Source organism: Panicum virgatum, chromosome 2N (genome assembly GCF_016808335.1).
Source record: "Panicum virgatum strain AP13 chromosome 2N, P.virgatum_v5, whole genome shotgun sequence".
Lineage (NCBI taxonomy): Eukaryota > Viridiplantae > Streptophyta > Magnoliopsida > Poales > Poaceae > Panicum > Panicum virgatum.
Window position 1 is genome coordinate 51,055,274 of NC_053146.1, and position 140,889 is coordinate 51,196,162.

At 48.2% G+C, this 140,889-nt stretch overlaps 13 protein-coding genes and 2 pseudogenes across 14 annotated transcripts; 13 read left to right on the top strand and 2 right to left on the bottom strand.

Annotated features, from left to right (window-relative positions):
• The first annotated feature begins 2,203 nt into the window (after nt 1-2,203).
• On the top strand, nt 2,204-3,168 carry LOC120661049. Its single transcript, XM_039939737.1, has one exon. The coding sequence runs from the start codon at nt 2,432-2,434 to the stop codon at nt 2,849-2,851; it is 420 nt and encodes a 139-aa protein (XP_039795671.1). The 5' UTR covers nt 2,204-2,431; the 3' UTR covers nt 2,852-3,168.
• Nucleotides 3,169-7,212: 4,044 nt separating this feature from the next.
• On the top strand, nt 7,213-12,400 carry LOC120661050 (ATP phosphoribosyltransferase, chloroplastic-like). Of its 2 annotated transcripts, XM_039939740.1 has the most exons (12): nt 7,213-7,605; nt 7,716-7,775; nt 8,959-9,072; nt 9,501-9,566; nt 9,655-9,762; nt 9,853-9,936; nt 10,446-10,547; nt 10,635-10,748; nt 10,830-10,910; nt 11,439-11,558; nt 11,956-12,062; nt 12,145-12,400. In XM_039939740.1, exons 1-11 carry the CDS (start codon nt 7,354-7,356, stop codon nt 12,049-12,051), a joined length of 1,197 nt encoding a protein of 398 aa, XP_039795674.1. In that variant the 5' UTR covers nt 7,213-7,353; the 3' UTR covers nt 12,052-12,062; nt 12,145-12,400. The 2 variants fall into 2 exon arrangements, with proteins under 2 accessions (XP_039795674.1, XP_039795673.1); XM_039939739.1 differs by having other exon boundaries at nt 11,956-12,400.
• Nucleotides 12,401-12,837: 437 nt separating this feature from the next.
• Nucleotides 12,838-14,622, bottom strand: LOC120661051 (bifunctional peptidase and (3S)-lysyl hydroxylase Jmjd7-like). The gene has a single exon (XM_039939741.1). It carries the CDS (start codon nt 14,509-14,511, stop codon nt 13,417-13,419), a length of 1,095 nt encoding a protein of 364 aa, XP_039795675.1. The 5' UTR covers nt 14,512-14,622; the 3' UTR covers nt 12,838-13,416.
• Nucleotides 14,623-25,007: 10,385 nt separating this feature from the next.
• On the top strand, nt 25,008-26,097 carry LOC120661052 (cytochrome c1-like). The gene is made up of 2 exons (XM_039939742.1): nt 25,008-25,177; nt 25,284-26,097. Exons 1-2 carry the CDS (start codon nt 25,163-25,165, stop codon nt 25,713-25,715), a joined length of 447 nt encoding a protein of 148 aa, XP_039795676.1. The 5' UTR covers nt 25,008-25,162; the 3' UTR covers nt 25,716-26,097.
• A 1,049-nt stretch (nt 26,098-27,146) lies between these two features.
• On the bottom strand, nt 27,147-32,660 carry LOC120661053 (E3 ubiquitin-protein ligase UPL5-like). The gene is made up of 3 exons (XM_039939743.1): nt 30,648-32,660; nt 29,189-29,772; nt 27,147-27,691 (listed from the first exon to the last, which is right to left on the bottom strand). The coding sequence occupies exons 1-3, from the start codon at nt 32,395-32,397 to the stop codon at nt 27,428-27,430; spliced, it is 2,598 nt and encodes an 865-aa protein (XP_039795677.1). The 5' UTR covers nt 32,398-32,660; the 3' UTR covers nt 27,147-27,427.
• A 12,330-nt stretch (nt 32,661-44,990) lies between these two features.
• LOC120661054 lies at nt 44,991-48,465 on the top strand (annotated as a pseudogene).
• A 10,379-nt stretch (nt 48,466-58,844) lies between these two features.
• On the top strand, nt 58,845-59,464 carry LOC120662730 (voltage-dependent calcium channel gamma-8 subunit-like). The gene is made up of 2 exons (XM_039941816.1): nt 58,845-58,885; nt 58,966-59,464. The coding sequence occupies exons 1-2, from the start codon at nt 58,845-58,847 to the stop codon at nt 59,462-59,464; spliced, it is 540 nt and encodes a 179-aa protein (XP_039797750.1).
• Nucleotides 59,465-60,266: 802 nt separating this feature from the next.
• Nucleotides 60,267-62,687, top strand: LOC120661055 (pirin-like protein At1g50590). The gene is made up of 5 exons (XM_039939744.1): nt 60,267-60,679; nt 60,830-60,879; nt 60,973-61,040; nt 61,677-61,843; nt 61,953-62,687. The coding sequence occupies exons 1-5, from the start codon at nt 60,591-60,593 to the stop codon at nt 62,458-62,460; spliced, it is 882 nt and encodes a 293-aa protein (XP_039795678.1). The 5' UTR covers nt 60,267-60,590; the 3' UTR covers nt 62,461-62,687.
• Nucleotides 62,688-68,170: 5,483 nt separating this feature from the next.
• On the top strand, nt 68,171-70,838 carry LOC120661057 (tonoplast dicarboxylate transporter-like). The gene is made up of 6 exons (XM_039939746.1): nt 68,171-68,667; nt 68,789-69,284; nt 69,537-69,580; nt 69,700-69,795; nt 69,899-70,409; nt 70,515-70,838. Exons 1-6 carry the CDS (start codon nt 68,230-68,232, stop codon nt 70,538-70,540), a joined length of 1,611 nt encoding a protein of 536 aa, XP_039795680.1. The 5' UTR covers nt 68,171-68,229; the 3' UTR covers nt 70,541-70,838.
• Nucleotides 70,839-83,764: 12,926 nt separating this feature from the next.
• LOC120661058 (zinc finger protein WIP2-like) lies at nt 83,765-89,443 on the top strand. The gene is made up of 2 exons (XM_039939747.1): nt 83,765-84,809; nt 88,514-89,443. The coding sequence occupies exons 1-2, from the start codon at nt 84,033-84,035 to the stop codon at nt 88,970-88,972; spliced, it is 1,236 nt and encodes a 411-aa protein (XP_039795681.1). The 5' UTR covers nt 83,765-84,032; the 3' UTR covers nt 88,973-89,443.
• A 7,587-nt stretch (nt 89,444-97,030) lies between these two features.
• Nucleotides 97,031-97,931, top strand: LOC120661060. Its single transcript, XM_039939749.1, has 2 exons — nt 97,031-97,381; nt 97,566-97,931. The coding sequence occupies exons 1-2, from the start codon at nt 97,099-97,101 to the stop codon at nt 97,793-97,795; spliced, it is 513 nt and encodes a 170-aa protein (XP_039795683.1). The 5' UTR covers nt 97,031-97,098; the 3' UTR covers nt 97,796-97,931.
• Nucleotides 97,932-98,146: 215 nt separating this feature from the next.
• On the top strand, nt 98,147-99,215 carry LOC120661059 (annotated as a pseudogene).
• Nucleotides 99,216-102,796: 3,581 nt separating this feature from the next.
• On the top strand, nt 102,797-103,893 carry LOC120661061 (zinc finger A20 and AN1 domain-containing stress-associated protein 1-like). Its single transcript, XM_039939750.1, has one exon. The coding sequence runs from the start codon at nt 103,073-103,075 to the stop codon at nt 103,544-103,546; it is 474 nt and encodes a 157-aa protein (XP_039795684.1). The 5' UTR covers nt 102,797-103,072; the 3' UTR covers nt 103,547-103,893.
• Nucleotides 103,894-104,231: 338 nt separating this feature from the next.
• On the top strand, nt 104,232-106,482 carry LOC120661062. The gene is made up of 3 exons (XM_039939751.1): nt 104,232-104,304; nt 105,851-106,164; nt 106,215-106,482. The coding sequence occupies exons 1-3, from the start codon at nt 104,232-104,234 to the stop codon at nt 106,224-106,226; spliced, it is 399 nt and encodes a 132-aa protein (XP_039795685.1). The 3' UTR covers nt 106,227-106,482.
• Nucleotides 106,483-119,331: 12,849 nt separating this feature from the next.
• Nucleotides 119,332-120,990, top strand: LOC120658898 (serine/threonine-protein kinase UCNL-like). The gene has a single exon (XM_039937029.1). The coding sequence runs from the start codon at nt 119,475-119,477 to the stop codon at nt 120,801-120,803; it is 1,329 nt and encodes a 442-aa protein (XP_039792963.1). The 5' UTR covers nt 119,332-119,474; the 3' UTR covers nt 120,804-120,990.
• Nucleotides 120,991-140,889: the final 19,899 nt, after the last annotated feature.

Sequence of the window (140,889 nt, forward strand, 5' to 3'; positions counted from 1 at the left end):
TAACGTGGCGTAATTGTTTTTTTGGGCAGTGAAGAACGACGTGCACATCTTTGCGTAGGCCGGACGCGACCTCTGTTCCGTGCTGCATGGAACCAACAGGACCATCCGATGGCCGAGGCGTGGTGACAGGCGACACATGACATGGGCCCCATGTGTTAACAGTAACACAGGCTTCCCGAGGCCTCCGTTTAGTTCGGCGATATAGATGTACATAATACTAGTGACCAGCGTCAGGTGTGATCAATGTCGGTAGATCGGACCCAGGTTGGCACAGGTTTGGACCCGCCCATTGGCATGGTGCGGTTGAATTTGTCACTTTTTTTTTGGAAAAATTACTAGAGTATAGTTTTTTTTTTGGAAAAGAATAGAGTATAGTAGTTGGCACGTTGTTTGGTCTTGTGTCTCGTCCAGCTTGCTGCTGCGTGCTGAACACGGGCTTGGCTGGAACGCGGCTGACAACGCCTTTTTTTTTTCTGAAAATGAAGGCGGCAATAAAAACATGCGACAAACCTGATTTGATCTCTCCCGAAAACCCAGTGTACCCGTAAGATTCCTCCATGGTCTAACCATGGTACACTTCTGTTCAGAATGCAACCGAAATTTTCCAGCTGCTTGCTGCGCGCGGTGAATCAATCCGTGGAGCTCGCTGCACACAGCTTACGCTCGACTCGGACGAGGCGTACGAGTACGACCTTGCCACTCCTCTGAGGCTCTGACGTCCTGGTCGGGAAAGTCGGTCTCGCTCGACACCCGGACGCACCAAGAAAAAAGAATGCCGACCACAGCCACGGTTTCCGCACTCTACAATAGCTTGAAACTTGAAAGACCATCCTGAAAAGTAGGCTTCAGAGAAATGCTATCGTGGGAGAGAGTTTCGCCAAATTACGATTATAAAACGATGTTCATTCATTAAAATGTCATTCGAGGTTTTTTTTCATACTTTCTTTCCTCTATTGCCCCTGCCCCTCTCGCTCTTTTTTCTCATGCAGACGGAACGGAGGCAGCCGAACAGATCGAGCAATGCACGCCCGTTCGCTCTTACCGCGCGCGCCCAGCCCGCCGATGACGAGCGCTTGCGGCTGATCGGCCTCCCACGCCGGGACTCCTCCAGCGTCGGGCCCTCCTCTCGCCGAGGGCCGCCTCCCCAGGGGCGGAGACAGGGGGGCGGGCAGGGGCCTGGCCTCCCTATGATCCCCAAATTTGCACTACAAAATTAAATTTTGATTAAATTTTTATATAAGTTTGTATGGTTGGCCTCCCCTAACAATGAAAAAAATCCAATACTGGCTCCGCCCCTGCGCCTCCCACGGCGAGGCCACCTCCGAGCGCCCCCTCCAGCGAGGGGACGGCCTCGCCGCGCCCGTCGATCAGCTCGCGGCGAGGCCACTGCACTTGTCGAGGCCATCTTCCCTGCACCGGGCCCGCCTCCTGCGGCGAGACCACCTCTGAGGGCCGGCTCCCGCGTTGGGGCTTCCTCGCTGCGAGCCAGGCCTCGGCGCGCGCGGCGACCTTGCCATGAGCGGGCCCGGCGCGGGAGTCGGCTGTCAAAGCAAGCACTGGACGAGCAGGAGCGAGCGTGGGGGCGCGGGCTCGGTGTGATGAGAGCGCTCGCCGAGCGCCGGCGCTGCACGGAGAAGACGAGCGAGGAGCGAGTGCTCAATCCATTGTGGCACTCTTCCGTTCTGTCCACGTGAAAGAAAACAGAGAGGGCAGGGGCAATACACGAAAGAAAGTAGCAAGAACCTTTTGGATGGCATTCTAGCGGATGAACATCGTTCATAATGGCAATCTGGCGAAATCCTTTCTCACAATGATATTTCTCCGAAACTCGCTTCTCAAGTTGGTCTAAATCCAAAAAGCACCCGGAGCTCTCGCTGCCCACACGACACGATGCATAGACCGGAAGCAAGCGCCTCTGATGACCGACCTTGCCACTCTCGGACGTCCTGGCAAACAGGTCTCGCTCGACGCCCCGGCCGGCCGAACGCACCGAGAGGAGAACCCTCCTTTTGGAAAGGGAAGGGAGCACGCTCACCAGCTGCACGGCGGAGCCGTCCACGACTCAACGCTGCACATTCCCCCCTCGCGTATTCTGCGAGGCTTTGCCGGAGAACGAATAATCCATGGGAGGGGGCGGGGCGCCGGAGCCTCTGCTTTAGCCTTTACTTCTTGGCTTACATCTCAAGCGAGCGCATATCGGATCAGACTCGGACCTCGCGCACAACTCGCGGCATATTACCACCACCGCCACCGGGCAAAACCGCCGCCGGCCGCAGGTGGCGCGCCGCTATAAAAAGCCGCCACGGGCCCTGCCGCATCTCCCCAAACAGGCCGGCCGACCGACCAAAGAGAGAGAGCTAGCACACGACGAGCACTAGTGGTAGCGAGCTCTAGGAACAAGAACAACTAATCCTTTGTGCTTGTTTCCAAGATGAGCGTGGAGATCCTGGACGGGCGGACGGTGCAGAGCTTCGTGGAGGACGAGCGCGCGTTCAACTCGTGCGTGGACGCCCGGTTCGCGGCGCTGGACGCGGACCGCGACGGCCGGCTCTCGTATGCCGAGATGGCGCGGGAGCTCGCGGCGCTGCGCGTGCGGGAGGCGCACTTCGGCGCCGACGCGCCGGCGCCCGCGGCCGAGCTCGCGCGCCTCTACGGGGCGCTCTTCGCGCGCTTCGACCGCGACGGCGACGGCGCCGTGGGCCCGGACGAGTTCCGCGCCGAGATGCGGGAGGTCATGCTCGCCGTCGCCAGCGGCCTCGGCGCGCTCCCCGTCCAGATGGTCGTCGAGGAGGGCGGCCTCCTCAGGAGGGCCGTCGACAGGGAGCTCGCCGCCACCACGGCAGCCTGCTGAACGCCTCGCCGTCGTCGTCATGCGCCGCCGTTTGATCCCTGTGCTGATCCTGGATTCCTGACCTCGCTCTGGCGTTGCAGCTCACGGGTCTTTGAGAATTTCTAATTATGCAGTATCTCGTAGTACACTCATCATAACATATAGTACTTTACACGCTACTTACTATCACGCACAAGAGTATTTGGATTGTGTACTTATGTACTAATAGGCGTGTGTACTAATTATCGCTGAGTGAGATTTCATTTCAGCAGGCTTTCAGCTGTGTAACCGTGACGCAAACAGTATTTCTATACATGATCGGAGAGTATTGATGAATTTCTTTCTGTCTTGTTTACTTCAATCTTCTCGACGTTTGCACCCCAGCCACGCATACACTCTGTAATGTACTTTGTCTAACCTGAACAGCTCGGATCAGCGCAATTATGGCTATACGTGTAACACCCAGGTGTTAATCTTTGGTAATTAAGTTAATTAAAGTCATTAGTTTTAAACTCACACGGCAAAGCACAAAACCAAAACATCTCCTATCAGCCTGAACCGGACCGGTCTGACCGGTCTGACCGATGTCAACCGTTTTGGGCCCCACAGCATTTAAATCTCTCTCTCACTCCCAACGACCCACTCACCCTTCCCAGCTCTCTCAGCTCGCCCTCCCGAGCTCTCCCCCTCCCATGTTCTCCCCCAAACCCTAGAGCCCAAAACCTCCCCCTCCATTTGATTCCAAGGCCTAGAACGGATCAAATCGGCATGGGGAAGCTTCATCTCCTCGATTCCTTCCCTTGGGTGCTGTGGATTCAAGCTCTCCACGGGAGAAAGCTTCTCTCAAGGTATTTTGTTTGATAGGAGTCGATCTCTTATTCTAGAAAATTTTTGGTGATATTCTCTGGTCAAAAGCATCCGCATGAACCCCTGGACTAGATCCTAGAAGGTGTTTAGAATTGATGGGCGATTTTCGTCGCGTCATGGATCCTAGCTTCTGTTCTGGTTGAGACCGGTCTGACCGGTCGGAGGGACCGGTCTGACCGGTGGTGCGGCTGAATTAGTGTGACCGGTCTGACCGGTCGGGCGGGACCGGTCTGACCGGTGGGGTGTTGGCTGAGAGGATGAAAGTCGGGGTAGTTCGTACAATTGGTTAGAAATTATTTTGGCTATTAGTTACTTTTAATTTTTATAAATCATGCATGCATTCTCATGCCATATGTATATGCACACGTGTAGCAGCCGCGACGGAGGAGGTCGTATACGAGGTGGTTGCAGAGCCACAGGAGCCCCAGGGGCAAGCCCCGCAGCAGAAGGATCATGGGGAGTCGGCTCAAGGCCCCACTCACCCCAGTGTTGAGCAGCAGGCGCAAGGCAAGCCCCGGTGCACATTCTTTTATTTCAAACTATGACACTTATATTTATGTTGCTATTACTTGTGCATTAGGTTTAGGAATTATCTGGAACCCTAGTTGCAGGATCCCTAGGTTTCCTCAAGTTGTACTAGTATGTAGAAGACGATAGAAATGCTATGCTTAATAGAACTCGGTAGAAGTCGAGTGATTTCGGGTCACTCGCGAGATATAGGGCATTTAGTTAAGTGAAATATATGGAATGTTGAATTAGGTAAGAAAGGAAAAGAATTTGGAGACCGGGCGGGGAGAGGTTAGCCCCGTCTGTGTCGGTTAAGGACCGTTCGTTGTCTGGCCCTGTGATTGAGTTTGAACAGTACTAACCGCATACCGGAAGTAGGAGGTAGTCGAAACCGATAAGCCGAGTACTGTTTTGCTTCGAAAGTACAGGAACCCGCACCCAACTCCTGGGGCGAGTCGAGTAGTCGCGGAGTATTGGGATGCATATGTTTATTTTTTGTGGTCTCACGTTGAGCTGGTTCCTGTAGTTCGAGGCGAGGAGGGGAAAGGTTGGTGCGTGGGGTCCGATGGGGTTTTTGCGTGCCGTGTTGGTTAGGTCCACCTTGCAAGGTTAAATCGGATCGATTCGCCGTCAGTCGCTCTCGAATATGAGCACCTTGATCGCAGCACCGCATCGTAGTAATGCTATATGGACTTTTAAGTGATGTTTGGAAATGACTACCATGAATTATTATCCCATGTTTGTCATAATTTGCTTAGCAGGTGCAAATACTAGTTAATGATTTATGTATATTAAATTTGGAGCTAAAAGTGAAAAAATAAGGACTTATTTTAGAAGCTTTTTATGCAAATTAACCACCAGCCAGAAAGCTTTGCATGTCTAGATATGTGGGCTAAGTTATACCCACTGGTCGGGTAAGCCTTGCTGAGTATTAGTATACTCAGAGTTTGTTGCCACAATTATTATTTCAGGACACCCGGACGTCGATTTCTACCCCTGCTGTGTCGAGTTCATCCGCAGATATGCAGAGGGGTGGGAAGTGATGGAGAGAGACCTTAGGTTATGACCCAGACACGTGGGGCTGAGTGTTCAGCTTTTCTGTTTTGCACAGACCGGTCTGACCGATCCGTGGGACCGGTCTGACCGGTGGAGGCTTCAGAGGAGAGGAGACCGGTCCGACCGATTGGATAAACCGGTCTGACTGGTCATGAAAATTCAGAACTGGTGAAGGCTAATGTAGTATTAGATTTCTTTTCTTTTCGGACTTCGGTTACCTATATTGTAAGTTTTGTAAATTATACTATCATGTGTAAATTTGAACTCAAATTGTAAAACTCTTGTTTATCGGTTCATTCATCTTTGTATATTTTCAAGTATTTTGTCGTGCTTGTACCATCTGCGCCCACCATCGCGTGAGACTACCGGTGTTGTTTCGATCGGGCCGTGGGTTGAGAAAGGATCGCCAAATTAAGCCGTTAAGCTAATGCGCCCGATGTGTTCAAATGACGGACATTACGCTTAATTAGAGTTTTAATTTGGCGGTTCTGTCACAATACGCAGAACGCAGCTTACTCATGCTGGAAATGACAGTTCAGCTTTTGGTCTAACCTGACATATGCTGGAACATAGTGCCGAATGCCGATGATGTTGCCGAATGTTCGTTCAAATGACAGTTCAGTTCAGCTTATATATATGTAACTGAATGCCGATGATGTTGCCTTTTGGTCTCGATTAAAATTTGAGAGCATGTCTCGTCGTGCATGCAATGGTCGTTTGAGATCTCTAGTGCTCCGCGCGAGCAAACGCAACTTTGCCTTTTGGCTCGACAAAAGTTTATGCGAATCTCTCCTTTTAACAGTAGTTATGCTGATCTCTTGTTGATGGTTCGATACCATTTTGGAGCCCTTTAGGCAGGGCTCAAAAAAGGGTTCAAAAGCCGGTTCCGGCTGAAATCCTGCTAAAGGTGTGGTTTTGGACTGGCTCCATGCAAGAAAACGTTGGTGAAGCTCAAAACTATTTCTATAGTGGTGGTGGAGGTACAAAATGTGGATTCAAATGGCTTCTGCTCTTCAATCCATTTATAGAAAAATATAGTAAAATTGTTTTACCAAACATTTTTCAAATCAGTTTCAGCTCCACCATAGAAGTTAGAGTCATTTCTGGAGGTGGAGAAGCCGTAACCTTGCCAAACAAATTTTTACTATACAATGCTAGTACTTACGGGCTGTTTGGCCGGGCTTCAGAGACTCCAGCTCCTCCCACTGATGCGGCACTGTAGCGCACAGTGGTGTCAGGGGAACCGGAGCCGGAGGAGCTAGAATTTGTAGCTTCGGCTGTTTCAGGGAGGAAGAGGTGAGAGAAAAGTGGCTAGGGGTGGTAAAGGGCCCAATATTTTGAACTAGAAAATCTAAGGATCGGGCCCTAAAAGGGCCGGGCTCTAAACATATGTATTTTTGAACTAAAAATTTTAAGGGCTTTATTGGGCTGTGAAGAGGCCATTAGGGCCATGGCCCATTACCACCCCTAAAAGTGGCTCTCCTACAAATAGTAATGCTACATTACCGTGTATTTCAGCACGAGTCCAAAACGGTGAGAGCCGCGCCAAACGGGGCACTACATTTTGTGGGCTTCACCGCTATGCATGTCGGCGTCGCTTTGTTGCAAAGCATTCTTACCCTTCTATTTTATTTTTGTATATCTATTTTATTGAACGAATGAATGGCTCGGTTCCCACACTGTTTTTTAATAAAGAAAATCCAACTCTCTTTTTTCACTATCTGCCTTAACGAAACTATCCAAAAGATTTCCAGGCATACTATTCTTTTGCAAGAAATAAAGGTTAACATGTGTTACATTTTTTTGAACTCGGTTAACATGTGTTAGGCTTTTTTAGTGGAAAACCTGGAAATTGGCATTTTTCTATAAAAACACTAAAAGTTGGTTTTGGGCCTCCAGCCTCACCATGTCGGGCTGAAAGCGGCCCTAAACGGGGCCCGGACCCGCCGCACTAGGCACCAGCACCAAAGCCTCGCGCGCCGCATATTCTCTGCTGTTCACTTCGCCCGCTCCGTGCGCCGCCGCACACCGCCGCCAGCCTCACTTTACCGAATAACGGCAGCGAGCCACCGCCCGCTCACCAACCCCCCCAAATGCCGGCGATGTTGGCGGCGCAGTTTACGGGCCTCTCTCTATCCCAGTCACCTGCGCCCCAGCCCAGCTTCCGCCTTCGGCCCTCGCCGGCGGTGAGGGCCCGCTCTCTCGCACCGCGTGTCGCAGCCTCTGCGGCCGCCGTATCGGCTAAACCGATAGCGGAGGCGCCCCCGGTTGCGGACCGCACCGTCGTCCGTATCGGGCTCCCCAGCAAGGGCCGCATGGCCGAGCAAACCCTAAGCCTCCTCAAGGTTCGGCACTCCTCCCCTGCGCGTGCTTCCGTTTCTGAGTTGGATACTGGAATTCTGTGATTGGTTTGCTGATATCGTTGTGGTTTTGCTGTTTTTGCTTGATGTTGCAGAGTTGTCAGTTGTCAGTGAGACAACTCAACCCGCGGCAGTACACTGCGGACATCCCGCTGGTGAGGTTTACGATATGTTCTCTCTTATTGAATTACGGTTACCATCTGTTGAATCTGGGAGGGAGATGATCAGTTGTTGTGGGTAGGTTTAGAATCAGAAAGCCTTTGGTTCCTTATTCACTGATAGGATAATGGCCTTAACGGGGTTTATGAACAGTACACTCTAGCTTTCTACTCCATAGATTTGTTTGTAACATAGATAGTTGAAGTAAAATTATTGCCCAGAGTAGGTTATTGTAAGGTAAGATTAACAGTTAGCAAGTGGGAAATGACTACTCTGATTCTGATGGTTATATGCAAAGCCTGTTTGATGTTTGGTGGGAGCAATGCCAAATACATGTTTCATGGTGTCTATTAGACACCCTGCACTAATGTGAGCCTAGATAAGAATCCTGCGATATTCATGTAGCAAAACCATGTAAGCTAGCAAAACGTGCTTTTGTCATATGTTACAAGTAGTCAAGAAATTTAGTCAAGTGGGTCACTAACATTTTGCAGTAATCATTTAAATTCAAGAATAAAGAAGGTTTTCGTTGGCTACTAACCTTTTAAAGCACTTTCACATCACTAGTCATTGAAGCCCTGCTGGAAGCAAAACTAGTACAACCTATTATCTGCGGACCTGGAGTTATATGCAATAGCGTTGAACCCAAATATCTGATTGATAGCTGTATGCAAGAAGACTGTATTTAAAATTGCAATAGTATACAATGTGGAATCATAGTATCTTCCTAAATAGTATAGTCTGGGTCCGATGTTGTGTATGTTCCCCTTCTGGTTATTGTGGTTTTCTCTTTTATAATGAATCCAAGCATCCATGTTTTAGGTATACACTCGCCCTCATTTGTAGTGTCTCAGCCTTATCAGGCAACATTATTTGGCAATATTTGTCCATTGACTAAAAGTTTAAAATGTTGATATAGTTCTTGTTCTTTTTGCCTCCCATTTTTGTAAGTACAAAGATAAAAAGTACAATGTTTGGTATAATCCATGTAACAATGGTATCTGGTAGCATGGGACCTTAATTCCTTTCCTTGTTTCAACTTTGTACCTCCTTAATGTGTTGCTATGAGGGGGCAGCTAGTCTGACACATTGGGGAGCGGAGAGCAAGTGATAGTTAGTTGCAGTAGAATTCTCGCTCAGTTTTAATCCAGTGGGCTGATATCTTTCATCCTTTTGCAGATCCCAAACTTGGAGGTTTGGTTTCAGAGGCCCAAGGATATTGTTCGTAAATTACAGTCAGGGGATCTTGACCTTGGTATTGTGGGTTTTGACATAGTCAGTGAGTACGGGAAGGTAACTTTTTGGGCAATTCTCTTAAATATTTTTGCTCTGTTTGTGTATGCTTTCAGTCTTAGATGTTTCAGCTGAATATCTAATATTCCTTTTGTCACACAATTGATGTCCTTTTATTCAATAGACACCATTTAACAATATCAGTCCAGGGATGAAAATAATAGTGTAACTATTGCACTTTGCACCTTCTACCCCTATATAATGATGTGAAAGAGGTATACGTGTTTTCTGCCTGCAATTAAACAGGGGATGTGCGGTCATTTCTCATTATCTTATCCGTAGACTTAGTTGCCTCGTTGGTTACTGCACACATGGAGGCTGTCGACTCATATATCATGGATGCTGAGTCATAATATTCTTTATATGAACTTTGATCTGTTTTGAAGAATCTTTATCTGGGTTGTGCTTACTTAAAATTTTGTCGCCAGGGCAATGAGGATTTAGTAGTTGTTCATGATGCTCTTGAGTTTGGACATTGTCGTTTGTCCCTTGCGGTATGGTGCTATCCAAGCACATTCATCAGTACTAGTCTAACTTCCTAATTGAATTTTTATATCTGAAGCAATCAACTCGTGTGACCAGGTACCTAAGGAAGGCATTTTTGAAAACATAAATACTCTAGAGGATTTGGTAAAGATGCCTGAGTGGACAGAAGAAAGGCCACTACGTGTTGTTACAGGATTTGGATATGTAGGCACCCAAGCAGTCTAATTCCAAACCCCCCAACACATGAACATTGCTTTGCTGATCATTGACCCATGTTATATTATTGTGCTGCAGCTAGGTGATAAGTTCTTAAGAGAGAAAGGTTTTAAGCATGTTCGCTTTTTATCTGCTGATGGAGCTCTTGAGTCATATCCTCCTGTGAGATTGCTTTCTCTTAATTTGATTTTCTTCTGTTTTCATGCAACTCCCCCTTTCTTTTTTCATTTGCTTCATCCATGTACTTATTTGGAATTTGAATGGCCCAATAGTTAGGATCCCATTTCTTGTCCACAATGGTACTTGCATTTAGATCTTGAGAGAATCTAAATGCCAACGTTTTGTATTAGCATATGTTAATCATTGCTCTGTCCACAAATTAGGATTCTAAATAGAATTTTGTGTACTACTGATATCGCTGTGCCTTTTTATGTTCTTGCTCTTGTAATTATGATTGTTGGGATGAATTCTGTATGGGTAATATATCACTGATGTATATTATGAGTGTGTGAACTTTAACTCGTCACATGGTTCAATTTTTTCATTTACTATTGTAAGCTATACTGGAATGTGTTCTAGTGGTTTTCTTTATTAGCTTAAGTTGTTGCAGTAATATAGTAAGAGGCTATGAAGGTTAGCGCATGGTGCTAATTTCCTGTTTTCCTGTGAAGATGGGTATGGCTGATGCTATTGTGGATCTCGTGAGTAGTGGGACGACCTTGCGCGAGAATAATTTGAAGGAAATTGAAGGTGGTGTGGTTGTGGAAAGCCAGGTAAATCTTATCTCTCCAACTCTCAGATGCTTCTTTTTTTTCAAATAGAAAAAATCATTCCTTTTCTAAGATATAAAATTTATACAGGCCACTCTTGTAGCGAGTAGGAAATCTCTGCACAAGCGTAAAGGTGTGTTGGAGATTACTCATGAGTTGCTTGAAAGATTGGAAGCTCACCTCAGAGCAACCACTGAGTTAATGGTAGGTCTTAATATATCTTAAGCATGCATGGTTATACTGGGTTGATTGCTCAAATTGCTGTACTTTTTTTTATTAAATTAGGTCACAGCAAACATGAGGGGCAACAGTGCAGAAGAAGTGGCAGAGAGAGTTCTTAGCCAGACATCACTATGTGGATTGCAGGTAATAATTAGGAATATTTTAACTAGCAACAATCATTATCTTCTGGAAAGTGGTATTGTATCCGTTTTGTGGTAAAATGATTATCTTCATGTTTGAAATAGAGCTGTATTCATCACGCGTAGACACTATATCTGTGCCCAAAATATTGATTTATTCATTATACAACTGTAGCAGCTCCAGTATCCACATGAACCAAATCTGATTAATCTGCATAGTTAAAATTTCCCACTAAAATCAGGAAATACAGATCTTTTGTTCTTTTCATTTGCTTCGATGATGAGGGTACTTCTTGGCCTTTGGAGTGAGAGTGGTGGCTCCTACTAGTACTAACATTATTCTGATTATATATATGCAGCATCTGTCATTTCTATTGGAAGTTATATTGACATTATTCTAGTTATATAACTGACAGCAAAATTAGTCATTATCTATAATTGGAACTGCAGGAGCTTGGAATGTTGAGGTTGGATTATTATATTTTTTAAACTCTTGCTTATGATTCCATTTACTCCATGTTGATGTGAACAGGGCCCGACTATAAGTCCTGTCTACTGCAGACGTGATGGCAAAGTTGATGTGGAATATTATGCTATTAATGTGGTTGTTCCACAAAAGTTGCTTTACAAGTCTATCCAACAATTGAGATCTGTAAGATTGTTTCCTACTCCTTTCATTTGTTTAAACACAGATCAAATTCCTAATCTAATGACATGTTCGAAGATGATCATTCTCCACTAACTAGCCTAAGCAAATTTAAAATGTAATTCTCCTGAAGCGATGTGTTTCTGGCATTGCATTTGAGTGTTTGGATTGAGATCAGTCGAAGGCACCAAACTTTTCCTCCACTCTAATGAGATTAAAATAAAAGCTTTCATTCCTTTCTTCTGCACATAGCAAAGTGATCCAATTTGTTGGGCTCTTACCAGAAATTATCAGAACCTATTTCATGCCAAGTAATATAATTATCTCATCTGAACCTGCATGGTTCTTGATGCTGATGACACAAGCGATACTAATATATGTATCCCTGTATTTGGAACTGCAGATTGGTGGCAGCGGAGTCTTAGTAACAAAGCTGACCTACATATTCGACGAGGAGACGCCGAGGTGGCGCAATCTCCTCTCAGAGCTGGGGTTATAGCTTGGCGCATGGTCAGCTTCCGGTCTCCAACTTTCTCCGTTCTGCACCGCATTATTTGGTCCTTACTGAAGTATATAAACAACCCATATGCAGAAGTGAGCTGCCGTGCGGAATATCTGTCAGTGTACCTCTTCGGGAAATTTTGGTCTGTACCCGTCGTGTTCGTGTATTGTGGTGCAGCTGTTTATACTCCAGTCATCTGTTGGACCGTCCGCGTTCCCACCGGTGTGTTCATAGCGGGTGTATGTGCGTGTGTATTTGTTGTGCGGGTGTGCCTGACTTTGCTAGTTGTGGCGCCGAATAATCGGCCATATCATCTTTCAATAAAGAGCCGGTAAGGTTCGTCACCCCTTGTGGCAAGTCTCGTCCCCTGTGTTTCAAAACAAAAATAAAACAGATTGTTCCCTGGCCGAGCTCCACGTCGGCCGCCGCGGCGTGCCGCCACGATGGCCTTCGAGGTGAGTACCAGCGCTGCCTTCGAGACGAGGATGAGCGGCTTGCGACGACGGCGAGGACCACTGCCGCTGAATTGGTCGCCGTCGCCGTTGATTCAGCCGCCGGCACTGCTGATTCGGCCGCCGCCATGGATGTAGAAGACTCGAAGCTCGGGGAGACGTCGGAGGGAGCTCGGAGCGGCTGAGGGGCGAGGCGTGAGGCGGATACCGAACGGGAGCGAGCATGTATCTTTGCCTTCCGGGAATGACCAGTGGGATAGCTGATGCGTTCCGGAAACCGGGAATGACCAGTGGGATAGCTGATGGGGAGTTTTGCATAAGCTGTTGGATCTAGTTTTTGTAGGTTTTTCTATTTTTTTTACCTAATCAAGTCCATTTACATAAGCTCTTAGAGTTGCTCTTACACGCCGAAAACTCACTTGTTTCTTATAACTTCACGTTCCTTGTCAACCTTCTGAAGTTAGCGCACATGACCTCAATTTCAAATTTCATCCTGCCTGTACAGCAACCATCTCACCCATGATGTTCTTTATCCACGCCATGCAATTCTTGAGCTGGTCTTGACCTCTGGTTTTCGATGCATATTGCACAAACTATCACTCATAGGCCTGCAGAATGCAAGCAACACCACTGGAAACCGAGAGGCATGGGCACAATGCACAATTCATCTTCTCTTTTGTGGATGCAGCCAAACTCTGCCAATGCGCCACCAAACCAAATGTTCTAGTTGCAACCATATCGAGCATGATAGTCCAATGGACAACTGCAAATGTTGTACAAACATACACAGCTGGTTAATCGGTTTCCACGCATCTGCCAACTTCTTCTAAAGCTTGCAGAGCTGTTGATCTGATAGACAACGGCCGCAGGAAACCACAAACCAAATGTAATCAGAATAGACTCGTCATCCTCAATCATTCTTCTCCTCGAGATCACCTTCCAAAGCACCAGCTTTGCCCGATGAACAATCATCAATCTCCAGCGACCTCAAGAAGTTGAAGTAGGCATACTTGATGTCAAACTGCATGTCGTACCAGTAGTTCACAGCAACGGTGAGCCCGTTCGGCCCTGGGCTCTGGCTGACATGGTGGAACCACATGCTTGGCAGGTAGAGCATCTCGCCGGCTCGGACTGTGCACCGGATCGGCGCCGGCCCGTCGAAGTAGAGAGGGAACGACGATGCCTGCGCGGCCATCTCCTCCGGCGACGCCGGGCACGGGTCTACGCTGCTCCACGGCACGATCCTCCCAGGCTCTTCCATCTCCAGCTTAAGCCTCAACTGGTGCTCCCCTCCCGCGTCCTCCTCGGCGACGTAGTGGGCGGCAGGGTAGTCGCGCACGTAGAGGCGGTGGTGCTCGGTGGGGGGCAGCAGCAGGAAGTGCTTCTCGCCGGAGACGACGACGTAGATGTTGTCGTAGTGGTCCTTGTGGAAGGAGGTGACGGAGTGGGCGTTGCCGATCCAGAGGTTGACGGCCTCCGGGAGGCAGCCGAGCGCCTCGCTGGCCCAGGGCACGTGCGCGTCCACGTCGCCGGCCACCGCCGCGTACTCCCCGCGGAGGCAGTCGTCCTGCTGCTGCGCGTACGCGACCACGCCGGCGACCGGGTCGGATCCCCTGATGAGCCGGACCGCGGTGGGGAAGTCGACGCGGCGGACGTGCGCGGAGGCGAAGCACCTGGAGGAGGACCCAGGGCGCCCCGGGTGCGGCGCGAGCGCGTCGGCGCGGCCGTCGGGGGTGAGGTGGAGGGAGACGGCGGTGGAGCGGAGCGCGTCGGTGAGGTAGGAGGCCGTGGGCCAGAGCGACGCGGCGGGCCAGTGGCGGGTGCCCGCGGCGGAGACGAGGAGCGGGCGGCCCGGGGAGACGTGGTCTCGGAGGAAGGCGAGCGGCGTCGGGGGCATGTCCGCGCGCGGCACGTCGGCGGCTGCGGCGGTGTCGTCAGGGGACGGGGAGCCGAGGCCCAGCAGGTCCCGGGACTCCGCCCACAGCTCCCTCACCGCGCGCTCCATCGGTGCGTTGCGGCGCCCGCCTGACACGGGCGCCGCCGCGGCTGCAGCTCTGGCTGCTCGATGGTTTTGCGAGCTCTGGCGGCGGCGGCGGCGGCGGCGGCGGCGTGGCAGTAAGCAGAGGAGCGGTTCAACAGAGGAAGGCGCAACTCGTTAGAGCAAGACCATGGGCTCAAATCTCTTGGGCATTTTTGGGCTGAGAAGAGGAGATTAGATTGCGCTCTCGCACATTGTTATTTGGGCCTTTCGCTAATTCAACTTTAAGAAACTACACGATGAAGCCCATGCGAATGCAATTCATCGTTTGTTTGGAACCGCAAAGCCGCAGAGGTTTCTCCAACTGAATTTGCGGATTCTTTTTGAGTTTTGAATGGCACATTCCATCTGAACACCCCTTTCATTGATTTTTTTTTCTTTCGAACAATTGGTCGAGAAATACAGTCGAACTCATCATGTGGGAAGAATATATAGAGGCAAGTAAATATGAAGTCACTGAAGGCAAGTAGTTATGAAGTCACTGAAACTATCTTTACATGCCAACTTGAGCAGTAGTTTACAAACTTATATTTTTCTCTGGACAAACACGTCAACGGCGCCATGCGAGTCCTATTACTAAACCTTTGACTTCCAACTGATACGGGCACGGAAGCAGATTAGGGGGGCATCTATTTATCGCGTTCTGCGATTGGAACCCGTCCAATCGCAGAAGCGAGCCGCGCGAGGAAGATGAACAGCGCCCCGTCGCCCCCGCGGCCCCCGGCTCCGGCGACGCCTCCGCCGCCGCCACGCTAACCAAGCTCGCCGCCGCGCGTCGCCGCCTTCTCCTCGCCTCCACCGCCGGCACCGCCCACCGGTTGTCCGGCCCGTCCAGCCGGCGGCGCTCCCGCGCCGCCTCGCCCTCTGCCGGCCGAACCGCCGCCACCGCCCCCGACCCCCTCCTCTATGGCTATGGTTCGGCTAGGCGGCGATTCCGCGGCGCCTAGGCGCGATTAGGCGCTAGTCGAAGCCCTGCCGCGTCGATTTGGCCGTAGTCGCTCTTCTAGGCGGCGGCAGCTCGTCGGCGGAGCCAGTGGGGGTGGAGGAGCGCCTGGCGGAGGTCGCCGGTGTGTGGGGGGGGGGAGCTGCGGGCGGCGGCAGGGGCTTGCACGGGCAGCTGCTGGCGCAGGCACAGGCACGGGCGCCCAGCAGAGGAGAGAGAGAGAGATGTCGGAGAGGGAGAGGGAGAGGAATCGGCGGCGGCAGCGGCTGAGGCTGGAGACGAGCCTCACGAAGGATGCGGGAGTTGGGAGATGGATAGGGTTTGGACAGGTTGCCTCTCTCTTGGGCCTTTCTATGGACTGGACAGGTTGTCTCTTGGGCCTTTGTATCTCCCTAAATCAGCCTTTTAACCTATCTGAGCCCACTATTCAGCTGTTTATTTTTTCTTTTAGAAGATAATATATGTATATTAGTATATATATATAACGCCTAGGAAAACGCCTAGGAGCGCCTAGGACCGAGTACTCCCGACTAGGCGCTAGGCAATGGGTCAGCGCCTAGATTCCGCCTAGCGCCTAGCTGAACTTTGTCTATGGCCGGCGGCCATGGAGCCGCCCCACTCCCAGCAAACCGGAATCATAAGGCCGCCGCCGCTCTCCACCACCCCGGCCGCCGGCGACCTCGCCGGTGGCCGCTCCGCCCACCAACCACCCCTCGAACCCCGGTCACCCTCCTCCCCTAGCCCCGGCGCCAACCACCATTGCTGGCTCGAGGTTGAAGAAGCACAGTGCGCGCGCGAGCCCACCTACCAGCGAGCTGCGCCTCCCTTCTGCGATAGCTCGACCTCCAGCAGCGTGCGATAAATAGCCTCCCCGCAGATTACTCCCTCACAGTGCATGCTTGGACGACATCATCTGCCTCGTTGACCTATTACAAATAACCCCAATGGCTAGCTAAACTTGTAGCTCCATCATTACCCCCAAGAACTTTGGTTTGGTTGACAATGCAAATTCGACACGTCCAGAATAAAATTCCTTATCCTGAAAATGCGTTGTCGATCGGCACTCCACAGAACGTCGCGCCCATGGCAGCTGATGGATCAAGATGCCCTCTTAATTATTGTTTTTTTGCGAGAATTACGTATAGTACAAGCCCTCAGAAACCATAGACCTCGTTTAGACGCACTCCGTAAAGTTTTTGAAAGAGAATCTTTTCATATTTAAAATATTAAAATAGACTAATCATAAAATTAACTGCAGATTCCGTCCGTAAATCACGAGACGAATCTAATGAGCCTAATTAATCTATCATTAGAGTGTGTACTGTAGCAATTACTATAGCAATTTAGTGTCTAATCATAGCATAATTAGACTCATTAGATTCGTCTCGCAATTTACAAGCAAACTATACAATTAGTTTTTTATTTCGTCGAGATTTAATACTCCATGTATGTAAGATTCTCAATTTCTCATTCGATGTGATAGTTTTGGAATTTTGAATTTTGCATCTAAACACAAGCGGATAGTATTCTTTGTTTCGTCCATTTGTTTGCAAGGCTACGGGAATCTCTGATTGGTTATGGCCTCATGGGCATGGGCGTGACCCCTGCTCTGCTTGCAGTGAGCTCAGGCACGTCCAATCGCGAGCAAAGTGGTTACTACATGGCGCCTGCGATGGTCGACGTGTCGGTGCAGCATTTGTTCCTGACCCTTGATGAAAAAGATCAGTACATTTCTTACTAGATACTACCACCATTTTTCTTCATGAAATGATGGTATCATAGATTCCTTGTCAAAAAGATGTCCTCGTTGTATTTCTTCTTAAACAGTAAAAAATTAATTAGATTTTAAGTTACGTATATGCACTGATAGTTACACCCCGGAACCCGACGGTGATAGAGAAAAATGGACAATTCAACCTGTAATTCGATAGGTATAGCTAGGAAAATACATGCAATTACTCAAAGGTTTGATACTATCTTGATGTCAAAGTAGTAACTTTGGACTCTGGAGCAATCAATTTGCGTTTCAAACAACAGGGTGATGTTTTTTTTATATCAAACAACAGGGTGATGTTTGCAAAAGAGTAAAATGGCACGAAACAACCTACATCCACACTCCCATTTGCCTCTGTTGAGGACATATTCTTTTTCTCGTCCATGTTTTATTTGAAAAGAGATAGTACATTTGGAGAATATTGCAGGGACCGCTATATGTACTTAGCTTGATTACCTATCCAAGGACACCACATGCATGTTCTTATATGTTAATGAGGCCACTGGCCGGGTAAGTTTTTAACATATCAGGTTAAAGGTTATGGAGAAGGAATGTTAGCATCATGCCAATCCAGGTAATAATTTAACACCGGAAGCATCATTACCCCCAAGATGTTCTCTAAGACTAGCCACAACGGTGGCTCCATCGATGCCTGAAGCAGGAGATAGGGTTCGAGTATTAAGGCAACCACTGCAGGACTGATACTGGAATCCAAAGTAAAGAGCACCGGAGCATGTAGGTGCGCCGAGTGTCACGGCCCACAGGCCGACTGTGCCGCGCAGGTAGCACACGGCTACTGTAGCGCCGCGGAACTGGAAACGGTGAGGGAGCCGAACCAGTTTAAACAGTCGGTCTCTGGGAAGCTAGTAACTCCGGTTCGAATTTTTTTATGCGAAACGAGGACGAAAGCGCAATAGAGTTATTTAGCAAGTGTGTTTTACTTAACGTGTATGGTAAATCTTAGCCGTTCTCCCGGACCGGGTCGTTACAGGGGTATCAGAGCCAAACTCTCGCGGTTTCACGACACATACGAGAGGAGATCCTTTCCTTTGTCCCGTATGGGTAAGCTGGTTCGACGGGGACGTCGAATCCTAACGGGGGGAGATTGTCACGGCCCACTGGCCGACTGGGGCGCACGACTACTGTAGTGCCGCGGCACAGTCTCCTTAGTCCCAAATTGAAAACGATGAGGGAGCCGAACTAGCTTAAATAGCCGGTATCTGGGAAGCTAGTAACTCCGGTTCGAACTTTTTGCGCGAAACGAGAACGAAAGCGTAAGAGAGTTATTTAGTATGTGTGTTTTACTCAATGTGTAGAGTAAATCTTAGCCGTTCTCCCGGGCCGAGTCTTTACACCGAGTCTAGCTAAATAAATTAATATATTTTCTCGCATGAAGGAACAACGACGTGGGTGATGGATTGGTCTGATGAGTCGGCCCCACTACTGCTCAACATTGATGCCGATGCTGTGTGCGTTTTGGGTTTCACGGTATCGGCACAGGTCGCATGGATCCAGATAATTTCAGCATGGGGCTACTGTGGCTGTGGGCAGTCTAACAATGAAATAGCAACAAACATTGCACGATTCGAATTTTGCAAACTTAAAAAATGCCTCTCAATCTGTCATACCCTGAAATTTTTGGATTTCAGGATGTAATTAAATTTAAAAATAAATCAATAATTTTCTCATAGTTTTAAAATTTTCTCAACATTTATTTTTCTTCACAGAGAATTTAGTGTAAAAGAAAATAAATATTGGTGGTTTTTCAAATTAAATGATGTTGTTCTTCTGGTGACGCATTCATGTCACATGCATAGTGTTGTTGAGTGTGAAAACCTTTCAAAACGTGTTCTATCATCAAAAGTTCTTCCCGGGAATTTTCCGAATTTTTCTGAATTCTTTTCCCATTTTTCCTAGAGCAAACCCTAATTTTTAGAGGCTCTTCCAAATCTTCTCATGAGCTCCAAATATTTGATTTGAGTTTGTTAGGTCCCAACATATTTCTAGGATTTTTCCTAGAATTTTCGGGCCATTTGAAATATTTTTCGGACTTTAAAAATGAATTCTAGATTTTTCTAGAATTATTTTAATTTCGAAAATAATTAATTCCGAATTTTAAATGGGCTAAGTCTATCAAAAGTACATAAATCTCTAATGGACCTCAATGGCTCATTCATGTGTTTCCTAATGGACTAAAGGCACGTAAAGCCCATTAGCATGGCAGGGAGGTTTAGTACCACATTGATAGTTGATGCGGGATGGTGAGACTTTTCTCCCTATATATTAAACCAACCTCTCATGGCAACTCCACACAAAAATATAGACTACCCATAGGGAGGCTTCTTGTTTGGGAATCTCTAAAATAATCTTTTCCCCAGAATCCCACCATCCTCCGCATCCGTGCATTTCCGGTGAAATCCGACACCACCCTAGTGCTCAGCTCGTCGTCCTCTTCGTCGTGGTGTCTTCCTTCTCGCGAGTCGTCGCCATTTCGCTGTCGACCCCGTGTCTTCTCCTCGACAAGTTCACCGCTCCAGAGTTTCGCAAGGTAGCAAGGGAGCTCTCCGACCCCTTTTTCCCCTCCCCTTCTCGCTCCTGCACGCGCGCCCGAGCCCGCTGGCTCTGCTTCGCCGCCGCTCGCCACAGAGCCGCCTCAACGCCGCCGATCTGCCATGTAGAGGCCGCAATCGCGTTCCTGGCGTCGCGCGCTACCTACCCGTGCAAAACCCGTGTTGAACCGAGACGGAATCGCGTTATCGCGAAACGCCGGCGAGCCCCCGCCGCGGTCTGCTCGCCGCCGGCGTCCACGCTGCCGCTCCGTGCGCCGCCGCGAGCTCCGCTCCGCCCGCTCTAGCTCTGCGCCGCCGCCCTAGATGAGTTGCTCGCGCCGCGCGCTTGCCCCTAGTGCAAACCGCGCTCGAATCGAGCACCGTACGGCCGTTTCGGCCAGGTCCGGCGATGCGCCGCCGCCCCTAGCTCGCCGCCGGTCGCTTGCGCCGCCGCCAGCCGCCCCAACCCGTCCTGACCGTTAGATCGCGATCGGACGGCCACGATTAGGTCCAATCCAAGTCAACTAAACCTTTACCGGTCAACCAGGGTGCGTTTTGCAAAAGAGCCCTTCCGTTTTGTTTAAATAAACCTGCCGTCCTCCTGAGTTCAAAAGTATTTCTGTTTTAATCCAAAAAAATTTAGAAAACCCCTCGAACTTTTCTAATATAGAATCCGCCGTCCTTAGCCTGTAGTTTTTCAAGTTAGCCCCTGAAGTTTAGGTTTAATTATGTTTAGACCCCTGGTTTCTTCAGATCTAGCCCATGGAAGCTCTGTTTCTTTACAAATAAGCCCCTAGAATCTTGTTTTGGCTATAACTTCTTCGTTTTAACTCCGTTTTCATCGATTTTTGCGCTCACGTGATCCTTATGACGTGTGCAATAGTTTTATCACCTTGTTATCCTCTGTGAGCACATTTTGTTGTGTCTTATAAATTTTTTCTGTTAGTCCTTAACCCTTTTGTTAATCGCGACTAGATCCCTGAAGCACCGTTTAGTCTATAGAATCACCGTTTTAGTTCTGTGCTCTCGTAACCATAGCAACGAGCCCTATCTTTTAGTGCGATCTTTTAAAGCTTTTTTTTGTTTGGTGTATTGTTCTTAGATGTATCTTGTTGTTTGCTTTGTATGTTTGCCCGATGATTGTTCCGAGTAGAAGGATCATTGTTCGAAGATTGAAGAATCAAGATTTCCAAGTGAGCCAAAGCTGAAGAGCAGTAAGAGTAGGTTTTCGTTGGAGAAAGGCAAGTGACCCTAACCATACTTCTATCTGTGCTTATTTACAAGAGTATTATGAATTAATTGGAACATGTTGAACCACCTAAGAAGACCGTACAACCACAATACTACATGGCTCTGGTCTTGGCTGATTAGTTAGAGACTCTAGCTTGTGACAGTTTTACCGAAAGGGCAAGAGGGGATGCATTGACGGGGTATAGCTCGGTCCTCTTGGGGCAATTGATATTGTTTAATGGTCCTTTGGCAAGGTACCACCTCATTAGGACAGTGTTATGACCGCTTTGGCTTGAAACCTTAGCGGATTGTCATGGGTTAGGGAATCTTTGTAAAGGCCTCGTAGCGTCCCTATGCAATCACACCTCGGAAGTGTGGTATTGTGCCTAGCTAGCACATGTGTGATTGGGTTCAAAGTTCTTCGGAACTTTTACGCGAATTGTGGTGAAATTGTACAACCTCTGCAGAGTTAAAACTAACCGGTTAGCCGTGCTCACGGTCACGAGCGGCTTGGACCCTCACATGATTAATAAACTTAAAGATGGATATAAATCACATTCTGGTTATTTTTTGTGGCCTTGCTGAGTACCAACCATAAATGTACTCACCCTTGCTTACTGCTGCTCAGAAGGAGAAGGTGTGAGAAGTATTTTGAAGATGATGCTGAGTTCTAGGCATGCGCAACCCCCAGTCGATTACCTGTGAAGTTTGGAGCATTCGTTTCTAGGATAAGCTGTATAACTCTGATAATCTTCTATTTGTTGTAATTCTCTTTTACGTGATACCGTTACTGATTATTCACTTATGATGTCTATATATATATAAAACTTGATCCTGTCATACATATAGCTATGCATTCGGTTTTGTCCTTAAAACCGGGTGTGACACAATCCTAGAAAAAATATAGTTTGCTATTCATGCGTGCAGATCTGGTCGCTGATCATATGAATTTGGACACACTCATGCCATTTAATTGCAAGTGGTCGCAGGATGACATGGAGACACGTATTTGGCGGCATCCGACGTCATCACGGAGTGGAAACACTGCTCCATGAGGACTGCGAGTGGGGTCCCGTCCACCGCCTCTAGCGCTGGTGCCACGTCACCGTCGGGTTCCGGGTCACGGCCTCCAATTATGCCAGTCTGTCTCTGCGGCCGGCAAACTCCATGGCAGCATATGTGGCGCTTGAGCGCTTCAACGCAATGGATTTTGCACAAAATAATGCGCCCTTCACAGAGACCAGTGAGCGTTCAACCTTCCAATACATTTTAAAATTTCACTTTAATTCATATTTATCAACCAAAAACACATCGCTAAAACTTTTAAAAGTACTTGAACTCGATACGGAAACTCAAAAGCGGGCAGCGCGCACACAAACTCGGTGACAGAGTTGGTGCCACTGGAGATCCGAGACGATAGGCGCGCGGGCCCACACTGACAGCCGGCCTCGCCGATTTTCCCCTGTGGTTTGTCGCCGGTCAGGCCATCCGACTGGGCATGTTGGATGTTCATGTTCTGTGTGGGCTCTCTCTCGCTCCGAAAGGCGAAACCCCCTCGTCATCTTCCCTATCATCTCCACATCTGAATGGCCGGGCTTAGAGCTGGGAAAACGACGTGCACAAAAAGCTCTCGGGACCCTTGTAATCTCGCTAGAATTTTGCATGAAAAGAAAGCTGCCCACCTCCATCATTCTCTGCTGCCATTGCCGCCGCTGCTATTGGTGATGATCCAGGCGTGCTGTTTGAAACACAAGGTTTTTTTTTTCGTGATTTGTACTAAACAAACTACTATAACGTTATTTTGTTAAACTTATAAAACTGTATATATTCCCAGTGTCTAAAACTTTGAAGAAAGATAGAAAAAAAGTAGAAGGATCATTTGTAGAGTTGAGAAGTTTGGGTTTGCTCGTTTCAGTCATGTGAAATCAAAGCTTTTCTTCTTTGCCTAAAACCTATAGCTTGTAGTGGACCGGCCGGCCTTGAGCCAGCTGCCATGTGATCACTGATCTTTCGGCAGCGATGAGCTATGCGATCGAGTTTGCGGAAGTGATAATGCGGTGTCAGGCAGCCCCATTGGCCATTGCGGTGTACCACAAAACGAGCGTGGCCTCGCTGTCGTGCTGATGAGGTTCTTGCTAGCTTTTTCCATTATTTTGCAAGGCAAAGGCGACCGATGGACAACTACTCCTGCGGCGCGGTACAATCGGCTCAAACATTTTCTATGATGGCTTTTTTGATAAAGGTGCTGCCTAATCTATGAGGCAACAAGACGAACACGCTCCAAAGTTGATAGAGAGGCTGATCCGTCCGCCTTGATTGCCCGGAACAAGACATGGGTTAGGAATAGGTTTGGTTTCTAACACACATGATGCACATGAAAGCCGGAATCGAAATTCGGCACTGCCAAACTCCAGATGGCCAAATGGCCTGTCTAAGTTTTGATTATCATTTGGCGCTTACGCGACTCGAACCAAAGATGTCATACATCTATTACTGAAGCTCATATTGCATCTCCAAGAGACTCCATTTTCGACTCTGTATTTGTCTCTTCATAAAGACTTCACTATATATTATAAAGCATCTCAACCCAACAGACTATTCATTTCCACACTCCAAGTCCCAACAACTTCATTCAACCCTTCCTCTGTGCGTGGGGCCCATTCTTAGCTACCAAGTGGGTCAATTTGGAGAGCCGGATAGCTTGACGAGTTGGAGAGCTATTTTGGTGTTGAGTAGTTAAAATTTGGCTAGTTGAGCTATTTGGCTAGTCTCTTGGAGATGCTCTAAAGAAGTATTGTACAATCCTTTAGACGAGAAAAAAGCATGTAGTAATGTACAATCGATGTGCACACCAAAAACGAAGAAAAGCTTTGCCCGCACGTCAGCCCGACAAACGCCTCTGCTCCCGCCACCTCTAATCTCGTACGAGCATAGCACTAATCGATCGATCTGCAGGTTTCCCGTGATACACTGTAATCATCAAACAAAAGCTTTGGAATCTCTCTCGCTGATTTGGCCGCGGGGGTGCTCGATCAGACGGTCCAGACGAGGCAATTAACTAGGGAGGCCAAGGACGGCGCGGAACGTGCGGCAACAATGAGATGGACACCACAAAGCCCGGCACGCGATGAGCACAACCAAGGCTACAACTCAAAAGGCACGGCACTTCTTGCCTCCACGTACAAACGCGAGGCCACTTGTTCGTAGACTATTCGCGATGATGAATTTGTCGCTGATCGAAGCAGCTTTTGAGATTCTAAATGTTATATAAGTATATGCAGCAAGGATCTGTAGAGTCCATTGGTTAATACTATCATAATTGATGTACGTCAAACTTTACTAACTTTGATCGAATTTATAGAAAAATATATTTACACCTGTGAATACCAATGAAATGCGTGGATTTAACGAAGTTAATTTGATGTTGGAGGTGTCGTTGCATTTTTTATATACCTAGAAATTTGATTTGTGACAAAACTGAAGCGTTGTAGTACATTTTGGAGCGGGGTAATGAGTATGTAGCACGAATCTTAAAGCTAAGTCGACGACATGGGCAGAGCAACAGTACAAGCGGGAAACAACACTCGCCACCAGCCCATGCACCACGACGAGATCGTTCGGCCAGATTTCACTTGGCACATCTACCGATCGATCTATCTGTAAGTCTGTGATGGCTTTGATCTCCTCCCCGGGGCCTGTTGAGCGAAGCAACCAAGACGCCGTGCACACCGCCCCTTTTGGACCCTTTCCATGTGTGGCTCATGGACACACCTCCTTTTGGTTCCAGTGCATGACATGTTCATGTGTGCCTGTACAGCTCTCAAGATTCCCGATCACGATACGAAGGACAGCTCCTCATCATATTTCTTTTCTTTCCTTTGAAAATGAAAAAGAAGTGCCCTGGGTTTGATGACCCATTGTGTTCTCCCCATTCTGGCCTTGCCACCGGGCCTCTATATATAGTGCTCCCGGCTCAGCGCATTGCTTCACAGAACACACAGCTCCAACCCAGTCTCCGATTGCTCGCTCTAGCTCAGTGTTAGGCTCCTAGCTCTTGCTGCAGCTAGCCAACTAGCCACTCTTCCTTGTAGCTAGCAGGCATCAACCTTCTGCTCATCAGCAATGGCCACTGCCGAGGTAGCTCGATCGATCCCCGTCATCCTTGCGATTCATTTGCACGGATCGCTTCGATCAACTGAGTTTCTGATGTGTTTTTTTTTTGTACGTGTCGTGACACGTGCAGGTCCAGACCCCGACCGTCGTTGCGACCGAGGAGGCGCCCGCGGTGGAGACCCCGCCGGCGGCCGAGGAGGCCCCCAAGGAGGAGGTCGCCGCGCCGGCTGAGGCCGTGCCCGAGGAGGCTGCCCCCGCCGAGGCCGTGGCCGAGACCAAGGAGGCGGACGAGCCGGAGCCGGAGGCGGAGGCGCCCAAGGAGCCCGAGCCAGCCGCGGCTGCCGTGGCGGAGCCAGCCGCCGCGGCTGAGGCCGAGGCGCCCAAAGAGGCGGAGGCGGAGCCGGCGGCCGCCGAGGAGGCGAAGGAGGAGGCGGCACCCGCCGCCGAGCCGGAGCCGGAGGCCGCCGCTCCCGCTGCCGAGGAGGCACCCGCCGCCGCTGAGGAGGCGCCCGCCGCGGCCGAGCCGGCCGCCGCGGAGGCCGACGAGAAGGCCAGCGAGTGAGTGATGAGGCCGCGCGCCACGGCGCCCACGGTGGCTGACGGCTCGGCGTGGCAGCCGCGTGCCGGCGTGCGCACGTACACGGGGCCCGTACGGGCTCGCTGTCCACTACGCTACGGTTTACCTGTTGGTGTGTGCGTGTCGTAGCTAGCCGCAGGAAGCTGCTGTTGTGTGGGGTCTGTGGGCTGCGAGGAGTGGAGTGACGTGGGCTAAATAAAGAGTGTCGCGGGTGGTGGGTGGGGCCCGGTGTCAGCGGCGCGGCGCCCCATGCCTGCCGCTGCAGCTTTTGTGTCTTTGTGTTTTTTTTTTGTTTACTCCCTGTCATGTATTATGTGGGCGTATCGAGTCATCAACCATGTTTGCGTTATCGTTTTGGTTCCGTTCACCTGCATTGTTTGTGTGATCAACCATGATCTTGATGGCGATGACCGTTCATCAGCAAATCCGCAAAGTTTTTTTAGTTTCAAAAAAATCCGCAAAGATTTTTGTCCAAGCTAAGATCAGCGATCTCCATAGCTCAGAGCTTGAGATGCCACCGTGGCTCAGTCTGAGTGTCTGACCAGTCGGGCGGGCTCGGTCGTCGGATCGTGAACGCCGGCCGAACCCACCTAGCTGTGCAGCACACGGCACGGGCCTACGAAACATCCAGCCACGGCGTCACGCCGACGTGCCGTGTCGTCCTCGAACTGGATCCGTACGTGCATGAGTGCATCCCCCAGCGCCACCGGAGGGAAAGGGACGCGCACGTGAGGCCCCGCCAGCGGTGGGCCTTGTCGATGGCCTTCATCGGCCGGTCAGGACTTTCGGACGGTGCGGTGCCGACGCCTGGTAGGGTGGGGCACGGCGGCGCCGCCGCCGGCGCGGGTCCCGGGATTCTGAAACCAGCCGAGCGCATCCCATGGCTGTCACCGAGGATGTGACGGCCCGTCACTCCCATCGGCGACGCATCTCTGCTGCTTCTGTACCAGATCCGAAAGGAGAAGAAACTGACTGCAGTTAGCTTAGCGGGCGTCTGCTGAAGGATTCGTCTCAGATTTCACTGGGGTATCCGGTTACAACGAGCATGCACGTAACTTTGATCAGATACATGTTGTGGCCACTGGCCAGTTGTTACGGAAATGGCTGTGATTCAGAATTCGTTTCGGATGCCAAGCGCCGGGTTGAGCTACCGATGGACGGACATCTCTCAGAAAGCCTCTGCCTGTGGTTACCATGAGCTTCCATCCGAGGCAAAACATGTCTGAGAGCTGACCATAATTTGCCTGCTTGATAAAATTAGGGGGAAAACCGGTTTCGGATGCTGCCCATATACGAGCTGAACAAAATGTGAAAGCATTACCTAAGCCAACTTCCTTCCGATCACAAGGCAATCCCATGTTTTTCTCCTCTACGGATCAAGAAGCCCGTCAGCAGTTCAATGGTAGTCGGAGCTAGTCAGCACAAGGCAGCTACAGGCGCTTGTAGTTACATTACCGCCACCTGCTGACCGCGCAGCATCACACACATCTGGAAATAAAAGGAATCTGCTTTCTACCAATTCCATCTACATTAGGTTAAGTGTCTCAGAACACTAACTCACGGTACATACAAAAGGGGAAAAAAACAACCTATTACCTTCATTCAAGCTTCTACGATCAGATGCAATGAGATAACAGGATGGCACTAGACTACGATATGTACAGAATATGCCGGTTCCGGCTCCAGAATGGCAGCAACTACCATGCACCGAAGCTGCAGCTCACATGCTCTTGTGTGATCTTCTGCAGCTGGTTTTCCATCATTTTCAAGGATGTATAAGGAGGGAGGCAGAGGCGGTAGAAGCAGGTCTGAGACGATGGGAGACGGTCAGGTGAATCGGATGTCTTGTATATGTACAGTTTGGAGCTCAGCCCACCAAAGCCATCTGATGGTAAGTACTTCACTGAAGTCCAGAAGAAGAGGAGCAGCCTCTGTTGCTCCATTGACATGCGCTCGACCGCCTACAGTATGAACAAATAAGTATCCAAGCATGCAAGAAACTGATCGGCAATACATAATGGGGCTGCTCTATAAGAAAGATGAATTTCTTGACAGGTATGCATGCAAGATAACAAGGGACAGTTAGCCATGTTTCAGACAGTGTCAAAGCAGGGCAATGTGTTATCACTTTGCCACCACACTTCCACAGTCCACTATATAAATATACTGGTCGATATCAGCAAAAGAACCAGGTCCTGGCTCCTGTTGATGAAGCTCCAACCAAATGTGCATCCGCAACAACATGAGAAAAGTTGTTTTGTTGTTCTCATCTCACTTACGGAAGCATCAACAAGAATTGTACGATGTAACTAAACTAAAGTTTACAAAATGAGTTAAGAACATTGATTTATTTATTTGCACAGAGCCGCCAAAAAGGTAAAATATGGTGCAGCCATGTCCTATTTATACTAAAACATACACAGCCATGTAGACCAATGGTAGAGTGTAAGGTTCTAGTGGTTGAGGTCTTGAGTGCCCACTATGGCACTCTCCTTAAAATTACAGACACATAGTTTCCTCCTGTGTATTCTCATTAAAAGAACAGAAGAAAAAAATACACTGCCCGTATATCAATGATTAACTTGCTTGTTGGTGAATCCAACATACAATAGCACCAAGGATCAAGCTAATAGCCTAGTTTCAATTAGTAGCTTGATTAAGAGATGAATGGGATAAACGACGATGTTGCTAAGCATATACCAGTCAGTCATCTAACTCCAAATTTCTGGACAAAGCAACAGTCAAAACTAAAATAGTAAAGGATTTCATCACAATGATGTGGGAACTACAAATTTCAATGCCTGGCTAACTAATGCTTCTCATCAACCTCCTGGTTTAAACGTACACAAACTAGATTCAGCTTTGTTTTGCTTCCTTTGCACACATACATGTTTTGGCTTGATTTACAGCCTACAAGTTTAGAATCTGTTGGGATTGTGACCAAGACAAAAAAAAAGGCATTTCAAGCACAAACCAAGACATAATGTCTATACGCCTGCAAATTAAATTCATGAACTGCTATGGCGAAACGATAGAGGCAAAAAAAAAAGGACAGCTAGCTAAAGCTTATCAAGGAAAAAAAATATACCATACTTTGGAAAATGTAACTTTCTGCAGTTATGGCGTATAATTAGCCATTTTTATTGGGACAGAAATGTATATAATAGCATGTCTTTAAAAAAATAGCTATGTATCAGAAGTGAATGATGCTGTTACCACACACATTTATATTAGGATTGTGTCTCACAACACTTGTAAATGTACCACATGCAATGACCTGATTGGTCTGCAAAAATGATTGATATTTTTGTTTTCCTACAAAATCTAACAGAGTTTACAGAGAAATGGTACGTTTGCATGAAAAATGAGCACACAACAGAAGATAGTCAAAACATAAAGCAGCACCATGAACTCATAATTCATGATAGAATGCATTTATGCAAAGCAATACAACATACCTTCCAGAACCAAGTAATCAGGCGATCCTTTTCTTTGTAGCCATTATATTGAGTATGTGATTTCCAATCTTGCAGATTTATTGTGTCGTTGCTTCCTCCTAGCAGTCGGTCTAAGTCTTCCAGATCTAAGCACTCAAAAAAATCTTTACGGCGATCAGGATTAACTAGTATGTCAGTAAATCCTTGGGTGAAATGGGTTAGCTGAGCTGAAATAGAATCCACAAAGGTGTTCTTAATAAGAAGATCAATGTATTGCTCTCTGTTTCTGATATTCACACTGATATCCTGCCCTCCTGGGCAAAGGTCAATAATCTCTTGAGTACCTAATTCATGAGCTCCTCGGGAAAATGTTAGGTATAGATCATCAATTTCAGCAGCATTCATCTCCAGAATCCTTTTAAAGCTTGCATATTTGACAGGATCTGCCACAGAAATATCTTCTAGTGTAATACTTCTCCCAGCAAGGTGCAAGAACAGGGTACGGTCTAGCACGATTCCGACTTGCACTTTATGCATCAAGGCTAATCCAATTATTCGTCCCGCAAAAGTGAAGTACTTCAGATGCAATGGATCCACAGCAGATGCTGCAATGTGCAGATAACTGTCAAAGGTTAGAGGATATTGGAGCAACATCACTGTGGACATCAGTTGTCCAAAATATAATGGATAAATAAGAAACAATTAAATAGAAAAAATAAAGCCAAAGGTGGAACAATAACTATAATAAGTAGGGGATGGCTACTGTCTTCGTAGGCGGACTGTCAACATACAAACTGCATCATAATCTTCTCATTTCATGAACATAATCATGCAGCTATGAGGGCCCATACTGTATAATGACAACTACAACATTACAGCTTACTACTGAGTGCATCAAATGATATAAAACTTCTTTGGTCAAGCATAGGCTTATCACATAGGGCTGCTTATGGGGCGAGCGTTGTGCGCTCTGGTTCGGAGGTCTACATGAACCAAGTCCCCGACTATATGTAACCAGTTTGGTGTCTGGGGATCTCCCAAGAGTCACTGGTTAGTGGAAAGTTTGTCTTCCTGATAAAAAAACATAGGGCAGCTTTCAGGGTTGATAAGCTCAACAAAACAGAGTACATGATAAGTTAAAAATTACATTTTATAGTAGGTGAATTTTTCTTAGTATGTGATTGTAGTAAGCAAAACGTGCACAATGTACGCAACCAAGCAGCCCAGCAAAGTTGGGAAGGACCGAAGGACAAGGCTCTATAAGACTGCTGTCCTTTGGGAAATAGATGCACTCAAATTCTCAAATTTTCGACTATAATTATGCATTCAAATATTTAGATTGGATGCATGAAAATCACACCAGATTCGATCCTCAACATAACAGAGTATATTAAGCCCCACAAGTTTGAAGTTGCTTAGTTGTAGTGCCACATCAATATAACTATATGTGAAGTGGTAAGATAGTACCCGGGAAACTTACTTTCATTCAAGTAGAACCTTCGTTTATCCTCAGGACAAGGCGAGAAGAGAACTTGCTTTGGACTGAAAAGAGCTTGGCACACCAAACAAAACCATTCTCTTAGAACCCCAGGCCCTGTAGCTTCCTCATTCTTAAACTCCATAAACAGCCCACCTCGAAGCTCACTGTGTCTCGCCTGTGCGATGTAATTAAAGGATTCATCAAGTAAATGTGACCGATCGATCAACATCTCATGCAGCTCCCCGAAATCATCCTTCCCTTCAGGGAGCATCATGAAGGCTAAATTCCTTCTTGCCTCGAAGCAGAGAAGATTTTTATGCTTCACGAGCCAATGGAGACGCTCATTTCTCTTGGAACAGCGGACAAGTGCATTGAGCGGTGCCCTGTGTGCCATCAACACAAGCTGTAGGTTGTGCCCCACATCCTCATAAATCGCTGAGATGAAATCAAGTTCAGTCAACACAACCAGGATGTGTGATCGAGCGGCCCATATGGTTTGACCTTCCGTGACCCCAATGCTATCTGATGACAATGACAGGTCCATTTCCAACCTCTTTAAGCACTCATCCAACCTTTTCAACATGTCCATCGACATGTTGTGAAACCTCCATATCCATGTGTTAGCATGCTCAGACTCCCTGCTGTACAGATTCCTGGGCATCGACCCCTCACCGGATATCCAATGGCGTGCCTGCTGGCACATCACTTTAAAGAAATTTGAGAACTCATCAAGATCAATAGGTGAGACCATCATGGACATGGATGCGAGTCCTTCAAGGACCACATCCAGTGTTTCACGGGCAAATGGCAGGATTTGCTCGATCAACCTGGTTGGCGAGTTCATGGATGGGGGCAGCCTGGGCCCAGTGGATAACACCGATGCAAGTGAACGCCGGCATGATCTATAGAGTAATTCCTTCTTGCCCGCAGCCAAGGAAAGCAAGCGGCAGAATTCAAGTAGAACTGGCGCAGTCAAGACAAGCACGTCCATGGGTAAGGACGAAGGGTCCGTGGCGATAAAGCATTTGATGGCACGCTCGGCATATGAGCGAAAGGCGGAATTTGAGAGGTAGAGGCGAACCAAAGCTAAGGCGGCGCCCGCCTGCAGGAAGATGTCGAGGTACTCCGCCGCGTGGTCTCCCGTGGCCCGGTCTTCGCCTGCAGCACGGCGATCGTGGCGTCCGGAAAGGCCGAGGTTGGGCCGGTGGGCGCCCAGGATGAACTCCTTGACGAGGTCGTCGAGGGAGAAAGCGGCGGCGGGGACGCTGGCGGCCCCGGACTCGGCGCCGGCGGCGGTGGCGGCGATGTGCGACGCGAGCTGCCACGCGTGCGGGTACTGAGTGGATCGGAGTCGGGCCGCGAGGTGCAGCGTGGAGTCCTGCGGGAGGCGGAGCTCGGCGAGGGTGGCCTCCGGGGCGAGCTGCCGCCCCGCGTAGAGGAGCCGCAAATCGCGGCCGTACCCGCAGGCGCCGAGGTGGTCGAGCACGGCGCCGATGGTGTCGTCCCACCCCGCGTGCATCGCGATGGTCTTGGAGTCGGTGGCGCGCACGAAGAAGTGCGCCTCCCGAGGCGACGCCGGGGGCGACGAGGCGGCCGCCGAAGCGGAGGCGGAGGCCGACGAGGACGGCTCGGCGGCGTCGGCGCCGGCGCGGGCCATCAGCGGCTGCTTGGATGAGGGGGGGAGCGCATGATCGGGCGCGTCGCGGCGGCGCTTGGGGTTGCGGCGGTGGCAGGCTAAAGCGGCGGACATGCTTAGATCGGATTCATCGGGGTCGGGGAGGGCGGAATTGGGGCCGCGGCGGAGAGGAGGTGGTGGGTCCGTGGGGGACGGGGGTTTAGGAGGAGCGGAATTTGGGGGAGGAAGCAGGCAGCAGGAATGGGGTGGGGGAGTCGGGAGTGTGAGAGGAACGACGACGGAGCAGTTTGTTTGGGTCTGCCTTTCTTTCTTTCTCCCTCCTCGGTTGATCACGCTTTGGCGTCTTGTTTAGGTTCCCCTTCGTTTCAGCTCTCCTCGAATGCCTTTTCAGGGTTCGCTTGATTTTTATCGTGGCGTTTTTGATTCAGTTGTTGCGGGGTTTCCTGCATTCTCACCACTCGCAGCTACTAGCTTCTATTCATTTTACGGGCTGGGCTGGGCTCAAATTGGGCCAAGAAAACCAAGTTTATTTCAGGCCCAAAATCGGGTGTCCAAACCTGTCCAATAACTGCAAAATGAAGATCAGCTCGGGCTGAGCTGCCCCTCGTTTTTAAGTGCAAAAAATAGTTTAATTGTTTCAAGTTAGGCTCATGCTAGCCCTAAACTACTCCTAAATAATAGTGCAAGGAGGAAGAAGCAGCGGCAGCCACGAGCTGGGCAGAAATTGTAATTGGGCCAAAATCATCTAAAAATTGCCTTCAGGCGTATCACGCGAGTGACATATAGCTCCTCGCGAGCGATATATAGCTCCTACGTAGATGGCCTCCCGCTTGGACCGAGCATGTTGGGCTTAAATCTACTCACAACACTTCCAAGTATTTATGCGTGTGAAATGCGTTCGCATTCCATCTTTTAGGTTGGGAGTTTTTGTTTTGATTTTTTAAAAAGTGGGTTCTTAGCTGTTCCATCCATCAGATAGATATATCTTTGGAGATTTTGTTTTTCTTCCTAACTCATAACACATTCATGCCACCTCGCTAAGTCTACCTAAAATCTTAACTGATAAAAAATTTCAATCTTCACACTTTTCTTTATTTTCTTGGTGACCACAAACTGGGTTGTTGTGTGTTGACATGTGTCCTATCATTCCCTCATGTGTTATGCCATGTGAAATCAAGCATTATTTGTTTAATTTGTATTATTATTTCCCTTGTGTACTAGCAATAGAAGTTCAGGGGTGACAAATTTCATTAGCTGAGTCATTCAATGTCCTTGTGAATGTAATTTGGTAGCTGATGCCTCGACGTAATGGTGCTAATCTAGTTGGAAATGAGTCATAGTTCGTCGCATCAATTTTCATCGTTTGTAACATCTCACGAGGCTAGTGAGTTCACTAAAGCCAACATTTTACATGGCCTAGTCGCTTCTAGTGGTGGTTGGGGCTAAAGCCACAAAAACCAGCAAGCACTAGCTGCAGCCGCAGCCAGCATAAGGAACAGACATAATAAAATATGTTTTCATTCTAAAAAAGAGGATGCATGCTTACAATATTCTAATAAAAAATTCCATTCGCTTCAACTTGTTTTGCACTCTAAGATAAACTATAACATTGGCATATAATTTTCTATCATAAAACGTTTTTGCTAATTGCTTACACAAAGTTAATAGAAGCTATATTGCATCGTTAATGATACCACGAAACTTGTTAGAATAAATGGGCCAAGAGCCTATTTAATAAAATGATCAATAAATCTCAAGGCCCGTATTTTTAAGGGGTAGTTACAATTGTGATAATACCATGTTGATGGCCATCAACAAATAACCAGAAATTGATCTTTCAATAGCTGGTTAATGGTTGTTAACAAATGACCAAAAACTGATCTTTTAATGGCTGGTTGATGGCATAAACCTGGGTACCTAAAGCTTGGCTGGTTGATGGCATAAACCTGGGTACTCAAAGGTTGGCTGGTTGATGGCATTAACCTGGATACTCAAAGGTTGGCTGGTTGATGGCATTAATCTGGGTACTCAAAGGTCTCCCCTAAAGCCTAATAAGAGAGGCATCACGTCCTTTGTCTTTCACGGGAAAAAGGAGAGAGCTCCACTACTGTGCTGCATTTTTGCTCAACCCCGTTCCGGCGATCTGAGTGCACGGACTTCGCCGGAAGAGCAGGCCTCCAAAGCTGCGCCCTCACCGAGACTCTGCACCCGAGGAGTAGAGGAGCGATCAAGTTTTTGGGGAACACACTTGCGTGACTACTCACTGCGAACGACTACTTCGTCTACTTCCCGGAGTCGCCTCTGCACAGCGAACACCTGCACGTCATCGAGTTTGATCGGCTACATCGAACAGGCTCGACTAGCGATGTCGGGTAACGGCGCATCTGGTTCCTTCGGAACTGGCCCTGCCTCTGGGTACTTTCTGAACTTAATGTTCATGTTTATTGTTTTTGTTACAAGCACGTTGAATCATGCTCTTATTTTTATCTATAGAAATGTCATGATTTATGCTTTATTTTTTGGAATTAAAATGAACCGTAATTGGCCTCTAATTCTAGCAATCCAAAAACTTGATAGGCAATTTTCGGTTGCTGGTTTTGCTGCACAACTTAAACCAAATGAGTTTGATGGAACAAATTACAAGAGATGGGTAGGCAAGCTTGAGCTGTGGCTCACGGCTATGAGTGTTTGGCATATCACTGAGGGTCCTTCTCTTGGACCATGTACTCTCAATGAGGAGAAGGCGTTTAAGACTGCTGATAGTCTGTTCAGAGGTGCCGTGATCAGTGTTCTTGGAGAGAACATTGTTGATACGTACCTACGGCTTACCTCTGGAAAAGAAATATGGGATACACTTCAGGCAAATTATGGAGTTTCAGATGCGGGCAGCGAGTTGTATCTCATGGAGCAGTACTATGACTACAAGATGGTTGATGACCGTTTTGTAGTTGAACAGGCTCATGAGATACATACGCTTGCTAAGGAACTTGATAATTTCAATTGCTCGTTGCCGGATAAGTTTGTGGCTGGAGGTATCATCACCAAGTTACCTCCTTCATGGAGAAACTTTGCTACTTCTCTGAAGCATAAGAGGCAAGAGTTCACGGTGGTGAATCTCATTGGTTCTCTTGATGTCGAAGAAAAGGCGAGAGCAAAGGATACACGTGGTCATGGCAATGAGGGAGGTTCTAGTGCCCACGTGGTGCAGAAGAAGAACTTCAAATCCCACAAGAACAAGGGAAAAAGGAAGGCTGAGTTTAAGCCAAAGTCTATCCAGACTACCAACTTCAAGAAGAAGAACAACGGGAAATGCTATGTGTGCGGTAGTTCTGAGCATTATGCTCGGGACTACAAGGACCGCAAGGATAAGCAGCAGCATGGGCAGAAGAAGTCTGCAAATGTTGTTATTAGTGATGCTGAGAAGGGAACATCAGGGTATGGTAATCATGCTACTGTTCTTTCAGTCTATCATTTACCAAATTGGTGGATTGACACCGGGGCTAATATATATGTATGTGCTGATATTTCTCTATTTTCTTCTTACCAGGTCACAAGGACTGGATCCGTATTGATGGGAAACGGCTCAAATACGGCTGTTCATGGTGTTGGCACAATCGATCTGAAGTTTACTTCGGGAAAGACCGTGCGACTGAAGAACGTGCAGCATGTCCCCTCAATAAATAAAAATCTTGTCAGTGGATCCCTTCTTTGTAAGGATGGTTATAAGTTGGTGTTTGAGTCGAACAAATGTGTGCTGTCTAAATATGGTTCCTTTGTTGGCAAAGGATATGAATGTGATGGTTTGTTTCGCCTATCGTTGTCAGACTCTTGTAATAAAGTTGTGAATCATGTGTGTAACGATGATGCATCTAATATTTTGCATTCACGGCTTTGTCATGTGAATTTTGGTTGTATGTTGCGACTTGCCAGTTTGAGCTTAATTCCGAAATTAACTTTGGTCAAGAATTCTAAATGTCAAGTATGTGTGCAATCTAAGCAACCACGCAAGCCTCACAAGACTGCAGAGTCAAGAAACTTGGCACCTTTAGAACTCATTCATTATGATTTATGCGAGATGAATGGTGTGTTGACTAAAGGAGGGAAGAAATATTTCATGACTTTGATAGATGATTCAACTAGATATTGCTATGTGTACTTGCTTAAATCCAAAGATGAGGCATTTCATTTTTTTCAAGATCTATAAAGCCGAAGTTGAAAATCAACTTGAGAGGAAAATAAAACATGTTAGATCGGATCGAGGCGGAGAGTATTTTTCAAATGAATTCAATTTGTTTGTGAGGAGCATGGCATTATTCATGAGAGAACACCACCATATTCTCCTGAGTCAAATGGAGTGGCCGAGAGGAAAAATCGCACTCTAACTGAGATGGTCAATGCCATGTTAGAAACAGCAGGACTTCCTTGGGAATGGTGGGGTGAAGCCATGCTGACTGCTTGTCATACTCTTAACAGAGTTCCTATGAAAAACAAAGAGAAGACACCATTCGAGGAATGGGAAAATAAAAGATTAACACTCTCATACTTGCGTACTTGGGGCTGCTTAGCAAAGGTTAATGTACCAATTGCTAAGAAATGCAAGCTCGGGCCGAAAACAGTTGATTGTGTTTTTCTAGACTATGCTTTTCACAGTGTTGGATATAGATTCTTGATAATTAAATCTGGAGTACCGGACATTCATGTTGGCACAATCATGGAGTCCAGAGATGTTACGTTCTTTGAGAATATTTTTCCAATGAAAGCAACACCTAGCAGTTCTAGTCATGAATTTGGTGAAACCCCTGAAAATAATGATGAAATAGTACACTTTGACCAACCACTTGAGGGAAATAATGAGAAGGATGACAATGAAGTAACTCGAAAGAGCAAGCGACAAAGGACTGCAAAGTCTTTTGGTGATGACTTCATTGTGTACCTTGTAGATGACACTCCAAGAACCATTGCTGAGGCTTATGGATCACCTGATGCTGACTATTGGAAGGAAGCAATCAAAAGTGAGATGGATTCCATAATGTCTAATGGGACTTGGGAGGTTGTTGATTGTCCATATGGGTGCAAACCTGTAGGATGCAAGTGAGTGTTTAAGAAAAAGCTTAGGCCTGATGGTACTATTGAAAAGTACAAAGCAAGGCTTGTGGCTAAGGGTTATACCCAGAAAGAAGACGAAGATTTCTTTGACACTTATTCACCTATCGCTAAACTAACTACCATTCGAGTACTACTATCTCTGGCTGCCTCACATGGTCTTCTCGTTCATCAGATGGATGTTAAGACAGCTTTCCTTAATGGAGAGTTGGATGAGGAAATTTATATGGATCAGCCTGATAGATATGTAGCAGAAGGTCAGGAAGGAAAAGTGTGTAAGCTGTTAAAATCTTTGTATGGCCTGAAACAAGCACCTAAGCAATGGAATGAGAAATTTGATAAAATTCTCACGTCAGCAGACTTTATTGTGAATGAGGCTGATAAGTGTGTGTACTATCATTTTGGTGAGGGACAAGGAGTGATCATGTGCTTGTATGTCGATGCCATATTGATCTTTGGGACTAACCTCTATGTGATTGAGGAGGTCAAGAACTTTTTATCTCAAATTTTTGAGATGAAAGACATGGGAGTAGCTGATGTGATTCTGAACATTAAGCTACTGAGAGATGGCAATGGTGGAGTCACACTTGTGCAATCCCACTATGTGGAAATTTTTTTGAGTCGCTTTGGATATAGTGACTGCAAATCTGCTCCCACGCCTTACGATCCTAGTGTGATGTTGCGAAAGAATCGAAGAATCACAAGAGATCAATTGAGATATTCTCAAATCATTGGCTCGCTAATGTATTTAGCTAGCGCCACGAGACCTGACATTTCTTTTGCTGTGAGCAAACTCAGCAGGTTTGTCTCAAATCCTGGAGATGAACATTGGAAGGCTCTTAAGAGAGTGATGCGCTATCTAAAAGGCACTACGAGCTATGAAATTCACTATTCTGGATATCCTAAGGTACTTGAGGGCTATAGTAATTCGAACTGGATATCTGATGCTGATGAGATAAAAGCCACAAGTGGATATGTGTTCACACTTGGAGGTGGCGCTGTTTTCTGGAAGACTTGCAAGTAGACCATCTTAACGAGGTCAACAATGGAAACAGAACTCACAGTATTGGATACCGCCACAGTTGAGGCTGAGTGGCTTCGTGAGTTGTTGATAGATCTGTCGGTGGTTGAAAAACCAATACCGGCTATCCTAATAAACTGTGATAATCAAACTGTGATTGTCAAAGTGAATAGTTCAAAAGACAATATGAAGTCATCAAGACATGTGAAAAGGTGGTTGAAATCTGTCAGAAAAATGAGAAACTCCGGAGTAATAGCATTGGACTACGTTCAGACTGCTAAAAATTTGGCAGATCCTTTTACTAAAGGTCTCTCACGAAATGTGATTGACGAGGCATCGAGGGAGATGGGACTGAGACCCACATGAGAGTTATGTCATAGTGGTAACCTGTTCTATTTGATCGGAGATCCCGTGAATTAGGACAGCGAAACAAACTATTGACTAACTGAGCAGGAGAATACTATCGTACAAACCCACTCCGTTGAAGATGCATTTTCTCCTTTTGCTGCATGGCAGGTTGGTGAATACCTTAATGTGATCCAAGTGGCTTCTTGGAAGCAAAGATGTTGTCCTACAGAAACATCTTTTGAGGAACACACCTATATGAGTTCGGCTGCTAGTCACAGTCTATGAGATCGGGTAATCTCTAGAGACTCATGAAAGTCCCAGGAGTACGACTTATATGCTCCAAACAGAGGAGAAGCAATTTGCAGCCCGGTATCGGTCAAGGATGTAAGTGAAACTTGTTCGCACAAGACTGACAATTCAAGGCATAGTCCATTGTTCAGTTGTGGCCAAGTGTAACTTATGCTCTAGGTGGATGTTCAACCTTAATCAGGTCTCCATCGAAACGCCGGTATATTAAACAGTAGTGGAAATGAACATGTGCCTTGGAATTTGGTGGGGATTGTTAGAATAAATGGGCCAAGAGCCTATTTAATAAAATGATCAATAAATCTCAAGGCCCATATTTTTAAGGGGTAGTTACAATTGTGATAATACCACGTTGATGGCCATCAACAAATAACCAAAAACTGATCTTTCAATAGCTGGTTAATGGTTGTTAACAAATGACCAAAACCTGATCTTTTAATGGCTGGTTGATGGCATTAACCTGGGTACCCAAAGCTTGGCTGGTTGATGGCATTAACCTGGGTACTCAAAGGTTGGCTGGTTGATGGCATTAACCTGGGTACTCAAAGGTTGGCTGGTTGATGGCATTAATCTGGGTACTCAAAGGTCTCCCCTAAAGCCTAATAAGAGAGGCATCACGTCCTTTGTTTTTCACGGGAAAAAGAAGAGAGCTCCACTACCGTGCTGCATTTTTTCTCAGCCCCGTTCCGGCGATCTAAGTGCACGGACTTCGCCGAAAGAGCAAGCCTTCGAAGCTGCGCCCTCACCGAGACTCTGCAGCCGAGGAGTAGAGGAGCGATCAAGTTTTTGGGGAACGCACTTGCGTGACTGCTCGCTGCGAACGACTACTTCGTCTACTTCCCGGAGTCGCCTCTGCACAGCGAACACCTGCACGGCATCGAGTTTGATTGGCTACATCAAACAGGTTCGACTAGTGATGTCGGGTAACGGCGCATCTGGTTCATTCGGAACCGGCCCCGCCTCTGGGTACTTTCTGAACTTAATGTTCATGTTTATTATTTTTGTTACAAGCACGTTGGATCATGTTCTTATTTTTATCTATAGAAATGTCATGATTTATGCTCTATTTTTTGGAATTAAAATGAATCCTAATTGGCCTCTAATTCTAGCAAAACTGAATAGAAATTATTATTGAACTTTTTCATGTATTTCTTGTATAAGCTTTGACCAAGCTGCAACATAAATCCATGATGTGGCGTGGCCTCATATCTCGTGGCCACTTTCTTTCCCGTAAAAAAATAGAAATTAGTTATTGTCCCCATTTGAATTTATGATGTATCTCTTATATTCCTCAAATTTAGAATTTTATTATAATATACGCATCAATCATTGTCTCTAGGAACTACTTTTTTATGGACTTTTGCTATTTATTTTTCATATATTTTATTCAAGTCTAGATCATGATGTGCATTACCCTATAATTAGAGATGAAAATATTTCAACTTTCAAGACATATACTTTGTTCTCACTAATAGACAAATATTTTTGAAAACTTAGAATATTTGGACATGACATGAAATAGAAAATGGTTATCTGGCAATGGGTACCATTGAGAACCATGACAATTGTTGTTAGTAGCAAATGCAACTTCATTCATACACAATAGTGGATCATACAGAAATTGCTATCCCAAAATGAAAAGGTATGTAAAAATTGATAACCCTCAATCCTGAAGCCCTCGATATCATTGGTGTGGTTCTACCAATCGAGAACCTTCATCATTTGCATAAGTTTTTATATATTGCTAAAATGAAGAAGGCCATCAAACTATGAAAAATGGACAAATTAAGCCCTGTACCTAGATGTGTGTGTGTGTGTTCTAAAAATAATAAAAATGGTTTTTTTAAATTGGAAAAATACAAGACCATTACCAAAACTATTATGAAAATTTGGGGTGGAGCATGGCATCCAAAAGATTGGTTTACCTAACATCCATTGGATCTTTTCGGTTTATTTCCTAGTCTAATATAACAAAAAAGGGTAATTTACATAAATAATGGGTACAACTATAAACAATTAATCTCTTGGAAGTTCTAAAGTAGCTGGGATTTGGAATTATTTGGCGTGATATTATCAGTGGACTCCTTGCAACCTCCTCCACTCAATTACTGCTAAATGGTTCTCCGGGGGAGAAAATACATCATCAGCGAGGTTTGCGACAAGGTGACCCACTGTCACCAATGCTTTTCATATTGGTCATGGATGTGCTATGTCATTTGGTGAAAAAAGCTGAAGTTGAGCATTTGTTGCAACCTTTGGCCAAAAGAGCTTTGCAGCATAGAATTTCCTTGTACGCAGATGATGTGGTCCTATTCTTGAGGCCCACGGCTCGTGACATTGAAATTACCTTGGATATCCTTAAGATTTTTAGTGCAGCATCTGGTCTAACAACAAATCTACAAAAAAGCAGTGTTCTCCCCATCAGATGTAACGAAGATGACAAGGCAGTCTTGCTGGACTCTTTACCATGTCAGATTTCAGATTTTCCCTATAAGTATCTAGGGGTTCCCCTTTCCCCTCTCAAGCTAACCAAAACACAAATCCAACCCATTATTGAGAAAATTGCTGATAAACTGCCTAGCTGGAAATCTGAGCTGCTCACCAAAGCGGGCAGATTAATTTTGGTGCAATTTGTTCTCACTTCAATGCTGATTTACATTGTCATGGCACTGGATTTACCCCCTTGGGCATTACGAGCTATTGACAAGATAAGAAGGGGATTTTTATGGAAAGGAAGAAAAGATGCAAAAGGGGGTCATTGTCTACTTGCTTGGCCAAAGGTTACAAGACCACTGTATTTGGGGGGTCTAGGTATTTCTAATCTTCATAATTTGGGCTGGGCTCTAAAACTTAGGTGGCTATGGCTCCAAAAAACAGAACCAGGAAAGGCTTGGGCCTTCTTTCCTATCCAAGCTCAACCTCAAGTCATTTCCTTCTTTGCAATGGCTGTGGAGACAGTAGTTGGAAATGGGAAAAATACTCGTTTTTGGACTGATAGATGGATTCTTAGTCAGAGCTTGGAACATGCCTTGCCACATCTGTTCAGCTCTATAGCGACCAGAGCAAGAAAGAAAACAGCTTTTGATGCTTTTACTGGTAGAAGTTGGATTTCAGATATAAAGGGTGCATTAACTGTGCCTGTGCTGGTCGAATATCTTCACCTATGGGAGCTGCTCTCAACTGTTGTGCTGCAACCTGAAGTGGAGGATACACATATTTGGAAATTCACAACTTCTGGTATGTATTCCACCAAATCAGCTTATGAGGCCTTATTTGTCGGATCAACTCATTTCAACCATTGGGAACTAATCTGGAAAAGTTGGGCCCCAAGGAAATGCAAGTTCTTTTTGGGCGAAATAGCCAAAATCGTCCCTCAACTATCGCTCAAGGCTCAATTTCATCCCTAGACTTTAAAAACGTCAATTTTAGTCCCTGAACTATGTTAAACGGGTCAATTTCGTCCTCCTGATGACGTGGCGTGCCACCGTGGACCGCCAAGTCAGCGCCCAGTCATCATATGATGGGAAATACTGTTTCTACCCTCGAGGTAGCTAAACTCAGATTCGCTCACAGCCCCAGGTCCGGAAATCCCCATTGCAATACTGCATCTGTTACCCATCAAGAATAAATTCCCCATTAAAATGAAATCTAACAGTCAATACCTCATCATCTCCCATGTTAATTCCGCCCTACAGATTCAATTTCGTGGTCAAATTCCATCATATGATGACTGGGCGCTGACTTGGCGGTCCACGATGGCACGCCACGTCGTCACGAGGACGACATTGACCTGTTTAGCATAGTTCAGGGACTAAAGTGGACGTTTTCAAAGTTCAGAGACGAAACTGAGCCTTGAGCGATAGTTGAGGGATGATTTTGGCTATTTTGCCTTCTTTTTGTGGACAGTGGCACATAACAGATGTTGGACAGCTGATAGATTAGCACGGCGTGGTCTCATTCATCCTCCAAAGTGTCCACTTTGTGATCAGGTCGGAGAAACAATCGATCACTTGATGGTTTCTTGTGTTTTCACAAGGCAGATCTGGTACACTATTTTGCAGTCCTTTGGGTTACAAATCCTTGCTCCACAGATGGAGGATAGTATCTTTGTGGACTGGTGGGTTGCTGTGAATAACAGGGTGGCTGGTCAACAAGAAAAAAAAAAGGGGCTTAATTCCATCATTATTTTGGGAGCTTGGTCAATCTGGAAGCATCGTAATCATTGTGTTTTTGACTGTGGTAATCCTAGCTTAGCCAGAGTTGTCGCTGTTTTTAGAGAAGAAGTACATCTTTGGTCTTTAGCAGGGGCTCGAGGAGTTACTCATCTCCTCGCCCTAGCTCCTTACTCCTAATTGGTCAAGTGTCTGGTCTGCTTTGTTTCCTTAGAAAGACAAACAGTTTTTTAGTGTTTTTTCATGGCGTGCTACTGGCCCTCTAACCTTGTAGCTGTTTTGTATTTGGGGCATTCTAGGATTCAAAATTTGTCCTCAAATATAAAACATTCTAGGTTGAAAGTAGACCCAACCATCTTAATTGTGCATCGTTTTCGAATCTTTCTCAATAGAAAGATGTGTATGCAAACATGTAGGGGAGATGCATGTGGTGGAGGTGCATGAGGAAATAGCATGCTACATTAATTAGTATATATTTAATGACTCAAATAGAGTTCTAATGCATAATAATTAGGGGTAGAAGAGTCTTTTCTACACTACCATAATATGTTTTAAAAACTCTAGAATGCCCTACATTTCAGGACGAAGAGAGTATTAAGCCTGGTCACCAAAAGATGTGGGAGAAAGAGAACCAACCAACCATACATCGTGTTATCTTCTTTCAAGAAAAAGAATCGTCCTGCGTTCACCTAACGCTCATACTCTAGACAAGAATGTCACCGAAAGCATCGTTTTATATGCCGCAAAGATCAGAAGGCAAAGATGCCCATTAGTCCCTCATTATATTATTGCAATTCAGGGGGGTTGAGGTCGTCGACCTTCCTCGTTCACCGTGTTAGGTCTAGGTGCCCTCCGGCTGGCAGAGAAACTTCCCCTTGAAATAATATAATGTGGTTGCTTATAAATATAAAGCGGGCCAGGGTCGGTGGCTTTCATTCATATATAGCTTTCATTCGTATACCCTCCATCTTGAAATACAGGGCATTCTAGTATTTAAAATTTATCTTCAAATATAAGACCAATCTCAATGGAAATTTCATGAGTACAATTATATAGACTGGAAACTAGGTAATTGTGCTAGATGGATTTTATAGTGATGAAACTCCCCTCATATCCTATGAAACTCTATCTTTCTCTCTCCTTGCCATGTCAGCAAAATTGATGATATTTAATGCCATGAAATTCTCCACATAAAACCTCCATTAAAACTGACCTAAGGCATTCTAAGTTGAAAGTGGATCCAACTATTTTAATTATGCATCGTTTTCGAGTGTTTCTCAATAGAAAGATGTACATGTAATTATGTAGGGTGAGGTGCATGTGCGGGAGGTGCATAGGAAAGAGTATGCTACTTTAATGAGTACATATTTAAGAACCCAAATAGAATCTCAATGCATAATAATTAGGGGTAGAAGAGTTTTTTCTACACAACTATAATTTATTCTAAAAATTCTAAAATACCCTATATTTTAGGACGGAGGTAGAAGTCATTTACTGCACGTGTGACTGAACTTAATTTATGGTGACTGATGATGAGGACTGGGAGAATTTTACCTCTCCAGAGATCCTTGCAGGCTGCATTGTCGCCGTCCAAGAGGCCGAGCCCCACGACACCAACCGCCCGGTGGTGGCAGCCCAGTTCAAGAGTAGGAGGGCTGCTGGGCTGGGCTGGCAGCCCACCCACATGATCGGACCCATCCCAAGAAATACCCCCTCAAAAAAAAGGAAAGAAATAGCCTCCTCTTGAAGCCGTCGACGCCGCCGCGGCGCCGCCGCACTGCCGCAGCCCTAGCGATTTGGTAAAAACTAAAAAGGAAGGAGAAGAGACATGGTGATCGCCGTTGATCTAAGGCCTGTGTCGGAGGACGACCTGCGGAAGTGCAATTTGTTCCGGTGCTTTTGTTGTTGGCGCAGACGCTGCTCGCTCGGGATCCCGCGCATTGGGCCCCGTAGCGAGTATCTCCGTTTGCCGGCCGGCGCCGACGAGGGGCCGATGTTAATGCGGGACTTGGGATGCTCCAGCGCCACCCACCGGATGGATCTCTGTTGGGGAGAAGAGGAGGAGAACAAGGAGGAAGGAGGAGGACGGGAAGAAGAACAGCAGCTTTTGGAGGTGGACAAGGAAGAAGAAGAGGACTCTGCCACTACTGACGGCCGCCCGCTCTGGTCGGTCCTCGTTGGTTGCACCTCCGCCGACCATCCGTCGCACGATCTACGCCTACACTACTTCCGGGTCACCGCCTCCGGCCGCGTCATCGGCCACAACAACGACCTGCTCGAGCTCTTCTGAAGTGTGTCCCCGATCGACGACAAGCACACCATGTTCCCCGTCGCCAGGGCCGCGATAGTCCCGGCCGACCGCCATCTTTACATCATCTGCGCACATTTGCCGGCGACCGTCTCGAGCAGCACCAGCGGCCAACAAGCCGGCGAGAGGGTCTTTCATCCCAAAGCCTTCTCTTTGAACACTGCAGACAAGAGCCTGTCTACTCTGCCGCCCCTCCCGTTCACTATCGGCTCATGGCAAGCTATCACAGCGTGTGGCAAGCTCTGGGTGCCGCTCGTCTCGGTAAAGAGAGGCTCCTATGGAGGGATATTGCGCCTCGTCGTTTACGAGCTGATTGGGGACTGCTGGGCTGAAGTCAGCAGTGTCGAATTCCCTTACAAGCGTTCGTTGGAACTTGGATACAGTGGCTCCTTACTCCAGGGCTATGTGGCTCTCGATAGTAGATTCATTCTACTATCGTTCAGTAACTCCAACTTCTTCTTATTCAAGTGCACCAGCGGCGAGTTGTCCCAAGTTGACACTGATGGAACAAGTCAATATGTTCCTATCACTGGTAAAGCAGTGCATGTCCAGCGCGATGGCATGATCTACTTCATACGGGGCACCAAATTGTTTGCATACAAGAACCCTCCAAGTTGGGACAAGCCGCTTGCGGCTCCCATAGCGATTGGTCATATTTGGCCCTACGATGAGGAAGGGTATGGCTTCAGGGAGCACCTAAGTGGCCGAATGGTTTGCGCTGTTTGGATCAATATGCGCCAGCCGTGCGGGTGTGCCACACGGCATGCCCTGGTCACAACGCTCAGCATCAGAGGCGCCATTGATGAATCTGGCTGCTTTGTCCCCAATGGTGTTGACATCCTGCACTCCACCTGCCGCCGGATAGACATGCTCAGGAGCATTGCACCTGGATACACATGCTCTGACATCTTCTGTTTCCTGCAGTAAGTAATCTTGGTTTGTTTTGCTCAAATCAGTTCCTTGATGCTTAATTCATTGCTTTGTCAGTTTGTACATCCATCTGTTTTAGCACGTCAGCTAACGTTAGTTTCATTACAACTTCAGTGGACACTGGTGCATTTCAGCTTTTTGCAATAATTTCAAGGTGTTCTCATAAATTACTGTCGGTAAACTCAAAATATCCTTACTGGTGTGACAGGAAGTATCAGATTCGTGGAGCCAAGTTTCATCCCTCAGACCTTTCAGAGATGGGAAGATTCTACTGCCCCCAAGTTGTAAAGTTCTCGGAAATGCTTACTTGCTGCAGGTTTGATTTCATTTTAGTAACCAAATTTCTCTTAACAATTTCTTATTTTAAATTGCACTAATTGGTTCTTATCAAGCACTAGCAGTTCGACTATAGGTTATTAATTAGTCATTTGAGTGTACTCCAAGTTTGTTTTGTTGATTTCAGCTCTCTACCACACTAGCTTGTGTAGCTAATCCTGCTCATTAATGGTTTAGAGACCTTTACATTTCATTATAAAACACTAAAAACTTCTTTAGAAAAATATGGATTGGAGCTGACATCGCAAGTTCACAGCTATAATGGATAGGGGGGGGCACTGGTGTTCGAAAAAAAATGATATATGAGTAGCAGGTATAATAAAGGTGGTTTACTGAAGGTGGGAGTAGCTATAAATGGTAGTTGAATGTATTATGTATATTGTAATAGCCAGATTATATGAGTTTGTTTCTTATCACTAAAATGCCTCAGAGCTTTTGCGATTAAGTTCGCCTTTCTCAAAAAAAAAAAACTCGACCTACGAGGAGCAAGCCGCCCCCCGGGCATTAATGTAAGAAGAAGACCTCTCACGCAGGCCGAGAAAACCCCCGAACCCCTGCCCCACCCTTACACAGGGGCGCCGTAACCCGTGTGAGAGCGGGCCGGGGTGAGCCGGGACCTATTTCCATGTGCTTTGGTGTGTAGGCAGGCGAGGGGATTTTTTTAACCTCAGCCTGAAATTCGCTCCCACCGGGAGTTGAACCCAAGACCTGAGGAGTGCTACTGAGGCCACCTAACCAATCCGGCTAGGCACCCTTTCGCTAGTTCGCCCTTCTCATCTCTGAAAAGTATGGAGTCTGCTTGGAATTGTCTAGTACATGTTTATGATTGACATGAAGTTCTTGTATGGAATGTACATACATGGTATTATCGAGGGATTGGGAACTAAATTTGACAATCAGGTACGAGATGGGCTGAAGTCAACAAAAGCAAACTTGAGGTTTTGGTTGTGTAAGATTGAACAATAGAACTGATCACTTGAAATCAACAAAGTTATAGCGGGTTGCTGCAATAAAACATAGCTGTGCAAGGGTCTTATTGTAACTTTCCCTTTGAATAATTTAGTTACTGTACTTCAACCAAGAGTTTTTTGTACTGAACAGTTACAACTTTTAACTGTAGGGAGTTTCTAAGTGGAAAACCTGAGCCAGGTCGAGGTGTAATAGCTCTTGACTTATGAAAAATTTCTACCAAATCATATTTCTATTTTATCTGTCAGGCAGATCAGTGCTCCCTTTTGTATCAAATATCTACTTCAGGAGGCAAGTTGACATGCACTGACAAGGTCCTGGAGGCATGGAGGCAGTACTGCGTCTAGACACAGATTTGGAGATGTTGGAATACATGACCCTCCAGCATGGTATTTTGTACATCGCGGATCGACACTTGATGTTATCCCATCGAGTCCAGACTGTGATCACTATGTGGTCGACGTCGAAAGGAAGTCCTACAGTCTCTACAAGAGCAAAAGATCCAAGCCCTTTTTTCAGCAGTTTTCCGAGCTGGTCAGTATGTCGTGGCTCTATGTGACACTTTGCAGTATGTCTATATCCTTCAAAACAATTCCCAGTGGAGACGTCAGAACACGGCATCAAGGTCCGTTGATGTGTCATGAAAGGTCAAGGTTTCTGGATTTGTAGACCTCATCGACGATGCGTTCATGATATCAGATTTTGACACAGCTGAGTTCTTCTTGTTTGATTTGAAGAGATGGGAATGGTTTTCCGTCAAGCCATCTTTTCATTTGCTGAGTGGAAGATGCATATTCGCAGAGGGTTTCATTTACACCTGCTCAGATGAAGGTCTTGCTGCTTTTGAGCTGATCCACGATGATACTTCATATTCGCTCGGTGTGCCAATCATGTTAGATTTTTCTTGGAAGTACATTTGGGGCAACAGAAGGTTTCTATCCTTTGATTCAATTTGCAAGGGCGAGATTGGTGATTGCATTGCTTTCTGCGTGGTCCACGGGCATGAACTAGCATCTCCTAGTACTTGGAGCCACACCCTGGCAGCAACCACAGTACAAGTGCAGCTTGTGGAAACAGCACCAGGAACAAAAGAGCCTGTCAGAGTTGATCATGTTGACATCTTTCTTTCGTCCATTGTGCAGAAAAGGTGGATCTTGACCAACTATGCTTTTGCTTTGTAAGCCAGTTGCAAGCTGTTCGGTACCAAGTTCTGGGAGGTTCTATAAGGCTGGCTGGAAGCTGTGTTGACATTTGATTGATTCGTCGAGGCTGGCTGGGAGGTTCTATACTTTGTTCTGTTACTGGGGTTTCATTCAGCAGGAGATCAGAAAATTCGTCGAGGACCCGGACCGTGAGGCCCAGCCAGCAGCCCAGCTGCGTACGTGCGCTGCCGCCCACCTCCTCTTGTACAGTTGTACCACGGCCCGCGACGCAGATCGTTCTCCTGGTGCATCAGAGAGCATGACCCCGGATCGCGTCACCACCGAGCCGGTTATCAAGTGTAACTAAGAAGAGGCCGATTAATTGCTCGTCGCGCGAATAGGACGCGTGCTGTGCCAAGGATTAGTCAAGCCTAACGCTACCTGGGGTCCCGTCACGTCGACACTCGAGCAGCCAACAGTTAGCCTTTTTAGGGCTCATTTGATCCATACTAAAAATTAGCCAAGTGATCCAAACAGGAAGGCTAGATATCAGTATGGGTTAAAAATTAGCTAAGCATCCAACTGAAGTTTAGTCCTTTAATCCTCTAAAACTAGTTAAAAGACTAAAATATTCTCCCCAAATGTTACCCTCTTAAAGTGCGTGCTTGACTTAAACTTTCCTTGTATAACTAAAGTTTAGCCCAAATAATCTTAGCTAGCTAAAATTTATACTTCTAAATTTAACCCTGGCTAAATTTAATTCTAGCCCATTCAGTTATAGGTCTTCGTCCAGGCTAACCGTTTGAACGGTTACCCGCTTAACCGGCCTTGAGGCTTCTGGAGGCTGCACGTGGTGCGTGGTTGCTCCAAAAGCCACAACTAATGGTGGCTCAGGCACAGGCAAGCAATCAGTAGCGATCTTCTCGATGAGCACGACCCATGAATTAGTTTACCACTTTACCCCCACTAACCGTGACCGCTATTGAATCCTTTCAAAACGAGCTAGGCCCATGCTACCGCTTCAGGTTGTGAACAGGTTAGGTTCACCTGAGTAGTGTAGGCTGGATCATAGTATTGTTAGGTTTTCTGTTAAGCTTAGCGTTGAACTAATAAAGTGATTAATACCCTTAATCACACCTTAGCTCCTTCACTCAGCAACATTGAAGTAGTTTTTTTTTCCTTTATTGGAGTAAGCTAGTCGGTCCCTATATATAGCTACAGGGATGGCCTGGGCACTCGAAAGCTGGGAAATGCGAGGGCGATCGAGAGTTCGAGACACGAACGTCTCACCCGGGGTGAGTCACCCCATGTCGTTCATCAAGTAGAACCTGTTTGTTTATCGCCTCCAGCAGCAGCATGATAACGGCGCCGAGTGACTCACGCGGACGTCATGCTGACGCCAGACGTCAAGCTGATAAGAACACGTACCAGCACTGACCCGGAATTCCGTCTCGTTTGCGCCTCGACGTCGACGGAAGAAAAGCTTATAGCTTCCCGCTGTTTGCTCGCCAATTTTCTTGTCGCGCTCGCCGTGACGGCGGCAGCATCGCTTTCAGCCCCAGGCATGTCTGTCATCCCCTTCATCAGCTCTTCCCTGCTGAATCCGTAGCGTCTGTCTGAAGCAGAAGCTCCGGACCAACCAAGGGGGAAAGAAACTCCGTCAGTCAAAACGGCCTGCAACGTACGCCGTACGGGAGTACTACTAAAGAGATTGTGCGCACTGACCGTGTGGTGGTATTTTCACGCATCTCGGCCACCAAAATATCTCATTTTCGGTGGCCTTTTTGCAGAGTAGCTTTCGTTGTGCCCATAGAATAAGTTCATCAGAAGTTTTTGGGAGGGCCCGGACAACATGACTAGTCGATCTGTGGGCGGGGCCGTCCGCCTCCGGTGGCCGGAAAAGAGGGGGATCAGGCGGAGGCCTATTCCGTTTCTGCTCCCCACTTGAGCATCACTCACTTTTTCAGAAAGAGAAACTGGCCAGAAATCAGAGAGGGAAAGGAGGAGAAAGAAAGAGAAGCCGGGCGTAAACAATTCAGGCGAGATGAGATGCTTCACCTGCAGATTATTTTAGCAGCTGTTCCATGTGACGAGGACCGACGACGGGACCGGCGCCATTGGGCACATGGCGGTTGGCGAATCCACCCGGGAAAGCCCCACGAAGCTGAGGACGTTGAGAGACGGGTCGCCGGGTCGGGATCGGGGCTCAGCTGAAGAGGTCGACGCAGCGGCTGCCGGCGGGTGAGCTCACCCGTACGTCATGGTAGTATCACCAAGCGGAGCCGGGCCGGTCCTGTCTGTCAAGGCCGAGCCATGTGAAAGCCCTCCCTGTCAGTCAGAGTCGGAGGAGCAATGACTTGAGGCAGCTGCTCGCTCGGTCGCTCCCCATAGAACCGTTGCTTGCAAGAACAAAATGCCCGGGCAGGGCAATGATCGCCCCCTCCCTGCCCGGGCGCCGGGTGCCCCGTTCAAGTTACGGTTGTCCTTACTCCATCTATTTTTATTTACGTATCATATTATATTTATCTTAAGTTAAACTTAGTAAATTTTGATAAAACGTATAAAAATAAATAATAACATTTACAGTACCAAATTTGTTTCATTGAATACATCATGAAGTATACTCCATACTAGAATATAGGTGTCGCTGCGGGAAATGGGCGACTACAAAACTACTCGATTGCTTGATTGTTGTGCGCTTGATCGGATATGGTCTAGCACGTAAAGACTCGAGGATTTAGACTGGTTCGGGCCTGAAAATACCCTACGTCCAGTATGGGGGTGGTATTCTTGCTCTATTGCTCTCGAGCCCGGGTGCTCAAAGTTTAGAGGGGAGCTTACAAGCTGGTCTAGTAGTGTCGAACCCGTGGGAGTCCAACCAACCCTTTCCTATGTAGCCTCCGGTAGCACAGCCGAGACAGCGACGGGTTCTCCACCCATACGGGGATGGAGCGACAGAAGTATGGAAATAGGATAAGGTAGCGGCAAGACGAGCCGTTTAAATAGGTGTCAAGTGGAAGTGCAGTGATGTATGCAGCTGAGGCATCCTAACGAACGAACGATTTGAACCTTGTTCCTACACGACCTGATCAAATTGATCAGGCGCTTGCCATCTATCTTCATTGTTCAACTCTTTGATGAAAAGATGAAAAAACAAAAAAAAAGCTCTGCCCTCCCTCTCTATTTATCCAAGAGATGGAAGGGCAGAGTCCTTTGGTGTTCCTTCCAGTTAAGAATTGGGGCCTTCCCTTTTATAGTCCAAAGTGGGGCCCCCATTTACACTTATCTATTGTTGTGCCTTTGCACTGTCGGGGCGCAAATCTTTTTTGTCAGTCGTCAGGGCCCACTCAGTCGGTCGGGAGTGGGCGAGCTTGATCCTGACAATCTTTTGGTGCAAGGAATGATCCTGGCGATCTCCTTGAGCGGCGTGTCCCCCTGGCGCTGTCCCATCCTGGCTCAGTCGGGGCGGCGTGACCACCCGGTCGGTCGCTCGGGGGTCTCCTTCGGTCTTGTCCGCCGGAGCCTGGGTTTCTTACTTGCGGGGCTATCTTACGTAGCACTGCCACCAGACGGCGCACCTGGTGAGGGGTGTCTTACCGAGGCCTGGCCGGGGGTGTCCGGTCACGATCGTTGGCGTAATAGAGTGGTGCGCAGGGGCGACCATCATTACGGCGAAGGAAGGCAGCGGCTGTGGACACCCCCCTCCCGTTGTGTCAAGGGGCCCGCACGAGCGGCGCTGTCCCCTTGTCAGGGAGGCCTGCTGTATTGGCCTTTGGCGCAAGATAAGGAGAACCGGCGCCTTGGGTCTTGCACGGAGGTTGTCTTGGCCGGCAGGCCTGTCAGGGGCGCGCGGCGTCCTTGGAGCGCACGTCTCAGGCCACCAGCCTGGCCTTGACCCGGGGCGCTAGGTTGGGGGGGGGGGCGCCACGTGTCCGGGAGGTCGGGCTCCCAGACCCGTTCGCTTAGCAGCGAAGGCAGTTTCCCGCGCGGCTTAACGGGCCGTACTGTCCTTGGCCCAATAAGTCTGCTGGGCCTCGTTTTATATAAGTGGGGCCCATTAGGGACCCCTAGTTTATTCCCCGTCAGAGGTCCCCGAGCGATTCTACGATTTTGAAATAATCGTGGAGCCGCTGGTCTCGGCTCTGATGGTTCCTGAGCGGGACGTCCCATCCCGCTGCTCGTGCCTTCAGCTTTCGGCGTGCGCCAGGCGAGGCGTGACGGGGTCAGGCCCGTCTTGATGACCGGCTGACGGGTCGTGGAATCTTGAGGCCGGTCGTCGCGTCTTATCATTGTACCACGGACGCCTCGTTTTCCCCCGCTCGGGGCCGCCTCCCATTGGTGGGTCGTGCAGCGATCGTGCCCCGAGTGGCGCGGTAGTTGCCTGGCGTGTTGGCGCCGTTCCATCGGCATCTTTAAGAGTGAGTTTGGATAGGTGAGGGCTCTTGGTGTGCCCCGTTCTGGCTGGCCCACTGACTGCTGGGACCGTCGGTGCCTTCGTTGGCCTATAAATAGGGGGATTGTGGATACATGGTTCCACACAAGTAGATGGATCATAGAGTTCCATTCGCTAGTTCTCTTCCTCACACCCCACACCCGTCATCTAGATGAGAGTGGGCATGGCTCGTTTTTCTGGTGCTAGAAGAATGCTTGCGAATGGCGGGGGGTCTTCCTCAGGCATGGACTCGTCGGCGAGTTCATGCCGCCGACCGTTGCACGGCGCCGAGAAGTCCGAGGGCCTACTGCTGGAGTAGGCAAGCCAGGCCATTGGTCTGCCCGCTCCCTTGCCAGCAGGCAAGGGGGGGCTCCTGGCCTCTCGTGGCCTCCTTGGACTCCTCTCAGCGCCGGCCTGGAGACTTGGTGGTGGTGCGACACTTCCCTGCCGTGGGGGTTACTCTTCTGCTCTGCATCCTACTTGCGGTTGCCGCTCCCCCGAGATCTCGGGTGGGCAGTTCATGCGTCGTCGACGCGGAGCCGCAGATCTGCTGCCTCATCTTCCAACTTATGGTTGGAAGGCTGCACAGCTCAATGCTGTGCACGTGGCAGCGGGGGACGGTGAAGAGTTCCTGTCTCGCCAGGCAGGGTGGTCTTGCCACCACGATGGGTCTCTGCGCCTCTGCCTGGAGGCGAGCGGTTTAGAGTGGTTCGCCTGGAAGCTGTCGTGCCCAGCAGAAAGGAGATCACAGTGCGTCTTCCAGCGTATGAGGAAGATACCCAGGAGCAGGTGCCGGCGGGGAGTCTTGGGCTAACATCCGCTCCGAAGACTTCCCCTCATCGGCATCATCTGCCTCCTTCTTCGGCAGGGGTTTCTTGGCGCGGTTGGTGCTAGAAGAAGGCTTGCGAGGTGCTACAAAAAGTCTTGCGACGTTCTTTGGCCATGTCCTCCAGCTTGCCAGGTAGCAGCCGTTGCCTTAGCCCCTTTTTGTTGCTCCCTTGGTGGGAGTAAATGGATTTGATCCATTGTATCCGTTGCATCCATGAGTCGAGGACATCTAGCTTTCATTTGTTGTAATGGCTTAGAGTCAATTATTGTAAAGGAAGATTAATGAAACAAAGTTGGCCCTGAGGCGCTCTTGTTTGTTCATTTTTCTGCATTGTTTTTTTTCATTTTCGTGCCTCAACGATGAATGACTCCACTGCGACCGATAGCGATCAGAGGAGGTGAACCCTACCGCTTGACCTAGATGGCCCAGAACGGCGAGTTCGGTGAGCTCGATAGCGGGTAGGCCCAATTAAGGACAACCCGAGTGAAGTCCGACCCTGCCGCGGACGGTCGGGTCGACGGAGCCCCAATGGAATGTAGCAGCACCGTCCAAATTAAACCGGCTTAAATACACTAACCATAATCTTAATACTTAATCAAGTTACTGTGCACTTAAAACGGTGTAACCTGACAGGCTGTCGGGTAAAATCCCGATTAAACTGCTGTACTCCAGGATCATAATTGCACTAGTAGACCCATACGAAGGCGAGCACAAGTGATACCAGCATACATAAATCTTCAAATTAATTTACAACACCGGTTTTACATAAAAGCTTTAAGTACAAACGACAGAGTTCAAAACACAGTGGAAGTTTAAACTGAGTTCGAATACAATATGATAACCAAGACGACAATACAAGGTGAGCTCCACATCCTGCCCACCGATGTGATGCCAACCTGCCCAATCTTCACGGGGAAGACGGTGCCCACTCGACGGTCCAACCCGGAGGAAGCGGCTGTCCAATCCAGGACGCACATACCTCCTCGAAGTCCGCGGGGACACAACCTGCTCAGAAGGGTTACAACAACAACCCTGAGTATACTAATACTCAGCAAGGCTTACCCGACTCTGGGTATACTTAGCCCATTACCTAGACATGCAAGGCTTTTTGGCTCTAGAGTTCTTTTGCTGAAAAGCTGCTAGAAGTGAATCCTTACTTTCAATATTTTAGCTCCATTTAGTACAGCGAGTATTAACTAAATTCGCCTAAACATCTAGAGCACACATGGTGGATCAGATTATTCTTCAGTAACTCACAAACTAGACTTTTCCATTCCGTTTTCATTCCACTTTCTTACTACGATGTGACGCAGTGACCAAGGATCTCATATCAGCGAGTCACAGCGAATCGATCCGTTTTAACCTTGCAAGGTGGACCTAACTCACACGACACATGTAAGCCCCGTCGGGCCACGCGCGTCAACTGTTTCCATCATTACCACGACATCTGAACCACGCCTGCTAAAACCCAGGTGATGGGCCCCTCTCGGTGAACTCCCAGAGAACCCGAAGGCGGCATCCTATCCAACACCCGCCAACTTCCACGCCCAGCGTAGCAGGTCGGAATTCAAACTATCGTTGTAAAGCGGTACACAGCTTACCGGTTTCGACTATCTACTTCCGGCATGTGGTTAATACTGTTCAATCCTCAGTCATCAGGGCCAACAACGGTACGGTCCTCAATCGACACAGGCGGAAGTTCATTTTCTCATCTATTCCATTTCTATACTCCAAACCATTTCCGCCCGATCTCCAATTCTATTTTCCTCTTTGGTTCAACCTTCAGCAACTTTGCCAAAAAAAAACAAGGACTTAAAACACGCGAGTGACAGGAAATCACTCGACTTCTACCGAAAACCTATTTAGCAGAGCATTTCTATCGACATCTGCATACTAGTATAGACTCACGGGTACCTAGGGAAAACATGCATACTATGGTTCCATACAACTCCTAGAACATAAATGCACAAATACTTAATTAAATATTAATATACTTAAATTATGGGTTATGCTCCGTGGCTTGCCTTGCAGGTCAGCGGGGTTAACGAGGTCTTCTGGAGCGTGCTCAACGGCGTCCTCCTGCTGCTCTCCCGCTTGCGGCTCCTGGATCGGTTCGGCGATCAGCTCGTAGGCGACTTCATTCGCGGCGTCTACACGAATAAAAATATGCCATGCAATAGTTAGGACACAGTGCGACGCACGAGTGCTCAAGATGCGATGCAATGCGATATAATGCAAAATGAGCCACAATTAAGACCGACCAACAATAATTAAGTAATCACAACAACAAGGATAAAGCCGAAAGGGTGTGGGTGCTCATGATTGGTTTCAAGACTTCAAAATATTTTAGCCTGAAGTGTTTCCTTCAAAACAACAACTACTAAACTTGCTTAGGGTAGCATGGATTAAAACAGAGGCTTGCTTTGCTAAGGTTACACATGCATAAAACAATAATCAAATAACCACAATTATAAAAGAAAAGTGCTGCTAGAAGCCAAATAAAAGTAAAGATTTGACTTGCAAATGTGATCTAGCAACAAGAATTTATCCAAAATAACATGATTTTGATAAAGCATGCCATCTAATTTTTCCAACAATTATTGCTGCTAACAAAGCATTTAAATAACCCTAGCAAGGAAATTAACCAAGAATAGATCCACAATCAAGCACATAGGCTACGCACCTGAAAATTTTTCCAGTGGACTACACATACAAAGAGTAATCTACTGGATAAAATTCATAAATTTTTGAGCAACGGAACAACCGGCAATAATTAAACTAGCTTAAACACAAACTGAATTTTTAGTAGGGGCAAAAGTGACATTTCCCAAGCCCAAGTATTTTTCTTCTGTAGATCTTGATTTTAGAAACCTAACAAAATTGGGTTTGCATTTTTAGGATTTTTCTGTGAATTTCTATGCAATTATGAAATTTTCAGCCGAAAAGAATAAATAAATAAATAAAAACAAACAATAGGGAGCTGACAGCCGGGCCCCACTTGTAAGTGGGCGCCGGCCCGGCTCCCAGGCTCCTCCCCCTCCCTGCTCTGCCCCGCGCGGCGGCCGGCGCGCGGCCAGGCCGATCGCGACGGCGCTGCCTCGCCGGTGGTGACCGGCCGGCGGCGCGGCCGGGCCGAGCTGCGGCCAGGGCGGCTGGGGGTATGGGGCGCGCGCGGAACAGGGGCGCAGGGCGTCGGCGGCGGCGCACGCGGGCTGGAGCGGCGGTGCGGCGTCGGCGGCGGCGTTCCGGCCGGCGCGGCGCTGGGCCACGAAGGGGCGGGGCGCGCGACAGCGGCTGGCGGGGCGCGCGACAGCGGCTGGCGGGGCGCGCGCAGGGCGGCCCGCTGCGGGAGCAGCGGCGGCGCATGGGCGGCCGCAGCGGCGCAGCACATTCCGGGCAGCGGTGGCGGCGGATTTTCTCGGGAAGAAGGTCGGGGAGGATGAGTAGGGGACAGAGAAGCTCGTAGCTACCTTCAATCGGCTCGAGGAGAGGCGGAGGTGGTTCGTCGGCGAGAGGGCGAAGCTCCGGCTAGGACGGCGGCATGACGGCGGAGGATGGCCGGCGCAGAGGGTGATAAGCTAGGGTTCGCTCGGTCCGCTCGCGACGCGAGGAAGGGGAACGGAGCAGCGAAATGGAACTTGGCCAGCGAAGCGGCCACGAGGAGCTTAAGCGGCGGGTGAGCTCGCCGTCACGGCGACACATGGCGGCGCCGGCACTGTTGCCGCCGCTCAATCGACAGTGCAAGCACAGTGACTGAGTTCCAAGTTTTTGAGCCGATTTTGACCTTCCAAAACTCGAAATTTCACATTGGCACTCAAATTTTGGCCAAAATAAAAGTTGTAGAGGAGAAGATAATCTACAACTTTCATTTTGGGCGAAAATTGATTTGAGGCTCAGAACAAGGAGAAAATCGTGATCGAACACTGCTAGACCGATGTTTACCGCGCAAACTCGATTAACGCTAATGACGGACTTGAGTCCACGATTAGCGAGCACAGTTAACCCAGGGGTGTTACATGGGAGCACTCCATTGCTTTGCAGCCCGCATCCCAAACAGATACCCGAGCCGTTAGCCAGCTCGGGGGGCCTAGTTGTCCTCCCCCTTGGAGGGGATTCTGTGGAACGCTAGAGGCTGGATCGGACAAGAAAGGTTGAGACGACCCGAGTGCTGCCGGGGCAAGTCGGGCGTGGGCCGCTTGGTGCTCGTCTCAGTTTTTCTTCCCTGGCTCTTGTAGTCAAGGCAGCGCGGAGCCCTTGACGGACTGGCTTTCGAACCTTGAGATCGAATCGTGCGGTTGCGATTCTTTTGAGGCATCGAAACGGTCCGACGTCTTCCCTACAATCGGAAACAAATAGACGACGAGGATTTAATTGAAACTGTAGAGTACGCACACGTAGAGTCGATGCGCCGTGCCGGTTGCAGCGGAGAGGTCCGTTCGTGGCAGCACATTTCTCGAAGCGTCGCGTCGCTCGGGAACCGCTGCGGAGTGATGACGGTGTTCGCCTATTTAATCCTCTATCTTCCGCCGCCTCATCTCCGTCGACATTGCTTCCTGCTATTTTCTTGGAGAGAATACACAGAGAAGAGGGGAAGGCGAAGGCGCAAGGAGAAGGAGAAGGAGGAGGAACTCTAACCGCACCAGTTGTCGTCGTCGATCCTCCTCAATGGCCGGCGACAAGCGTGCTCGCGAGTTCTTCCGGGGGATGTACTTTTCGGCATTGTCCTCGTTCTTCTGTCCCTGCATTTTGTTTTGTTGTGTTCATGATGGTACCTGCGTGGTGGTAGGGTGGCGTCATCGGGTCCCGGAGCGTGGATCGCTGGGCAAGGCGGCGTTGGACCGTCGGGCGGCCCAGGCGCCTCCGAGTCCTCTTCGTCCGGCGGGCCCCCGGCGCAGGATGGCGCTGGGGCGTCAGGTGTTGCTGCCGGCGGTTCGGCGTCATCCTCTATCGCGCCGCCGCCACCGATCGTTGCGGCTCCGCCAGTCGTGGCTGCTGGAGCACCGGGCTTGCCTGCGCCAGACTCGCCCGCGCAGGGTTCGCCTGTTGTGTCCGCCGCCTCCTCCGGGTTTGACTCCGGGGGAGTCAACCCAGACATAGTGGATCTGCAGCGGGAGTGCAACCTGGCACGCAGTCACTTCTCAGCCGCCACGGTCGAGATCGAGAACCTGTGGGACAGCCTTCAGGCGGTCGAGGTGGCTCGAGGTGCCACCGAGGGGGAGGTGCGTGCGGCGAGGGACGCCGCGGCGGACGCGCAGGCCCACGCCTTTGATGAGTTCCGTTCTTGATCGCGTCTTCTTTCCCCTGTTTTTCACTGCATCTTATACATTTTACCTGTAGTGCTGGAGGAGGAGTTGGAGGCCGTCCGCCTTGATGTGACGGACCTACAGCGCCCGTCTCGCAGAGGACCAGCGCGAGGCCCTGGAGGAGGGTGCACTCGCCGTCTTCCGTGTGGTGGAGCCACGGGCTCCCATGCAGGTGGACCAGCTCCATACCCTTCCCGAGATCATCCGGTCGTCGGTGAGGCTGGGGATCCGCCGTGGCGCCGCTGCCGCACTTGCTGCCGTCCATCTGCGCACCGGGACGCACCTCGGGGAAACGACCCCGGCTTCCCGAAAACTTCGAGCGTGTCGTCTCGTCGGCTGGCCATGCGGGACTTCGCCGGGTTGGGACGGTTGCCCCCGTTCCAAAAGTCTAGAGACCCGAATTCCTGGTTTATCTTTTTTAAAAAAATTCTAATAGTAAAAGTCCACAGCAGTAGAAAGTCATCCATGATCTTGACCTGCAGTATGTAATAGAGCAGAGGTTAGCATACGAGACCATCGACGTGGCGCTGTAACAGCAAGGAATTACCCCCTGACCGGTCGCCTCGCGCACGCCCACGCACGCTTTGCTGATGCGACGCTGCCACAAGGCGCACGTATGCAACCGCGGCGTCGCGCGCGGACGGGGAGAGAGGGGGTCAAACGGAACGGGCTTGCGTGCGCGTGGCGTCAGCGTGACCGGCGGCACGGCAGCGAAACCGTCCAGAGCAACGACTTGGAGGAGGGGGGAGATGAGATTGAGATGCGATGCCCGGCGCCCACGGCGTTTTTTGGTTAGTACTCTATATAATTCTCGCGCACAGACAGGAGGGCGTGGACGAGAAAACCAGCGAGGCGAGTCGAGCTTTCGCTTTTGACCTCGGGGCTTAACGGAATCGAGGCGGGTTCGCGCGCTGCTGCTCCCCTATATAAGAAGAGGCGGCAAAGGCAACGGCGAAGCCATCGTCGTCCGTCGAACTTGCCGGCAAGGAACTTTAACACGGGTCGCCGGGTCGGTGGCCGGCGGTTGGAGGTGCCGAGGAGGTTGGAGGCCGGCTTGGAGCAGCAGCAGCTGGGGGGATCGGTGCGCGCGCGCGGTGGCAAACTGGCAATGGAGAAGCCCCGGCAGGTGGTGCGCAAGTTCCTGGCGCGGCCGCAGCACGAGGGCGCCGGCGCCGTCGTCCGCCGCAGCATCGGCAGGTGAGCCGCCGTCCTTGCCTGCCTGCCTGCCTACTACATCCGTGGCCAGGGAGAGCTTGCCGGCCGCCCGGCCGGCGAGGGGTGCTCGTGTGTGTTTCCTGCCTTCGTTTTTGCTGATTTTGGGGTGGGGCTCGCTGCTTGTGCGTGCAGGTTTGAGCTGAGGTACTTCGACCCGTTCCTGGTCCTCGACGAGTTCTCCGGTGAGCTTTCGATTCCGCCCCTTTCTGAATGGGCATCGCTCGCATGCCCCATTCCGGTTGAACTAATCGATTGGCTGTCCGAATTCCGCGCAGTTTCTGCTCCGGCGGGGTTCCCCGACCACCCGCACAGAGGATTCGAGACCGTCACCTACATGCTCGAGGTACGCACACGATCCCATTTCCACCATTTCGTCGCTCATTTCGTTCGTCCGTTCCCGCCAGAGCAAACCTGACGAGCCGCCATGAGAGTTCCCGGCAACCTCCGCAGCTAGCTAGGATTCCTTTCTGCTCAATTCCCATTGCGCTGTAGTAGTAAAGAGGAAAGGGAGCAGCGTCTATAGCTTGACGACCAAACACAAACTGGGCTGCTGCAGGCCACGAACCGCGTGGCGCCAATTGTCAACGGCGCGTCGGCGCCAGCAGACAAGCAGCGCGCGGCTCTGAAAGTTTCTTCCCCTGCACTCGAAGAATCCGCCCCCGACGGACCCCGGTTCCGGTGGCCTGGCCACCCTGCGTCCGTCAACCACCCCCCGCGTCGCTCTACTTTTCTAGCTAGTTTTCCTCCGCGCTTAAGGGATCGACATCCCACCAGAAAACCATCATGAAAACGGCACGATATCATTGCCCTGTTAAACCAATATTAGGGTAAAAGAATCATAGGTCAGTTGGTAGCCGTAGCTCTGACCAGAAATTAAGAGTTGAATGAACTCGTGTAGAAAGGATCAAGAATTCAAGAGAGCTGTGAGTTTCTGAGTTCTGATCTGACTTCCTCCTTGGGCGTGGAACGCCGCCTCCAGGGCGCCGTGACGCACGAGGACTTCGAGGGCCACCGCGGCACGATCAAGGCCGGCGACGTGCAGTGGATGACGGCCGGCCGCGGCATCGTGCACTCCGAGATGCCCGCCGGCCCCGGCACCTCCAAGGGCCTGCAGCTCTGGGTCAACCTCTCCTCCGCCAACAAAATGTAAGCGCCCCTCCTCCCTCTCGATGCAAGTTGCCCGCATTTGCCAGGAGCTCGTTTAACACGTGGGTGGCGGCCGGCTGACGCTCGAAAACGACGTTCGTGCGTGCAGGGTCGAGCCCGGGTACCAGGAGATCCAGAGCAAGGACATCGCGTGCACGTCCGCCGACGGCGTCACGGTGCGCGTGATCGCCGGGCACGCCATGGGGGCGCGGTCGCCGGTGTGCACGCGGACGCCGACCATGTACCTCGACTTCACGGTGCGCCCGCGCGCCGCGGTGCGGCAGCCCGTGCCCGCGTCGTGGAACGCCTTCGCGTACGTGCTCGAGGGCGAGGGCGTGTTCGGGGCCGAGCGGTGCGCGCCGGCGGGCGCGCACCACCTGCTCCTCCTCGGGCAGGGCGACGGCGTCGAGGTGTGGAACCAGTCGGACAGGCCGCTCCGGTTCCTGCTCATCGGCGGCGAGCCCATCGGGGAGCCCGTGGCGCAGCTGGGCCCGTTCGTCATGAACACTGAGGAGGAGATCGACATGACCGTCGACGACTTCGAGCGCTACGCCAACGGGTTCGAGAAGGCCAGGCACTGGAAATCGCAGGCCATGGTAGCGCTTGGGGTGGAGTAGGGCGAAACAAAGAGCAGAGTACAAAGCCAAGTGGAAGAAAAAAAAATCAACAGATTATTTTCGTTTTTTCCCCACTATTTCGTACTACAGTTGCTCGGATTTATTATTTTTTTCCTTTTTCCCCAACAACGGGGTCTCTCTGTGTACATATGGCATAAATTAAGTTTCATCAATAATGGAATTGTTAAATGTTCAAAATTTTGAAGAAAAGAACCATTATCATGTTTAAAGGAACAGAATTTTATATTTCATCACCAGCAACAACAAAATGAAATGGATACTATTACCCTTCTGAAATTCGACCCTTGTTAGTTTGGGCCGAAACTTTTCGCTGTTGGGCTTACAAGGAAAGGAAGCAAGGCTCTTCAACTAAGGAAACAAAATCCCACTCAAAAAAAAACTAAGGAAACAAAAAGCTCAATTAGATAGCCCCCCTTTGGTCCCAAAGCAAGGCTCGGAGGAAATTTATGGTCCAAACAAAGTGCTCTATTTTCAACGCCAGATTGGGCCCCGTCGATATTCGACCCAAATCCAGGGTGGGATGTGGTGACACCGGATGGAACGTTCTCATCGACCTTCCCTCAGAAATCTATCCCGAACTCCCAAGGCAGACAGCTGATTAGACAGAATGCCAGGATGAACGTCCACCGTACAGCCATGGAAATTGGAAACCGACCGGCTGCCGCATGCCGCCGTCCCGCCGTCGGGAGTATAGAATTCCAATTGGGCCACACACGATAGGCGACCCGAAATACGACACTATGCACGGCACTAACCCGGCCCTAGCCACGATCCATCAAACCGCGAACCGGCCTGGCACGATGGAGTATTAGTGACTGGACCACCACTCCGGTCCACAGTGCCGGCCCGAAGCATGGCACAATAATGGACCGGCCCGATAGCGGCTCGTGTCATTCAATGGCCCAGCAGCCTACCTCCCCTTCCCTCTCCCCACCCCCACATATAAAATCATCAAACCCAAATTTCTCCACCCCACCCGAGCCGCCCCTCCCTCTCCTCCAACCCTCCACATGCATGCCACCCGCCTCCGCCCGGCGTGCGCCTCGGTCCAGCGCCTCCGCCCCGGCAACCACCGACCCGCCAGCCCCAGCTGCCTCCGCCCCGGGCGCCACCGACCCCACCGGCGCTCGCCCCGGCCGCCTGCCCGGCGACGCCTCTGGCCTCCGCACGCCAGATGGGCCATCGCAGACCAATGGGCCGTCAGATCCCAATGGGCCAGTCGGGCCGCCGTGCCGGCCCGGCCCTATAAAAAGGCTTTAGTGTCGGGTCTGGACCGCCAGTTCAACCCGATGGCCTGATGGGCACGACACTATCAGGCCCGATGGTCTCATAGTGCCGGGCCGCTTTGGGCCGGGCCACATTGGGCTATGGCCGGGCTTGGGCCGAGCGGCCCATTTGAAAACCTATAGTCGGGAGCACGAAGCATCGGCTCAGCCGGGCCGAAGGGAGAGACGTCGGACGCCGACTCGATTCGACGTCATGCAGTAGGCAAGCAATGCAAGTATGCAACGGTGTGTTGGCTGGCTCGAACCAACACTGCTGGAAAAAAAGCTCATACGTACCAGGCCGGAACACCCGGTTTGATCAATATGCAGAAACCATCTAGAAGAAAAAAAAACTTTATTTTGGAAAATGTATATGTCGGTAATCTCGACCCTGCGGTGATAACACTGTCTTTCGGGGGGGGACACGGTGCGGTACAAGTGCGTCGACAATAGGCCAGTCGCAACACCAACATTTTCGGTTGATAGGAACACAACACTTGGCACAAACAACATGCTCGTTGATATGCTCTCAGTAAAACAACGACCACGCTGACTACGCCAAATGTTGTGTTCGTATTAACCGAAAATGCTGGTGTTGCGACCAACCTATTGGTGACGTCCTTATAGCGCATCGTATATCCCCGAAATGTAGTGCTATCACTGTTGAATGGAGATTAACGACGTATATTTATTTCGAAATAAAGATTTTTTTAAGCTTCTAGATGGTTTCAATGTGAGACTGAATAAATACATCACTAGAGTGCCAAAATAATCCATTCATAATAAAAAAACTATTATACTTCTTTCAATAATTCATTATAAAAAATTCACTATCCACATTATGGTCATATCTACTACAATCACATGAAGTGTCTACACTCATTCTAAAAATTTCTAGTATCCACATGCTCATCTGAATTTAAAAATAAAAATATGCTACGGTCATTTCTAATATATAGAAAATGATTGAAAAATATGTCTATAAATTATCCACATTCAACCTAGCCAATAAACCTACTCCCACATTCAAGTTATCGGTTCTATATATCTCAAATCATTGCACAAATCAAAGAAATCATGCTCATCCTCACTATTTCCAAAAGTCACAAATTTCTCTAACTATGGAGCATAAAAGGAAGAATAAAGACTATCAATGAAGAGAGGATGAAGTTGCAAATCTTTTGTGCACTTGGATGAGTGCAAATCACACAAAAAATGGATCAAATGGCCACACCACTCTAATATGGGAGAAGAACCGAGCTCGAGCTAGCTCTCTGAGTGAAATAGCTGGCTTGAGCTCGGGGAGGAAGAAGACGTCAATTTATAGTGGGCGCCTTAGTACCGGCTGATGGCTCTAACCGGTACTAAAACGCACCAGTCTGTACAGGTTGGAGCCACCAGCCGGTATTAAATTTCCTGGGGGCCATTTAGTACTGGCTGGTGTCTCTAGACGGTACTAAATGGTAGCTAGTCGTTGGGGACAGGTGTCGGTGGCGCACTTTAGTGCCGGCTGGAGCCACTGGCCAGTATTAATAGGCTCACGTGGACACTGTAGATTAGGCCCGGTACTAAATTTGTACGTTAGTACCGGCCGAAGTCGTGACCGGTACTAACGGCCGCGGAGGAATATGTGTTTTTCCAGTAGTGCAACCACCGAGTCAGTGACACGACCAAGTCAGGACGGCAATGACGTGTACAAGCTGTCGATACGGATCGGTGTTTGATACTTGCAACAAGTCTCTGGCCCTGAGCCGTCACGCAATTACAAGGTTCTTGGGCTCTTGGCGGCGCCTGACATGTGCAACGACAATACCCTAACCACACAACTGCGACCAGGAAAACGCAGTACACGTCCGGGGCCACGGCACGATCGACGAGTTCGCCCCGTCAAGAGCATGCCCCACTGCACGCAGCTGCGCCTCGCCGCATCGGCCAGCGACGGACGCAGCTCGCTCGTCCACCTGCGGCGCCTACATCGACTCGTCTCGGGTCCGGCCCCGCATCTGGACGGACCACGCCCCCGCAGGCCGCGCGCCGGCGCTGCATCTCGGGGCGGCGCCGCCTGCTGCGTCCGGGCGGCGCCGTCGTCGCTGCGGCGCATTGATCTGATCACCGCGGCCGTCCCTGGCATGCTGGCCCAGCTGGTCGCCGCGCCCGTCGGAGATTTTGAAAAGCCGTGCCGGGGCCCGACCAGGGTAATGTCCAGTCCGGATAATAAGGCCGGACTCCTGTCGTCATGACGCAGGGGACTGCGCCGGCCGCGCGGGGGCAGGTCGCCCCGTGCATCGCCACCTCTTCGGCCCGCCAAGCGCTGCGCGAGGCGGAGCGGGGAGGCGAGAGGCCGCCGCCGGACACGTCGGCGTCGCGGGGGGGGGGGGGGGGGGGGGGGGGCCCTTGGCTTTGTACAGAACTAATATCTTAGCGCCAACCAAACGAGGCCTATCCGCTATCTGGATGCCGAGTCGGCGGCGGGTCCTCGCCTGCTCCTCCTAGTGGCAATTCGTAGCCAGGAACGTTTAACAAAAAAAAAAAAACCAACCCCTCACGGATCATGCAAAGGGAGCCTGCCCGGCATGGCTGCACTGCACGTCGACGTGACGCGCCACGGTTGAACGTTCCACTCAGACCCTTGGACCTTCCGGTCGATTTTTAGAAACTTCTTTTTCTAGGCACTTTGCGTAGGTGTGTAAATGGCGGGGTGAGCTCACACCCAACCCCGTAATACTTTTCGATTACCTTTTGCAACAGTCTTGTGTTCCCGCTCCTATAACAGCAGACAGGCCTTTTCGTGCTCCTACGCTTCAAGACTGTTACGGCTTTCAACGGGGAGGGGGTATGTACGTAAGAAATGCAGTCCACCCGTCGTGTCTAGCTCGCACGAAACTCCGGCAGAAAAATCTACGAGCACGCGAAGTGGCGACGCATCACATCATGGAACGTGTCGATATCTTGGTTCCTATCTGAGCCCGTGGCGAGACCGCGAGAGATACGAGATTCACTGCGTGCCGTCTTGTTCTCGGAAACACGAAGGATCCATGTATCCACCAGCTGGAGATCGAGTCCGGGAAGATCGGACCGGCACGCTTCGTGATATGACGTCATGCAGTAGGCAAGCAATGAGGCAGGGCCGCCCGCCTCTTGGCTCGACTCAGCAACTTGTTGCCGTGCGTGGATTGCCGAACAGAGTCCGGCACAGGCTTGTAACGTCTGGCGTTGGCACAACCATACGACGACCACGACGCTGCTGATACGGATCAGACTTGGCCTTTGATATTTCGGCTTCAGTGCGCGCGAGCCGCCGCTACGCAACACACACGCTTCGCGCCGCCCGGCGGTCGACACGTGCGCAATTCGAAAGTAGTATCACCACCTCAGGCGCACGAGCTAGCACAGAAACGTATTACGCGTCCCAAGAGATGATCGAGGAGACCCAGGATTCGAGAAGCCGCTTCCCGCCAACGACGGAGCATCGTAGCGTCCCGGGACACGGCAGGACGGATTCGTCCAAGCTCCAAACAAAGGTACAGTGACGAGTCGTTGCCACGCCGGACGGTCGCAGAAAATGCCTTTCGTCGAGGCCTTCAGAGGGTCAACTGCTCGGCTCGGATCAGGCCGGAGGGTCAAACGCCGGCTGCATCTCGAAAGGGGGGAGGGGAGGCACCGGGGGCCCGGCGCGCGCGCGACCGTGCCCCCACCAGCCGCCGTCGCTGCGCCACATCGACGAGCCTCAACTACCAAAGCGAACCGATCTGTCACCTCCTCCCGCCGGTCGCCCGCCCGCCGGCCGCCGGCCGCCGGAACCAAATTTGCATTGGCATGGCCGCGCGGCCGCCCGTCGCCGTCCCAGGCGAGCCCTTGAAAGCTCGCCGTCCAGAATAGTATCCGGCGTGCGTGGAGATACCCGCACGATGCGGGCAAAAGTCTAGGGAATGTCGACATGACCGCTTCCCGTTGAGGGCCCGGCGGGCCAGCCCTTCGGCCCGTCAAGGGCAGAGACGCAGAAGCGCGAGCGAGCGCGGCGGACACGTCGGCGTCGACGGCAGGAGTCTTATCCGGTTCCGATGTGGGGCCGCGCTTATCTGGACGACAAATCGGCGCCAAATTGTTGTAGTCACCAGGTTGGTGGCGGCGTGGGAGCCTGAAGAACAAGGAAAAATTGCTGCTACCAGCTATTGAATGAGCCTCCCCCAGGTAAGCATTATCTGACGTGGCATGTCGTGGAGCACGTTCTGTCCCAAACAACGACTCGAATCATTGTTCTTTTTATGGGAAAAAAATTGTTGCCGTTTCACCTACGTGTAAATGACAGGATGAACTCACAGCCGTAAGACCAGAAAAATTGTTCTGAATATTTCAAAAAAAAAGAAAAATTGTTCTGTGTTTGTTTGTGTTCCCCAGCCTATAAAACCAGACAAACTTTCTGGGCGCCACACCTCAAGGCTCAAGCACAGGTTGACAGGCTCGATTTTTGTCCGTTGCGACCATGGATCCGCGGCGCGCCTGCTGGGAGAGCTCGTCGGAGGACGTCACGCGGGCGCTGCTGCCGGTGCACGAGGACGGGCCGACGAGGGCCCGCTCCTGCTCGGGGCTCAGGGCGATGCTCGCCAGCAGGTACCTGGCCGTCGCGTCGGGTCCCGCGGCGTGCGCGCTCATCTGCGCGCTGGTCGACCTCGGCGGGCACCCCGCGGCGCGCAACATGCTCGGCGTCCTGGCGTGGGTGTTCCTCTGGTGGATCACGGACGCCGTGCCGCTCGCCGTCGCGTCCATGGCGCCGCTGTTCCTCTTCCCCGCGTTCGGCATCTCCTCCGCCGACGCCGTCGCCAAGGCCTACATGGACGACGTCATCTCCCTCGTCCTCGGCAGCTTCATCCTCGCGCTTGCCATCGAGCACTACAGCATCCACCGCCGCCTCGCCCTCAACGTACGCCGCCTCCGCCGATTGCCACGACCCATCGTTTGACACCATGCCTGCAACTCTGCATCCAGACCAACAAAAGAAAAAATTGAAACTAACGCTGTTTCGATCTCGATCCGACAAGCAGATCACGGCGCTGTTCTGCGGGGACCCGGTGAAGCCGCACCTGCTGTTGCTGGGCATCTGCGGCACCACCATGTTCATCAGCATGTGGATCCACAACACGCCGTGCACCGTGATGATGATGCCGGTGGCGACGGGGATCCTGCAGCGGCTCCCGCGCGACGAGTTGGAGGGCGGCTCCGGCTCGGATGCCCGCGAGGTCCGGCGGTTCTCCAAGGCGGTGGTGCTCGGCGTCGTGTACGCCTCGGCGATCGGCGGGATGGCCACGCTGACGGGCACGGGCGCCAACATCATCCTGGTGGGGATGTGGTCGACCTACTTCCCCGAGCAGCACCCCATCACCTTCAGCTCATGGATGTCCTTCGGGCTCCCCATGTCGCTGGTCCTGTTCGTGGCGCTCTGGGCCACGCTCTGCCTCATGTACTGCTCCAAGAACACCGGGAGGGTGCTCTCCGCTTACCTCGACAGGAGCCACCTCCGAAGGGAGCTCAGCTTGCTGGGTAGGTTTTAGCTTCCTCACTCGCTACCATGTTCTTATCGATCTGGTCATGGTAAATGCCCTATGGTCAGCGCTCCTTTTAGTACTCCGTATTTGCCAGCCAGTTTCCAAGTGAAGGCTGGAATATTCTGAAACTAGACACGTTCTACTTTTGATTATTTAATTGACAGTTACAGAAGCATTAGTGTAGTACTGATGATTGATTGTCTTCGGATTTTCTGACGGGGTCTGCATCTTGATTGATTTATGACAGGTCCGATGGCATTTGCAGAGAAGATGGTTTTGGCCGTGTTTGGGGTAAGCCGTGTTTAACGCTCTCTGTCCCAATTCTGTTCTGGCCAATTTATTTCTGAACCTGTAAAATCTAGTATTCGTTTCTGCAAGAAACTCAAAGGATCAATGGCTGATTCTTGCAGGGTCTCATTGTTCTATGGATGACCAGGAGTCTGACAAACGACATCCCTGGGTGGGCAGTCCTATTCGACGGCAAAGTTGGGGATGGAACGGTCACTGTAAGTAGCACAAAAGACCCACTCCTTTTGATTATTTTTTTCAGAGGCAGTTTGCAGGGTGAGCTCACCAGGCAGCAACTTGCAAAACAATGCATGTGAGCAGATCATGATGGCGACGCTGCTGTTCATCATCCCGAGCGGCAAGGACGACGGCGAGAAGCTCATGGACTGGGGCAAATGCCGGAAGCTGCAGTGGCACATCATCCTGCTCCTCGGCGCGGGCTTCGCCATCGCCGACGGGTTCAAGGCGAGCGGCCTCACGGACATCCTCTCGTCGGGGCTGGGCTTCCTGAAGGGCGCGCCGGCGCTGGCCATCGCGCCTGTGGCCTGCCTCTTCAGCGGCCTCATCACCGAGTTCACCTCCGACGACGCCACCACCACGCTGGTGCTGCCGCTGCTGGCCGAGCTGGGCAAGTCCATCGGCGTGCACCCGCTGCTGCTCATGGTCCCCGGCGCGATCGGCGCGCAGCTGTCGTTCCTGCTGCCCACCGGGTCGCCCGGGAACGTCGTCGGCTTCGGCACCGGGTACATCACCATCAAGGACATGGTGGTCACCGGAATGCCGCTGAAAGTCGTCGGCGTCGTGGCTCTGACGTTCCTTCTGCCAACACTGGGTAATCATCTGAACTCTCTCGCATTGCACGAAGCACGATGATGGTTTCAGACAGTATAACAACAGATTATGAACTGACTCCTTCGTGTCTCTTGGTGTGGTGCAGGTTCTCTGGTTTTTGGCATGGCTTAGAAGTTTTGGAACATTACAGTCGTATAGACAAGAAGTTTTCAGAACCAGGTCTTAGTAGCCTTCCCAAGCTGTACAGTGCATCAGTGCCGTTGCGGCATGCTTTGCCCCATGAAGACGGGCTCGTATACATTGTTCATTATCCATGAGTTAGGATAGATATTTAACTTTTCAATTGAAAAGAATTAGGATAGATATTTGTAGTGAATGAATAGATGTCCATTAATGCACATATGGGATTTGTATCATATAGCATCTTTTTGTGATTTTCAATTTAATGGAATTTTTCTGAACCATGGTCTTGGAAGATTGCATTTTGTTTTCTAAACCATCTGGAGAATAACTGGATCCCTATGTCAAAAAGGAATGATAGAGGTGGTGCCTGCCGAACTTTAATGATTGCGCTCTCTCTCTCTCTCTTTTAAGTATGTTTCATTTGGTGTAAATCAACCCTTTAACTAACCAATCGGTGCATTTATCATCGCCACCTTAGTTTAACAATGATTTAGTGTCATATAATAGGTCATGTAATTATCAGTAGCTATAATTGCTTAGCCACATCTAATTAATATTAAGTCAGTAGCTATAATCGCTTGGTGTGAATCAGTCCTGTTAATTTTTCTGATAAATTATTTATGGGTGGGTCCAATTTAGAGGATTTACTAAGTTTTTTAGGCTTTATATCTTTAATTAATAACTCGGCAAAATTACATTTCTGAGCTGGGATTAGTCAGACGATTGCGTGGTATAAACTACTATTAGATGGTACAAAACTATATATTGTTGAAATATGATGGGATGATAAATGCACCTGTTAAGTTAATTAAAATGTTGATTTGCACCAAATGAAATATGAGGGATGAATGTTACACTTTTGGAATCCTTGAGAGCTGAAAAATACTTTTTTCTATTTTTAAATAAAAAAAATAAAGATCAATAGGACATCGCAGGATGATCCGAGCATACCTTTTCAGTTGAATTGGAACCTTTCCGCGTCAGCCTACTGATGCCAGAAATGGCATGAAGCATCCATAGCAGTGAGCATCATCGATCAGACTAATCTTGTCCGGTCCGTGCGTCAAAACATACTAGCTGACTGAGGTTGGATATGAAACCCCGAATGCTTAATCTGTAATGAGTGTGATGTGGGGAAAGAGCAGCATATTGGGCCAGAAAGAAAAGGAATTCAGGATGAAGGAACCTGAAGAGAAAGGGCCCATGAACCGTTTGACAGTGGCCATTAGGCCCATCCAGTCCGCGAGAGATTTAATTTGTAGCACCATATTGGGCCTATGGGCCGTTGCGCGAAGCTGCGCACATTTGTGCCTTGTGTTAATTCCCACCGTTGGAGTTTCCCGTTCCGTTAGTGCTGGGATGGGAATGTGCGTCGTCGTGTGCTGGAGTAGTGTACGGCCGTCCACCCTACCGTCTCCTGGACCGGATGCCGCGCATGGGACAGGCTCACTTTTCCTGGACCGGCCAAGAGATGCTGTTCACCAGCTCGCCTCATCAATGCAGGTACATGCATGCATGCGCGCAGCGCATCCTCCGATATATATCCTCGCCGTCGGCGGCGGCGTGCTCGCTCGGGCGCTCCGGTCGACGATGGAGACTCGTATTGATGGTGTGGTGCGTCGTCTTCACCCAAGCACCTGCTCCTATTTTGAAAGGGGAGGGACGACACGAGGTGGTCGAGGAAGAAAAGGCCGGGCAAGACGGGATTCCATTGATGCGGCCCTGCCTGACCACGACGGTGGCCGGGCAAACTTAACAATACGTCGAGGGCACGGTATTGTAGCAGATGCTACCTGGGATCGATCGATCGAGGAGCTAGCTAGCACAAAAATAGAGCACGCATGCCGTGCCGCCGCGGGTGCCGTTACGGGCTCGACACGGCCTTATTAATAACCCGGATACGAACGCAGTAGTGCAGTACCTCGATCTTCTTCCTGGCTGCTCCCCCTTTCTCTATCCCTGTTGAAGAAGAACCTGATCGCATACTTCTGCTACTTAAGCCGTCAGGGACTGGGCGCTGAATCTGATGGGTGAGCGAGATGTTGTGGTCAACTCCTGTCGTCTGCACGGCGTATACGTATCTAGCTAGCTACTAGCTATATGCAGTGTACCGAGTAGTACCGTACCAGCGGCTAGACTGGCCGGCGCTACATACTGAAACGCTACTGCAAATGGAATGTTTGTGGAAGAAAAGGGCGGCTAGCGTGACTGTGATGGACCAGCTGCCTGCAAATATGCAACGAACACCATGCGGAGTATGTGCCAGAGAGCGAGTCCATGTCCCATGGCGTATTGACGTGGTGTTTAGCCCCTTATGGAACGCCTGCTGCCTCGCTAATAAGCTAACTAGGTTTGCAACTAGCTAGCTGCTCTAATAATGCTTTTTAGGAGAGCTAGCAAATGGTCACCTGCCATTCAATTCATAGGCAACAACCTTGATCCTTGATGAAACAGTATCGAATTTGGACTGCAGTACTACTGCAGTAGCAATAATTTGGCTCTTGTAATTTTATGCCTCGGCACGAGATTAGAGCATTTGCAACAGTTAGACAATAACTGTCTACGTAAGTCTACATAAGCAAAATGAACTGATGTGGTCATCATTAAATAAGGAAAGGGTGTGTTGTTGTCTACTATCTCGCCTACTGCTCTGACTCATACTTCCATGCAAAACAACGTCAACTAGAATGTGTATTAAATATCACATAGACAGTTTAGACAATTATTGTCTATTTAGCTGTCTATGTATGTCAAATAGATATAGTTGTCTAAACTGTTGTACCTACTCTTAATTAGCACCCTCGCCATGCTTTATGCCCTTTTGTATGTACCCGACATACCCACTCGAGAAACCACTCAATATAATAGCTCAATCAAACAAAGCAGCGATGCTGGTGCTGGGCCAGAGAGAGAGGGGGGGGGGGGGGGGGGGGGGGACGCCCTGTCCTGTCCTCTAGGTTGGAGGTGGGGGACGGGACCGATCAGGCAGCGCCTTCTTTTCCATGTGTCCGCAATTAAATGCATGCATCCGGTCTGCCCCCCGTCGCTCCTTGCGGCGTCGTCGTCGTCCAGCCAGGCAGGCCAAGGCCAACAACATCACTGTTGTACGCATCACAGCACCACGCCTTGTTCTCTGGCCACTATTTCCCATTCAATGCCCGCACTGCTGGGAAGTTATTGCTTATACCTTGAACCCACTCTGTCGGCCTCGGATCCTCTACCCCCAACCTTGCCACATGCATGCATACATGCATATGTATGCCTCAAATTTTCATGAAGGTAATACTACATGTTTAGTCCAAGAATACATGCATGGTCGCGGGCGGCGACATTGAAATCAGGAGCACTGCATTAGGATATAGGTGCAGTGCTCGCCGGCGGCGAGGCTGGACGGCTGCGCGGAACCAGCTCTGCCTGCCGGCCGGCTGCACGCCTCCGTCAAACACGTGGCTATCTAGAGGGTGGATGAGCTTTTGAACTAGTACAGCTATAGAGGCCCCCCATAGCTCAATGTTGCTCCAAGTTGCTGCGATAGACGCCGGAAGGATCGGACTATCGGAGAAGAAAGCGCACGCACATCGCCATCGCAGGGTGGAGGAAGCCGGCCGGCGAGCTGAGCTGAGCCATGAATGCTCGATTGATCACGCGGCCTCCTTTTGGTTGGGGGAGGCGGGCCGGGCCCGCCCGCGATCCATGTCGTCGATCTGATGCCGTCTCGCTCTGTGCCTCCATCGTCCCGGCTCTATTACCCTTAAATCCCCGCCGGATGGGTACAGTGATCATCGCGCCACCTGCTCTGATTAATTGGAGCCGCGGGCGATTGGATGCCTGCCCGCCTGGGCCACCCACTTGCCATGCTCCACGCCCAAAAGGTGGACCAACAAGCTTCCTCTCCTGCGTTCATCCATCAAAACCTACTATTCCATTACCCGCAAAGAACTCCTCTAACATTGAGTAGCTTTATTTACCCGAAACCTTTCTATAACTGGTTCTTTAATTGCCCCTCTAACATTGAGACGGAGTTTGTCATATATAGGATTGAGTTCGATTTGCAAGTTTGGCGTGGAAAGTTTGAGTTATGCTAGCATAGATACACTTGCGACACGCACATATTATAAAAAAAACTAAGTATTTTTCAACATTTCAATAACCAAACACATTACATAAAGTTGCGAACCTTTGAGGCCATGTCTAGCACTTATCCTTGCAACCTACGTGACTAAATACAATTATAGGGACATCGATGAAAAACTTTTGTCGGTACCCCAGGACTGGGGTACCCCCTCTTGCTGTGTCTGGGCAAGGGTCTTGTAGTTATCCTTAACTACATCTAAACAGCCGGACCCCTGAGGTCCGGAGTCCTGTTCTCCCAGCAACGCTCCGGACCGTTCCACAGTTGGGAAAGGTCCGGAGACACCACGTGTCCCGGAAGAGGCAGGAACTCGTGTGCAAGCAGCCGAGGCTCCGGACCTCCCACGGAGACCGGACCCCCACGGGGTCCCGGACCCTCATGGGGTCCCGGACCCCCTGTATAATAACCGGACCCCTCACTAAGGGAAGAGATCGACGCCCCGCGTCGGGGTGGTCCGGGGCCGCCACGTGTCTGCAAGACATGGCCGTTTGGGTTTCCATACCAACGTTCACCCACCATTGCATTTATTGCGGTAGGTGAACGTCTGCATTGATATAGCAGAAGCTGAGGCGTTTCATTGACCAGGGGATACTATTGATCGCGTATTACCAAGGCAGTGGAGCCGCTGGCGCCGCCCATACTGCGTCTGCCAGTCTGCCGTAACAGATAGATACGACGGCTCAGCTTCGCCCATTATGACGCTGCATAATAGCCTCAGCAGGCCACGCCGCAAGCTACGCTACTCCAACGGGCGCCTAGCTGACGGGACAAGAAAAGACCCCCTGAGTCAGAAGAGCAGCAGTGTGCATATCGGAGGAAAGATTCGCTACCACTGTAGCCACAGTCACGTTGGGCCCACCTGTCGGGGCACCAACGTCCTATGTATCCGCTCCCCCTTGATCTATAAAAGGGGGGCGCCGCTAGAAAACCTCAGGCTGGGCAAGAGCCAAGGCCAGCAGAGGATAGGTTCATACACACCACCAAGAACAATACATCTCCCAGTGGACGTAGGGTATTACGCTCCGGCGGCCCGAACCACTCTAAATCGTGTGTTCTTGAGTCCTTGTCTCAGCGTAGATCCAGCCACATCGCCTAGTACTTCCCCGAGTACTCCCTCACTGGGAATAGGCGGGTGCGTTCCGCCACCCGGCTGTGGGTACCCCTAGAACCCCCACAACAACTTTACATCCAAACTTTATATTCCATGAATAAATTATGGAGGTATGTGTTTACGAAGAACTTTGCCTTCCGACCACCAAGTATTATCACCTGCTCCCTCCCTAAAAACATGACGTTTTAGGTTTGTCCTAAGTCAAACTTTTTTAAGTTTGACCATATTTCTAGAGAAAATTATAAATATTTATGACACTAAATAAGTATATTATGAAAATATATTTCATTATGAATCTAATAGTACCTATTTAGTAATCTATATATATATATATATATATATATATATATATATATATATATATATCTTTCTTTACATAGTTGGTCAAACATAGAAAAATTTGACTTCGGACAAACCTAGAATGTCACGTTTTTAGGGACGGAGGAAGTACGTAATTCCATTAGGACATCATTTCTTCGCAATTAGGTCTAGCTATAGTGTGAGCATAAATCCTAGAAAGAATAGATCCATAACGATCAATTATTCTTATTATAGGCATACGAATATTTATTACTATTCATCATCCGGCACTATAATACAACTATGATTTTGGTAATCCTTTGATTGATTTAATTCCCTTCTATTTGAATTCATATACGATATTTTTCCTAAATGTACGTAAATTCAGGAGAAACATGAAAGCCTCAGCGGTCATATATCCACGTTCCTGTCTTGCCACCGCCGCCGCCGCGCGCCGCTTGCTTAGCGAGTCGCAACTCGCGAACCCACGACTTCCGCGGTGCCCGTATCAGTGTAGCAACCCGCCCGCAAGCTGCAGTCCCTCCGGCTCGCAAGTTCCAGATCGAGAGCCGCACTCCCACACTCCTCTTGCAGAGTTGCAGTCACGCTCACGCATGCAGCATGCGTTCCAGATGGAGAGCCGCACCCCCTCCCTCTTGCAATCATGCATTCATGCTTGCAACATCCGTGCATCCTTGAACACTCAGTCCATGATTGGATAAGGGAGGAGGAAAGAAGCACAGCACTCCCGTCCGGCATTTTTTTTTGATTTGGATTTGTTTTAGATAGGAACTATAATTGTTTCCTGGCAATCTGGACATCGGAAATTCTACTTTCTTGGCAATCTCGATTGAAAACTTACTGCCGTCGTCCTCGTCACCTTGCAGCCGTCCTCGCCCTCTCCGACCTGGCGAGGCAGCACGACAGGCCTCCTCTACGACAATGATGCGGCGCGCCGGGTCTCCTCGGCTATGACGTAGTGGTGTGACCGGCCTCCTCGGCAACGGCGGCAGCAACGCACGGCGCCCGGCCACAAAGCAGCGAGTCCGTCGACTGCGCGACCCAGAGCTCATCCTTCCGAGCTGCCCGAGCGATGCATGTTCAGCTGTCAGGCCGGACAGTCTTGCATCTTGGATTCGTTTTCGTCTCCCTTTCTTCTTTTTATTAGATCAGATGATGATGATCCGAAGTTGTAGAGTCTGATTCAATCGGACGGAAGGGGGAACGTGAGCCGAGGGGAGACCGAGTTTTGTGACGGGTGGACAGGCGAATAGGAGGGTAGGCGGACAGGGTGGACGACGGAAGCAGCGGTTGTGGAGAAGAGAAGTCCCGCGAGGAGAGATTTCGGGCGGGTACGGCAACAGGGGTAGGAATCACGGTGAAAAAAGTAATTCGTTTTTGGCCGAAACGTTTTCTAACTCGTAGTTTTTATGGGTCTCCACTCCCTCCTACCCTTCTCGGTCCTGACATGCAGGTCCAGCGTGAGGGGTATGGTGGACCCAATCTGAGTAACAAATATTTTCAATTATTTTCGATCTTTATAGTATAGATTAGGACAAATTTAAAACAACTTTTGAGTTCAATTCAGAACGGCGTATTTGAAACCCAGAAAAGCACTTTACTAAAAAGCAATTTCTAAATCACCACAGCAAAAAAGACTTTTTTTTTAAACACGACACTACTTCCTTAGAAACACAATTCAGGTGTAAAGCATACTATATATAAACCTGAAATGTTCGACACTTAATTGCATAATCAGCAAATGGCACGCATGCATGAATGAATAACCAACTCCATCATCCGTTGTCCCTGGAACTCTTAAGGTAACTAACTCAAGCCTATGTACTCCAAGATTAAGACACTTTCGATCTAATTGGGAATTAATGAATGTAGAATTATTTACAGAACAGAACTGTACTACCAAGTGCCGGCCTTTCCTACATGCAGACCGAATGGATGGCTTGTTCAAAGATTCCCCAGGCCTTATCACCATCAGCCTACAGGAATTGCATGGACCATCTAATTAAACCAAAACAGTGGCTTGCAGTTGGTAAAGGCCGCCTCTGCAGGTACTGTGCACGCTTTGAATGCCGAGTTTTAATTAATATATACAATTATTGGCTCCATTGTTCTCTCAGGTATCAATAATGTACTCCTATATGCTCGTTTTTTGCTCAAGGCAAATGGAGAGTATATGCATAGTATTTGTGTATATGGATGCAGGAAAAAGATAAGTATTCCATTCACATTAAAATATATCTACTTTTATTTAAGTTTATGTCAAACATTTTTTTCAATTTTATTTAATATTATTCTCTATTTGAAATAAATTATTTTTATAGATATTGTTAGTCAAATATTAGAAAAGGTTGACTTAGGGCAAACCTCCTAATAGATAGGAGAGGTATATATACATATATACATACATAGCTCTCAGAATTCAATAATAGCTAATTAGTTAGATACAATTGACAGGGAGTAGCATCCATGGCGACTAGAAGTAGAAGCACACAGCAGAGCGAGCCAGCACTGCGCACGTTTGTCTGGTTGAACTATTCCTCTACGTACGTGACCCGAAATGCCACTGTGATTAGCAGTAGCACACATATTTTTTTTTCTGAATACCTATATAAAACTACAAGAGGCTCATCCATCCATTTGACATAGGCTCAAGCTACCTAGCTCCGATCCACTACTACAAAAATATTTTATAACAATGCCCAATTTTTTAGAGGCAGATCAAAATGTAACCCGTTCTACAAAAGGAGCGAAGCAGGGGCATGTGAAGCCATCACCCGCTCCTAAAAATAGGGCTGATTTGTAGGGGCAGATGAGTGGATGACATCATCACCTGCCCAGCCGCATTTTTAGTGGAGGGAGTCACACGCCCCCATATCACCCGTCCATACAAATCATTTTCAAATTTATTCAGAAAAGTTATTTAATTCAAAAAAAAGCAAGAAACGTAAAGTGAAATTTGTAAGCATATTGTGACCTACAGAACTAGAAAAAAATATATGACAAACGTCATATATGTACTTACGTAAAAAGAGATGTTTTGAGTCAATACTTCACGCCAGCAAAGAAGGGTACAAAATGAAGAGTTTCCGTGCAGTATATAGGAACTCAATTCCTACTTCCTCCGATCCGTTCCAACTTCTGAAAGATATATCACTTTAGTTATTTTTGTTTTAAGTTAGACCTTTTTAACTTTAGCAAATATATAGTGAAATATACAAATTTCTGTAATACAAAAATACACTCTCAAAACATGATCCATGACAGATTTAATGGAACAAATTTGATGCTGCAAACAATGATACCTTTTTTTCAAAAAACTCAATCAAAGTTAACTAAAGTTTGATCCAGGAAAAAAAACTTAAGTGACCAATAATTTAGAACGGAGGAGCTCTACTTTCGTACCCGTCTATGTGTAGCCTAGAAAATTAACAGTTCTTAATTTATGGGGGTCCCTAATTTATGTACCGGTACATATGTTTCTTCCAGGCCGATCGTGCTTAATTATTTCAGCATGTAGCCAGCGAACCACCTTCTACATATACACTGTCATGTGAGGACGTGACCACATATATCCTCATTTACTACGACGACTACGATGCATGGCCCAAGTTTATTTGCTGTCATGAATTACTTCTCCGCTGCTTTTCCTAGCTCATAATCCGGCCGGTTGCCGTCGGTCTCTATACGTCGTTCATCGAAGCTCCTGATGGTCCGGTCGGGTGTCCTTCTAGGCCATGGGTGGTGTGGAACCTGAAGGTCCAACCAGAGTACCAGATCCTATACCTGACCATGAGTCCATGACACACACGAACGCGCATAGGAGGTGCCAGGTGCATGCCGTTCAAAACACCAAGCCACTACGACCTGTGCCTCCCATCCCAAGCGATCTGCCGGAGCAAAACAGGCACGTACGGGGACTATCACGTACTCCTAGGCTTCCTAGCTTTTGCATGGATCGGATGATGGATTATTGCTCTAGCTAGGAACAAATTAAGGGCCTGTTTGGCAACGGCTTCACCGGCTCCGGCTTCGTCTACTGTAACGCACTGTAGCGGCACTGTAGCACGGAGCCGGTGAAGCCACCCTCCCGCAGCTTCAGCGGCTTCACTCCTTCCGCAGGCAAAGCGGCTTCGTTTCAGCTCCGTGCTACAGTGCCGCACAGTGCCGCACGGTGCCAAGGCACTGTAGCACGGACCGGAGCCGCACGCTGCTCTCTTTGTCCTGTTTTTCTTTTTATTTACAGTTCGTTTCCAGTCACCGCACGTGTTGTTATTTAGCCGTAGCCTTATTAATTAATTCGTACTCATTGTCTCCATGTGGCCTGGATAGGTCCCTTGCCACACTCGCAAATAAAGATAGGTGTTGCTGTAGCATTGCTCCTTTTTGAACTCTTTTTTTTCAGAAAAACAAGTGCGAGTGTGTAATTTGTATATATTCTATAGGAGAGTGCAGTATCTTGTTGCTCACTACCAGAAAACAGCAAACTCCTGACAACCAAAAACCGTGAGGAAAGGTCTACCGTCAGTAATACAATTCGTGACGGCTCACCATCAGGAATTCAATGACAGGACTACGTTATATTATCAAGAAAGATGGACTTTTGTCAGTCGTCCTGAGGATGACTTGAAGCATATCAATTCCTGACCGTTAGGATCCTTCTTGTTTTCAGTAGTGGCACTAAGCCAGATATGCACTGGAAAAGTTGATGCAGGGACAAGAAAACGAGGCCTCATCCTCGCCTTATCTTACTATTACAAGATGGAAGATTTCTTTAGAACCACCTTGTGATCAATACTTACGAGTCATATATAGTAGAGAAAAAATACTAGAAATTCAAACTAAAATAAGAAACATCAGGTTATTAATTTGATAAACTCTAATAATCATATTACTCTTACTGATGGAGACTCCTTTTATATCTGCCACATAAGCCTCGCGAGACATGCTAGTGCTAGAAGAAAATATAAATCCTAAAAATTCCTTTAAATTTGAATGTCTCCAATCATCATTTATATAAAGCTCATTGCATCTATCTATTTTTTCTAAAAAATAAGATGTACATTTATAAAAGTAGTACAAAGTACATAATTCTATATCTAAACTATGTGCCTCTATAATCATGAAAATAATCTAAAGAAACTCCTAATGCTCATATAAATTGCCTATCTATTCCATTTTAAAAACAATATACCCTCTAAGTTGCATGCAAATCACTGACCTCCTTCATTGTTAAACATAATGCAAAGGACCCCCCCCCCCCCCCCCCGACTCTGCATTTAAATTTCCCCACTGATGTTGTTTATAAAAAGACTAACCCAAGGTATGCATTCATGATGTGTGTCACCATGTAGACCACGCAGAACAGGGGTGGATCTATGGGGAGTCGCCCTAGGCCCCCCTCCCCAGGCCTAATGCCCATGGATCAAGAAGAGGAAGAAGAAAAGAGAGAGGAGGAAGAGAAGAAAAGAGGAAGAAGAAGAAGAAAAAGAGGGAGTAGGAGGTGGACAAATCCCCCACCCTGCCCCTAATTTTCTAAGTTGCGTCCGCCACTGCAACAGTTGATATATATGTACATGCCACATGCAGCTCAAGCTAAAGTTTGAACTAGACACATGTCAACAGACATGGACGTGTGACAAGAAGGAAAAACTACGAATGGGGATAGATAAAGCATATAGGTTATGGTAACAATGTGTATCACAATATTATAAAAGATAAGAAAATATCCTTGTTAATATTATGTTAGAATATAAATGAAGGAGAGAGAGAAAACGTGCACAAAAATAAGCAATTTTATGTAGTTGTGGCCCCATAAATTTTAATAGTTATATATCTCAAACTTACTAGACCATGATGGAGCACCATTTGATGTGCTAAGGTTTCAACTAAAACACACATGAAGATGTGACAAAAAAGAAAAAAAATGTTAATGAGGATGGGAAACATATATGGTAGTTTATAACTAATCACATAAAGATAAGAAAGTATATGCATGTATGAGTGTTGTGTTACAATATTAGAAAATGAGAGAATATAAAAATAAGTAATTTTTTATTAGTTGTCATCCTCCCATATTTATCTATAAATTTTAATAATTATGTATACCTCCTAAAATTAAGAGCCCGTGTTAGGGCACGATTTGTTGGTCTAGTGAACCAAATAGAGAGATCGATCTACTAGTGACATCTACAATTTGGTTCACGCCAATTTCGCGAGGGTATTTACCCTTTCGGAAGCTGTAATAGTGTGACAATACCTAGTTAAGATGCACGACTATTCCTAGCAAGTAAACTCACTCTGCCAAAACAAAAAAACAGCCTATATGCACGGCAAATATCTCGAGAGGTGCTTACACATGCACACATAGCTAAAACAGGATAAACAGGAATCTCATACGAACATTTTGTCTATGAAAACAGAGAAACTAGTGCCGCAGGGACATGCCTAAGGTCCATATCGGCACCATCTAGCTGTAGTACAAGACTACAAGTTGTTATAATAGGCCACATATACGTGGACTTCGTAATGTGTATCTTGTGAATGACCTACTTCTCTTGGCTCTGTGATATTTTCGTCCTTATTGCTCATTGGTCACACAGTACTTTAGTTGTCGGTGTCCTGATTACAACTCGGCAAATAGCACCCTCTCTCATTAATCCGTGATTGGTGGACCCTCGCCTGAGAAAACGAGATGGCAAGTAGCACTACACGCTGATGTGTACATGGATCAGCTGCGCCGTGACCTGCCGCGCAGACAATGAAGAAATTGAATAAGCAGAACCCCAGCTTCACTATAAAATTTTCAACAACTGGACCAAATATTGACAGTACAGTCCACATATTGTACCTGGACATAGAGATGGTTTTTTTTTCATCTCAAATAGGTACTGAATTTAATTTCCTGAAAAGTCGCGTGTTTCTGGACTCCGGAGTACCACATATATCCTCCATCAATTACCTTTGTTTGTTTCACAAGTTTGAATGAGAGGAAATTCCTCGAAACTATAATAATGTTTGGAAAGGTCGCATCCACGGTCATGTTTCGGAAGCAACCTTGCGAGACTATAATGTTCAAATAATTGTTTTTTTATCTATGGACAAGGGCAACAAAGAAAAATTCATGGACCCTCTCTTTTAATCAATATAACAGACAGCTCTCCTGCTGGTTTGTTAAAAAAAAAGAAAGAGAAGTCATGGATGAATCATGATTGCCAGGCCACCCTGTGGGGTGTTTTCTTATCGAAATTGCAACTATTTTTCACCGTCCGAATGCTCCGTGTACCTTGTCAAGATTATAACAAGCGCAACATCAAAGAGTATCGGTTTTTTTTTTTATGAAACAAAAGTGCATATCTTTTACAAACCTATTTGGAGTACATGAATTTTGAATACAATTATCTGTAAGAATTTAACGCGGAACATCTGAATTCTTGAACGTGTTTCCTGTAAGAGCCGGGAAATTTCCTGCTGTAAATGAAGCTTCTGTTTCTGAAAAGGAATTTGATCTCTTTTGGGTTTCGACTAGATCGGCCAGAAACAGCCCCAGCAGCCCTCATCCATTCCACCTAAGATTCCCACAGGCATGATGACTGAATGTGCATACTGCACACAGATCGCGCCATGTCTGAATGGAATTATGGAACACACACACAGTCCTCCAAGAAGAAACAATGCAAGAACATTCAGAGTCACAGTTCCCCTCTTCCAGCCCAGGCATGCGCTCGACATGGAGGGAGAGGTGGCACGGTGAATACTCCTTGCGCGCGCACGCCCCCACCCACCCTATAATAACCCCTCGCCGCGCGCACCACCACACAAGCGTGTCTACTAGCAGCCGATCGAGGAGCTAGGCGCAAGCTACCCCCAACCTCGAGCTACTACCAGCCGGCAGCGGCAGCTGCTGTGCCGCTGCCGCCATGGAGAACCCCTACACGAGCTTCTTCAAGAACCACCCGCACCGCCACCGTTACTACTACCACCCCGCCACGCCGCCGGCGCCAGCAGTGACGCCCGCCGCCTACTCCTCCCTGCCCTTCTTCGCCGCGCATCTGCAGCCACCACCAACCCACACGCCGCCCGCCCCGCCCTCGCCCCCGCTCCGGGAAGCCCTGCCGCTCCTCTCGCTCGCCCCGGCGGCCGCGTCATCGTCGCGCGGTATCACGCGAGAGCCGGGGCAGCGCGGCCGGGTAGCGGCGGATTCTGACGAGGACGGGGACGACGAGGAAGAGGAGGAGGGCGGCCCCGCCGCGAGCAGTAACAGCGGCCACGGACAGCAGCGCGTGGGAGGCGGGCTCTTCGCCGACCTGAACGCCAAGGCCGCGGGCGACCCGATGGACGTGGAGTCCGGCGGCTCCGCGGCGGGCGACGTGATCGTGGCGCTGCGCATCGGCTTGCCGACGACCAGCGCCGGCTCGGCCGACCCCATCGGCGCCCGCAGGAGGCATGAGGACGGCGGCGCCGAGGAGGAGGAGGACGACGAAGGGAGGAATGGCAGGGAGAACGGCGGCGGCGGGGAGGAGGAAGAGGAAGAAGGGGAGGCCGTGGCAGCCCCGCTAGGGTTCCCGTCGACGCCGATCGGGCGGCTGAACAAGGGGCAGTACTGGATCCCGACGCCGTCGCAGATCCTGATCGGCCCGACGCAGTTCTCCTGCCCCGTCTGCTTCAAGACCTTCAACCGATACAACAACATGCAGGTGAGCCGATCGATTCTGTGCTCACTTTATCATCAGCTCGATATCCATCCAACACACCTGCACCATGCATTTCTCCTCTATTTTTTGTTGGATTTTTAAATTGAGCTACCAACAAATCCAAGCTTGATTATGATTCACAAGCTGAAATTTTCCTCTTGGCGCATTAAACCATCTCGTTGGTGATCACAAATCATGCTTGATTATTGCATTTTTTAGGACGACATAATTTTGGGGCTGCTAGTTTCTTCGGCACCTGAACATGCATATAGATGTCGTCGTCGATCCCAATAATTGGAAGGGAACATATCTAATGCAAATCAAGGACCTCGTGCAAATTCGTGCAAACCTACTAAATAAAGTTTCAAAAAATTCTGAAAAAAATCATGAATGTGCTTCTCAGATTACATCATCTATATATAAAATTTCATGGTCAAATTCGTCTTACTCTAGAAGTTACAAAAAAGACAAATTTGAGATGCATTTGAACCATTATTGTTGTCAGAAAATTTGTCTTTTTTGTAACTTCTAGAGTAAGACGAATTTGACCATGAAATTTTATATATATATGAGGTAAGCTGAGAAGCACATTCATGATTTTTTTCAGAATTTTTTGAAACTTTGTTTAGTAGGTTTGCACGGATTTGCACGAAGTCCTTGGTTTGCACTAGATATGTTGCCTAATTAGAATTACCTAACATTAAATGATGTGGTAGTAGGTTAAATAAAGTTTCTACAGTTGGGAAGAAACCGGCCGTCGCGAAATGAGCACGATCGAACAAACCCTGTCAAACAGCTTGGTGGTGTAAATAATAAATAGCCGCGGTTCCTTTGCCGGGACAAAGTGGAGCAAACGTCTGATCTACAGATCTAGTGATCTTCCCTTAAATTGTAGCTGCTGCGCCAACGAATCTCTGAAACCATCGCAAGGACCAGTGAGTACAATTAAGGATGCTGCTATCAGTGCGTAGATTATAACTATGATCTGATCTGGGAATAATCTGATCCAGATTATAGGTGGATACACAAATCTTCTGTTTCTTTCTTTGTTTGTTTGTTCGAAGTAGCATAGATGCACATCCTGTTTTTTTTTCCTTTGGACAAATCAAAGCAATAATACTGCTGAAGAAGCAAACAGTTGTTCCATGGAGTAGCTAGCTGCTAGCTGCTCATGTGAAAGAGCCAGATTTCATGCACGTGCTCATGTCTGGTCTGGAGTCTGGACGGCCGGCCGGCCCCTGACCGGCGATGAAACATGAAAGAAGGCGAGGCGAGGCCCCAGGGCCAGGCCGGCCGCAGCGGCCGCCTTTTCGTGTGATTGAACAAGACAGGCATGGCCAGGAGAAGCCATGAAGCATGCATGCATGCAACTTTTGTGCTTTTCTCCGGGAGTTCGTCTCCTTTGGTGCATGCGGGGCAGTCACTCAGCAAGTCAGCAGGCGAGCGGCGCTGCGTGGAGATCATCCATATCCCAGCGAAGATCTCTCTATAATCTTTCAAAAAAAATCTCTCTCTCTCTCTCTCTCTCTCTGTCTCTCTGTCTCTCTCTCTGTCTCTGGTTATGTGGCACGGATGGAGCTTGGTCATCTGCAGATAGCGCGTCTGATCTGCGAAAGTCGCTGCTGGAGCGTGCACACCATGGCCGCTGCCTGATCTCCCAGACCACTACCATTTCCACCACCGATCTATCTTCGATCATTGTAGCCCATATGAGCTTTCTTTCTTCAGAGACAGGATGATCGATCGATCAGGATAGTACTTGAGGACAGACAACACTGCACACACACACTTGACACTTGGGCCGTCTTTGGTTACATAAACCAAAATTCCAAAAAAAATTTCCGACACCTACATGGAGACTTAAATCTAGACGAAATAAAAAACACATTGCGACTGCTGTCTATAAATGGCGAGACGAATCTAATGAACCTAATTAGATGCTAAATTGCTACAGTAATACTACAGTAAATAACCTCTAATGACAGATTAATTAGTCTCATTAAATTCGTCTCACGATTTACAGACGAGTTCTGTAATTATTTTTATGATTAGTTTATATTTAGTACTTTAAATATAAAAAGATGTCTTTTCAAAAATTTTACGGAAGGCAACCAAACACGGCCTTGTATTTTTCTCGGTTGCATTCTTCCTTTTCACTGGAATCTAATTAGCATTGACTTGGGATAGATTCGCTGGCTGCCTCCTTCACGCCTCCCGAGAACTGCAAGAGATGTGCAGTGGTCGTTGCTGTAGCTTAGCTATGGCGTCCCTGCCACGCTCACTGTGTGCAGACGCAATCAGGCTCGTACACGGTACGCCCACTCCCTCTGTAGCTAGGCCCCGTTTGGTTGCGTGGTGTAAAATTTTTAAAAAGACATTTTTTTATATTTGAAGTACTAAACATAGACTAATTACAAAAATAATTACAGAACTCGTCTGTAAATCGCGAGACGAATCTAACGAGCATAATTAATCCATCATTAGAGGTTGTTTACTGTAGCATCACTGTAGTAATTTAGCGTATGATTACAGTCTAGTTAGGTTCATTAGATTCGTCTCGCCATTTATAGACAGCAGTCGCAATGCGTTTTTTATTTCGTCTAGATTTAAGTCTCTATGCGGGTGCCGAATTTTTTTTTTGGAATTTTAGTTTTTGGAACTTAACACGGGCCTAGTCTCAGATCGCTCTCCTCCGATAGAAACAACACAAACGCATCACAAGCAATGGTCTCTATAGCTTGTCTCTGGAAGCTAGCTGCTAGTACACTACAGGCCTCGCTTTCAAAAGCTTGGTGTGTGCCAGGCCTATGCGATCATGCGGCTCCTCCGGTTTCACCACTGACCGGCATGCTGGCCGCTGCAAGGAAAAACAAAATGTATTGGAGCCTGGCAGCCTGCAGTGTCTTCTCTCTCTGATCATATTAATCACTGCGTTCGGCTTGTTGCTCCAGCTCGAGCCTTTCCTCTCACATCGCTCCAGCTCCATCCTCCAGCTCTAACTAGCCCAATAATATTTTTCTCTCATAGCACTCCAGCTCCAGCCTGACGAACACAGTGATTCATAGGCAACCAATGTCAAAGACACGAGCATATGCCTCTCGAAATAAACAACACGCATTCAAACTTTGCACTGTAGTCCTGAATTATGGTCGATGTAGGGCAATATGCATGAACTGTACTGGCGTATAGTAACAGTTGATTTCAACTCATGAATGCATGATCACATGCATGAACACTATATATATGTGTATATACGTAATGCTATATATACTACCAGATGCATGATAATAGCTAATACTAGTTATTTAGTCTGCTGATGTGGAAGTGAGAGAGAAAAGAAAAGATTATTTAAAACTATTGGACCATATGCTCATCTCACATGTTCTTAGACTACGTGAAATAGATTAGCTATTTGCTCGTCGCTAGTGATTACCCTCTCTCTTATTTTTCTGTAGCCACATCAGATCTAGCTAGCTAAATAGCTAACCATTGCGGACACCCTAAGTGTTACAGCATGAGATGATGTAAGCTATGCCACACAGTATCTAGCTAGCTTGCACACCATAAACTTCATCATGTACGTCAGTCTTCAGTTATATAACTGAACTGATGATTAACAAATTAAGCGATGCTTAATTTGTGTGCCTTCTGATCGTGCGTCCGTCTCTTTGTTTCCTTGAGTACTGATCAACAAGCTAGCTACGCAGATGCACATGTGGGGCCACGGGTCGCAGTACCGCAAGGGCCCGGAGTCGCTGCGCGGCATCCAGCCGACGGCGATGCTGCGGCTGCCGTGCTACTGCTGCGCGCCGGGGTGCCGCAACAACATCGACCACCCGCGCGCCAAGCCGCTCAAGGACTTCCGCACGCTGCAGACCCACTACAAGCGCAAGCACGGGCTCAAGCCCTTCCTCTGCCGCCGCTGCGGCAAGGCCTTCGCCGTCAAGGGCGACTGGCGCACGCACGAGAAGAACTGCGGCAGGCTCTGGTACTGCCTCTGCGGCTCCGAGTTCAAGCACAAGCGCTCGCTCAAGGACCACGCCCGCGCCTTCGGACACGGCCACGGCTTCGTCGGCGGCGCCGGCGCCGGCGCATGCGGCGGCGACGACGACGGCGCGGTCTCCGACGTCGACCACGACGGCGCCGCCGCGGCCAAGTCGATGTGATGATTGTTATCACCGATGATGATCCGTCGATCGGTCGAGCTCCGAGCCTCCGATCCAAGCCGGCCGGCCGGAAGATCGATCGATCTTATACATACAAAGACACTGTATGATCGATGCTGTACTGTAAGAGATGATCGAGCTGTTCTTTTATTTTCGTTGCCGCTGCAGCTGCTGCTGTTATGTCTTCTTTATCATCTTATAATTAGGTACGTTGTGTTTGGTTGGAGGGTGAACTTGCATTGCATTGCTAGGGCATAAGTACGGCACGGCTCATGTGTGGTCATTGTAGTACTCTTGTTCTCTATCATCCTAGTGATTGTAGGAGGGCTCGACTAGGGAACTAGCTAGTACTACATCTCGATCGATCACAGGCATGCGTGGAGAACTAGCCCTGTTCATCCAGTTCAAGACCTGCAAATGTTGTACAAATTAAATAAATAATTCCTTGTTGAGCGCGGACACTTACAAGTACGGTCTATGTGTCTTTGATATGCTTGGGGCCCATTTTCCGGTGAAAAAAAGGGCGCCTAGGGAACTTATTTTTTTCAAGGCATATTATTCATATTTGTTTTTAGGTAAATTTATTTTGTGCGCTGCACTGAATGAATATGTTATTGCAACAATAACAAAAGTACTAGAAGAATAGATTCAAAGAAGTTTTCACACTAGCGAAGTACTGTAGTGCTCCCAGCCCAGTTCTATCCTAGTCTCGTCTGTGTATCCTTTTCTTTAGAAAAGAATTGAATTGGAACTCTTATTCTTTTTCCATTTAGTTTTGAGTGTACAAACAAAATAATCTTGGTGCTAACACATAAACTGATCCTAGACCTGATCACAGGCCACCCGACCCGATAAACCCGACCCAACCCGCCCGAAAAAAAAACCCAACCCAACCAAGTGACGGGTCGTGTACGTGCCGAAATATTTGACCCGAAACTCAAAAAAAAAAACGATCCAGCCCGAAAATTACACACACAATTGCGGACCAACCCGACCCAACCAGTACCCGACCCGACCCGACCATGTCATGGGCCGGGCATGGGCCAACATTTTTTGACATGAAACTCGAAGTGACCCGACCCGAAGCCGACAGATAATCAGGTCTAACGGATCCACAACACCCACTACTTACAGACAATTTTCCTTCGTATTTTATCAAATAGTTATTATTTTTGTATACATGTTCTAAATTTTAGAAATTCATTTTACTACCCAACTATTCTAGTTGTCCACTTAAACTCCTATACAAGATTTCAACAAATCTAGAAATCTCACAACTGCACCCCCCAAAGAAACCAGATTTTTCGTGATCATTTTTATCGTTAAATGCAGCTAATACAGGTTTTAAAATCACGATATGGAACTACATGGAAATAATTATTAAAAAAATCCTAAATTTTTTCTTACAAATTAATTACTACGATTCATTATTTATCACCCTCATAATGCAAAATTCAAATCGTGATTCCCAACAAAACAGAAGGAACGTTTTTAGTAGGGTTGCATCGACCCCATTTAAGTGTTTGATGGGAGTAGAAATTAATTTTCTAAGGGAGTCAAAGGGGACAAAGTACAATGCCAAGGGTAGTAAAATGGATTTTGACCTTTTATTATATCATTTCCTATTGATTCTTTTCCTAGGAATAATGCAGTAGAGGACTCATTGGTTGTATCCATTTTTAACTATGCATGTATCCTTAAAAAAAATCTGGCATGTCATACGTACTCTGGTCTAGTGATCGGTTTTCCATGGATATGGCTCAAACATGTTTCAAAACAAATTTGATATGGCTCGAATACACCTAATAACTGCAGTGATGGAGGACCATGATACCAGCCATACCACCTTGCCTAAATTCCAGTTTAGTTCTGCACTTGTGCCATATATGCCGCACAACATGCCGCTGCTGCCTCACTGTTATATTACGTACGTCTTCATCTACACGCGAAACAGTTCCTGCGTGCTCTTTCCTGTGCAAGCATCCCATGCGTGCCCGCAGAAAGGCTGCGAGACATGTTCCCGTTTCTTTGCATGCCCCAGAAAAAGGAAAAGGCACAAGGGGGCCTGCAGCCTGTAGGCTGTAGCCGGCGGAGATAGATAGATACTTCCAAGAACTGAAGAACGCGGAGGCTTCCACCACCTCCCATCCCACCGGGCCATGGCCAAGCTTATCACACACACACAACTTTGCTTTCGAGAGATACAAAAGCTAGCGACCCCAGCGCCGGATCGGATCGGATCGATCCTCTCTTTTTTTCACGAGATCGAGGTCGAGGCGGAGAAAGAAGAAGATGGATCGAGGGGCGGAGAGGAATAGAGGATCAACTTTTTGGGCGCACCTGAATGGCCGACAGAAATATGTATAGGCAAGCCTGATGAGACGGTGGCGTCAAATGATGAGCTTCGCTTGCGCCTCCTGGGCCGAAAGGAAAAGCTGCCCCCCTGCGCCGGAGGGAATCAAACGGGGGGCCCTCTGATCGTGCTGTTGCTGCTGTTGCTAGCGGCCGTGGATCACTGTTGGATCTTGGTTACCCAGCGAGAAGGAGAAGGACGGACGACGTCTTGCTTCTTGCGTGCACTCCAGGACCAGGAGGTGCAGAACTGAAGCGAGTTCGTCTGCGAACGCCGGGCGGACAGATAGGAAAGGGAGCCGGCAGCGTGCCGGAGGCTGCACTCTTTCCTCCACCCCGGTTCCTGCTGTAGCCCGTCTCTCGGCCAGGCAAGTCGTCCGTTCCGCTGCGCCGGCCGTAGCGACGCGCGCAGCCTTGAGTCATTTTTCAGCCTGTCAGTTATCTATTTACCTGAATGCAAGTTACTGCACTTTGGGTGTGTTTAGATCGCGAAATTTTTTTAGGTTCGGTTACTGTAGCATTTTCATTTTTATTTAGTAATTAGTGTCCAAACATAAATTAACTAGGCATAGTATTGAAAATTCAAAAAATTACATGTCGTGTATCCTTATTTAAAGATTATACTATTTTTTTTTACCATACATCACTCTATTCATTATCGTAAATTATGTTTTATTGTTGGTTAAAACAATTCAAATATGATCTACCTATAATAACAATTTGATTTGTTGAGCTTTAATAATATTATGCATATAATTATTTTTATTTTCGTTTTATTTTGATGGATTGTTGTTAGCTTTAGTTTTTATTAATAGTATAAATTTGTAACTGATACATAGCTAAATTGTATTTTATATTTAATTTTTCATGATGGCATTGGTGGGTGATTTTTAATTAGGCATAAGGATATTTTAGGCTAATTTTATTATAATGGCAGTGGTGGATAATTTTATTTTTCTATTTTTCTCCGATTAACGTGGGAATTTCTAGGCCTTGAGAGCGAATGTGGAGGCTCCGTTTGTTGGCCAAATAATAAGATAATAGATTAGGCTAAAAAAAATAATCTCAACATTTACAGCTAAACTATATAATTGATTATTTTTTAAACTATATTTAATGATATATATGTTCAAAAATTCGATGTGACGAGAAATCTTGAAAATTTTTGGTAACTAAACATGGCCTTTGCCCGGCGGCCCCGGCCTGCAGTTATGTAACGTCCCGTCGCTGGCCAAGCAACTTCAGGTCTTCCTTCAGCCTTTGCCGTGAAAAGGTGGGTATGCCAGTGCGCCCAAAGTACACTCTAGCTGCAGGCCAGCGAATCCCAAATCTCCCTTCTTTTTTATTTTTGTGTAGAAGAAAAATCTCAGCAACAGACTGCATATTGGGGCTTTGTTGAAAGAAATTTTCCTTCACAAAAGTAACCAAACAAAGTAGCAGGTCAACTGACAGGTGATTAGTCCAGTAGGTGTAGCAGTTAGTTCGGCGCAGAATTCAGTTATCTACGCCGCCCATACAAATGGAGGTCACCTGGAGGTGTGGCCGTAAATGTTGAGACCAGGTGACTGTAGAACAACAACAGTCGAAATGAAGACGACGACAAGAACAGAAAAGCTCACGCCAACACCCCTGGGAAAGGAAGGCTTTTGCCTGGCTATTGTTCTTCGTTAATGTGGTGCCGCCGAAGCAGGCCTTCAGAATGCTACAAACAGGCCCAGAAGCCCATCCAGCTTCATCATTTTGTGGACCGACCTTGCTGGGCTAGCATTCGGGCCTTAATTTGTTTTTTGCCTGCTAGAGGCTACTACAGGCCCAGAAGCCCATACTTCCAATAGGAAAAAATCTGTTTTGCCTCCCAACTTTCACGAAAGTCTGGTTTTCCTCATCCAACTCTAAAACCATACATATGGCCTCTCCCAACTTATCAAAACCGGACAACTTTCCTCCCTGAGTGGTTTGAGACTGAGGTGACAACAGTTTTGACGATTTTTTTTATTTTTTATATGTGCAACTTTAGAAGTAACAAAGTATCACTTAGAGAGCTCTCAAAATCATGATATTTCATAAAACGCTAAAACAAACCATAGATAACAGTACAATAAGATGTGCAAGATTTTGTTGAATAAAATTTAAATTATTGAAATTTTAAAAGGAGTCATAATAAAAACTTTTCAATTTTTTATGGTACCCAAATGATTGGTATCTTTGTTTGGCACAGGCTATATATAATATATATTATATATAGCATCTGCCAAATAAAGATACCACATCAACAAGGTTTAAAAGGATACACAAATATAATGTTATCAAATTTGTCGTGGTGTGGAAAACCACAGCCGGGTGGCGGAATGCACCCGCCTAATCCTAAGTGTAGGATGTGCTTGGGGCAGTCAAGAAATGCTCGATCTAGAGGCGTAAGAACACGGAAGCACAAAAGGATTTAGAGTGGTTCAGGCCGCCGGAGCGTAATACCGTACGTCCACTGTGTGATGTATTGTCTGAGCTTGTGTGCAAGCTGGGGGAGGAGCTATGTCTGTCTCTGCATGTGTGAAAACTTGTGGAACCTCGTGTCAGTGTGAACCTGTGTTCTAGCGGGCGTGCTCTCCCTTTTATATGTCCAAGGGGAGCACGTACACTGAGCGGGGCCCCGACAGGTGGGCCCGGCGATGTATTAGAAACTACACTTTGGCCTTCAATGTCTCAGATCCAGAGATCTTGTCGTCGGCTTTCGTGCGTAACTTCTGACCAGGGATGGTCTTGAGCTGTCCTGTCGGAGTAGAGTCTAGTCTCTGGAGCCGCGCGTTGAGGTCAAGATGAAGCGCCGAACTACTGACTCAGTCCGCTGTAGCTCCAGTTAGTAGCTGGTCATCATGACTCGTTGCCCATCCGCGCGGCGCTGAATCTTTAATGCTCGCCTTGGTAACTGACGAACCGCCTTGGAAACAGGCGGGCTTACCGTGTTCTCATGTCACGCATGTCCAACCTGTGAGTGGGTATCCGATGCCCTGCTCTGGCAGCGCACGCCTCAACCACCAGCATTTAATGCAGCAGGAGGGCTGGCGATCCACAGTGTGGACTGACAAAAGCTGCCACGTGCCCAGCGGCAGCAGAACATGCCTCAACCGCTCGCACTTAATGCGGGTGGGTGAGGGAGCTTCCAGCGGAAGGCTTACGCCCGCGCCCGCGTCTGCGTGACACGTGGCGGCTCTGAACCCCTCCCGAGCAGCTATCTGAGCCGAGAGCTCACGGGGGTCCGGATAGGCACGTGGAGGTCCCGGACCCACCTGCGGGGGTCCGGGTCCGCGGCCACAGGTGCTGAGCATTTCCACCTCTGGGACACGTGGTGACACCGGACCCGTCCCCGAGCGGGAAGCGGGTCCCGGACCGTTGGTCCGGTGAGATGGAGCCGGACCCCAGGGGGTCCGGCAGCTCAGCTCCTTAGAATGTAGTTACGGATAACTACGCGAGTCTTGTCACAGTAGGAGTGGGTGCCCCAGTTGCAGAGTACCGACAAAATTTTTAGCAATCATTTGGGTACCTAAAAAATTAGAAATATCAATATTTTTAAATTTCAACAATTTAAATTTCATCAATAAAATCTTGTACATCTTATTGTAATGTTATTCATGCTCTATGATTTAGTGTTTTGTGAAATATCAATATTTTTTTATACTTTGTTACTTCTAAATTTGCATATCTGAAAAATCCAAAAAAAATCAAAACCATTGTCACCTCATCCTCAAATCAGTCAGGGAGGAAAGTTGACCGGTTTTGAAGAATTGGAGGAGGTCATACGACCGGTTTTGTAGTTGGAGGAGGAAAATTAGACTTTCGCGAAAATTGGGGGAGGCGAAGTAGACTTTTTCCATTCCAATATCTCCGGAATAAAGATGGCAACCGATACAAAATACCTGCGTACCCGCGGATACCCGACCCGCTGGGCGCGGATTCGGGTTTGGGTTTGTGCCCGCGGGCGCGGGCGCGGGTACAACTCTAAACACAACGGGTATTTCATAACGGGTTTGAAAATTTAATATCCGAACCGGAAACCCGCTGACATGTGGGTCCTAACACAGTAACACTCTTTATATAAATCATCTCTACTCTCTAGGGTTTCTCTTGTTCCTTTCCTTCCCCACTCCCGAGTGCCCGCCACCGCCCCCACCCAGCCCAGCGTCCCGCGCCCCCAGCGCCGCTCCCTCCTCCCGCACTCCTCAGCCAGCGGTCCGCCCCTCCCTCCCCTCGGGCCGCCGGCCGCCACTCCGCCGGCGGCCGCCGCTCCGCCGCCGCTCTCCCTCCTCCTCGGGCCACCGGGCGTCGCTCCACCGCCGGCCCCCGCTCCCTCCCTCCTCCTCGGGCCCCTGGACCACCGCTCCACTGCTCGGCCGCCGTTCCACCGCCGGCCGCCGCTCCCTCCCTCCTCCTCGGGACCCTGGACCGCTGCTCCACCGCTCGGCCGCCGTCCGCGTCACCCAGATCCACCCCAGCCGCCGTCCGCATCGCCCACATCCGCCCCAGCTGTGGATCCCGTCGCCCCGCTGCCATTCGTGGACCCCGTCGCCTCACCGCCATTCGTGGACCCCGTCGCCCCCGGCTGCCATCCGCGTCACCCCATCGCCTCGGCCACCGACGGTCGACACCATGGCCCCGGCCGCCGTCCGCATCGCCCCGCCTACCCCGTCGACCGGCTGTTGTTTGCCCGTCTACGCCACCCTGACCCCGGCCGCCGATGCGCCTCCCTGGCAGCCATCCTCCTGTAGGTGTGGTTAGGCCTGGGCGTTCGGTCTATTCGGGTTGTTCGGTTCGGTCTATTCGGGTTACGAGAATTTCGGGTTCTGAATTTTGAGAACCGAAGTTTTTGGAAAAATTGCAGGAACCGAACCCGTATAACTCGAAAATTTCGGTTCGGTCTATTCGGTTCCCCGAAATAACCGAACAAAGCCACTACTCAGATCACACAATGAGATAAATAGTGACAGAAATTGACTAGAAAATAATTTAACCATAGTACCAGTACCACAATACGTCACCACAGGACAAGAGACTAGGAAATAACTTAACAAGTTCATGACAAACAAATTTAAAAGTCTTGACAAACACCAGGTGGCAGCCTGACAGGCTCCATCCTTAATCATCCAAAGAAAATGCAACTTGCCAACACCTTCCAGGCTTCCACGGTTCCACCCTTCTCCATGACTCCATACATGCATGTTGGCTGTAACAGCAGTACAGCACAACACCAGCAGACAGCACGAGCAACCTAAAGAATTGGAAAATTAAATTCTTCATTCACTAGAATTACAACAGCAAAGATATATGGTGGAATTTCAAACGCAACATTTTCTCAACATTTCGGTTCTTTGAGTCTATTCGGGTTTCAGGAGAACGGAACCGAAACCGACACCGAAAACCGAACAGTTTGATTTTAGGAACCGAAACCGAAAACCGAAAACCGAATAGACCGAAAATTCGGTCTATTCGGTTCGGTTCGGGTTCGGTTTTTCGGTTTTAAGTGCTCATGCCCGTGTTTTTTCATAGTGGGCATGGGCGTAACTTGCTACCCGTGGCGGGTAGCGGGCGCGAGTGCGGTTGTGGTTTTTTGCTCGCGGGTGCGGGTTTGTGACATTGGTGTCCACGGGTAAAATACCCGTTGCCATCTATAGTCCGGATCCGTAGGTAAAATAGCCGTTGCCATCTAAGATCCGGAAGATGCGGCGGGCGCCGGCCCGGCCATTCGTTCGTCGTCCTCGTCCACATCATCCTCGCCCGACGCCATGGCTTCCTCTCCGCTCGCACCGCCCCGGACCTACTGGCCCCTAGCGCCCAACCTGCCGCCGCCGCCGCCGCCGCCTTGTGGCTGTCGCCCTCCTCGCCGCACGGCTGCGGCCGCACGCCGGCCCCTGCGCGCGCGAGCCAGAGCGACGAGTCCTGGCGCCGGCTCGCCCCCCGCGGCGACGCCGACGGAGGAGCACACCAAGCGGTGCCTGAGGTGCGGCGGCCTGTACCGGGACGAGGAGAACCACCCGACCGCCTGCGCCTTCCACGGCCACGTCACAGGTACCCGACCCTCCTCCACGTTTTTGGCTTTTGGTGGGCTTGCAAAATGTCTTCCCTCGTGGGGGCCCAGTACTATTTTTTTTGGGCTAGTGTGATGGAGGCCCACGCATTTTCGGGGGGCTAATTCGTTTGTCTGAGCGTATGCCATGCGCGTGGCATTGCATCGCATCGCATCGCATCGCAGGTGAGAAGGGGCTGTTCTCGCTGTCACCGCCGCACCAGGGGATCGACGGCGAGTGGAGCGACAGGAGCGGGGTCATCGTCTACCGCTGGAACGATGAGGGGAGCCGCCCCAGCACCGGCCGCGCCAACTGGAAGAAGCGCTGGAGCTGCTGCCAGGAGCGCGACGAGGACGCGCCGCCGTGTCAGCGCGGGTGCCACGTCTCCTACGACGACGGCCACACCCTCTTCTAGCTCTCGCTCTTCTTGGGTGTCAATAGAATCTTGTCAAGTCACTGCTCTGTCGAGACGGCAATAAAATCTTGTACTATACGAATAAGATCACAAACTTCTCTGATGTAAGTTATTTCTTGTTTAGATCTTACTTCAATTTTTTTTTGTTTAGATCACTTTGGCGCCAATTAATTGTATTAGTCTGCTTTTGTCGCCATGGCCGCAAGCATGTTCCTGGGCCCAAGGCTGCCCAGGCTCGACAGCAAAGCAATTTTTTTTATAAAAAAATAGAACTACAAGCTCGGGGAGTCAGGTTTAATTCCCCGCGCGACGCGAATATTCCCGTCCTCTTCTCCGCTTCTCCGGACACAACCCCACGCTGACGCTAGCCGACTCCAAGGTCGCTTCCATTCCATTTATCGCAGTTGCTGTCACGAACCCCTCCCCTCCCTCCTCCACGGCTCCCTGGGCGCCACCTCTCTCGCTGGCTCACCGAGAACCGCACGTCCGCGCCTTCCCTCCCCCCGCCGGTCTCGCCGCGGGCACGCGCGTGCGGGCGCCATGGTGGTCTCCTACACGCAGGAGCACGTGTACCGCCACCCCTGGCACCGCGTCACCGCGGCGGCGTGGCGCAAGTTCACGGACCCGGCCGCGCGCGCCGCCTCCGGGGCGCTCGCGCACATCCTCGACGTCCACACGCTGTCCTGCGACGTGGACCGCCGCTCCGGCCGCCTGCGCGCCATCGCGGGCCGGACCCAGCCGCCGCCGCTCCTCCTCCGCGGCCTCCTCGCGCCGGCGGCGGCGTGGTCGTGCTCTGCGTCGAGCGCACGGACGTGGACGCGCCCGCGCGGGACATGCGGGTGGCCTCCCGCAACGCCACGCTCCGGGGCCTCGTGGACGTCGAGGAGCGCTGCAGCTACGCGCCCCACCCGGAGCGGCCCGACGAGTGGACGCTGTTCCGGCAGGAGACCACCATCCGCTGCGCGCCGCTGGCCGCCGTGGCGCCGGCCCGGGTGGCCGAGCTCGTGGAACGCCGCTGCGCGGAGAGGTTCACCAAGAATGCGGACAAGGGGAGGGAGGTCGTGGAGAGGATATGCGCGGACCTCGCGGCGGAGCAGGACGGGATTGACGAGACAAGGTGAACGGCAAACAATGGCAGTGGTCTAGGGCGGTTCCGTTTTACCATCATCGTGCGCAGCCTTCGTGATTTGTACAGTACGGTAAATAAATGAAAATGGTCAGATTCACTGTTCAAAATATTTGTGTCACGAGCCAGCAAGGTTGGGGACGGGAATTTGGGGGAAATCTGCAAGGAATTTGGGGATTGGGGCCTGGGGTTATAACACGGAGGGAACCCGCGAGGAAGGCCGAGTTGTATTACGACTGGATTAGACTAGAGTTTTCTGAGGTTTGTAATCCATACGCTACAACCATTCCGGGATGATTTATACTCCATCGACCCGACAACAGTAATTTCAGCCGATTAGATCATTTTCAGTAGGAAATTTTTACGGGCTGATTTGCACAAGTGCCACATCATCGAAATTAATCTTAGTTGATGAATGAAACTTCACCTCCAATGCTGACACAAGAAATGGGAACTATTCTCTTCCAGCTAATACAGATGCGTCTTGCTTCAACAGTGAAACGAACATGGCACCATTTATGCCATTTTAAGTGATTTTGGTGATCGAATGACAACGCAATCAATGGGACTAATATGATTGTTAAGATGACCATTCTCAGATTTTAAGTTCAAGTGATGACAAAGAGAAGATAGGCAAAGTTAGTCCCGAAGGGCCGCCCCTACGGGGTTCTGCTACCCGATTAGCGGACGGGGGTCGAGGGGGAGCCGCCTCTCGCGGGTCTCAGGGCAGTGCCCTGAAAGCTCTTTGGTTGGTAGCACCGGAAGAACCGACGCATGTGCATCGGTGCATCCGATTGTTGTCGGAAGAACCGATGCCATGGTATTTTGGTGCAGAAGGGAATCGAAGTCAAGTCAGCTTATAGGCACCGGATGAACCGATGGTTCAAAAAGGAGGCCGAGTAGCAATACTCTTAGTGAGTGCTACAACAACGTGGATGTAGGTGTGCCTTTGTGGCTAATCGAACCACGGGATAAACACCCGCGTCAAGAGTTTGCTATCTTCTATCCCGCTCATTAAGCTTCCGCATTTCATACTAGCAATTTGTGTGCCTTTACTTTCATAGAATAGTTTCTTGATAGGAAAGGCTATAGGTTGCTAAACTCTTTTGGGATAGGAGTTTCACACTAGAACAACTTAGTTGCACATCTAGATAGCATGTTTTAGTTTAAGTTTTGTGCAAACTAGTTGGAGTCATAGGTCATAGTTTTTATTAGTGTCTAACTCACCCCCTCCCCCCTCTTAGACTAGAACACCCGATCCTTTCAAACAGCCAAACATCTTTCATAACCAGCTTGACCCTAAGCTGGTGCTGGCTGGTACCGGCGATGAAGATCATGTTCATCTTCCTCATGAGTCATGAAGTTGTAGCCGCACTAGAGCTTGATAAATCGATCAAAACTTTGGTTGCCGTATAACCGTTTTATACACACAAGTGGTTATAGGCCGATTAAACCTACCCAATCAAAACCCAACACAAGGATATAGAAATACTGTAACGTACATGAAGGATGGCAAATGCACAAGTATTCAGCACTAGAGAAACTGAACTGCGGCCCTGGTCGGAAAGCAAAATTACGTGGCCAGTGGCGATGATCAAGCCATGTCCTGTGCCGGCTCTGGGGCTGGCTGTCGAGCATCTGTTGAAAAGAAATCGGCACTGGCTGTCGCCGTCACCACTGCAGTTCGTGATTCCAGGTATCCAAGATGGCTCTCCTCTATCCGTCCGCCGGCCCAAAACCATCTGCCTGATGCGTTTCTTTTTAGTGGATCCGCCTCATCTGCTGTTGTAGGCATGCGCAACTTGCCGATCCAGATAATATCTCGCCGGATATGGCCTTCTTGGCTCTCGTCATCCTCCCTCCCGAGCTGAGGATTGTTCGCCGATAGAGACGGCCCTCGGAAAAGGCACCCTATCCAGCTAGCTCTCTAGCTACCGCTCTCGGCCTGGCAGTGGCAGGCCACCGGAGCTGCCGTGCCCGCCCTTTCGAGCCGTGGACCGCCGTGCCCGCCGCCGCCGGCCATGCGTTTTCGCAGCTGCTGCCTGGTGGCCCCTGCCGCCGGTCTACTGATCCGGAGTCGGCCGTGAGATCGTGCCCGGGCGCCCTCCAATCTCCGCTGGTTAGCAGCTGGGCTGCCTCACGGGTGCTCCGATTACGGCCCTGCTTTCCTCGCGTAGTAAACAAGTTGGGGGGCACCGCGTGTTCAGTTCAGGCCTTCAGCTTCAGGGGATGATGGTGCTGGTGGGGAGTGGAGCGGCCACTTGTGCGACTCAGCCACCGGAGCAGCGACGCAAGCTGGGGAAAGCTGCGCGCTCTTCTTCGCGTCGTGGTCTCCGGCGAGACGGCGCATCCGCCTATCCCGATCGGCGGTCGCTCTCGTGCGCCCGTCCTTGTTCAGACGTTCACTCCGATGGAACCCCGCGCCTTGGGCCCTGTTTAGTTCCCTTAGGCGGTAAACGCAAAAAAAATTTGTGTGGGAATCTTGCCAATTTGAAATACTAAATGAAATCTATTTACAAAACTTTTTACATGGTTGGGTTGTAAATTGCGAGACGAATCTAATGATGCTAATTAATCCATGATTAAGTAATAATTAGCAAATGGTTACTGTAGCATCACTGTTGCAATCATGGATTAAGTAGGCTCATTAGATTCGTCTCGCGATTTACAGCCCAACCATGCAAAAAGTTTTGTAAATAGACTTCATTTAGTACTTCAAATTAACAAAAAAATTTTGCATTTTTTTGCGTTTACGGTTTTTTTATGTTTACGGGTGGGAACTAAACATAAACATGGCCTTGGTCACGCTGATGCAACGGTGATTTCTTTTCCGTTCGAATCAGCGGCGCTGCCGCTGGGAACGGCACATCAAGGCGTCATGCACAGCGCAGGAAAGAAGATGATGGCGCGGGGCGGGCGGGCCACGAGTTCCCCATGTCGACATGGAAATCTGTTCATCAGAGGAAGAGGCCCCTCGCTGGGGTATTCTCCCTCACCCATCCCTCAGCAACTTGACCTTGGCGCTAGTGTCAGTACGTCATAGGGGCGGCAGGCATGTAGACGCGCGATGTGGACGGGCGAGATATCAGGGGAGGGGGGGGGGGGGGGCAAGAGAAATGGCCATGCTAATCCAGCAGCTCAGCGCCCGAAAGCGACGCCACGCGCGGCGAGCTTGGGCTGGATTAGTTTTATCGATTCGTCGGGGCAGGATTGCGCCGAACGTGCGGTCCGGTGGTGTACGCGAGACGCCGACGCCGACGCCGACGACGGCGACGGCTTCCAAGCTCCTGCGGCCGTACGCCGTACGCCAATCCTGCGAGAGCCGGCGGCGCGGGCGCCGATGGTTGACCCTGGCCGGTTTCGCTCCGTTTCCCCTCGGTTGCGCGTCCGCGTCTCCCTCGATTGGTGTGGTCGGTCAGCCCGGGCGGCTACTTGCCCCGCGGCCCGGTCCCATCTCCCAGCCCACCCGCGCGCACACGGCCGACTCACTCGGGACGGACCAAACCAACCAGCACACGCCCCGTCCGTCCGTGCGACCGCGTCCTAAAAATACCCGCGCGCCAACGGGACGATCCTACCCCTCCCCGGCTCCCAGCCGTGCGCCGGCCGCCCGGCTCCAGCTAAGCCTACCGGCTACCGCCCCCGAACCCAGCTGTGGCCCGCGGCGCGCCACGCCAGCGCGCGGCCATGTTGTTCACGTTCCCATGCCGTTCCCGGGCGGGCGTTCCGCCAGGTGGCCGAGACCGGAACGGGGGCGAGGCCGGGTGGCATGGCAGGGGTAGCGCCGGTAATTCGCCGTCGCGCCAGCGCGGCCGCGGCCGGAAATAACACGGGCGGGCGGGGCGACGGGTCGCTGTTGCCTTTGCCCGCTGCGCTTGCGCGTCCGCGGAAGGAAGGGGACGACGACGCGTCCCCGTCTCCCCGATAAAAAGGGCCCGGGCGCCTCTTGTCCATTCCTCGCTCCTCGCCGATCACAGCCGCGACCTCCTCCCCAATCCCGATTTCGCGAGCTCGTCCCCCCGCTTCCCGGCCTCTCCCGTCTCCCCGCCCCCCGCCCGCCCTCCGAGAGGCGAAGCTCCGGGCCGCGCCACCGCGCAGGCACACCCAAGGCAGCAGGCGCGGTTCCTTCCACCAGGTGCGCGGGCGGCGGCATGGCGCAGCGCGACAAGAAGGAGGAGCCCACGGAGCTCCGGGCGCCGGAGATCACGCTCTGCGCCAACAACTGCGGCTTCCCGGGGAACCCGGCTACGCAGAACCTCTGCCAGAGCTGCTTCTCGGCGGCCACGGCGTCGATGTCGTCGCCGACCTCCTCCTCGTCCTCCCCGGCTCCCGCGCCGGCCGCGACGCCCCAGCCGAGGCCGGCGCCGGTGGAGCTGGCCTCCCCGGCCGACGCGGCCGTGGCGGCCCCGGCTCCGGAGGCGGCGAGGACGCCGGCGAACCGGTGCTCGAGCTGCCGGAAGCGGGTGGGGCTCACGGCGTTCCGGTGCCGGTGCGGCGAGCTGTTCTGCGGCGCGCACCGGTACTCGGACCGGCACGGCTGCAGCTACGACTACAAGGGCGCCGCCAGGGACGCCATCGCCCGGGAGAACCCGGTGGTGCGCGCCGCCAAGATCGTTAGGTTCTGATCGTCGACGGAGTCAAAATCCCTCCATCCAGAGGATACAAAGCAAGCAAGCAAGGAAAACAAAGAGGAGACACACATCCACGGAAATGGAAGGCCTTTCCCTTGGTGTTACTATGCTGTTCTTCGAAGCGTTTGATTTTCAATCTCCTTTCTTTTTTACGATTTTCAAATGGAAGAAAAACGGGAAGAAAAGAGGTGGACAAAGAATAGTGTAATAATAATGGGGGTGATGATGCCGCCGCGGTGGTTGAGGGCAAAAGGATGAACAAAATGGATTGGATGTATGTACCTGTCAGTCGCAAAGCTTTGTGCAAAAAATATTATACATTTCTATCTTTCGTACAGAAACCCAAAACACCAGCGCCATGATTGCCTCAATCATTCAAGCTCATAATTTTCTCTGCCCCGATCCCGTATTTCTTTCTCGTTAATAATGTTGGGATGATGATACGTGAGCTTAAACAAAGTTCATTAAATGATCTACAGTAAAACAATAAGATAACTTAATATAAGAGAGTTAAGTAACGGAACGAATGTTCCCATCCCGTCCTGATCGGGGACGGGAACCGACCATGGATATCGGTCCTCCTGTTGAGCGGCATATAAATATAAAGGGGAAACCCGTTCAAAACCCGATCTGTGCGTGCTGTCATCACCAGAGTTTTGTGACCTGCAAAAACACACACATGCACTCACACAGAGGCAAAAATAAAAGACAAGATCTAAGAAAGAAGAAGATGGGAGGCCCTAATGACCAAGGTATGTCATCTACGTGGTTCCATTTTGAGCTTAAGATCCTAGAACATCTAACAATGGCATCAAGAGTCTGGTTAGCATCGAATTGGAACCCTATATAGTACTTAGAGCACACAAATCATGCTTAACCTAAATGATTTTGTTCATCTTTTATAAGCTTATGGCTCTGTCATGAAGAATTAAACCCAAATCTTGCAAGCCCGAAGCCCTAACTCTAGCCAAACCCCAAATCTAAGAAATCCTAACCCTAAGATCTAAAGAAGAGGGTCGGGGGCTTACCTAAAGGGCCTTCTAGGCCACCACTGTCGCCATGGCCGTCACTGATGGCGAGCGCGCGCTCGGGACTTGGTCCCGAGCGGCCTCGCGCCCTCCCGCACCGGCAGCGCCGACCCATCGAGCGCGCCATGAGGCCGAGGTGGCCGGCCGCCGGCCGGATCTGAAGTTCTCCGTCGCCGCCGCTGCGGATCTACGCGCGGCCGGCGAGGTGCCCTTAGGGAACCGTGGAGCAACTCTCGACGAAGCTGCGTGCCCGTGTTCGCGGCACGTAGCTCCGGCGAGTGGAGCTCGGCGGTACCACCTCCTTCCTCCGCGCTGGCGAGGCGCTCGGCGCCGCTCGGCGTCGTCGCTCGCTCCGCCCTCCGCTCGCTCGGCGCCGGGTGGAGAAGAGAGAGGGGGAGGGAGAAAATGATTAGGGTTTGGGGGGGCTCGCGGCCGACCGGCCTTTTAAGGCGGCGCGCGCGGCGTCGACCGCCGGATGAGATCCGACGGTGCGCGCGTCCCGCGGCCGGAACGGGCCGGCGGGGGGAGGCGGTTTCCCGGCCCAGGCCCAGGGTTTTGGGCCTGGAGCCCGGGAAGTTTAAGGGGGCGCCAAAACAGGATGGGCCGAAAACGGCCTGAGCCGAAATTTGATGTTTGGGCCGATTTTTATTATGTAAAATTACGAAATGTATAATGGGTTGCATATTGTTGGATTTAAATGCTTTGGGCTGCATAGTAACGGGCTGAAAAAGTTTATGGGCCAAAATAATATTGAAATTAAGATTACAAATATTGCTTTATGGTTTATTATTTCATGTTTAATTCTTTAAATATGTTTTATCGTGTTTTAGCAAATAATGATACAAATAATAATTAGATTTATTATATAATGAAATTTTCTTATGTTTATTTAATTTTTATGATGATTACATTATGCTTATTATTCAAATTTATTATTTTATGTGTTATAAATTATTTTCGCTGTAAATAATTACTCTGACTAAGTGTGACAAATAATTGTCATTCTGGCCAAAGCTGATTGACACTTATTTGGCCACAAAATTTTATTAATTCAAATCAATTCTGGCAAAAGCTGATTTGATTGAATTAATAAAAGAAGTTCATGAAATTCAATAAAGTGTGGTTTATATTTATTATTCTGGCCAAAGCTGATTAATAAATACTTATTCACAAAATTTTATTGTTCTCATTCATTTCTGGCCAAAGCTGATTTGAATTTGATCAATAAAAGAAGATGCTTATTTAATGATGTTGATTCTCTCTTATGCAGCGTCTCAAATTGCCAGTGTCTTAGGCAATATTGAGCAGCTTAATGGAAGCAACTATGCTTCATGGAAGGAGAAGCTGGAAGTCACTCTTGCTTTGCTGGATATTGATTATGCCCTCCATAAGGATCCTCCGGTTGAGCCTAAACCAGAGGATGAAAATTATGAAGTCCTGAAAAAGGAATATGATGAAGAAAAAACAAAATGGAGTGTTTCAAATCGTAAATGCATTATGATCATTAGAAGCTCCATTATTGATACAATAAGAGGAGCAATTCCTGATACTCAGTCTGTCAGGGATTATCTTACTAAGATTGAGGAGCAATTCAAAGACTCCTCTAAAGCTTATGCCACTACCCTCATCAAAAGGTTGGTGGGTGAAAAATATGATGCTACTGGCAGTCTAAGGGAGCACATTATGAAGAAATGCCACATGGCTTCCAAGCTTAAGTCAATGGAGATGGAAATCTCTGATGGTTTTCTTGTTCATTTCATTATGTCATCACTGCCCCAGGAGTTCTCTCCATTTGTGATCAACTACAACTCTATGAAAATAAAGTGGGGGTATTGATGAGTTGATTTCCATGTGTGTGCAAGAAGAAGAAAGGTTTAAGGCAGAAAGAATTGATCATACTAATCAATTCAAGCATTCTAAAAAGAAAAGGTATAAGAAATTTAAGAAGGAATACTTGAAGCCTAAGCCTGGTCAATTCAAAGAAAAGGGGCAATCGTCTAAGCAAGACCAGCAGAACAAGCCAGCAGGTGGCTCCAGTGCAGAGGAAAAAGGAAAAGATCCCGAAGGATGCCACTTTTGTGGAAAAAGTGGACACCGTCAGAGGGACTGCATTGGCTTTATGAGATGGCTCAATAAGAAAGGTACTGATGTTTTAATTTTTGTTGATGAATACCTTTATATTGATTATGCCACCGACTCTTGGTGGATTGACTCAGGTGCAACAATTCACGTTGCAAACTCTTTACAGGGATTCGCTACGAGGAGGACCCTAAGAAGAGGGGAAAGAAGAATTAGAGTTGCTAATGGAGTTGAAGCAGAAGTCAAGGCCATTGGAGACTTCACTCTTACTCTTCATACTGTCTTTAGACTTTAGCTAAATGGTGTTCTTTATGTACCCTCTATGAAAAGAAACTTAGTTTCTGTTTCATCCTTAGATGATAGTGGTTATCATTGTGCTTTCGGAGACCATAGATGTATAATTATGTATGACAATAAAGAGGTTGGTCTCGCCGTTAGACGGGAACAACTTTATAAAATATCTTTATGTGATGCCACTTATCATGTTGATTCCACCTCAAATTCAAACGTCAGTACCAAACGAAAATATAATGATAATGAGACTTCTTCGAAATTATGGCACTACCGTCTAGGCCATATTTCGAGGGGGAGAATTGAGCGTCTCATTAAAGAAGATATCCTCCATCCTTTGGATTTCTCGGATGCAGATGTTGAACATTGCATTGATTGCATCAAAGGGAAGTATACAAAGAAAATCAAGAAAGGTGCAAACCGAAGCACAAGAGTTTTGGAAATAATCCACATAGATATTTATGGTCCTTTTAATGTAAAATCAGTGGAAGGTTTTGATTAATTCATTACATTCACCGATGACTACTCCCATTACGGATATATTTATCCAATCAAACAAAGATCCGAGGCATTAGACAAGTTCAAAATTTTCAAAGCAGAAGTTGAGAATCAACATGATCGGAAGATAAAAATTGTAAGGTCTGATCATGGTGGAGAATACTACGGAAGGCATACACCTTATGGCCAAACTCCTGGACCTTTTGCAAGGTTTTTGGAAGAAAATGGCATAAAAGCCCAGTACTCTGCACCGGGTGAACCACCACAAAATGGAGTAGCTGAAAGGCGTAATCGCACTCTAATAGATATGGTATGAAGTATGATGAGTCACTCCATTGTGCCTGTGAATTTATGGATAGAAGCTCTAAAGACAGCTGCACACATTCTTAATAGAGTTCCCTGCAAATCAGTTTCTAAGACACCTTTTGAATTATGGACTGGGAAGAAACCAACTCTAAATTATTTACATGTGTGGGGCTGCCCTGCTGAAGCTCGAGTTTTCAATCCAAATATGGGAAAGTTAGACCCCAAGACAATCAGTTGTTATTTTATTGGTTATCCTGATAATTCAAAGGCATATCGATTTTATTGCCCGAATCAGTTTACTAAGTTTGTTGAAACAAGACACGCTGTGTTCTTGGAAGATGAAGTGATCAGGGGGAGCATGACTCCCAGGGAAATTGATTTAGAAGAAAAACGGGAATATGTTCCAATGCCCATAACTCAAGATCCTATTTTCCCTGTGCATGCTGATGTTGCACCTCAAGTCCAAGGGACTGTTGATACAACACCTGTTGAAACTCCTGCAACCACTTCAAGTGTTGCACCTAATGATGAGTCTAATGAGCATATTCAACAGCCTCCAGTTGTGATGAATGAGCAAAATAATAAGCAACCACTAAGAAGGTCACAACGAGAAAGAAGATCAGTTATTCCTAGTGATTATGTCACTTATATGAGTGAAAATACGAATGAGTTGAGTTTGGACGATGATCCCACATCATTTAAAGAGGCCATGAATAATGAGCATTCATCTGAATGGCTTGATGCTATGAAAGATGAAATGAAATCCATGAATGCTAATGAAGTATGAGACTTAGTAGAAATTCCTAAAGGAGCCAAAACAGTAGGCTGCAAATGGGTCTACAAGACTAAACATGACTCCAAGGGTAATATCGAAAGGTTCAAAGCAAGACTCATGGCAAAAGGTTTTACACAGAGGGAAGGCATTGATTACAATGAAACCTTCTCTCCTGTTTCTTCTAAAGACTCATTCAGAATCATCATGGCACTTGTGGCTCATTATGATTTGGAGTTGCATCAAATGGATATTAAAACCGTATTCCTGAATGGTGACTTATATGAAAATGTATACATGGCACAACCTGAGGGTTTTGTTGTGGAAGGAAAGGAACATTTGGGATGTAAATTGAAGAAATCCATTTATGAGCTGAAACAAGCGTCAAGACAATGGTACCTTAAGTTTGATCAAATTATCAGAGAATTTGGTTTTGAAGAGAATAAAAGGGATAACTGCATTTATGCTAAGTTCAGGGGGAGTATATTTATCTTTTTGATATTATATGTGGATGATATACTCCTGGCCAGCAGTGATAAGAATTTACTGCTAGAAACAAAGAGGTTCCTTACCTCCAAATTTGAGATGAAAGATCTTGATGAAGCCACTTATGTTCTGGGCATAGAAATTCACCGAAATAGATCCAAAGGGATCTTGGGGCTATCTCAGAAGACATATATAGAAAAAGTGCTGAAAAAGTATAATATGCATAAGTGTTAAGCCTCGCCTGCTCCTATTGTTAAGGACGATAAATTTGGAAAATTCCAATGTCCAAAGAATGAGTATGAAGCTGCGCAGATGAAGTCAATTCCTTATGCCTCAGCTGTCGGAAGCATAATGTATGCACAAGTGTGCACTCGCCCTGATTTGGCATTCGTGATCGGGATGCTTGGCAGATTTTAGTCAAATCCAGGACCAAAACACTGGAAATTAGCCAAAAAGACCTTTCGCTATTTGCAAGGCACTAAAGATCCCATGCTCACATATAAGAAGTCTGATAACCTTGAAGTCATAGGTTATTCAGACGCTGATTTTGCGGGATGTGTTGACACTAAGAAATCCACGTCAGATTATATCCCTGACTTCACACTCGCAGGAGGAGCTATATCATGGAAAAGCTCCAAATAAAGTATTACTGCATCGTCGACAATGCATGCTGAATATGTGGCATGTTATGAGGCTACCGGGCAGACAGTATGGCTAAAGAATTTTATCCCGGGACTTAGAGTGGTCGACAGCATTTCAAAGCCACTCACATTATACTGTGATAATCAACCAGCAGTAATCTATTCGAGTAACATCAAGTCAATGACTGGTGCTAACCAAATTGACATTAAGTATCATGTTGTGAAAGAAAGGATCCAGGATCAGACAATAAGTATTAAGTATATAAATACTAAGTATATGTTGGCGGATCCACTCACAAAGGGCCTACCACCCAGTGTATTCAAAAATCACGTTACCGGTATGGGTCTGGTAGATAAGCCCTTGATCCTGGATTAGTTGGGACCAATATGACATCATCTCCCCATAATCCTAATGTGGACTTCCTCAGAGATTGTTCAGGAACCATAGTCACTTAGTTCAGTAGTACTTAATTGACTATTGTAACTTAGTGTCTTGGTGTATTGTCTGTCGAAGAGTAAGTCTGTAAGTTTGTATAAGTCTGATGTAATAAGTTTATGGAGCTCCTAAGTTAAAGAAGTTTGTTTCGAAATAAAGTAGTATGTTATAGTCATTGGGTTCAGTGGTGTTTGTTATTAACCATTGTAATCCTTTTGTCCTGATGTACTATTTTGTTAAGAAATAAATTTATAAGTTTAAGCCCTACGATCAAGGGGGAGAATGTTGAGATGATGATCTGTGAGCTTAAACAGTAAGTTCATTAAATAGTCTACAGTAAAACAATAAGATAACTTAATGGAAGAGAGTTAAGGAACGGGAACAAACATTCCCATCCCGTCCTGATCGGGACGGAAACCGACCATGGATGTCGGTCCCCCCGGTGAGCGGCATATAAATAGAAGGGGGAAACCCGTTCAAAACCCGATCTATGCGTGCTGCCATCACCGGGGTTTTGTGACCGGCAAAAACACACACATACACTCACACAGAGGCAAAAACAAGAGACAAGATCTAAAAAAGAAGAAGATGGGAGGCCCTAATGACAAAGGTATATCATCTACGTGGTTCCATTTTGAGATTAAGATACTAGAACATCTAACAAATAAACCTCCTCCCGGTGGACGAGAAGCAATCAGGACCTCTTTCCGCCGCGGAATCATGCGCCCGGCGGGTCCCACCCGCTCGATAATGGAGTGGCATCATCGACCCGCCGCCCGCTCCGCTCGCCCGGCGCCGTGTCACGCGCCGGCGGTCGCTGTCGTGGAGACGGCGAGGCGCCACATGGTCCGACCGCGGTGGAGACGCCCGCCACCCGCCTTCCTTCCTCCACCTCTCCTCCCCTCCGCACCGCAGCGCTCCGCTCGTGACCCGCGGCATCGGCCAGCCGGCCGGCCGCTCGTCCTTTTCCGCGCGGTTGCCATCGCGGCCGCTGACCTGTTCCCCGGCGACCGATCGCCCGTCGCTAATCGACCCTGATTGATGGATGGATTACTTAATTGGTGATGGTTGGCGAGTTGCGCTCCTCGTCGATGCGCCGAGAGGCTTGCTATTGCTAAATCCCGGCTGCTCGATGAGCGGCAACGGTCAGCGCGGCGCGTTCGTTGAGCCGGCGCCTAGTCGCTCTTGTTTTCCCTGGGGTGTGTGCTGGTACAAAAATTTTATTGGACCGGCGCGTGGCAGTTGCGACTCAAAGTTTACATTTTTTTTTTGTTTCTGAAAAACCAAAGTTTACATTTACCTGAGCTGTCTTGTTTGTAATTATTGGGCAATTCGTCAAAAGGTTATTCGAGGGGGTCTTTGCTAAGAAGCATCGGATTTGAGGTGGGGCCACGTGAATCGTTCTACTCCTGGTTCCGGATTTGACATGGACAGCTTCGCCAATCGCCATATGGTGAAGTGTGCGCCTTCCCGAAGAGCAGAGCCGTGGGTCGACACGTAGCCTTCGGATAGAAGAAGAAGAAAGACACGCGGTCGTGCTTCTAGAAGATTCCGAGCCCCGCTGCACGAGCGAACCTGCTGCTCGTTCTGTATACTGTCGTTGACACTTCTCCAGCTGGCAAACCCTGGGGAGAAAAAAAGTCAAAGTGCGAGCTTCGGTCAGCAGCCCAGAAAAACATTGGAGCCCATGAACTTGAGGGAACGCTCGAATTTACGCCCGCGGAGAAAGAAGCCCATGACTGCAGCCCACGAGGCCACGGTCTCTGCAGCCCGTCGGTGGCCCATCGAGCCGGATTTGGGCTGTGTGGCCGTCAAGACGGCCTGATGAACCGACACGAACTACTCCCATATGGCCGTCAAGATTTGGGCTGAGTGGCACATCAGGCTGGTGAGGTTCAGTTTGCGGCACTCTGAAGCCTGAACAGCATCAGCTTTGGCTCTGTTCGGCTGACCGCATGAATAGTTAAGGGCTGGTAGAACAAAATAGTATTCTGTGAGAGAAAATAAATCGAGACAAGCCGAAACAAGCCAAGTCTAGATAAGCCGAACAGCCTCTTTAACTGACTTTTGTGCTTTTGGACAAACCAGCAAGAGGAACGACTGCTTGCTTTACCGAACAGCAACATACGTGACATGACTTCTCCTTAGTAATCGATGTGACTGCACCTCAGATTAGTCAGCAGCAACTAAAAAATAACCAAAGGGAGTCCAAAAAAAAAAAAGATAACAATGGTGCAAAAGGATTTATTTCCCCCGAAGAGATGGAAGCAATCCCAATTCCGTTCCCTGTAACCGCTCCTTTTTCTCTTTTTGGCGTTACTGATTGTTATGCCTCCTCCTGATCAATCATCAACTCATCACTGATTAGGCAAAGAGAAAGGCGTGCACCAACTGAAGGAGGTTCAGAAGCCTTCTCGTCCTACTGCACACAACGCCTCCTATCCTACTCCTACCACCCCTGTGGTCTGTGGCTGTCCCTCCTTTGCACGGTCGCCAGGAACCACTTCACTGCTAGTCTGAAACCATGCTCACAGCGCTAGTGGCTGCACTCTGCAGCCACAACGCTTGCGGCTGCTCCAGATCGCGGCGTAATGGCCGACCAGGCCGGCAATGGAAAAAAGGGCGACGAGTTCCTCTTTCGATTATTCCTCCTCCCTCTAGCTGCCTGCTGCACTGCACTGGTGTGGTGGGCTAGCACGTGCACGTTGGCAACTCGCCATCTCCCTTTTTACGATCGACCTCGTCGATCGTTTATTCGTCTTCCACTTGCGAGTTGTTAATGACCGGGGGCTAAGCAGCTACCTCCTCTCCATTGATCAGTGCTTGCTACCAAGCAAGCTACCCAACACAAAAGGCAAGAACAGGCAGGATTAATTAAGCGCCAAGGAAGAGCAACAGCGTGACCTTGGAGCCCTGCAGGCTGCAGCTGCGTGACACGCACAGACACGCCACGCTTAACCACGGCCGCCGACCATGTTTGTTCGCGAAATCATTGCCGTTTCAGCAACGGAACAATGCAAACAGGGGTTTCGGCTCATCATCGGGGAATCATGGCGCACGACCAGACCGTCCGGGCCTCGCCCTGCACCTGCTAATGGTCCCTCTTACTTAGACGTCTCCAGTGGCAAGACTTGTAGTTGTAGGGATGCCTGCGAAAGGATAAGGAACCAGAGTATGATTATCTGATACAAATCCAAATCGACTTGAAGTTCAGTTACTAGCGATATGAAATTAACTGATTTTTTTTTGAAAGGAGATAACTCTGCTTTTCTTGAAAGCAAATCAGAGTGCGTTACAGGAATGGGGGAGACCCATTTAAGCATGTAGCATGACTACCAAAAAGGCAAAACAACAACAGAAAAAAGATGATCAAAGTTCCACAATATCGGAAACACTAGCTAAGCTTGGAGTATGAATTTGAAACCACGCCATCATCTCCTCGCCTAACTTCGCGATACTTGCTTGATCAGACTTTCCCAGCAACAAACGCCATTTCTGCACAAAAGCAACACCTGATCGGATTACATCCAAAAGATTTTTGGGGAAAAGTTTTTCAATCGCCATCTTATTCCTGGACCTCCAAATAGCCCAGGTAATACCCGCAATAACAAAGAGTTTTAAGTGAGCCGGGATCTTCATGACTCCCAAAAACTTGTCACCCAGAACATCACCCAAATTGGAAGGGCACCCTGCCCAACCAAAGGCGTCTCGGAGGCAGCACCAAGTGAACCTTGCCACTGAACAGCCAAAGAAGATATGGTTGGTTGTCTCAACCTCCCCACAAAGAGAGCAATAAATCTCACCTGTCCACCCTCTCTTTTTCAAAGAGGCTGCCACCTGCAATTTATTATGTTGTAATTGCCAAAAGAAGATTTTAATCTTTAAAGGTAGTTTAGTTCTGCAAACATCCTGAGAGGCTGAAATACACACTCCCCTATGTGTTATAAATCTGTAAAGGGATTTAGTAGTGAAGGACTTAGAACAATCTAGAGCCCAAATTACGTCATCCCTCGCTTCTTGATCCAAATCTGTGCTTTGGAGGAGGTCTAGCAACTCCTCCCAGCTCTCACCCTCTCTAGAAGAAAGGCTTCTTCGGAAGTTTACTAACCACGCCCCATGATCCCAACAATCAGCCACTGTTACCGTAGGATCCTCACAAATGTTGAATAAGTCAGGGAATTGAGTCTTGAGGGGGGGCTGTCCTAGCCATACATCATCCCAAAAAGCAGTTAGAGATCCATCTCCAACCTTGTATAAGGCACCCCATTTAAACAGGTGTTTGACTTTATGAAGTCCTTGCCAGAACTGCGAGGTCCCTTTGTACTTGGAATTAAAGAAGTTCCCATCCGGCATGTATTTAGCCTCCAAAAGTTTAAGCCAGGTATCATTGCCTCCCTTGGCAATCTTCCAGATCCATTTCACAAGCAAACTCTCATTCATAATGTGAGTATTTATGATGCCTAGACCTCCCTGGTCCTTAGGTCTGCTAAGAGTCTCCCACTTCGCCATGTGGTATTTGAATTCTTCTCGCGCACCCTGCCAAAAGAACTTGCCTCTTACTGAGTCCATCCCACCATGGATGCCTTAGGTAAGAGGTAAAAGCCCATGGTAAAGATTGGAAGGCTGGAAAGGCAAGCATTTGTGAGGACAAGCTTACCCCCAGAGGATAAATGCTTGCCTTTCCAAGGATCTAGTCTCCGAACCATTTTCTCCTTCAAACCAGCGAAGGCCATGTTTCCCAACCTATGTTCGGAGAGAGGGATACCCAGGTATCTCATCGGCCAAACCCCTAACTTGCAATTGAGCATGTTTGCCATCCTTTCTTTTTCAGTCTGATCAACACCAAAAACATATACCTCATTTTTATGGAAGTTAATTTTCAACCCAGAAAGCCACTCAAAGCAATAAAGGATTAATTTAAGATTCAAGATAGACTGATCTAAGCCATCAATCATAATGACGGTGTCATCTGCATACTGACTGTGAGAGATCCCCTTTTGGATCAGGTGAGAAAGCACCCTTACTATGTGCTTCTTTGCGACAGCCTTGTCCAAAATAGCACTGAGGACATCAGCCACCAAGTTAAACAAGATAGGTGACAGCGGATCTCCTTGACGTAGCCTTTGGTAGGTTCTAAAATGGGTGGCCCTATGTCTATTATCATTAACACACACCCTGCCTCCTCGTACCATCTGCATCACCCAATCACTCCAACTGGCCGGGAGCCATTTTCCAAACATAACTTCTTCCAAAAAGTCCCACCGAACCTTATCATAGGCCTTCTCGAAATCAATCTTCAAGATCAACCCCTTTCTTTTGGAAGTTTTCAGTTCATGAATAACCTCATGTAGAATCACAACCCCTTCTAAAATATGTCTACCCTTTATGAAGCCGGTTTGGTTATTCCCAATCAGCTCCTTGGCAATAGGGGTAAATCTATTATTCAGCGCTTTAGTAAAGATCTTAAAATCCACATTAAGAAGACAAATCGGACGGTATTGTTTGATGTCATTGGCATCCTTTACTTTCGGCACCAGAATAATGACACCAAAGTTTAGTCTTTTGATGTCCAGATCCCCTTTATGGAAATCAGCAAACATAGCCATTAGATCACCCTTAATCACTGGCCAGAAGGTTTTAAAGAACTGATTTTAAACATAGCCATTAACTGATTTTTTTAAAAAAAACAGGTTATTTTGTCATCCTAAATAGTCTTGTCGTGACTGTAAACCTAATCAATACTCGAATAGCGACGAAGCATGGTTGTAGGTTGAAATGTCAGGATGCAGCTCCGGAACTTAGTACAGTTTTCTTGGTTGGTAATGGGTATTATTTATAAGCATGTGTAGCTAAGGGTGCTCCAGTGCCCTTGAATTCAGGATGGGAGGGCTCCACCAACAATTATAAGCCTCTACAAGAGACAGAAATGGGATAATATTCTCTCCATCAAACTCAGCACTCATTGGCAATCAAACGTACCCTCTCAAGAGAATGAAAGCAGCCGATCGTTCAAGTCGAGTAGATGACCCTTAACTTCAATATAACTCCACGTACGGCATTTTTTTAAACAAGTACCTTGGCTGAAAATTGGCCTATAACGATCATCCAACTTTGGCCATTATTTTACTACAAAAAACTGACCCGGGATTTCAGGACCTTTTTGGATCGCTCCTAGTTCCTGATGAGTACGTAGATAGGAATAGGAGTCTCTTCATGCTGGGTTCTCCTGAATGATATGATTAAAAGGACTGCGACTTGTGACATGATAGATTCACGGCTTCATACATGTTTGCACACTGTTGCTGGTAGACCGGCACTACTGTGGTGGCCCTAGTATGCACAGGCACCCTGGCATGGCAGCCAAGAGTAGTTAGTCAGTAGTCACAACTCACAGCACAGACCTGAATCATTGATCTAGCTAGGACCCATCAATCTGCAACAAGTGATCAGACTGAATGGTGTCCTATATACTGATATAAGAAAGGAGGGAAAAGGTTCATGCACAACGTTGGCGCGCAAACTAAATGTGTGAGAGAAGTATCTGTTAGATTTCTAGGATCAACACTGTGTACGGATCGAGCGGGATTTCTTTCTCTTTTCTATGATTCTGAGTACAAGAGATCCTAGATCTACGGAAATACATAGAGAGAAAGAGAGTAGAGAAACCTTCGGCGCCACCAGAGGAGTTTGAGCCGGCCATCCCTTGTTCGCTGATGGAGATCCGCTCAAAGGCGGCGACGAGTGATGCAGTGAGGTCGATGCAGGGGCGACGGTGTCGAGGACGGTAGCGGCGACGGCTAGACGGAGTCGACTGCGGCGACGGCTAGACGTAGTCGACTGCAGCGGCGGCGGATTCCCACTGCTCCAGCGCCCCCTAGTAGATCGGCTTAGGGTTTCTGTGGGTGAGGGTGTAGGCGGCACGGCGAACCTCGTGCCGTGTGCCGCCGGCCCCTCACCCCTTTTATTTTGGCGCTGTGCAGCGGGGGCCCACCAACCATTAAGGGTTGGACGCCCCCGATCAGGGCGCGGTTTAAGGGCCTAATAGGCCGTTGGGCCTATTAGGAAGGAGATCAACCTAACAGTATCAAGTTTAAACCAGCATGCTCTAACGGTTGGTATGCATGTTGCGACAGTTGATGGAGCATCCTGGTCATCCCTTAAAAAACGCTTCCATAAATCGTGAACTAACACCCGATGAAATGAAAATTAACAGAATAGAGCATATAATAGACATTTGATGTCGCCGTATTTCTTAAGGCAGCAAGCGGGCTTTAGGCCGGCTGGTGGAAGCCCGTGATGGGGAACCAGCAGCTCGGGAGTTGGGTTCGGTTTTTCTCATCGGCGTCAGGCCACTATGCATGTAATTTTCATATTCAAATATAAAATTTTGCACATGATGAATTTAAAATAAAATATATTTTTTTATTGGGGATGCATTGCAATGTACAGCGACAGAACTGGTAGCATAAAACGAATACATAAAGCACTAAAACACGCATACACAAACAAGCACTCCCACAGAAGCACACACTACGAGAGTAGTAGCAACTTTAGTTGGAATTCCATTTCACATATTTGAAGCAAAACGGCAACACGGTCTAGTGTACATAAATATAAATATATGGTTGCAAGTTGCAATCGATCACATCACCAATTGGGTAGCATGAGAAGACATGCACCAAAAACACTTGCCAATAAAACCGTGCAAGAACCATAGACGGTGTTACAATAAAATCCCATCAACACTGTAATTAGGTGGCACTAAGCATGTGTCAACTTCAGCTCTGATTTTGGCCACATGCGTGGCTCTTGCCCTTACTGCATGCTCAAGTCTCATCTGAAAAAGATGCCTAGTCAGAGAAAAGCAAACCAACCACGCAGAGTAAGTCCACAACTTTTCTTTCTCGGTCTCTGAATAAGATATGCATCAACCCTAGCCAGAGAGGCTCTATGCATGGAGGAGCTGCCGTAGCAACTTGCAAGATCGAGAAATAGCTCATAATTTTTTACTTGCATGAATAGCTTTGCGCTTGATCTCGTAGAAAAGATTTTTGACTCAAGTCATCCTATTGTCAAAAGGATGTAGGTTTTTGTTGCACATAATGAAATTAGAATCATGACTCTACCATACACTTTTAAATATATGTGATTTTAATCTAGAGACCTGGTTTTACAATTAGTCAATACAATTTATATCTCTACTTTTTACGCTTAAGATCTTCCTTAGAACCTTCCCATTTTGGAATCTCGATTTCGATAACCTTGGTCGATCGGCCTTTTATTACATTCACTGAACCTTGGTCCATTTCTTCAGAATTCAGAGAGATCGAATTCAAGAACAAGGGCGCGGCGCATGTACAAGAGAACAAAGGCCGGAGCGAAATTCTCGGTACGACACGTCCCATCGAGTCCACCATCCTTTGTCATGTGCCATTTGTGTCGATTTTACAAGTGACTTTGGCTCCTGGCCTAGCCCGTGCCACCATCGACATCCAAATCGGAATATGCCCGTCCCGTTGCATCCGCCTTATTGGTGACTAATCATTTTTTCTTTTGGATTTGAATACTCGTTTGAATTGGGCCGTGTCCCCGGGAAAGAATTTCCTCGTGATCCCTGCTACATACTGTCCACACGTGTAGAGCCCAGCTTGTGCTTTCTCGCCTTGAGCTCCACGCCCAATGATCTCCATCTCCTCTCTCTTGTTCGGTTAGAGAAAAATATAGTATACTGCTAGTACCAAAGCAGCCGGTGCAAGAATCATTGTTAGCTCTCGTCCAACCACCCGCTGAAATGATCGTTTCAGCGATTTGCATTTGATTTATCCCGTTCCAATCGAACTTGGAGCATGCATCATTGTTTTCTAACCAGCTGGTGAAATTGTCCTGGTGATGTGAAAACTAAACTGCTTCAGATTCCACGGCTTTAAACAAATCTACAGCACTCTTGTTGAGGTTTGTCGTCCGAGGGTAGTCATAGACTCATAGTTTTCATCCACACAGCGGATTAGGCAGCCAGTTTTGTGTAGTAATTTCTGTGATTATATATGAAAATATATAGCTTCATTTTGGATACAACTGATGATGAGCTGATGGAGAGAAAGAAAGAAACGCCAAATCCATGCCGGAAGCAGTAATAGAATTCTCCCCAGGGTGGCATTGTGGCAACGCCACTTGATTTGTTTTCTTCTGCAGGGGGGAGACGAGACGAGAGAAGACAAGCGAACCAGTTAAGCTGCCACCTTATGATGAGCCGGCCCCTATACTACCCGCCTCCGCCCCCCTCCCGTATATCGCCACGCCCTCGCCCTTGGCAACAAGCAGCGACACGCCACGCCACGACACGGCGCAGCCCGACGACGCGCGCGCGAGAGCTCTCCCCGTGCTCATGCCACTGGCGACGCCACCCATGGAGATCGACCTGGACGCCGTGCGCGCGGCGCGCGTGCTGGGCCGCGGCGCCATGGGCACGGTGTTCCTCGTCGGGGGCGGCGGCGGGGAGGCCTACGCGCTCAAGGTCTTCGACAAGCGCTCCCCCGCGGCGGCGTCGAGGCCGGCCTCGGGCGCGGGCGCCGACGCCGCGCGGCGCGCGCGGTGGGAGGTGACCGTGCTGTCGCGCCTGGCGCACCCGCACCTGCCGTCCCTGCTCGGCTGCGCCGAGACGCCCGACCTGCTGGCGTGGGCGCTGCCGTACTGCCCCGGCGGGGACCTCAACGAGCTCCGCCACGCGCAGCCCGACCGCGTGTTCTCGCCCGCGGCCATCAGGTTCTACGTCGCCGAGCTGGTGTCCGCGCTCGCCGAGCTCCACGCCGCCGGGATCGCGTACCGCGACCTCAAGCCCGAGAACGTGCTCCTGCGCGCCGACGGCCACGTCACGCTGACCGACTTTGACCTCTCGCGGCAGCTCCCGCCCAGGTCGCCCCCCGCGTCCACGTCCACCTCGTCGTCGTGCTCCGCGACGTCCTCGCCGCCGCCTCAGGCACCGAGCCATGGACGGGCCCAATACCACCACCACCTGAAGCGCGTCTTCAAGAGGAGCGAATCCGCGGTGACCGCGTCAACTTCCGGGCAGGAGGAAGAGCCGCGCAACCTCGCTTGGTACCTCAACAGAAGCGTCGACGGCGGCGGCGATCAGGTCAAGAAGGCCAAGTCGGCGAGGGTGTCTCCGGTGGACCGCGGCAAGAAACTCGCGGGCCTCTCCTCGGCCGCGGCGGGCGAGCGGTCCTTCTCGTTCGTGGGCACGGAGGAGTACGTGGCGCCGGAGGTGGTGTGCGGCGACGGGCACGAGTTCGCCGTCGACTGGTGGGCGCTCGGGGTGCTCGTCTACGAGATGTCCCACGGGCGGACGCCGTTCAGAGGCCGGAACCGGAAGGAGACGTTCCGGAACGTGCTGCTCCGGGAGCCCGAGTTCTCAGCGGACGCGCGGCGGCGGTGGCCGGAGCTCACGGACCTCATGACCAGGCTTCTGGAGAAGGATCCCTCCATGCGCCTGGGGTTTGCCGGCGGAGCCGACGAGGTCCGAGCGCACCCGTTCTTCGCCGGAGTGTCGTGGGACCTGCTCGGGGAGGTGTCCCGGCCGCCTTACATTCCCCCGCCGGCCGATGACACTATCGCCTGCGAGGGCTTCAGTGTGGTGGAGTATTTCGATAAGCTTCACCAGCCTCCACCGTCGCCGGCGGAGCATTCGCCAGAGGAAGAGCTTGTGCCGGAATTCTGACATTGGTTGTTTCCGCTCGAGCTTTGAGCTCCTTGTTTTCCCGTTTTGCACCCTAGAAGATTACTATATCATGTAACGAGGGATGTCAGTTATATGTGTACATAGAGAGGCGGTGATGTTGTAAAATCATAATAGTAGGGAGGCAGCTCGGTGAAATTGAGCAGGATAAAAGACTTGCGCTTTCAAACTTTTCAGCAGTTTACTACTGAAACTGAATTACTGAAGGCAAATGTCATCCGTGATTATGAATTTCTGGTGCATACCATGCATCATATATGTCTGCAAACAATTTCGTTTTATGAAAAATTCAACTAAATTGGATAAATTACGCCGTAAATCAATGACTGAGTTACAGTTGTTGGTGCTAGTACGATTGCATCTTCAGAGAGAAGAGCATCTTTGACGGAGTTGGTTGGTAATGGCAACTTCGTTGGGCCATGAGAATTCACTCCCATCTCCGAACGCAGGACCATGTACGGACGCACGTACGTATGTCAATTCCACCCATGGTTTTGTACCGCTACTCTACATTCGTGTACGTGCCCAATTGATCTGTCAGGGGCTGTTTAGTTCCCAAACCAAAAAAATTTTGGTCTGTTTAGTTCCCAAACCAAAAAATTTTGGTTGTCAAATCAATAGTTTGACCAAATGTCGGGAGGATTTTTCGGACACTAATTAAAAAACTAATTTCAGTTTTCACTTGGAAACCGCGAGACGAATCTGTTGAGACCTTTGACCGCATCATTAGCACATGTGGGTTACTGTAGCTGTTATGGCTAATCATACACTAATTAGGCTCAAAAGATTCATCTCGCCGTGTACATCCAAACTGTGTAATTAGTTTTGTTGTTTAACTACATTTAGTACTCCATACACGTGTCCAAAAAGAGAGGCACAAAGTTCGAGGTGTACCATACACGTGTACATCAATGTTCAGCTGCCGGCTGGTTCCATGTCTTTAATGAGTTCGGGTTGATGCATTGGCGAACATAACTGATGGCTGTTTCATCAGACCTTCAGTAAAGTCTCGTCGGTTCTTCATTCCTGTCAAAACTGCACATATTGTTAATTATTCAGTTAGTGTGACTGTACTTCAACACAAGTTTATGACTCGTTTCTTGATCTGAAAATGTGTTTGTAATCGTGAAAAACAGATGTTTGACTCGGGCAACTGATAGCTGAATAATGATATGGTTTCTGACAATTGATTCAGTCCACTGCTGAGCGCGCGTGCGGAGCTTATCTGATCAGAAAAGAAATGCTATCTGCTGCCTAGTAGTATCTATAGATTGGTCGCTTCAGACACTAGGGATAGATTAGGTGATCTACTTTGAGCTTGACCGTGCGTTTAATCTGCACCGTTGACGAAGGTCGTCTACTCTACTAAATCGCTTAACGCTGGCGCTTAGCGACCGACCGGCACTTTGGGGAAGGGTTTTGCTGCAATGAGTGGGCACTCACAAAGTGGCAGCAAAGCCGGCTAGTTATATCAGCCGGTTCGCCATCAGAACCGACAAGACAAGTTAAACCTATGAGAACGTCAGTGTTAGCCACGTAATCTACGAGTCAGGCATGATGGGAAGGGTTTGATGGGGAGTGTTCGAGGATCAGGAGACACTGGAGCAGAGCTTGCTTTCATGTGCCGAACTTGATGATGATATGCAGCTTAATTTTGCATATATATATATCTCTGCTTCGCGCGGGACAGCACGCAGCAGGTAGATCAGATCATATTGTATTTCGTAATAATAAACTTTGGCCGATAGATATCTTTGTTTCGCAGCACGCATGCGGCGTATGTAAGCAGACTGATGCAGATCTTTTTTTTTAGAGTTCTGACTGATGCAGACCTATATATATGCTAGCTAACAACTAAAGCTTTATATCTCTGAACCCATGCGTTGCTTAGCTGCTTTTGTATGCTCATTATCTATGATGCACCGATACTGGATACTGATACTCCGATACGGCGATACGACAGCTGAGAAAAATAAGGATTCTCCGATACTCCAAGTATATAAAAAATTAATAAATAAAAATAACAATGAAGATAATTAAAAAAAACATGGTTCAATAACACATTCCAGACAGAATAGTACTTTGTTCTTGCAATAAAGTTCTAAAGAGAAATGACTATGAATATAAGATAGCAAGTAACATTTAGCTACATGGTTAGACTAAATGAGACTTCAAGACTAAGGTAGGTCTTAGTCCAGCTCCACGTCAAAAGATCCTCTTTCGTCGCCTTGAAATAGCATCACTTCAAATTCTGGATCATCTAGTGAGAGATCAGCAAGCTCAAGTACACCAGCACCATCAAAGGTCTCATGATTATCTCCTCCAATATCCCACATCTGAGATGAGCCCTTTAGGTACTCTTCGGATTTTCTAGACAAAAGGCGTATGTTATTGTGAACAAACACTAAATCCTCAGCACTTGAAGGAGTGAGCTTGTTTCTCCTCATGCTATGGATGAATCCATATGTACTCCAGTTCCTTTCGCATGCAGAGGAAGATGATGGTTGGCCAAGTATTTTGAGTGCAAGTGATTTTAATTCTGGAGCATGTTGACCATGAATGCCCCACCATTGCTTTGGCTCAAAAAGATCTCTATCCTCAATTGATTCACGGCTACCAAAGCATCCTCCAAAAAGAGAAAAATCTGCAAACTGTTGCTTGATTTTCCTAAGATCCTCTGGATTGGGAAATACCTTTCTAAAGCATTTGTTTCTCATGTCCAAAACTTCAGTGTCTTCATGGGGACGTACACGATTAGGAACTAAAGAAAGCCACTTTTCAGTATAGTACCTACATAAAGAAGAGCCTACATCAGTCCCAAATCTGATATAATATGAATAAAAGACAACTAAAAAATGATAATTGGTAGCTAAAATTTACCTAGGGTTGAGAGAATGTGCCAAGCAGTGGAGAGGTGTATTGCTTTTAAGCCACCTATCATATAAAATGGCATAAACAATGTCATAGAAGGTAGATTCTTCATCATGTGGCTTTCTCTCATGTTGATATATGCAAGCTTTAACTGCCTCTATCATTGTGTCCCACATCTCATAAATCAAATGGAGAGATGGCTTATCGGTGTCTGCTGCCCTTAGCATTGAAAAAATGGGCTCAGCGAAATCAACAATGTATTTAACATTGTCCCACCATAAATCATCAAGCACCTTTCCTTTCACAAATCTTGCTTTGCCCTGATCATCGTCCCTATAAGCTGTCCATTTGTCACTAACCACCATTAGCAAAAGAGAATCTTTAAGGCGAAGGAACCTCTTAAGCATGACGATATGTGATGCAAATCTTGTATCAGCAATAGCAAGAAACTTAAGATCACTATACTCATTGAACATTGATAGCCGCATGCTGTGATTCATTATAAAGTGCTTGATCATGAAGGCATCATCCACAGTTTCCTTGATCCACATGAGGTCATCATTCTCACCATCATTATTTTTTGCAGCACAAATGTTCTTCAGTGCCAAATTTAAAGTGTGTACAACACATGGGGTCCAAAAGATGTGGTTGTACTTCTGTTCAACAATCATCCCAGCACCTTTGCAATTCGCAGCATTATCTGTCACCACCTGGACGACATTTTTTGCTCCTACTTCTTCAACCACTGCGATCAATTTTTCAGCGATGTATTCCTTCCTCTTGACCTCTCCTTCAAAGTTAATAGCTCTTAAGAACATAGGGCCACCCTCAGTTATTGCTATAAAGTTGATGAGTGGGCGTCGTTGAGCATCAGTCCAGCCATCAGATGTAATAGTCACCCCTTTTGTAGACCATGTACTCTTGAATGGTTGCAACAGCCTCTCAACATTAATTTTCTCATTTTGGAGAAGGGTCGTCCTCAGCTTGTTATATCCAGGAGGAACATACCCACCCAAATCTGTGTTTGCAAGAAATTTGAAAGCAGCTATGTAATTTGGATTTCTTTCCAAATTGAATGGAACACCAACAAAATAAAAAATAGCAATAAACAAATGTCCTGTTTGGAATCATGTTGACAATTTAAGAATACAAATATACAATTGTAGAAATCTAGGATGCATACCGCCTGAATAGAACATCCTTGCAATGAGAGCATCTGCTTGCTGACGATTTTCAGTATGAAAACTTTCTTCAATCCCTGTTTGCTTCCTTCTCTTTCCCTTATTGCTAGTGGTTCCTGCACTCCCTATTTGCGTTGGCAATGGAATATTGTTGGGTTGACGACCATTAACAAGTGCTTCGGCTTCAGCTACCTCTCTGTGAAGTTGCTCAAGTATGGGTACTGTCACTTTTCTGCAAATACTAACACATTGCCTTGGTATCTTCAGCAAATGTGCCCTCACTCTAGTATAGCTTCCACTTATTATTTTCTCACAAAACAAGCACTCTGACTTTGTATTTCCTCCACTAGGACCATTGCTCTGAATTATTTTAACATGCCTCCAAAATGGATACCTAGGATCAGTAGGATCATTCTCACCGACAGGATCAATAGGAGCAGAACCAACGTTAACCCGAGAGTTTCCACCAGCACTTGCCATCTCTAAAAGGCAAACTGACCTATAGCAGTAGCAAATTGAAAAAATAAAAAAAAGATTTCTGATCTAAGATGGAGTCAGACTCACAAAAAGGATGCATGCCTAGGACCAGGAGACTAAGAGACGAGATTTTGAGTTGACGTACCTTTTAACTGCGTAATGGGTGGCCATTGGCCAACAACAGAAACGGGCTGTAGAATTGGGCTGTTGAGTCTACGGGCTGCAAAATGAATGGTTATGGGCCATAAGTATCGAAGAGGTATCGACGTGTATCGAATAAGTATCAATATTAATTTTATTTATTTATCTGCCATTATTTTTTGATACTTTTCCGATATGGTATCGGAGGAGTATCGGTGTATCGAAGTATCGGATACGTATCGAGATACTGATACTCAAGTTTGGTGCAGTATCAGTGCATCATAGCTCATTATATCTCTGAACCCTTACTTATAATTCGAGGGCGACATAAATAATATGATCCTTTTCCATTTTCTTAAAGGTCTTGGGTATCAGGGTATGTATGTACAACAAAACCACCCAACTTTAAATAATTGTGGAGACGAATTTTGGCTTCTGTTTTCTTCTAAATATAAAAGCAACTTATATAGTATATACCTTGTAGTCCTAGGTTGCTCTACTTTTTTTTTAATTTTGTTTCTTTTTTATATGCATATATATGGGGCCAAAGGCTACAATAGCCCCCTGTAACGAACATGGCACCATTTATGCCATTTCGAGTGATTTTAGTGATCGTATGACAACTCAATCAATGGGACTAACAAGTTTGTTAAGTGAATCTTTCTAGGTCCAAAAAATTTATTAAAAAGGGTTAGCAAAGCAAAACATGAAGAAAGAACTCAAAGAAATGCTGAATTGGACGAGTTATGCAAAAATCAGTAGCACCGGTTCTTCCTATGACCCTGCACCGGACCTTACGACAAGCATCGGTTTAACCGACGCTCAAAACTTATTCAAATGAGATGGACTTTCATAATATTGTATAGAATTTCACAAGCTTTCCAAAGAGTACAAGATCATCGAAATTGGAGTTCCGAGTAAAAAGTTATGGTCAAAACACGAAGAAGCTGATTTTTGTGTGGCACCGGTTGAACCGGTGCCTATCACTGGTTATTCCGATGCTAAAAATTTGGTCAAATGAGATGGACTTTAGCAGAATCTTGTGGATAATTTCACAAGCTTTCCAAAGAGTACAAGATCATCCAAATCGGAGTTCGGAGTAAAAAGTTATGGCCAAAATACGAAGCACCGCGAAATTGATTTCTATAAGCACCGGAAATTCCGATGCTACAAAAAAGGGCATCGGTGCAATGCCCGTACTATTGTCCAGAGAGCATATTTTTTACCCCAGAAAGTTCCTTTAGCACCGGAAGTTCCGATGCTACCACCGGATATTCCGATGGTACCATTCTTCACACTGCTAGAAAAATCAATATTAGTACCGGTCAGCAACCCCCTTTAGTACCGGGCGGCTGACCGGTACCGACTGGCCGGTACTAAAGTGGAAGTTTAGTACCAGTCGGTAATACGGACCGGTACTAAATGGTTTTCCACCCAAAAAATAAAAAAAATTGACGACCACCCGGTCGGTAAATACGCGTGCGCGGTCGCGAGGATTCGAACCCATGACCTCCAGCCTCGCGCGTAGCTTCCTTACCATCCCACCTATGCACCAGATGTGACTGGGTAGAAGATGCATTCCATTTGAAGTGACCCGTAGAGAGCCATTTAGTACCGGCCCAAGACATCGGCCGGTACTAAATGTCGTCTTTTAGTACCGGCCGATGTCTTGGGCCGGTACTAAATGGTCGCGCCATTTTAGTACCGGCCCAAGACACCGGCCGGTATTAAAGAATGACATTTAGTACCGGCCGGTGTCTTGGGCCGGTACTAAAATGGCTCAGGGGACATTTAAATTTTGGCCCAGTGAAAGGACCGTGATGTCGCCTAGAGGGGGGGGGGGTGAATAGGCGCATATACAAATTTTCACTCAAACACAGCGGATAAAATTATCTGTCTGCCAAACCCGAAACTTCTGGGTTTTAAATCCGGAACTTCCGGATTTGGGCTAGACAGTAGGTAAACTCAGAACTTCCGGGTTTGTCAATCCGGAACTTCCGAGTTCACTCAGAACAGAGTGATCACAATAAGAGTAGTGCTAATAAATGAATGTAAATTCAAACCCCAATTGTAGAGTCTGCTCAGAGAAGTTCCTTGAGCAGGTTCACGCAGATCCTGCACATACGAAACAACAATATCTCCAAGACACAAGTGTCTAATGGAGAGCTCCTCAAATCCACAAAACAAATGTAAATGCAATGAACACAAGGATTTGTTTTACCGAAGTTCAGATTCACCCCGTGCACCCACGTGTGAATTCTAGTCTCCGTTGAGGAAGCTTATATCGACCCCAAGGTCAAGCTATTTACTCCTTCCACTATATGACCATGCACCCTTGTGACACAAGATCGGTGCTGCAACAAACTTACTGCTGCTCACCACAATCCTTGGGAGCTAGCCGGCGACGCCTAGCCGTCTAGGAGGCTTCACCTCCAAGAGTAACAAATGCGAATCACACAAATCACGGCTAATCTCAAGTGCTCAAGGTTTGCTGTGCTCTCTAGTGCTCTCAAGCAATCACTCTCTCAACCCAACTCAAGGATATACACTAATCACACAATCTCACAAAGAGAGGTTGGGGAGAGCTCAACTATGGCTACCAAGCTTCTTGGGACGACCAGCAATCAACAGAATAGAGCCTGGAATAGCAGCCCACCAAGGAGGGGGCTAAGGGGTATAAATAGCCGGTCCCAACAAAACTAGCCGTTATGTGACAGTTAGAACCCGGAACTTCCGGATTCTACAACCTAGAACCTCCGGGTTTTCAAACCAACTAGCCGTTAGTACCACGTGTGCCAAATACGGAACTTTCGGATTTGCCCTGGCAGCAATGTTAAAATGTGTATGTGAGGCTTTTGTGTCTCTCTCAACTCACATGGGTTACTTGAGCACTGAGACTAAACCAAAGACCATTGTAATACATCCCTCTTGATAGTATGCCATACCTAAACTCAAGATCAAAGATAAATTACATTTCAACTTCTTGAGCTTCTCTTTTTCATCCTATGTTGTGTGTTGATCAATCACAATATGAGGTGTGCATCCAACTTGGCTTCTTTTCTTTGAGCACATCTTCCTTGAGCTAGTGACCTTGAACCTTTATCTTTGAATGAAATCCACTTCTAGTTCAAGTCACCGTCTTCACAATAAGATTCTAGAAAGATTGATACTTGCCAACATGAACACCACACATGACCAAGATTCTTCAAGTTGAACCGAAAGAATATTTCGTCACCCTAGCATTGGTTCCTCGGCACAACCACAATTGCCCTTCTCCAAGCTTAGTACCTAGAAAACCATTCCCGAATTCCAACTCTTCATCTTTGCATCACATATTGCTTCATGTAGGCTTGTATCACATTTAACTTACAATGAAATCCATTTTGATTCACAAGCAATTTTTCTTCTCTAATGAATGACACTTGTCAATATGAAATTCTCCATGTCTCTTAGAATTCTTGGACTTGATCATTATCGGTTTCTTTGCTCATGCCAAGCTTGCTTACATAGCCTCTAGAAACACGCCTTTCGATCCCATCCATTTATCCTCAAGAGCCCTCTTGAACTCACATTGATTTTGCCATTACAATGAACATCATTTCTTTCATGCTTGCTTGATCATCAACTATCTCATACATTCCTTATGACAAGTTTCTCCATATATGAGACTATGCATAAGCATACATCTTTGTCTCATTCACAATATCTTGGCTTGTCATTTTGAATTCCACTTACATCAACAAGCTTCATTTGGATATACGAATAAATTCTTTATCGTTGATACATATCCCAATTTCCATGGTAGCTGTTGCTTGTTGATATTCTCATACTAGAATATGTCATTCATCTTGTCATATAAGCATATGTCTTGAATCTTGATTCATTTCATCACATAGATTACAATTATGATAATCAATTCCTGCTCATATACTCAATAAGATAGTTAGTCCTTTAATCATGGTGTTAATCAATCCACCAAAACACAATAGGGGCCGAGATGCACTTTCAATCTCCCCCTTTTTGGTGATTGATGACAACACCGATTAAAGCTTACAAAAAGATATAACAAATATAGCTTTTCAATTTTCAGATTTTGTAGAAGCTCCCCTTACTATGTGCATTGAATGGAATTCAATCACTTTGGCCTCAAATGCCCTTTTGCACATATTCACAAGAAAAACAAAGAGCTCCCCCTAAATCTTAGCATCCGTGGAGTGCAAAACAAATGTGTGATCAAATAATACATGATGCATATGGCAGATATCTCACACAAAAGCAAGATAAAACAAGCAGGTCAGTTCTGTCAGCCCAAACCCGGAATCTCCGGGTTCCAAATCCGGAACTTCCGGATATGCCAGGCAGAACTGGGCTAAGAGCAACAAAACATCATTTCATCACCTTTTATCACACTAACAAACATTACATATTAGTTTAAAGCATCTAAACATGGTTCACCACACAATATCACACAATACAATTTGTTCTCAAGTCCTCATGAGCTAAAACGAATTTATTACATGGCATGTGGCATCCCACACCCAAATCCGGAACTTCCGGATTTGGAAACCCGGAACCTCCGGGTTTGCCTGACCAGAAACACTGAAAACTGAGTAGAAACATGTGGCATCCCACACCCAAATCCGGAACTTCTGGATTTGGAAACCCGAAACCTCCGGGTTTGCCTGACCAGAAACACTGAAAACTGAGTAGAAGCTTTAATCTTCAATAATCTCTCCCCCTTTGTCATCTATCACCAAGAAGGACCTGAGGGGAGTCTTTCTGGGGCTTCTACTACTGATCATCATCCTCATCGTCTTGTCTTCCATCTTGCCTACTCGAACCTTGGCCAGCATCACCAACATGTTGGTCAAACATCCAAGCACCAAAAGCATCGAACCCATAAGATGGAGGTGGTGGTGGAAACTGAGGAGCCTGAGGCATGAAAGGAGCGGTCGAGGGGTCAACAACAGTAGGGTTAACATAGGATGTGGTGCCACTACCATAGAGCTGCCCCCAATAATCTTCTTGCTGATATCTAGCATTCATTTGCTCCATAGTTTCAGGCTCACTTTGCTGTCCTTCTGAGCCAATGGGTGAGGGAGGATCATTGGACAACATGGCTTCTTGAAATTTCTTTAGGCTCAAAGTGTCTTTCTTCCTCCTTTCCCTCTCCTTGTGCACCACATCATTTGTGGACTTGCACATCCAAAAAATCATGTTGAACATCTTTCTAATTGGAGAGGGAGTCTTTTCCCAATTTTGAGATCTAGAGCCACCACGCCTAGAATAGGAGCGAGTAGGGACATGTGGTGCACTAGGAGCATGTGTAGGAGCATGTGGGGCTGTATCACCATCACCTGTAGCTGTTGCTTGCTCTCTCGATGCAATAATTTCAGCAAGAGTGGGTCCGGGGTGTGAGTCCATCTTGACATCAACAGGAGGATGTTTGTAATCACAGTCAAATCTTTTGTTGGTCTTTTGATCAATCATGAACATGAGATAAGCTCCAAAACCACAACACTTTTGAGGTGATTCAGATATGGACTTGATTTCCTCCCATATGTAATCAAACACACTGAACTCTGGCTCACTAGGAGTTAAAGCATATAGTAAATTCTTTCCATATGACGATATATTGTGAGCATCACCCTCTCTAGGAGCAAGTGTTTTCCTAAAGAACTTGTTAAGATATGCATAAAATGGAATTAGTCCTTTAAGCCCCCCAAACTCTGACTCCCTGCCAGGTAAATACATACATTTCATTTCTTCTTTGGGGAGAGGAGAGCTAAGGTGAAGTCTAACTCTTTCTGTATCAGCTCTCCCAAATCCAAACATGACTGCAAACTCAACATAATTAATTTTATACCATTTTCCCTCTGTCATCCAATGGACCCATCTCATATCATAATGTGTTTCAAAATAGCAAGTGGCATAAAATTGGGCAATCACTTCTATGTTCCAATCGTATTGAAATGCCATGATTTTGTATATGTGCTTAGCCTTACATGCACTAATGATCTCATTAAAGATTGGATCTCCCATTCTCTCAAGTTTTGGCCAATTCATAAATTGAGAGCGTGCCACTTTGTATTTCTTGCTAAGAATTGCACTCACATAGAAGTCTTGATGGATCTTGATATGAAATCTATAATCAACACTTCTTCCTTTCTTAGCACGCAAATGATTCTTCAATATTTCTTTTCTTACTTTGTCTGTCATTCCCCTCTTCATGTAATCAGTCATGATATAGTCATGGGGAACACTTGGCTTTCTCAACATGACTCCAGTCACAAAGAGTGGCTGACCGGACTATTGTACATGTTCTTCTTCCTCTTCTTCATCGGGTTGAGCACTACCACTGCCAACTCCATGGCCACCACTGCTGCTGCTGCCCCTCATTTGCCTACCACTTCTCTTTGTTCCATGGGGAGGTGATTCATGATAATTTGGATCACTTTCCTCCCCATCATCACTAGATGTGCTATTCTCTTCTTGAATTTCTGGCTCATCTGCAATGTGCAAGGTTCCTCTGGAAAGTTGCCTCATGGATCTTCTTGTCCCAATAGGAACATTAGGATTTTTGCTCCTTCTCCTCAAAACAAACCTTTCCTCATCTGAATTATCTGTGAAAACAAAGGAGGAACCTTGGATTTAGGATAGGAATGATTTTGAGTGAAAGAAACCGACAAATTGGAAGAACAAAGCTGGATTCCAGTTTTCTGGGTAAATCCGGAACTTCCGGATTTCAAACCCGGAACTTCCGGGTTTGCCCAGAAAATACTACATTTGAGTATCATCTAAATCGACCAAGGAAACATGATTCTTTTGCTAGGGATAACAACTATGGTCTAAATGTAGGTGTCCTACCAAAGGAATCGAACAGATCAATCCTAGGTAAAGAGATCGGGCAAAAAGGCTGATTTTGTACTATTGCTCATAGTGGGAAGGGTTTAAAATTGATTCCGGAGGATGGATCTGGAACCTCTGGATTGTAATCACCAAGAGCCACCCTTCAATCCTTGAAATCCTTGATCAAATGGCCGAATCGCCCAAAATCGCCTCTCCCGAATAGTGTTTGTGTCGGGCAGTGAGTGGGAGAGAGAATGAGAGGTGAAAGGGTAAGTCACGGGCTGAATAGTGATATACCGGTTGAAATCCGGAACTTCCGGGTTTAGAAAACCGGAACTTCCGGGTTTCACATTACCCCTCGGTCAAGACTTGATATTGGAGAATTTGTCCGAGATAAATGTGAGTTCCAACTTCTTAGATATCCATAAAAATTTTGGAACAAATATATCCATGGAAATTTCTCAGAACTTTGGTGGTGAATATTTTTACCCACTAAATCCGGAACTTTCGGGTTACAAACTCGGAACTTCCGGGTTTACTGCTGTACTGGGTAAACTCTAGAAAATCCGAGAGAAAAGCCAGAGTATCCGGGCCACACCAGAGTATCCGGGCTGAAACCCAGAGAATCCGGACTATTCTCAGAATTGGGCAAAATATCTCAAAAGTGTTGATAGAGTTTGATTTCTAGATGAGAGGGCCTTGACAAGAGAAAGATTTTGATATTTTGGTTCCTTTGTCTTAGATATCCATTTGAAATAGGAACCTAGGCTTGAATTTGATGAGAGATAGCATTTCCAAAGAATATACCCCTTGAGATCAGATTAGAATAGATCCTATGAACTTGAGAGAGTCTTTTTTGCTTTGTGGTTAGCCAACAATCAAACAAGTGTAATTATAACTACAAGGCAACTTGACATGGTCACAAAGACCAAGAACCAAAAGTTTCTAAACTGCAAACAACCTAGCATACTAGTTAGGTTTTCGAAAAAATCGATCCTATAACACTCATGTATCTAGTAACTCAAGTCAAGCACCGTCCTTAGCATATTTGGCTCATACCTCACAACAATTTAGTTCTCTTGACACTAAGTCAATCTCAAAAGAAGGTATCAACCAAATATCTAAAGTTACACTAAATGACTTTAAATTACTTGATACAAAACATGCACACACTAGCATGTAGAGGGCCTAGATGCAAATCATAAATACTAGACCCTAATAAAACATACCTTGGCCCTTTAGGTTCCATGTCCTTCACAAGAAAAGGATCTCACATACATGGCTTGCACATAATTATTATAAACATAACTTGAACTCTTTTCTTTCGATTAATCATGAAAAGCTCAGAAGCCCAAGTAAATCACATTAGTAGTACAAGCCCTAGCTTTGTGCTTGATGATTCTTTAAATGTGGAAGGCAATGAATCGTCAAGCAGTAAAGCCTCATAACAGGGACTAAGTTTCTCAAGAGTGAATAATGCACACATATATATGGAGGCAAGTATATGTGCATCTTTTGATCGATTAAGACCAAATGAGGAACTTAAGCCATATTATGGAGAGCAGCCACACAAAGTGATAATCAATCCAATTTTGAGTTTAGATACACCTTTTTCAAGTTGGATTGGTGACCTTGAAGTTAAGTGGCATACTCGTAGTGAAGCATATTACCCTTGTGATCATGTATATGTTTTCTACACACATGAATCCTTGAAAGCAAGGTTAGTATCAAGACACAAAATATGAAATAATCTCCCCCTAAATAAGTGCATCAAGGATAGGATTCTTGAGATATGCACTTGTGATCAATAAAGACACTTGAGGAGACTCATTTCATATCTTGGTCGGATTTAATCAAAGATTGTATCTAAAACATTGAGTAAGTCAAGAATGAGCTCACAGTCCTAAGAGTCAGGTCAAGACCACTGTTTTTCTGCAGATATTCCTCGACTGTGATTTCTTTGGAAATCCGGAACTTCCGGGTTGCAAAATCCGGAACTTCCGGATTTACCAGACTTTCTTGACTTAGTGTAATCCATGAATTCTTAACCTTTCTTGTTTCTTCAACACTTGTAGATGCTCCTGTAATGTTACTAAAGCACTAGCTCCCCCACAGAGGTTGTTAAGAGCGTCACAATTGATATTTGCTTAGATAACTCAAATTTACAAAGGATGCTAAACAATTCTTCTACTTGAAACCACACTAAGCAATTTCAGATATTAGAACTTGATTAGCTAAGAAGAAGATATTTCTTATCGGAGATGCATTGAATTGATGGATCGGTTTGAGTTGAACTTGGCGATTTTCTAGATGAACTTTGGACAATGATATTGAGGTGAAGCTCTTCTCATGTTCGCCAAGTCCACAATGCATCTCTGAGTACCTGCTAATTCTTTCAAGCACATTTTGGTACCCAAGCCAAGTTGGGTCCACGAAGGTTAGTCAACAAAGATTTGGGAACCCAAATGGCTCTTGGGCGAGTAGTTGATGAACTCGTCATCCTACCAGCACCAACACCATTTGAAGGTCTGCTATAGTATAAAGGTACATTGTTGATCAAGTTTGGCTTAGGAGAGTTACCGTTTGTTCAATCCTTACCAAGATGTCCTTTTTCTCGACATGTATAGCAAACTTTGTGTTTGATGTTGCTTGATGGTGTTATCGCCATAAATTAACAGGGTTAATTTATGGGCCGAAAGCAAGATGGGCTTAAAGCAGAAGATTGAGGAATGCTTGTAAATCGGCTCCTGCGTGAGCGTATGGGCCACATTGGCCGTGTATCCTTAGATTTAGTTCAAGATTAGAGATAGAGTCCAATCGGGACAAGATCAGTTTAGATTGTTTCCCAAGTCTCCGGACTATAAATATGTATCCTTTGTTATTTGTAAAGAGAGCGTCATCACGACTCGCAAACAACAACTCTCGGCGCATCGCCACCCCTAATCCTAGGGTTTCAACCAAGTAAGTGCCATGCTGCCCTGATCGCTTCTTGCGATCAGGGCAGTATTGTTCTTGCTTTTACCTTGGTATTACTCGTACTGAAGCGTCTTTGATGGCGAGTAGTACTAGTTATCATGATGTTCGTAGCATGACTTTTAGTAGATCTTTTGTGCTTTGTTGCTTATCATCTGCGAATATCATGTTGTCTCTGTGTAGTCATGTTTCAATCTCTCACTAGTTCTTATCGCGTAGAACTAGTCGCACAGGGACAACACCCTGCTTCTTTCATGTTTAGTAGATCCGATCTGTTATGGTTTGCTCTTATCTTAAGAGTTGGCATAATATCTGCTGGGTTAGGCCTTGCAAACGGATTGGATGATCCGGTGGCGTAGTAGATGCTTTATCTTAGCCTTGATAGGGATTGTTCCGGGAATCGGCTCTTGCTAGTTCTTAGGCCTCTGTTTTAGGTTGTGGTTTAGTTGTCTGTTATGTTCGCTAGGCCCAGTCACGTGTAGGATGTTCCGATCTAGCAGTGAGGCTGTTACCATCGTGGGTTAAGATTAATTGGACTTGATTGAAGCAGTTTTATAGTGATTTGCTCTATTTATCATATCCGGATGCAATCAGATCCCGTCTGACATCGGGACTCGATCGGCTCTTCAAAGCCGATGCAAGAGTCGTCCCGGGGAGCCGACCATGGCTCGGACTTACATTTACACGTGTCTTTGTATGCAGGAAACTGTTCGGGGCACGTCTACACCCTCCTGATCAGGTATAGGTCAGGTGGCACGCCCGGCTTTCACACATCCTCCGGGCGCGTGATGGAATTTGCGGGCCGTCGACGAGGGAGCAGTGCTTGCCAGCGCACCAGCAACCTCCCGGCTCTTCGTGTTGCCCGTCGTTGCTCGCCGGTGGGTTTCGGTCGACAACGCATTCTGGCACGCTCGGTGGGACACTCGGCAACAACATCCACCGCAATGATGACTGTAGCTCAAGATCAAGAACCCGCTCCCAAGCCCGTCACATATGATGAGCTTCCTCCTGAACACAAGAAGAAGTATGATGAGATCAAAGCTCTGCTGGAAGCCGATCTCATCGGCTCTTTTGAAAGGACTCGCAACCATGGCATCAAGTGGAAGGGGTTCTCACCAGAAGGCGCTCTGGACAATGTAGATCTGTCTGTACCATCTGAAGAACGCACCAGAGCCCTGCGTCAGGAGATGAACTACATGGTGGCCCATGCGCTTCATCGGCACTCTCAGAGCTTGATGAACGAACTCGAGCGCATGGCGCATCGCGTCATCCAGGAGATAATCAAGAACCAGTACTCTCCATCGGGGCCAATCCTGGGGAGTCACACAGAGGAAGTTGCACTGCATTCTAGGCCGCAACTGCCATTCTCATTTGCAGCTCCCAGACCACACAGCTCGCCGATCTACATCGTCCACAAGATCGGCGGTGATGCTGGAGAAGGCCAGTTCCTCACCGAGCCACCTAAGGAGATTCCACACGGCTACACGTGCGCCTACATCCCTGACAGCGTCAGTCCAGCATGCTCAGTGCAGGTGATGAACCCAGGAGCTCCTGGAGCAGACGCAGAAAAACAAGCGTGGCTGGCAAAGTACGCTACTGGGCCGAATGCTGAGCCATCGGCCCCAGGAGTTCTCAGTGTGGAGCAGGTCAGTGCAATACTCAGAGACCAGTTCGGCATCCTGCCCAAGAGGAAAGCGATCGGCTATTCCAAGCCGTATCCAAGTGATTATGACTTGATCCCACTGCCACCCAAGTATTGGCTTCCTGAGTTCACCAAGTTCAACGGGTCAGAAGGAGCCAGCTCCATCGAGCATGTGAGCCGATACTTAACGCAGCTTTGGATGATCTCAGTATCGGATCCATTGAGGGTCCGGTTCTTTGGCCAATCCTTGACAGGCCCAGCTTTTGGATGGTATGCATCACTGGCTCCAGATTCGATCTGGACTTGGAGGCAGCTTGAAGATCAATTCCATACCCAGTACCACTCGGAAGCTGCAGAAGCCGGAATTGCCGACCTCGCCCAAGTCAGGCAGAAGCGAGGAGAGACCGTGTCAGAGTACATACAGCGCTTCAGGGAGGTCAAGAACCAATGCTACTCGTCACGCATCACAGAGAAGGAGGCAGTCGATCTGGCTGCCCTGGGACTCGCTAAGCCGATCAAGGATGCGGCTTTCCAGTTGGAGTTCACATCTTTGGCTCACCTGGTGCAGAAGCTTACAGCGTACGAGCATTACCATCCTGAGCTGTACCAGGACAAGTTCAAGCGCCATGTAAACATGGCACAAGCTGAGGAATCTGACGACTCTGGCGAAGAGCAGGAAGTAGCCGTGGCAGAGTGGACCCGGGGGGCAAATCCTGTCCCATGCAAGTGGATCAAGCAGCAGGGGCTTGTGAAGGGCTTCGACTTCGATGTAACCAAAACAGAGCAGATATTCGACCTGCTCCTCAAAGAAAAACAGCTGAAGCTCCCAGAGAACCACAAGCTACCGACGGCAGAAGAGCTGCAGGGGAGGCTGTACTGCAAATGGCACCACTCGTTCACTCATGCCACGGGTGAATGCAAGGAGCTGCGTCGACAGATCCAATCGGCTATCGAACAAGGCCGATTGATCCTGGCTCAACACACCATGAAGGTTGACACGAAGCCCTTCCCACCAGTTAACGTTGTGGAGCTGTCAGACGTCGGATCCGAAGGCCAGGATCTAGCATTCCAGATCAACATGGTGGGACCTGTGCGCCGCCATAACAAGCAGAGGAGAGAGGCCGCTTCTAGCAAATGGCCGCAAGATGAACGTGATTTGGAACAGCAGCATGTGACTGAAGAGCAAGTACGTCACATCCGCAATCAGCTTCCAGCTTCTAATCGGCTTCTGGAGAAATACCAGTACCAGTATCAGCTACGCCGCCGATACAAATCGGAGGAAGACGAGTACGAGCACCGCTCAGGAAGGAAACTAGGCAGGCGCCAGGCTACACGCGACCACTGGCATTGCCCGTTCTTCAGGTACTGTTGGAATTCCGGCATGAGCCGATTACCTACTATAGATGATTGCTTGGAGTGCAGGCCTCGAGGGCATCAACAAGACAAGACATCGGTGTTCCGGCGTTTGGGGCCCAGAACACGTCAGGACGACCATGTGGGGCGCCCATCCGGAGGTGGTTCAGATTCAGAGGAAGAAGACAGGTACCATCGCCCACGGTGGTGTCCTGACGGGCTCAATCGGTCGCAGAAGCGCAGAATACAGCGCTTGCGCAACCTAGAAGACGCAGAAGCAAAGTATCTTGACGTGCTGAGGAAAGCGCGTCCGGATCTCGCGGAGCAAGTTAGGCGACCACAGAGGGAAGAGAGGCGCCCCCCGAGGATGGAGTGGCGCCCCAAGCAGACAAAAGCCGATGAAAAGCCATCGGCTGACGTGAACATGGTGTTCGTGCTCCCGTTGGAGTTTCGAGCACCCCAACAGGAGGAATTGGCCGTCGCGCAGCTGGATCTCGGCCCACGGCCAATCATTTTCGAGAAGCCCAAGGAGAAGAGCTACAAACACTTGAAGGGGTTATATCTCAAGGGCTTCATCAACGGCAAGCCTGTGAACAGGATGTTGGTCGACACTGGCGCTGCAGTCAACTTGATGCCATACTCTATGCTGCGCCGGCTGGGTCGTTCTTCTGTTGATCTGATCAAGACTAATGTGATGCTCAATGACTTCAACGGACAACCATCAGAAGCAATGGGGGTTCTTAATGTGGAACTGACAGTGGGCCGCAAGACCGCACCGACATCGTTCTTCATCGTTAACAGCAAGAGTACATACACGGTGCTGCTTGGAAGGGATTGGATTCATGCCAACTGTTGTATCCCCTCCACAATGCATCAGTACCTCGTCCAATGGGACGGCGATGAAGTAGAAGTGGTCCCTGCAGACGATTCCAGCGAAGTCTCCGTCGCGGATATGCATGCTTGGGATGCAGAAGGACAAGAGCCGATCTCAGGGATTGCCCTTGAAGACTGTGATCGGATCGAGGCAACGAAAAACGGATTGAGGCTGGTCTTATCCACTGGCCTCACAGAGTAAATGCATCCTGGCATGCCACGGGATGTAATAGAAATAGAGAGGCCGATCCCGGCGATCGGCCCCAAAAAATAGGAAAATCCTGTTTGGGTTTGGAATTGTTACATCATGTACACACGATGGCCTGCTCTGGCAGTTGGCCACTCATCCACTATTTGATTTCGAATTATAATGGAAGTATAGAGGCAGCCAGCCCATGCGGTTGGCCAAATAATTTTTCTTGTCATCTCCCTGTGTTTGCCGCTGATCTTGCAGACAATGAAGACTCGCCTGCGTTCGCAGCTGGTTTCTCAGACGACGACAAACTAGGATACGGGTTCACGTCAGCTGACGATTTGGAAGAAGTTGACATCGGTTCTGGGGATAAGCCACGGCCGACATTTATCAGCAAAAAGTTGGATCCGGTTTTGCGTAAGGAGATGATTGCATTACTGAAAGAGTATCGGGACTGTTTTGCATGGGACTACACTGAAATGCCCGGTCTGGATAGAAGCATCGTCGAGCATAGGCTCCCGCTCAAGAAGGGGTTTCGGCCGTTTCAGCAACCAGCACGTCAGATGAAGGCCGAAGTCCTAGAAGAAGTCAAGAAAGAGGTGGAGAAAATGCTGGATGCTGTGTTCATCAGGCTGTGCCGGTATGCAGAATGGATCTCCAGTGTGGTGCCGGTACAAAAGAAAGATGGCCGATGGCGTGTCTGCGTCGATTTCAGAGATCTCAACAGAGCAACTCCGAAGGATGAATACCCAATGCCTATTGCAGAGACGTTGATCAATGCCGCTGCTGGCCACAAAATAATGAGTTTTATGGATGGCAACGCCAGTTACAACCAGATCTTCATGGCCCCAGAGGACGAGAACAAGAATGCGTTCAGAGTACCAGGTGCGGTTGGCTTGTTTGAGTACTTGGTTATGACCTTCGGACTGAAAAATGCCGGTGCAACGTACCAACGTGCTATGAATTACATTTTTCATGATCTCATCGGCAAACTGGTGGGATTTATATTGATGACGTTGTGGTCAAGTCCAAGTCAACTGCGGAGCATTTAGAAGATCTGCGTCAAGTTATGGAGCGGACTCGAAGATTCGGGCTCAAAATGAACCCAAAGAAGTGTGCCTTCGGTGTATCGGCCGATCAATTTCTGGGATTCCTGGTGCATGAACGGGGAATCGAGATCGGCCTAAAGAGTCAAGAGGCTGTGAAGACGATGAAGCCACCTACTACGAAGAAAGAGTTGCAGAAGCTCATCGGTAAAATCAACTTTGTCAGACGGTTTATCTCTAATCTGTCTGGGCGCATCGAGCCATTCATGGGTCTAGTGAAGATCAAATCTGATGATGAGTTTCGCTGGGGGGCAGAACAACAGCAAGCTTTCGATGAAATCAAAGAATATTTGTCAAAGCCTCCAGTGTTGGTTTCTCCTCAGCATGATAGGCCGTTCTATGTGCACCTATCCGTGGGTGACACTTCTATTGCTTCAGTGTTGGTTCAGAAGCATGACGGCCAGGAGAG

Coding starts and splice junctions, on each gene's coding strand:
- LOC120661055 (XM_039939744.1), top strand. CDS start 60,591: ATGGAGAAGCCCCGGCAGGTGGTGCGCAAGTTCCTGGCGCGGCCGCAG. Junction 60,680..60,829: donor GTCCGCCGCAGCATCGGCAG/GTGAGCCGCCGT, acceptor TTGTGCGTGCAG/GTTTGAGCTGAGGTACTTCG. Junction 61,041..61,676: donor CCGTCACCTACATGCTCGAG/GTACGCACACGA, acceptor CGCCGCCTCCAG/GGCGCCGTGACGCACGAGGA.
- LOC120661053 (XM_039939743.1), bottom strand. CDS start 32,397: ATGTCCGCCGCTTTAGCCTGCCACCGCCGCAACCCCAAGCGCCGCCGC. Junction 29,773..30,647: donor AAGGTTCTACTTGAATGAAA/GTAAGTTTCCCG, acceptor TGCACATTGCAG/CATCTGCTGTGGATCCATTG. Junction 27,692..29,188: donor TGATTACTTGGTTCTGGAAG/GTATGTTGTATT, acceptor TTCATACTGTAG/GCGGTCGAGCGCATGTCAAT.
- LOC120661051 (XM_039939741.1), bottom strand. CDS start 14,511: ATGGAGCGCGCGGTGAGGGAGCTGTGGGCGGAGTCCCGGGACCTGCTG.
- LOC120658898 (XM_039937029.1), top strand. CDS start 119,475: ATGCCACTGGCGACGCCACCCATGGAGATCGACCTGGACGCCGTGCGC.
- LOC120661049 (XM_039939737.1), top strand. CDS start 2,432: ATGAGCGTGGAGATCCTGGACGGGCGGACGGTGCAGAGCTTCGTGGAG.
- LOC120661062 (XM_039939751.1), top strand. CDS start 104,232: ATGCACTCACACAGAGGCAAAAATAAAAGACAAGATCTAAGAAAGAAG. Junction 104,305..105,850: donor GGGAGGCCCTAATGACCAAG/GTATGTCATCTA, acceptor TCTCTTATGCAG/CGTCTCAAATTGCCAGTGTC.
- LOC120662730 (XM_039941816.1), top strand. CDS start 58,845: ATGGCCGGCGACAAGCGTGCTCGCGAGTTCTTCCGGGGGAT. Junction 58,886..58,965: donor CGCGAGTTCTTCCGGGGGAT/GTACTTTTCGGC, acceptor GCGTGGTGGTAG/GGTGGCGTCATCGGGTCCCG.
- LOC120661061 (XM_039939750.1), top strand. CDS start 103,073: ATGGCGCAGCGCGACAAGAAGGAGGAGCCCACGGAGCTCCGGGCGCCG.
- LOC120661057 (XM_039939746.1), top strand. CDS start 68,230: ATGGATCCGCGGCGCGCCTGCTGGGAGAGCTCGTCGGAGGACGTCACG. Junction 69,285..69,536: donor AAGGGAGCTCAGCTTGCTGG/GTAGGTTTTAGC, acceptor GATTTATGACAG/GTCCGATGGCATTTGCAGAG. Junction 69,581..69,699: donor TGGTTTTGGCCGTGTTTGGG/GTAAGCCGTGTT, acceptor TGATTCTTGCAG/GGTCTCATTGTTCTATGGAT.
- LOC120661060 (XM_039939749.1), top strand. CDS start 97,099: ATGGCTTCCTCTCCGCTCGCACCGCCCCGGACCTACTGGCCCCTAGCG. Junction 97,382..97,565: donor CTTCCACGGCCACGTCACAG/GTACCCGACCCT, acceptor ATCGCATCGCAG/GTGAGAAGGGGCTGTTCTCG.
- LOC120661050 (XM_039939739.1), top strand. CDS start 7,354: ATGCCGGCGATGTTGGCGGCGCAGTTTACGGGCCTCTCTCTATCCCAG. Junction 7,606..7,715: donor AAACCCTAAGCCTCCTCAAG/GTTCGGCACTCC, acceptor TTGATGTTGCAG/AGTTGTCAGTTGTCAGTGAG. Junction 10,749..10,829: donor GAGCAACCACTGAGTTAATG/GTAGGTCTTAAT, acceptor TTATTAAATTAG/GTCACAGCAAACATGAGGGG.
- LOC120661058 (XM_039939747.1), top strand. CDS start 84,033: ATGGAGAACCCCTACACGAGCTTCTTCAAGAACCACCCGCACCGCCAC. Junction 84,810..88,513: donor ACCGATACAACAACATGCAG/GTGAGCCGATCG, acceptor CTAGCTACGCAG/ATGCACATGTGGGGCCACGG.